At 39.3% G+C, this 121896-nt stretch overlaps 1 protein-coding gene across 3 annotated transcripts; it reads right to left on the bottom strand.

The window, feature by feature from the left end:
- Positions 1-35443: 35443 nt before the first annotated feature.
- Positions 35444-119061, bottom strand: SLAIN1 (SLAIN motif family member 1). 3 transcript variants are annotated; one of them, XM_066380716.1, is made up of 8 exons: positions 118310-119061; positions 102255-102391; positions 70332-70481; positions 69086-69235; positions 66178-66519; positions 57825-57980; positions 38549-38831; positions 35444-36520 (listed from the first exon to the last, which is right to left on the bottom strand). In XM_066380716.1, the coding sequence occupies exons 1-8, from the start codon at positions 118921-118923 to the stop codon at positions 36445-36447; spliced, it is 1908 nt and encodes a 635-aa protein (XP_066236813.1). In that variant the 5' UTR covers positions 118924-119061; the 3' UTR covers positions 35444-36444. The 3 variants fall into 3 exon arrangements, with proteins under 3 accessions (XP_066236813.1, XP_066236814.1, XP_066236815.1); XM_066380717.1 differs by lacking the exon at positions 70332-70481; XM_066380718.1 differs by lacking the exons at positions 35444-36520; positions 38549-38831 and adding an exon at positions 56973-57363.
- Positions 119062-121896: the final 2835 nt, after the last annotated feature.

Consider the following 121896-nt stretch of genomic DNA (forward strand, 5'->3'; position numbering starts at 1 on the left):
CAGGAACCAAGAGGGCAAACTCCCGTTTTGCCCCCACTTTATACTGTAGCTTCACAACCTCTAATCCAATATACAAAGTAGGGAAGTCTCTAATACAAAGTCACCTCTCTGAGGCATGATTGGATTGTACAACCCCACATCAAAAAGGGTGGGAAAGGCTTAATCCCAAAACCAAGCCCCAGGCTACAAGGATTCTCAACACACATTAATATCACCTGGGCAACGGCCTCACGTGGGCAGCGCCGTTTTTAACAAAGTGAGCATAATACATTTTATCAGCCCAACAGTTCCTTTCACCTCAAGCAGGTGGAAAATAACATATAAATATAGAAGCACTGACCTGTGGTGGCGCAGTGGATCAAGCGTCGACCTGGAATGCTGAGGTCGCCGGTTCAAAACCCTGGGCTTGCCTGGTCAACGCACATATAGGAGTTGATGCTTCCTGCTCCTCCCCCCTTCTCTCTCTCTCTCTCATTTCTCTCTCTCTCTGTCTCTCTTCTCTAAAATGAATAAAATAAAAATAATTTTAAAAAGAAAAAAGAAAAAAATATATAGAAGCAAAGTATAGTGTGGAAAGTCCAGGAGAGGAAATTGTAAAGCAAAGAAAGTTACCTTCACAAGCTGGGCTCATTTAAGCATATTTTTTTCCTCATCAGAACAATGTAACTTCCCCCCAGAATAAGAACAAAGGCATGCAATTGATTAATAAATTCAAAGCAAGCATTGAAGTATACGAAGGAAATACAGAACATTACGTGTTCTTGTTCTGCAGTGTGGCAACGGAGTACCATAGTTTGTGATATTCCACAATCTTGAAAGTGGTTCGTGCCTGTTTAGGCAGCCCCTTTCTCATCTCCAGCATCTGTGAAGTCAACAGAGCCATTACTCTAAAGGGAATACTCACGATTGGGAAACTGAGGCAATACCGCGTCTGAGTAGCATGGGAAACTCAGACAATTAATAATAAAAAGAGGCCTCAGGTTTCAAGTTCTCATCGTCCCTTGCACAATTCACATTTCCTTTTCAAATGTTTACATGTAGAAGATGGATTCAATTAAGATAATTGAAGAAACAACCCTAACCCCATGAGTCTTGCACATAGAAATGTGAAACAGATGAGAAGTTTATTTACAGTCACTTGTGTGTCAAGAAAGAGGAAGAGTAACACCCCACACACAGAAAGGATGAGTGAGTTTGAGGCAGACTTTCTAATTAAGGACTAACAAACTCAAACTAAAGGTGACACATCCCTCTGTGGGGAAAAAGGAGTTGCACAAATTTGGGTGGCATGTGAGTTATAACAAATGAATTTGGAAGGCTTGTATATGGCAATGATAATGTTTTTGCGTGGTGGCAACATGGAACAGAGAATGGAGAATAAAGTTTTAAATAGGGAGGAAAATGGAAAGGGAAAACCAAGGGTTATTAGAAAATATTTTCTCCCCTTCTCAACTGACTAACAATCTCAAAGTTAAATGTTATTATACTGACTATAAGCTCCTTAAAGACAGGAACTATGTCTTACCATGTTTTTATCTTGAATATCAGGAACTCAATGAATGTTAAGTAATAATAATTGAAGAGGAGAAGCAGAGAAGGAGGAAGAAGTGAAGAAAAAGAATCAATGCTATTATCAGAACCGTTATTTCTATCTTGCAATAAGAAGTTGTTGGGCAGATAAAATATATTATGCTCACTTTGTTAAAGATGGCGCTGCCCACATGAAAGCCCATCGCCCAGGTGATATTAATGTGTGTTGGGGGTGGGCTGTGGGCAGGCAGGATCCTTGTAGCCTGGGGCTTAGTTTTAGGACTAAGCCTTTCCCACCCTTTTTTTTAATAAATAAATTTTTATTAATTTTAATGGGGTGACATCAATAAATCAGGGTACATATATTCAAAGAAAACATGTCCAGGTTATCTTGTCATTCAATTATGTTGCATACCCATCACCCAAAGTCAGATTGTCCTCTGTCACCTTCTATCTAGTTTTATTTGTGCCCCTCCCCCTCCCCCCCCTCTCTCCTCCCCCCTCCCCCCTCCCTCATACCCACCCTTTTTGATGTGGGGTGGTACAATTCCATCATGCCTCAGAAAGTGACTTTGTATTAGAAACTTCCCTATTTTGCATATTGGATTAAAGGTTTGGATTTCTACACTATAAAATGGGGGCAGAATGGGAGCTTGCTCTCTTGGTTCCTGAGATTATCATTAGAGGAGAGAGCAGAGAGGAGAGCAGAGAAAGGCCACGTGGAGGAGGCCAGGAGAAGCAACCAAGATGGCAGAGTGTTGAGTGAGAAGCCAGTTTGTGCAGAGTTTGTGCAGGGAGAAGGAAGGAGATGGAGAACAGAGGTGAATAAGTCTGGTGAGCTAGAAACCTTTGATTCTAGGAAACTCGGATAAGTCAGTAGCTTTGTGAGCACTGAATGAGTGGGTTTTGGAGCCCAGTGTGTGTTTTTACTTGCCCGCTGGGTGCAAGCTAGGATTAAAGATGCTGGCCCACCAGGTTTTGGCTCCGTTGTTTCTTTACCGACTGTCCAAATCCAATGAGAACCTGCATGGGCCAGGCTGCTGTGATGGTGGCCCTGGCTACTCGCTTTACAGAAGTGAACAGGCAAGAATGGATCCACAGAATGTGCTGGCTTTCTTCATTTAAATATTTGACCTAAATTCCTTAGTTAAAACCACTTTCTTTACAGAGAATACAACTGTCTAAATCAAAACAAATATTTTAAAGTACACATTCCAAGTGCAGCTTTGAAAATCGGTACCAGATTACAATTCCTCTCAGATATCATCAGGATTAGGACTGTGGTCTAAGCTTGCAGACCCAGGTGAGGTGAGAGGTGGGCAAGGGAGCCCTATCCCACTGTGACCTGCAACACTTCCCAGCACCCTGGTTCCGCCTTTTCCTGCCCTTCCTTCTCCACCAAAGCTCTCCCGTCACCTCTGGAAACATTTTACTCATTCCAAAGATGCTTTATATACTGCTAAGAAAATGACCAAGGGGAATTGTTATCTCTGTAAGAAAAAGACAGTCCCGTTTCTCTGGACCTGCAAAGGTACCCAACTGAATTCCTTGTCACTGCCATTATTGCTTAAACAGGATTTGGAACTGTAACCTGCCAGATGGTAGAATTAGTCTGGTTTCTGCCTTTAAACACAGTTAGCCTGACCTGTGGTGGAGCAGTAGATAAAGCGTTGACCTGGAATGCTGAGATCACCGGTTCAAAACCCGGGGCTTGCCTGGTCAAGCATATATGGCAGTTGATACTTCCTGTTCCTCCCCCACCTCCTTTCTCTCTCTTTCTCCTCTCTAAAATGAATAAAAAATAAATAAAAACCAGGTAAGTGTACTCTTCCATAGTATGTCCGGATGGTTTTGATGGTGATAATCATTCTGAGTTGTCTTGGTTAAGCTAGAATGATAATTCTATACAATATAGCATTACTCATAGACTGATCAAAGATTCTAAAAGTAAAAATCTGGTTCAGCAGGTGAGCCTAACAGGTACTGCATGTCCAAGCAGGCATTGTTTAAGATACATGGTCAGATTTATTAGAAAAAAGGACAAACTGTAGGTCTACATAAGAATTGACATGAGTTCTATGTAAATTAGGGGATAGAGTCTTCTGATATGACATTCTCAAGCAGGGATTTCCAGCTAAAGGGACCAGATTAAATAAATGCAAAAATTTATTTAATTTATGAATAAAGGATTAAAATGATACTAATTAATAAGAACAAAAAGAATTATAGATGAGACATATGCCAATAACATTTTAGAAGATAGAAATTCCAAGGACTAGTTACAACTAACTCAATGAAGTCCAAACAAACAGGTCCCATCTGCCTAAGTCAATTCCCACCTCCGGTCACAGCCGGTCAGCCTGGGATGTGGAAGGAGGCTGATAAACCAGGACCCATTTGAGTCATTATAAGAAACTGGTAGAACTGCAAATCTACTCCCCATTTCTTTTTGCTGGGTGACTGTTTACTCCAACACAGACATGAGGCAGGAGGTCTATTCTCTGGTGAAGGGGAACCAAAAAGGCTCTCCTGGGCACAGGGGTAGCGCCGCACTGAAAACAGAGATTGTATAACGTTTTATATGTTGAATGTTTCAATGTTCTGCTGTGTGAGTGATCAGACGTTCCCAGGTGTGGGACTGCAGTCTGAGGAGGTGGGAGAAGAATAATTTATAGAGACCAGTAAATACAAATTATCATATGGGCAAAAGGCTCTGTCTTCTTGGGAATCTTACAATGGAAGAATCGTACCTCACTTTTCTTAGTCAATCATTAAATAAAATGAGGGGAACATGGAACAACCCAAAATTTTTAGCATGCAATTTTTTAAATTATTTAATTTTTCCATTGATTTGAGAGAGAGAGAGAGAAGTATTAGCTTGCTGTTTCACTTAGCTGTTCCATTTAGTTGTGCACCCACTGATTGCTTCTCCTACATGCCTTGACCAGGGCTCAAACCGGCCACCTCTAGCACACCAAGGTGATGCTTTATCCACTGAGCAACCTATCCAGGGCCAGCTCACAATTTTTTTAATACACACTTTATAACAGAGAATTCAAACATCTTCACAAGTAAAAAGAATAGTGTAATGAACCCATTACCCACATTTAACTATTATGAACTTCAGCAATTATTAACTTATGGTCTATTGAGTGTCATGTTTATTTTCTTCCTTCCCCGGCACTTTCTTTATCTCTTATTATTTTGACTCAAAGGATCATTAACATTCACAAAGAGGTCAGTGTATTTCTCCGATAAAATACAGGTACTATATTCTTCACAGACTTAAAACTAGCATATAGGTATACACATTTATCAAAGATTTTGTTTATTGGTTGAGTTTCTATACTTATTTCTTTTAAATTAAAAAAAATAAGAAGAAGATAAATCCTAGAGTAGGGGTATCATGGTGTTAGAAAGCCATTTGGAGATATCATCTAAATGCTCTTAATTGCATTGGCAATATCTTAAGGTCAAGGTGTTTAAGTGACCTCCTGAAGGTGAGATGCTAGTTGGGAGTAAACTCTAGATTAGTACCCAGACCTGTCTGGCATCAATGGGCTTCAATTTAAGGTTGTATGGATTATAGAGTTTAGTAAAATCTGCAACCTACTATGATGATTTGGTATTGTATAAAATCCACCAAAGTGGGGACTCTGTTTCCTTGCATGGTTTGAATTAGGTTTGGCCAAAAGAGAAGGTTGTTTATGATACACAAAGTGGAAGGAAGGCAAGCAGCAGCCAGGTCTACACAGGGAAGATCACTTGAGAGTCAGGCGCTGTTGCAACTCACATCAGGCATATTGTCACAGATTTGCTGGAGCACCTTGGTGGCATGGGGCGATATCTAACCCTCAGTTCTTCCAGAAACTCCCAGATCTCCTCCTTCAGCTTCTCCACAGCAAACTGCAACAGCTCTTTTGCAGTCACCCATAGCATCAAAGTAGGAAGCTTAGAAGCAAAGACCACCATGAGTACCAGTGAGAGATAGACACAAGTTCCAGTTTCTCCTCCTAGTTTTCACTTTGTCGTTGGCCTCCCACACTTCATGCCCTTTTTCCCTTTCCAACCTCTCCCAGCTGAATGAGCTACTGGGCAACATACTTATGTAACACTTAACCATAACTGCATTAAGACAAAACCTAATAAATTCTTTTTATTACACAATGTGATTCTGATCAAACCCTTGCTTATACACCTGCATGACCAACTGCACTAAAATCAATTAATAATGTATAGTTTAGACACATTTGAAAATTGTGCAAAGAGTAAAAAGTGCTATGAAAGCAATAAAACAGGGTAATGGCAGAAGAGAATGGAGGACTTTGGGGGGTATCTGTTTTGCCTGTGATCAGGGAAGAGTTCCATGAAGAGGTGATGTATGTACTAAGACATGGGTGATTAGGTTGAGCCAGCCACACAAATATCTCAGGGAAAAGCATTCTAGGCAGAGGAACCAGCAACTGCAAAGGCCCTGAGGTGTAAATGAGCATGGAAGTTCAGTGTGGCTAAAGCGTGGAAAGGCAGAGTGTGAAGAAGCAGGCACAGCCAGACTGTGTAGAGCAGGGGTCGGGAACCTATGGCTTGTGAGCCAGATGTGGCTCTTTTGATGGCTGCATCTGGCTCGCAGACAAATCTTTCATAAAAAAATAATAACGTTAAAAATATAAAACATTCTTATGTATTACAATCCATTCATTTCCTACCGCTCATGTTCATGGTTGCGGGTGGCTGGAGCCAATCACAACTATCTTCTGGGACAACACCAAATTTTTATTGGATAATATGTAATGTACATAGGTCGTTGTATGGCTCTCATGGAATTACATTTTAAAATATGTGGCGTTCATGGTTCTCTCAGCCAAAAAGGTTCTCAACCCCTGGTATAGAGCCTCATGAGCCCTAATTATTGCTTTGGGAAACTATGAGAGATTTTAATCAGAACAAGGAATCTAATGTGATTTATGTGTTAAAGAATCGCTCTGGCTGGAGGAAGAAGAGCTGAAGGAGTGAGACCAGGTATAAGATCAGTGATCTTCTTAAAACATTCTCCACGACAGTGAATCTTTACAATTAGAAAGGACTAGATCCAAACGATAGTTTTCCCTCAAGGTTATCCAAACAAAAAGCAAAGTAATAATCTGTGGGCATCCTTTAACAATGAGGTCGCAGCTGCTGGGCCAGCCCCACGGCCATGGGACATTGTGCAGCAATCAGGCACCAATGCTGTGTACCACTCAACTGAGTGGCCGGTATAAGTGGGCATTCCCCTATTCAGAAACTGAGAACATTGGCAAGAGTGGCACTGCAAATGTCACACAACCCCACTGAGTGTAGGAGTCACTGATGGAGGGAGTTGTTAATCTCTGATCAGATAGGAGGGTTCCGACCTCTAATGAACCCCTCTGTTCTAAAAGGGGTTCAGAAAGCTGTTAGGAATTCACATGAGGAGCTGGGCATCTAGGTAAGATGCTTAATCATTTGAGAAATATCTTAGTTATGACTGATTTATCTCATAAGTAGCTTGTTTTATAATGCTGCTTGTTTCAAACATTGGAAGCTCAAGTTTTACTTCCCAGGAAGATCTTAGACAAAACCCTTATGGTTTTCCCTGTAAGGCATGCTAGGGCCTCAAAATGAGCTGTCAGAGAAAGGAGAGTGAGTGTGGATCCGCAGAGAATGTGAGGCTACCCTAGCTATGGGATTAGTTCTTTCTGGCATGGCCAGTAGCCCAAATCAGTATCTGAGGACAAGCAGAAATGCAGTTGTAATCCAGTCAGGCAGCTTTAACTGCTAAGATTTCTGAGCTGGTAGGTTAAGCAGAGCACTGTCTTGGATCACCAAGTGATGGAATCATGGTCCTAGAGAGCTCTGAGTAAGAAAGGGAAGAAAACCACACAATCAAAACAGAATATTTTCAGGGATAAAGGCAGGTGAGGTTAACAAGTTATCACAACCCTAACTGACTATTCTATGGTTAGAACTTTATCCCAAATGGACAACAGAGGGCAAATCCGGACCTCAGGTTGACCAAGTCTTAGACACTCCAGAAATCCCCTGCTGGTGGGTTGACTAAGGCACCAAGCAAGACTGAGTTTATAGCTTAAATTCTGCAGTTCCTGCAGCTGAGTGTAATTAGAGGAGGCATGCCTGAGAACCACAGGCAGGTAGTTTAATGCTGCCTTTATAGAAAGTATCCTTCTTTTGCTCATGATTGTATATTTCCCTTTAGCTTTTCTGTGCTCTTTTGCCTGCTCATCATAACCTGTTTTACACAGAACAAGCTGATAGGAAGCAGCATTTTAAGATGTCATGAGATATCAAGCACTACTAAATAGTTGATTTATGATTGTTGAGATGAGAGTGGGCTGTATCTACTTCTAGGAAGAACTATGATTAAATATCAACTTATGTTTAAAGAAAAGCTTTTGCTTCAAAACTTATATTGTGTATTTCTACTTCATGGTATAAGTCAGGGGTTGGCAGACTTTTTCTGTAAAAGACTACATGAGAAACATTTTAGGCTATGTGGGCCATATGGTCTCTGTCGCAGCTCGACTCAGCTACCGACAAACTGTAAACAAATGAGAATGGATATCCTATTAAAACTTTATTTACAAAATCAGGTGATGGGTCAGATTTGATCCCTATGCTGTTTATCTTGACCCCTGGTTTATATCAGCACCCTCCAAACTTTTTTGATCACATATATATGCATACAAACATGTACATACACACACTTATGCATGCATACATTATATCTGTTGTAAATAATGTATGTAATATATTACAACATGTGCACAAAGTAGTAATTTTTTTTTTTTTACAGGGACAGAGAGAGAGTCAGAGAGAGGGATAGATAGGGACAGACAGACAGGAACGGAGAGAGATGAGAAGCATCAATCATCAGTTTTTCATTGCGAGACCTTAGTTGTTCATTGATTGCTTTCTCATATGTGCCATGACCGTGGGCCTTCAGCAGACTGAGTAACCCCCTGCTCGAGCCAATGACCTTGGGTACATGCTAGTGAGCTTTCTGCTCAAGCCAGATGAGCCCGCACTCAAGCTGGCAACCCTGGGGTCTCGAACCTGGGTCTTCCGCATCCCAGTCCGATGCTCTGTCCACTGCACCACCACCTGGTCAGGCAAAAGTAGTAATTTTTAAAAGGTGAATGTATAAATCAGGGGTCAGGAACCTATGGCTCGTGAGGCAGATGTGGCTCTTTTGATGGATGCATCTGGCTCGCAGACAAATCTTTAATAAAAAATAAATAATGTTAAAAATATAAAACATTCTCATGTATTACAATTCATTCATTTCCTACCGCTCATGTTCATGGTTGCAAGTGGCTAGAGCCAATCACAGCTGTCCTCCAGGACAACACCAAATTTTTATTGGATAATGCGTAACGTACATGGGTTGTTGTATGGCTCTCATGGAATTACATTTTAAAATATGTGGTGTTCATGGCTCTCTCAACCAAAAAGGTTCCCGACCCCTGGTATAAATGAGCATTCTCACTTCATCAGCCTGGTACACAGTGCGGTTACATATACCCCACTGTAAAAATTCCTTGACACAATGAAAGCATGTGAGTGAGCATGTATATTGTGTTTGTGCACATGGATGTTCTCATTTGCATGATAATCCATTTCATGGTCCAAATGTTAAATAGTAAAATAAAAAATAAGTTTGAAGTCAAGTACAAACCTAGATTTAATTCTACCTCCTCCATTTACTAGACATGTGACCCTGGGAAAATAAATTTCTCCAAGCTTGGTTTTCTTCTCTAAAAAATTAACATAATATACAACTTCATGTTTGACTGGGGGATTTAAAACTTATTTTTAAATGCTCAATAAAGTGCCTACAAAATACTGAAAGCTCAAAAATAAGTATTTTCACCAAAATCAAAAGACAAATCTGAATGATGTCAGAGGGATCTCCTTGATTTCTCCTCCCTCAGAATTTCAACAATTTGAACAGCTATAACACAGTGAAGGAACCCCAGCTCAGCACATAGAAAGGCCTGACATCCACACACTGAGGCCGTGAAAAGTGGGCTGAAAATAGCTGAATGAGGGAGGAGGGAAGGATGAAAAGTAAGGATGCCGCTCTGCAGCTGAGAGCTTTCAGTGGGGCTCCAGAGAAGGAAGGAAATGATTTTGTCTGGATTTCCTTCTGCTGGGAAGAATGGAGAGATTCACTGGGCACTTTCACAACAACTAGAACACATCTGTGTACCAGAACCTGGGCAGGAGATGCAGCTTTAGGACATACTCGGTCCTCCTGTGGTCTGCCTATGGTCCACACTCTAAGCAGAGAAACAGAGACACAAAACCTCACAATTTCTCAGCCTTCCAGCACTCATTTCCCTTCGCCCTTGGTATCAGGGTGCAAGTACATCAGCAGCATACCAGAGAACTAACACTAAAGAACTACTGTTTTCCCTGAGCAGAGGGGGTACTCTGTGTCTGGTCCCTGATCAAGGTACAGGGGAAAACATATGGAGGCCTGAAGTTGCCTTTGCTAGGAGGAAGAACAAAAAAGGCAACTATATTCCCTGGGCCTACGCATCATGGATACACTGAAACAAGCCAACATTGGAGTGGGTCATCAGCACATGGATTTCACAAAGCTAACACTTGTGATTGAGCACCACCTACTGGAAAATAATAGAGAGAGCTTTTAGATGGAATCATTTTTTTTATAAAGCCACTCACACTAATGCCTAGATAGAGAAGTAGTCCATCAAATACCATGAATAGCAAAGAAAGAAACACAGTTTAGAAAGAAATGAAAAATCTTCAGAAAGCTAACTTAAGTACATGGAAACTTGGTATATAAATGACACAGAATTCAAAATTGAAAATACTCATTTGTGAGAAAATACAGATAGGCAATTTAATGCACTCATAAAATGAATTAATGAACAAAACAAGTACTCTACCAAAGATACTGAAACTTTAAAAAAGAACCAAACAGAAATTCTGGGGATGAAGAATTCAATAAATGAGATTAAAAATGAATTAGTATAGCAAAAAGAGCTGACTATATGAAGGAAATAATTATTTGTATTGAAAATAAAAATCTACACATGATGCAAAGGGAAGAAGAAAGAGACACAGAATTTAATAAAATGGACCTCTATGAGAATCATCTGACTCCATTAGAAAAAGAAATATGAGAATAATAGGCATACCAGAAGAAGATGAGAAGGAGAAAGAAACAGAACCTATTCAAATAAATAATGGATGGAAACTTCCCAAACCTATGGATAAAACAGATTTTTTTATTCCAAGAAACAAATAGAACACCTAATTATTTCAATCCAAATAGGCCTTCTCTGATGCACATTGTATTAAAACTATAAAAAATTAATGACAAACAAAGGCAGCCAGGGAAAAGAAGAAAACAACTTATAACAAAAAGCCCAGTAGGTTATCATTGGACTTCTCAGCAGAAACTCTACAAGCCAGAAGAGAGTGAAACCAAATATTCAAATTACTGAAAAAGGGGACTAACCAAATAAGAATAATATATCCTTCAATTCCTTTAAATATGAAGGAGAAATAAAGACTTTTTCAGATATACAGAAGCTAAAGGGATTTATCACCAGACGACCCTGATTGCAGGAAATACTCAGGGGGGTTATTCTACCTGAAACAAAGAACCAAACATTACAAAACTATGAATAAGATCTCCAACAAACTTACAGTAAAAACAGGAATAATTAATGACAACAAAACATAAAAGTGGTAGGGGTAAAGGTCTGAATTAGCAAAGGAGAATGGAGGGCAGAATCATTCATAAGACAAAGGACTACTCTATAATATAAAACGCTCTCATTCAATGACCTAATAATAACAACCTGCAAAAAAAAGTTGATATACATAGCTTAAAAAAAGAGGAAACAGAGGAAAGAAGTATGGAATGCCACCAAACAAAAGCAACAAACAGAAACACAAAGATAAAGAACCAATGAATTCACAGAGCTACCAGAAACCAAAAGATAAAATGACTATAGAAAATATTCATGCATCAATCATCACCCTAAATGTAAATGGGTTGAAGTTACTAATAAAAAGGTACAGAGTAGCAGATTTGGTTAAAAAACAAAACCTAATCATATGCTGCCTTCAGGAGACACATCTAAGCTGCAAAGACAAAGTTAGACTCAAAGTGAAGGGGTGGTAAATATTTTTTCATGAAAATATCCAAATAAAAGCAGGTGTCATACTTATTTCTGACAAAACTGATTTCAATACAAAGATGGACATTTCATAATGATAAAAGGGACACTATATCAAGAAGATATTACATGTCTTAATATATATGTACCAAATCACAGAGCACTGAAATATATAAGACTACTACTAACAGAACTAAAAGGAGAAAAAGACAAAACACAATCATAGTTGGAGATCTTAATATTCTACTGACAGTATGAATAGAATATCCAAACAAAATATTAGTAAAGAATATCAGCCTGAAATGGCACATTAGACCAAATGAACATAATAGACATTTACAAACACTTCATCCCAGAACATTAGATTATACATTCTTCTTTAGTGCACATTAAATATTCTCAAAGATAGGCCAAATATTTGGTCACAAAAATAGCCTCAAAAAATTCAAGAAGATTAAAATCATACCAAATATATTCTATGACCATAAGATTCTGAAATTATTAACCTATGGCAAAAAAGGAAGTAAAGAAACCAAAGATAAATGTGGAAATTAAACAACATACTACTAAAAAATGACTGAATCAGAGAATAAATATTATAAAAGGAATGATCAAATGATATATAGACACAAATAAGAATGACAACACAACATATCAAAAATTCTGAGATGCAGCAAAAACAATAATATGGAAGTTTATATAATCATAGGCCTATCTTTAGAAACAGAGAAATCTCTAGTAAACAACCTAATATTACACCTTAAAGAACTAGAAAAGGAGCAAAGGCAATTCAAAGTCATTAGACAAAAAGGAAAATAAAAATTAGAACAGAATTGAATAAAATAAGAGAAAAAACTCTATACAAAAAAATCAATACAACAAAGAGCTGATTCTTTGAAAAGATTAATAAAATTAACAAACTCTTGGCTAGGCTCACTAAGGAAAAAAAGAAATGACTCATATAAACAAAATAAAAAAATGAAAGAGGAGAAATTATCATAGACATAGATATACAAAGGATCATACTATAATACTATGAAAAACAATATGCCACCAAATTCAATAACCTAGAAGAAATGACTAAGTTTCTAGAACTATCTAATCTTCTTAGACAGAAGCAGGAAGAAGTGGAAAAACTAAATAGACCAATAAACAGTGAGGAAATTAAAACAATCATCTAAAACTTCCCAAAAAATAAAAGTCCAAGACCAAATAACTTCACTAGTGAATTCTACCAAATATTCTAAGTGTATTTTTGTACCTACCCTTCTCAAACCCTTCCAAAATATCAAAGAAGAGGCAATATTTTCTAATACATTTTATGAGACCAACATAACCCTGATACCAAAACCTGGCAAAAACAACACACAAAAAAGAAAACTGCAGACTAATATCTCGGATAAATAAAGTTGCAAACTTCCTAAGCAAAATACTAACAAATAAAATACAACAATACATTAAAAAAATAATAATAATACATCATAATCAAGTTGGGTTTATTCCAGGGCCACAAGGATGGTTGAACATGTGCAAATTGATCAATGTAATATACCTATAGTAAGTCAACAGATCAAAATTATATGACCCTATCAATAGATGCAGAATTGGCATTCAATAAAATAACAATATTCATTTATGATTAAAACACTCAATAAAACAGATATAAAAGAAGCAGTGGTGGAATTCATCTGGTTTGCATAGTAGCCAGTTCGGCAGAACCAATACCTAATTTTTTGTTGAATTTGGCGAACCAGTTGTTAAAATGGCACTTGTAATCAAAGATCTCTCTAAGGTTGGCACTGGTACAGCTGCCCAATGTGGAAATCACAAATTTACTTTCCTTATTCTTTTTTAATGTTCATCTGCACAACAGCGTATTCTAAGTGCACGTAGTAATGTTCATTCTGTCCATAGGTGAAAAGAATTGCAAGTGAGGATGCCAGTCAAGAAGCAATATGGAAATATCTTAAATAACAGTTTTGTTGTTTTTGTCAGCATTATTTAATATTTTTTATTAATATTTTAAAACTCTTCCTTATAACATAATCTAGTTTTATGTACTTTTTTATTGTTCTTATTTATGTATTAGATGCATAAAATAATAAACTACCTTTAGGTATATCATTTTTTATACTTAAAATGGTCATTAGGGCAGAGAACCAGTTGTTAAATTATTTGAATCTCACCACTGCAAGTAGCCAAAGCAATCCTGAGAAAAAAAAGAACAAAGCCAGAGGTATCACACTACCTGTTTTCAAATTATATTTCTGTTAAATATTGGCAGGAGAAGAGACAAACAGATAAATGGAATAGAATAGAGCTCAGAAATAAAACCACATTATATGAGTAAATAATTTTTGTCATAAGAGTCAAAAACACACAATTGAGAAAATAAAGCCTCTTCAATAAGTGGTGTTAGGGAAATTGGAAAGCCACATGCAAAAGAATGAAACTAGACTACAGTTTGTCCCCATGTACAAAAATTAATTCAAAATGGATCAAAGACCTTAACATAAGATGCAAAACAATAAATTACATAAAAGAAAACATAGGTACTAAACTTGTGGACCTTGGCTGCAGAGAACATTTTATGAATTCGACCCCAAAGTCAAGGGAAGTAAAGGCAAAAATGAATAAATGAGACTATATTAAAGTAAAAAGCTTCTGCACAGCAAAAGAAACTGACAACAACAAAAAAGGAAAGCTAGCAAAATGGAAGATGATTTGTGCAAACAACAGTTCCAAAAAGGGGTTAATAATCAAAATATATAAAGAACACATAAAACTCAACACCAAGCAAACAATTAATTAAAAAACGGTCAGAGGACCTGAACAGACACCTTTCCCATAAAAACATACAAATAGCCAACAGATATATCAAAAGATGCTCATCTTCACCAGCTATCAGGGAAATGCAAATGAAAACTAAAATGAGATACCAATTCACACCTGTCTGATTGGCTATCATCAACAAGAAAAGTAATAGCAAGTGTTGGAGAGGCCGTGGAGAAAAGAACTCTCATTCACTGCTGGTAGGAATGTAAACTGGTACAGCCGCTATAGAAAACAGTATGGCAGTTTCTTAAAAAAATAAGAATAGAGTTAGCATATAACCTAGCAATCTCTTTACTATGAATCTACCCAAAAAACTCAAAAATATTTGTTCACGAAAACATATGCACCCCCGTGTTTATTGCAATGTTTTTTGCGGTGTTCGAGACATGGAAACAACCAAAGTGTCCTTTGATAAAGGATAGGCTAAAGAAGATGTGGTACATGTATACAATTGAATATTATGCAACCATAAGAAAAGGTGAAACTACCATTTGTGACAACATGGATGGACCTTAAAAATATGATGCTAAGCGAAATAGGTCAGAAAGAAGCTAAGAACTATATGATTTCACTCTTACATGATATATGAAAATGAGACTCAAAGACACAGACACTAGTATGGTCATTACCAGAGGGGAGTGGTGGGGGATAAAGGAGGCCAAAATACAGTGAAGGAAGATAGTTTGACTTTGGGCACACAACACAATACACAGATCATCTACCATAGAAATGTACACCTGAGACTTATATGATCCTATCTGTCAATGTCACCTCATTAAATTTAATAAAATAGAAAGACAATTCTAACTGAAATGTTCATCTGTAGTCATGAGCAACAGTAGAACTTTCCCATCATCTTCCTCTGAATTTTCTTTTTCCTTCCCAGTCACTGCCCAACAGGCTACCTGACCTCATCTCATAGATAGAAAACATAGAGCAGTGCTTTCACTAAAGGGTTCTGGGGTTCCATTTTTTATTTCTGCCTCCTTAGCTACCATGGGGGTCCCCACAGAGATAGTTTCCTACATCAGTGACTTTCAACTTTTTTCATCTCATGGCACATATAAACTACTAAAATTCTATGGCACACCACATATATATATACATATATATATATATATATATATATATATATATATATATATATATATATATATATATATATATCTTGCCAATCTAACAAAAAATAAATAGGAACAATTTTGATTAATTCACACTGGATGGCAATTGTTGTGTTGGCTATCGTCTTTTTTTTTTTTTTTTTTTTTTTTTACTTGACAATCCAAAGGAAAGAGATCAACTCTCCTGACTAAATTAGTCAGGTATTGCATGTTTTGAAAATTCATGCAGCACAACTGTTGACAATTACTATCCTGCATTATAATTTGCTACCTACTAAATGAAGAGATTGACTGATGTCTGCAATTTGTCTACATTCTTCAGAATTGTTTTTCTGTGTGAGGTAGCTAGGCCTAGAGTAGAACCTACATCCACCTGACCACCATTCACCTGTTTAAGGAAGCTATAAAATTTGCATTATAATTGCATTTTCTTTATCCTTTGGAAACAATCAATCTATTGGCTGTGAGTCAAATATACTATAGTTATCAGGAGTTAGGTTGGTAAGGCAGAAAGATCTCAGTGTACTGTGTTCTCTGGTTCTCTAATCACTAACCTGTGATATTAAATAATCAACTATAGTAGTTGAGTTGGTTAGTGTCATCCAGATACGCCAAGACTGCGGGTTTGATCTCAGTCAGAGAACATACAAGAATCGGCCAATGATGCTTGACCAGGTGGTGGTGCAGTGGGTAAAGCGTCGAACTGGGATGCGGAAGACCCAGGTTCAAGACCCCCAGTTCACCAGCTTGAGCGCGGGCTCATCCGGTTTGAGCAAAAAGCTCACCAGCTTGAGCCCAAGGTCGCTGGCTCAAGCAGGGGGTTACTCGGTCTGCTGAAGGTCTGCGGTCAACGCACATATGAGAAAGCAATCAATGAACAACTAAGGTGTTGTAACGCACAATGAAAAACTAATGATTGATGCTTCTCATCTCTCCGTTCCTGCCTGTCTATCCCTCTCTCTGACTCTCTCCCTGTCTCTGTAAAAGAAAAAAAAAAAAAAAAGAATCGGCCAATGAATGCAGAGATAAATGGAATAAGTACATGTTTCTGTGTGCGTATGTGTGTGTCCCTCTTCTCTAAAATCAGTCAATAAATAATAAGTTTTTAAAAGTAATCAACTCTCTTGGACAGTGCTAAACTTGTATTTTTTCTTCCTTCTTTTGCCTAAAGAGAATGACTGACTTGGGACCAATAAGCACAGATTCCTAGTTTTCCTGAATCACCTAATGCAACTCTTACTATGCCTTAAACACAGAGAACCCTCAAAAACGATGACTTGCAGACAGAAACCAGGAAGACCCTTGGGATTTTATGGCAGGCACTGAGGTAAAACGTGCTAAGGCTCTGTCACAGTCAGAAGTATTGAATACAACTTCCTTTCAATAAAATCCAACAGAGAAACACATTGCCATTGTTCCCAACATTGATCAAGCCAGTAATGAGATGAGCCAAATGCAATCCAGACTAACCTACCTCAGCAGGGCTTCCTCCCAGGTCATCTTTCTTAAAACAAAGCCCTTCTGGTTCCATATTGAACAGGACAAGAGCATCGTGATTAGGCAGAGTGGCGCTGGTAATGTGATCTGAATCAGATTCCCAGGACCCCAGTGAGGCGACATGAAGGAATCCTGTGAACCTGCTTTGAGCTGTTGAGTAGAACAACTAAAAGTTTTGTTATTGATATTTTCATCTGCCTTTGTGTTCCTCTTACTTAGCTGGACATGCTGAATTGGTAGAGGAAGATCAAAGGCTATTCTTCTCTTCAAAGAGTCCCAATTTGGGAGGAAATAAAACCCTCCTGGTAGCCAAAGACGTGTGTTTGTTTGCATTCCCTCTCCCCCTTGCAGCCCCCACCCCCACGCTCTCACAGTGGCCACAGCCCTGCCTAGTCACACTTGAATGAAATGGGCTTTCTGCTTGGAAAGGCTGATCAACTGAATCTTTTGTCAGTAGTGCTTCTCTGAGGTTAATTTTTAGAGGCTTACATTCATATGTCTCCATATTTTACTTTTATATTTCAAAACTACCGAAAAGAACAAAATATAATACAACAAATATCTATATATCCATCACAAAAATAAAATACATTTTAACATTTTTTTCACATTGGCTTCAGAATTGTATTTTTAAGAATATGATATTATAGTTTCAGCTCCAGTCTCCATCCCCCATCTCTTTTTCTTCCCACCCCCTAGAAAATCAATATTCTGATTTGCAAGTGTATTCCTCTTTGCAAGTATGATCCAGTTCTGTTATAAATATATAGTTTATCATTTTGTTTCAATATTACCATTTATGTAAATGCTATCCTTTTGTCGTTTGCTTTCTTCATTCAAAATTATATTTTTATTACATGTCAGTTATCTCTCAATAAACTTGAAAAAATTCTGTTTTCAAAAATTTTCCATGTTATTCCATGTAATTTAGCTTGCTTGGTATAACCACCAGCTCATCTTCCACTGTGTCCCATGGTTTTTTTACACATATTCCTACTGATGCTGATCTATAGTATTTTTCACTACTATGAAATATACTTCAGTGAATGTTCTTATGCTCAGATCTTTCCATTCATCATACACATATGCCTTGCTCTTCAGATATTTATTTTATCAGTCTTCTTTTAGGTATAGTTATGATAAACATAATAAAAAAGAAATTTAAAGAAGAAACATTCAGCTCACCTCTCATCCTATGGTTCACATATTCACCTATAACACAAATTTTCTGTGCTTCTCAACACTTGTTCTGAATTAGGAAATACTTTGTCAAGTTTCTACAGCTCATCAACTATCATATCACCTGTGACGACAGCAAAGGAACTCAGCGTCCTCCTATTACCTTTCGGAGGGTTGTTATTTTCTAAGGGTTTGCTATTTCATGACCAAAGAGAAAATGTGCGTTCACAAGAGAGAAACTACCCAATTTTCAGAATATGGCTTATTTCTGGGTTTCCCTAATAAGGGAGTGTCTTCCAAGGGATCTGCAAACTGGTTTAAAATGGTTGATTCTGGGATCCCAAACTGTGGAAGTATAAGCCATTCTATGTTCCCCTTATGGCGGGTCCTGAGCTGTTCTCCTTCAAATGTAGACCTCAGCTCTAGCAAACTTGTAGTTTGGTATTGTTTCCACCAGTGTGTTACTCCTCATCTCTGGAACATGAGGCTCCTCTGCTCTGAATTTTACCCAGGGTCTGAGTCAGGTGTTCCTGGTTCAGAGCACAAGTTCTTCTAAGTCAGCACCTCCTCCCTGCCCCAGGCAGCTAGGCCTCCTGTGCTTCCTTGAGGTCACAGCACCAGAATAGAGGATGCTAAGCTAAATGAAAGGCTGTTGCCTCTCCCTCCCAGAACCAAAGCATTCAGCTGTATTTGCAACCCATACTCCCAAACCTCGTCAGACTCGACACGTCCGTCTTCAGTTTATGTCTTATTCCACACAACTTCCTGACCGCATCTCTCCCAAACACATCTAATGTGCTGCTGCTTTCTACCCACAAGACCTTGTCTACCAATTACGTTGTCTGTCAACTCGAGGTCAGTGTAATGCCGGTGGTCGAGGCCAGGCAGGTTCACACTGAATTCGGGCAGACGGTAGAGGAACTGCGGAGACAGAAAGCGTTGGGCCATTGCCGGTTTATCAGAGGCTCACAGAGACAGGCAAGCAAATAAACAAAGGAAAATGTGCTTTTCGCAGTGGAGGGAAAGGGATCAGGAAAATCGCCCCTACAGTGGTGGCTGAGGTAATCGGGGAACTGCACCTCACAGTGGTGGGAGGGCAGTCGGGAGAATCGCCCCTGAGGGAAAGCACCCATCGCTTTTCATAGAGACACACACGGCTTTCTGCCTCGTGCTCACGCACTAACCATGCAGAGTGCTTGCAGCCGGGGAAACCAGTGAACAAGCAAGTCTAGCACAGCTGTTTCCCCTCAGTCAACAACAGCATCAGCAATTATTTTCATTTCATTTATACAAAAAGATTTGTGTGTACTTACCAGGCACCATGAGAGGCCTAGGAAGAAAGCACAATCTATTGAGAAAGACTGACAGTCAGCAGGCACTGTGCCAGATGATGAGGGGCTATAAGACACACTACCAGACCAGACTTCCCAGAATTGATTTCAGGTGACTCCTGAAGCAGGTAGTGACAACAAGAAAAAGGTGTTAGGAACATAATTTTGAGCAAAGCAAGCAACAAATGCAGAGACCCAAAGGCAAGAGAGAGCAGGTCAGCTGCAAAACCTAAGTGGCACATTGATAAGTAGAAAAAATATTAAATTCACAGAGGTAGCTGTACTCAACACACTTTAGGCCAGGGGTCGGGAATCTATGGCTCGTAAGCCAGATGTGGCTCTTTTGATGGCTGCATCTGGCTTGCAGACAAATCTTTAATAATAACGTTAAAAATATAAAACATTCTCATGTATTACAATCCATTCATTTCCTACCGCTCATGTTCATGGTTGCGGGTGGCTGGAGCCAATCCCAGCTGTCCTCCGGGGCGTTGTATGGCTCTCACGGAATTACATTTTAAAATATGTGGCATTTATGGCTCTCTCAGCCAAAAAGTTTCCCGACCCCTGCTTCAGGCTCTTTAAAATGTAGAAATACATCTGCTTAACCCAACCCCTCCCAAAACAAAATTACCTGCAACGAATACACACTAAGGGTCAGTGTTATCCCCTGCGGTAATGAAGGCCTCAGGAAAACAAAGGGTGGCTAACGACCTTTGGGCCCTCTTGGCCATGTCTTACTGACTGAGTCACAGGGAGAGGTTAAATGAGACCATGATTTTAAGGTGAGATTGTACTGGGTCCAGAGCGAAGGTGAGAAGAGATTCAAAATAGTCATTTATTTATAATTAGATTTAAGCTTCCAAAGTCCTAAAAGTCTAAAAGCATTGGATTAGTCATCCTGACACATCTCCGGGCCGGTCTGCCCACTCACATCAGTTAGGAGAGGGGTATCGGTTCACAGGAGTGACGCCACAGAGCCGCTGGTTAGCACAGGGGGCAAGAGAGGGGGTGGTGGTGAAGTTCCACCTTGGAAACTAAGGACAACTTTACACTGAAGCAAATGTTTATGACTGTCATGTCCCCAGGGCCCGTAAATATGTGGCCTTACATGGACCACCTGTGTGACAATTAGGCCTGAGATGGACGGAGGACGAAAAAGAAAAACTGGAGAAAAATAAAATGGAGTGGAAGACAGGCAAGAGGATAGAAAGAAGGAATAAAAGAAGATTTCAACTAATTCCCCTGGATCAGACACAAAAAATAAATTGTAGCTCTTTTGGCTTTGACAGAACTGGTTCACAATTATCAATCACAAACACTTTTTGCTTTATACTATTGCACGATAAGTAATTCACTTATCAGAATTCCCATTCACTAGAAAGCACAGCAAATTGAAGGCAAGCCTAAAATATACCTAGAACAGATGCTGCCCTCCTGTGGACAATGATGATATTGCTAATTGTCCTGTAATAATTTTTGGTAAACTTTCGAAGTTTCTGCTTCTGTGGACCCATCTGCACCTTTAATTTTACCCTTATTAATGTATTCTTAAATAACTACTTTTCAATAAATATATCTAATTGATATTTTCTATAAAGAAAAATGTTTTCAGATTACTAATTAAAATTTCTCACTTAAGATCTTGTTTTTTAAAATCATGAATCAAAATTTATTTTGTGACTCATGATCAACTTACTTTTTAAAAAGTTATAAATAAAAATAGAACAGAAAAGAATAAGGAATATTAGAAAGGATTATATATATCCTTAAGCAAAACCCGTGAACACTAAGACATGGTTATTGTGAAGTATAAGGGGTATAAGACCCAACTGACAGAAATAATGTGATAAATGCATGTCTTAGCTAGGAAAAGTCATTTGATCTTTTTCTCACTAGTATCTCACTTTACTTTCTGGCCTTTGATAATTAATTTGACCATCTACATAATGAGCCAATGTGGTATGCAGAATTTCTAAGGTGCCCCCAAAATTACTTGTAGTGCACTTTTTTTTTTTTTTTTAGAGAGAGAGAGAGAGGAAAGGGGGCAGAGGGGAGAGAGAGAGAGAGAGAGAGAGAGAGAGAGAGAGAGAGAGAGGAACATAGATCTGTTACCGTATGTGCCCTGAACGAGGATCAAACTGGCAACCTCCGCACTTCAGGAGGTTGCTTGAACCAACAGAGCTATCCAGCCAGGGCTAGTATACACTCTTTATATAATTCCCTATAGAGTGCATTCTGAACACCTATAAAACATGGAGCATACTCTCCTATAATTAGATTACTAACCTGTTGCCTTTTTTTTCTTCTTGTGTTGAGTTTATTGAGGTGACACTCGTTAACAAAACTGTACAAGTTTCAGGAGTACAATTCTATAACACATCTTCTGTACACTGTATTGTGTGTTCACCACCCCAAGTCTCTGTCCATCACCATTATCCCCCTATACATTCCTCCATTACCCCACGCATCTTTCCCCTGGCAATCACCACACTGTTGTCCGTGTCCATGAGTTCTTCTTTTGCTTACTGCCCACCCAACAGCTGTCAGCCTGCTCTCTATGAATCTGTCTCTATTTTGCTTGTTAGTTCATTTCGATCTTTAGATTCCACATATGAGTGAAATTATATGGTACTTGTCTTTCTCTGACTGGCTTATTTCACTTAGCATAATGCTCTCCAGGTCCATCCATGCTGCCACAAAAGTTAAGATTTCCTCCTTTTTTATGGCCAAGTAGGATTCCATTGTGTAAATGTACCACAGTTCTTTATCCACTCATCTACTGATGGGCACTTGGGCTGCTTCCAAATTGTGGCTATTGTAAATAATGAGGCAATAAGCATAGGGGTGTATACATATTTTTTACATTTGTATTTCTTCAAGTTTCTTCAGGTAAATTCTTGGGCCAGAAGTAGAATTTCTGGGCTGTAAAGCAGTCCCATTTTTAAGTTTTTGAGGTATCTCCATATTGCTTTCCACAGTGACTGCACTAATCTTCATTCCCACCAACAGCACACGAGGGTTCCCTTTTCTTCACACCCTCACAAACGCTTGTTTGTGTATTTATTGATGAGCGCCATTCTGACAGGTGTGAGATGATATCTCTTTGTGGTTTTAATTTGTATTTCTCTGGAGATTAGTGACATTGAGCATCTTTTCATAGTCTACTGGCCATCCTCTTTAGAGAAGTACCTAATTAGGTCCTTTGCCCAGTTTTTAATTGGATTGTTGTTTTTTTTTGTGGGGTTTTTTTTGTTTTGTTTTTTGGTGTTGAGTTTCACAAGGACTCTATGAATTTTGGATATTAATTTCTCATCAGATGTGTAGGTGAATATGTTCTTTCATTCAATGGGTGGTCTTTCCATTTTGTAGATGGTTTCCTTTGCTGTGCAAAAGTTTTAGTTTGACTTAGTCCTATTTGTTTATTTTTTCTTTTATTTCCTTTGCCCGAGATATATCAGAAAAAAATATTGCTATGAGAAATGTCCAAGATTTTACTGCCTATGTTTTCTTCTAGGATTTTTGTGGTTTTGCGACCTTACACTTATGTCTTTTATTTATTTTGACTTCATTCTTGTGTACGGTATAAGTTGGTGGTCTAGTTTTTTTTTTTTTTTTTCATGTACCTGTCTAATTTTCCCAACACTATTTATTGAAGACACTGTCTTTACATCATTGTATGTGCCTTTTTTTGTCAAATAATAACTGACCATAAAAGCATGGGCTTAATTCTGGGTTCTCTGTTCTGTTCCACTGATCTATACGCCTGTTCTTATGCCAGCACCAAGCAGTTTTGATTACAATGATATTGGTGGGAATGCAGACTCATGAAGCCACTGTGAAAAACAGTGTGGAGTTTTCTCAAAAAAGTTAAAATGGATCTGCCATTTGAACCAGCTATCACACTTCTGGGAACATATCCTAAGAATCCTAAAACACTAATTCAGAAGAATATATGCACCTCTATATTCATTGTAGTGTTATTTACAATAGTCAACATTTGGAAACAGCCCATGTGCCCATCAGTGGGTAAGTACATAAAAATTAAAAAAAAGCTGTTGTGGTACAGATACACAATAGAATAATACTACAAAGTCATAAACAAGAAGGAAATCTTACCTTTTGTGACAGCATGGATGGACCTGAAATTATTATTCTAAGTGAAATAAGCCAGACAGAGAAAGACAGATAACATATGATCTCACTTATGCGTGGAATCTAATGAACACAATAAACTGATTAATAAAATAGAAACCAGGTCTTTGATACATGGAACATATGGACAGCTGTCAGAGGGGAAGGGATGAGTGCACTGGATGAAAGAAGGTGAAAGGATTAGCCAAAAAAAAAGTATGTACAAAAACATAGATACACACAAGAGGGTGGCAATAGAGGGAAATGCAGCGTAGAGGTAGGAGGAAGCGGGCAAAGGGAGGGGAAGTAGAAATGGAAAGAGACTGCTTAGGGCAGAGGATGCACAATGTAGTGTGTGTGTCGATTGTGCTATATTGAGTCATACACTTGAAACATGTATGGTTTGGCAAACTATATCATCCCAATAAATTAAAAATAAATTAATTAGAAGTAATAATAAATAAAAATGCAACTGACTTCTGGCTATTTATTTTGTATCCTACTACTTTACTGAATTCATTTATCACATCTAGCAGCTTTTAGTGGAATCTTTTGTATTCTCTATATAGTGTCATATCATCTGCAAATAATGACAGTTTTACTTCTTCCTTTTCAATTTGGATGCTTTTTATTTCTTGTCTGATTGCTGTGGCCAGATTCTGGTACTTTATTGAATAAAAGTGGGGAAAGTGGACATTCCTATCTTGTTCTTGATCTTAAGGGAAATGTATGTAGTTTCTGCCCATTGAATATGTTGGCTGTGGGTTTGTCATATATGGCCTTTATTACATTGAGGTATGTTCCCTCTATTCCCGTTTTGCTAAGAGTATTTATCATAAATAAGGGTTGGATTTTATCAAATGCTTTTTTGCCTCTGTTGGTATGATCATGTGGTTTTTACTCTCTGTGTTTATATGGTTTATCAAATTTATTGATTTACAGGTATTGTACCAACCTTGCATCCTAGAATAAAGTGATCATAGTGTAATATCTTTATAATGTATGACTGGATCTGGTTTGCCAATATTTTGTGAAGGATTTTAGCATCTCAGTTCTAAGGCATATTGGCTTATAATTTTCTTTGCAGTGTTTTTGTTTTTTGGAATTAGGATATTTGGTCTTGTGAAATGAACTTGTGAGTCTCCCTTCTCCTGAATTTTTTGGAATAGTTTGAGAAGGATAGGTGTTACTTCTTTGAATGTTTGCGAAAATTCCCGTGAAGGCATCCGGTCCAGGACTTTAGTTTGTTAGGAATTTTTTTATTACTGCTTCAATTTCACTAGTTGTAATCTACCTATCATATTCTCTGATTCTTCCTGATTCACTTTGGAAGATTGTATGTTTCTAAAATATGTATCTATTTCATCCAGATTGTCCAATTTGTTGGCATATAGTTGTTCATAGTATTTTCTTACAATCCTCTTTATTTCTTTGGTATCAGTTATTTCTCCTCTTTCCTTTCTGATTGCATTTATTTGGGTCCTCTTTTTTAGATGAGTCTGGTTAAAGGTTTATCATTCTTGTTTATCTTTTTAAAGAACCAGCGCTTGATTTCATCGCCCTTTTGTATTCATATTTTACACTCTATTTCATTTATTTCTACTCCAAACTTTTATTTCCTTCCTTATACTCACTTTGGGCTTTGTTTCTTGTTCTTTTTCAAGTTCCTTTAATTGTAAAGTTATATTGTTTAAGATATTTCTTGTTTCTTGAGGTCTGTATCACTCCAAATTTCTCCCTTAGAACTGTTTAGTTGTGTACCATAGATTTGGGGTCATTGTGTTTGGTTTTTGTTTGTTTGTTTTTGTCTCGGGGTATCTTATGATTTCTTTCTTGATCTTATTCTTGACCCATTCATTGTTTAGTAGCATTTTATTAGCCTCCATGTGTTTGTGTGTTTTTCAGTTTTTAACTTGTAATAGATTTCTAGTTTCATACCATTATGATCAGAGAAGATGCTTGATATGATTTCAATTTTATATTTATTGAGCCTTGTTTAGTAGCCTATCATGTAGGCTATCTTGAAAAATGTTCTATGTGCACTTGAAAGGAAAATATATTCTGTAGCTTTTGGGAGAAATGTCTCAAAAATATGAATTAAGTTCATCTGGTCTAATGTGTCAATTAAGACCATTGTTTCCTTGTTGATTTTGTCCAAATGATTTATCCATTGATGTCAATGGGGTGATAAAGTTGCCTGTTGTGACCATATTACTGTTTATCTCTTCCTTTAGGTCTGTCAGTATTTGCTTTATATATTAAGGTGCTTCTGTGTTGGGTTCACATGTTAGTGAGAATTATAGCCTCTTGTTGGATTCATCCTTTATAATTATGAAATACACATCTGTTTTTTTTATTACAGCCCTTGCTTTAAAATCTATTTTGTCTGATAAGTATTGCTATCCCAGCTATTTCTTTTTCTATTTTCATTAAATCTTTTTCTACCCCTTTACTTTTAGTCTGTGTGCATCTTTCAATCTGAAGTGTGTTCTCATAGGCAGCATATGTACAGGTCTTGTTTTTATTACCTATTCAGCTACTCTGTGTCTTTTGATTTGAGCATTTAGTCCATTTATTTTTAATGTAATTATTGATGAGTATGTAGTAATTGCCATTTAATTAATTGATTTGTGATCATTTTTGTAGTTCTGTTCTTTTATTCCCTTGCTCTCTTGTTTGTTGATGACTTTCTATATGGTTATATTTCAATTTCCTTCTCTTTATTTCTTGTATCTCTTTTAAATTATAGGTTAAGCCCTGGCCAGTTGGCTCAGTGGTAGAGCATAGGCCTGGTATGTGGATGTCCCAGGTATGATTCCTAGTCAGGGCACACAGGAGAAGCAACCATCTGCTTCTCCATGCCTCCTCCTTCTCTATCTCGCTTTCTCTTTTCCCCTCCCACAGCCATGGCTCAGTTCAAGTACATTGGCTCTAGCACTGAGGACAGCTCCATCGAGCCCCTGCCTCAGGTGCTAAAAATAGCTTGGTTGTGAGCATGACATAAGATGGGCAGAGCATCAACCCCAGATGCCATTTGCTGGGTGGATCCTGGTCAGGGCACATGCAGGAGTGGGTCTACTTCCCCTCCTCTCACTTGGAAAAAAAGAAACATTAAATTATAGGTTTGTGGTTACCATGTTTCCTATATATCAAGCTATGTTTATAGCAGTCTATTTTAAAATGATAGTCATTTAAGTTTAAACATTCTAGAATCACTACAATTTTTACTCATCTCCTCCACAATTATGTTGACACTATTTTTTATATTTTTTGTGTTTGGGTGTATCCCTTAATTTGTTGTTGTGATTACTCATGATCTTTCTACTTTTACCTAGCAACCTTCGTGCTAGCTTTATATTTAGTTGATTTGTTTCTTTTACCAAGTGTTTGCCTTTGTCAGTGAGATTTTTTTCCCTATTTTCTTACTCATATTTTCAATCTTTTCTACTTAAAGAAATCCCTTTAACATTTGTAATACTGGTTTAGTGATGATGAACTTCTTTAGTTTTTTATGGTCTGTAAAACACTTTCTCCTCTTTCAATTCTAAATGAGAGCTTTGCAGGGTAATCTTGGTTGTAGGTCCTTGCTGTTTATCACTTTCAATATTTTATGCCAATCCCTTCTGGCCTGAAAAGTTTGTTAAAAAGAGATGACAGTCTTATGGGAGCCCTTTTGTAGGCAACTGTTTTTCTCTTATTGCTTTTAAGAATCTTTGTCTTTGACTTTTAAAAAAAGGCGAAAGATTTATACGATATGAAGAGAAACAAGAGTATATGTCTTTGACCTTTAGCACTTTAATTATAATGTGTCTTGGTGTGGGCCCCGTTGGGTTCATCTTGTTTGGAACTCTGCACTTCCTGGGCTTGTATACCTATTTCATTCACCAGGTTAGGGAAATTTTCAGTCATTATTTCTTCAAATAGGTTTTCAACCCCTTCCTTTCCTTTATCTCCTTCTGGTAACCCTATGATGAGAATGTTGTTACACTTGACATTGTCCTAGAGGTCCATTTTTTTCTTTTGGTTGTTCCAATTGGGTGTTTTCTGTTTCCTCATCTTCCAGATTGCCGATTTGATTCTCTTCTTCATCTCATCTGCTGTTGATTCCATCAAATGTATTTCATTTCAGATATTGTAGTCTTCACTTCTGACTGGTCCTTTTTTATGGTTTCTATTTCCTTGTGTAAGTTCTTGCTGAGTTCATCTACTCTTCTCTTAAGTTCATTGAGTATCCTTGTAACCAGTGTTTTGAACTCTGTATCCAGTAGATTGATTGGTTGTCTCCATTTTATTTAGTTAATTTTCTTGAGTTTTGCCCTGTTCATTCATTTGGGGAATGTTTGTCTCCCCATTTTGATTGCCTCAACTTGTTTCAGTGTATTAGCTAGATTTGCTACATCCCGTCTTGGTAGAGTGCCTTCTATAGCACATGTCCTGTGAGGCCCAGTGGTGCAATCTTTTTGTCCACCTGAGCTGGGTGCTCCAGGAGAGTCCCTTTTGTGGGTTGTGTGTCCTCCTTTATTGTTGTTGGCATGTCACTGGGTGGAACTGACCCTCAGGCTGACTGGTTGTGAGGGATGGCTGTGACTATAGTGAACAAGCTGTAGTTGTGCAAGCATGCCCATTTGCAGACATGGCCTCCAATGTGGGTTGATCCTCAGGCTGACTGGCTCTGAGGCCTGGTCTCTACTGTTGTAGACATGTTGATGTGTGGGAGCTGACCCCTGGATCAGGGTGTAGCACTGGGTTACCCCAGGTTTTCTTTCCAGGTGCTGGTGTGGGGCGGGTGCTGCCTTGGATGGGCTCTGGAGCCCCTACTGGGTGTTGGGGCATGGTGTGCCAACTGGAGGGGCCTATAGATGTGCTGGCCAGGAGGGGAAGGTTGGGTTGGGTTGATCCTCAGAGAAAAGCTGGAGTCAAACTGTTAGTAAGTTAATGTTGAGTGCCAGAACCGGCATGGGACATACTAGGTAGAAGGAAAGCAAAATAAACCATGTAATGGCACCTTTCCCTAGTATCTCCATTCCCAGAAAAATAAGCTCCAACAGATTCCTGCTTCACTGCACATATCCCCAAATCAGTCAGTATATCTGCTTCATGTATCACCCAGACACTTTTCAAACAACGGCCTCTGCATTAGGAGTCAGAGGTAGTGAGTCTGTGCATGGGCTGGTTAAAAGCAGAGACTCCATTTCCTATAGCCACAAGGCTCCCAAAGATATAAGCCTTACTAGTCCTCAAAACAGATATGTGAGCTACTTTTCTTTTTTTTTTTTTCTTTTTTCTTTTTTAAATTTTATTTATTTATTTTGTACAGAGACAGTGAGTCAGAGAGAGGGATAGACAGGGACAGACAGACAGGAATGGAGAGAGATGAGAAGCATCAATCTTCAGTTTTTCGTTGCGCGTTGCAACACCTTAGTTGTTCATTGATTGCTTTCTCATGTGCCTTGACTGCAGGCCTTCAGCAGACTAAGTAACCCCTTGCTGGGGCCAGTGACCTTGGGTTCAAGCTGGTGGGCTTTTGCTCAAACCAGATGAACCCGCACTCAAGCTGGGGACCTCGGGGTCTCGAACCTGGGTCTTCCGCATCCCAGTCTGATGCTCTACCCAATGCACCACCACCTGGTCAGGCTGAGCTACTCTTCTTGGTGGTGGTCTCCAGGGCTGGGGAGCATGATGTGGGTCTCAAATCCTTCACTTCTCAAGGAGAACCTCTTCAGCCATATTCCTCCCACCTGTGGGATCCTGCACTGAGAGTGGGGTCCTGATCAAATCATGTCTCTACCACCCAAAACCACCTCAATGTGGCTTTCTCTTTATATTGTCAGTTGTACAGAATCTGTTCCACTAGTCTTCAGGTTGTTCTCAGACATAGTTGCTCTATACGTAACAGTTTTGGTGTGTCCCAGGAGGTGAGCACTTCCCCAACTCATTTCATGTGTCTAACATTATCTTATTTCCAACATTTAATAGGAACATTTTAAGATAGAAAAAATATAGACCAATTTCTTTCCCAAAAATTGGACCAAAAAACTAAATAAAATATTAACACATCAAATCTATCTTTAAAAAGTAACACATCACGACAAAGTTGGATGTATCTCAATGCAATGTTGATTCAACATTAGAAAAAAATCTATCGAGTCAACATATTAACAGGTTAAAACGAGATACAGGTGGTTCTCAGGTTACAACAGTCCCAACATACTTTCGAGTTTATGATGCTCACTCCCATAAAAACTTTTTAAAAAATCAAGACGTGTTTCAGTTTATACCATTAGCATTGTACATATGGGCAAACTAGTTTGGTTGTGTGTGGTAGAAGAATACATTGTACAGTGTACAGTACATTTATGTCCTTGTCCTTTTTCTGTGGCTTAGTTGTGTTTTTATGTTCTAGATTATGATTTTACAACTGCGGTAGGATAGGTAAGTGACTTACGATAGAGTATGTTTCGACATACACCAAAATTCAGGTTGCGTCACTGTTGTTGGAACAGAACTATGTTGTAACCCGAGGATCCCCTGTAATCTTATATTAATAAATGCAGAAAAAGTTTAAAAGGCACATTTTTTTACAACATAAAATACTTTTACAAACTTGAAATATAATGACAAAAGATAGAAAGCTTTCCTTTTGAAATTAGCAAAGGGAGAAAGTTACCTATTATTTTATAATAGTTAACATTGCATTGAAGATCATAGACAACAAAAAAATAAGGTATAAGAAGAAAGATAGAAATCTAACATTCATACATTTGACTGTGTATAAAGACTGTAAAGATAAATGAATATAACTAATATAAGTTTAAGGCTGTTGAAGAAAACATTCAAACCATTGGAAATGAAATTTTTTAAAATATCATTTACAATAGTATAAAAATATCAAATATTTAGAAATTAATCTAGCAAAAAGGTGTGCAAGTCCTCTGTGAAAACCTGTATAATTTATTGAGATTAAAGAATATCTCAGTAGGATAAATACATAATGGTCATAGATTATAAGACTTGATGGGATATGTTTCTGGAACTTGTTCAGCATGTTCCAAAATGTACGTGGAGGCCCTGGCCGGTTGGCTCAGCGGTAGAGCGTCGGCCTGGCGTGCAGGGGAACCGGGTTCGATTCCCGGCCAGGGCACATAGGAGAAGCGCCCATTTGCTTCTCCACCCCCACCCCTCCTTCCTCTCTGTCTCTCTCTTCCCCTCCCATAGCCAAGGCTCCATTGGAGCAAAGATGGCCCGGGCGCTGGGGATGGCTCCTTGGCCTCTGCCCCAGGCACTAGAGTGGCTCTGGTCGCGGCAGAGTGATGCCCCGGAGGGGCAGAGCATCGCCCCCTGGTGGGCAGAGCTTCGCCCCTGGTGGGCGTGCTGGGTGGATCCCGGTCAGGCGCATGCGGGAGTCTGTCTGACTGTCTCTCCCTGTTTCCAGCTTCAGAAAAATACAAAAAAAAATAAAATAATAAAATAAAAAAACAAAATGTACGTGGAAATGCAAAGGGACAAGAATAGCCAAGACACTCTTGAGGAAAAATGAGATAGCAGGACTACTCTGCTGTTTAGCAAAACTGAATTATAAGGCTATAGTGATTAAAACAGTATGATTCTGGTGCAAAAATAGTTCTGAAATAGACACACACAGACATTTGCTTTACGAGAAAGAGAAGTAGGGTAAAGATGAAGTTCTAAATAAGTATTACTAAGACAACTAGAGATTGACATGGACAACAGAAATGCAACTGTAAGCCTATCTGATATTATACACAAAAATCAAATCCAGATGGATTATAACCTTATTGAAAAGCAAATAAACCTCAGATTCCAGGTTAGGAAAAATATTCTTTAGATATAAATAACCTTAAAAAATTAAAATAGCTACTAGTTTTAATAAAGTACAATTTATCAAAATATCCCATATACACAATGTTGAATTGTAATCTTGTACCCCTGAAAGTCGTTATTAAACAATGCTGCCCCACTAAATTTAATTTTTTAAAAGCATAAAAAGAATGAAAAGGGAATCTACACAATGTGAAGATATATTTATAACACATATAACTGACAAAAGCCTCTGAGCCGACTAGATAAAGAACTAATATGTATTAGTAAGAAAACCTCAATAATAAGACAAAAGACCTGAACAGAAATCCATTAAAAATATGCAAATGTTCAATAAACACATAAAAAGATACTCAATCTCACCAGCAACAAGGAAATGCAAATTAAAACCACAACACTCAACTACACACCCAAGAGTATGTAGCTACAGGAATGCTCACAGACATGTCCAGGTATACACCATTTCAGAAATTAGGTTAGCCTTATCCAATGAAATTGATGGCAATGTTTAGCAGGCAGCTGAAGATGGACCCAATGATCCTGTCTCCTGGTATTAACATTCTTGTGTAACACCCCCCTTGAATGAGAGCAGAACCTAAGGAATTGCTTCCAATGAATAATATGGCAAAAGTGACGGGATATCACTTCCAAGATTAGATTCTAAGATTGTGATTTCCATCTTCCTGGCAGTCACTGTCACTCTTCTTTGCTCATTCTGATGAAACCAGTCATTACATATATTTTTGACAGAGATAGTAAGAGAGAGGGACAGACAGGAAGGGAGAAAGATGAGAAGCATCAATTCTTTGCTGCAGCACCCTAGTTGTTCAATGATTGCTTTCTCATTATGTGCCTTGAGAGGGGGGCTACAGCAGAGAGAGTGACCTCTTACTCACGCCAGTGACCTTGGGCTCAAGCCAGCGACCATGGGGTCATATTTATGATCCCACACTCAAGCCAGTGACCTCGCACTCAAGCTGGTGAGCCCACATTCAAGCCGGATGAGCCTGTGCTGAAGCCAGCAACCTTGGGGTTTTGAACCTGGGTCCTCCACATTCCAGTCCAACACTCTATCCACTACGCCACTGCCTGGTCAGGCGAAACCAGTCATTATGTTTTAAGTGCCCGTGGAAAGGTCCACGTGGCAAGAAACTGAAGGGAGGTTCTGGTCCATGTTTTTACAAGAAAATAAATCGTGCCAACAGCCATGGGAGTGAGCTGGTACAGGGTCTTCCCTGAGTGCTTCTGTGTTGTTCTGGCCAACACATTGACTGCAGCTTGTGAGACTCTGTACCCAAGGACCCAGCTAGGCTGTGACCAGATTCGAGACCCATAGAAACTGTGAGATAATATTGTTTTAAGCCACTAAAATTTATGTTGTTGTTACACAGTAATGGCTAATAAAAATGTAAACCATACTAGGTTGTCTATGTTCATCCAGCACCATGGCTCCCTTCCATGTTTAAGAACTAAGCTCTCAGGATCTCTTTTCTGTGTGCGGCCCAGTTTGTTACCGAGTATGAGGAACTTACACAGGAGAGAAGGCATTAAGTGTCCCAGGTCTCAGTCCTCTCTTCTCTATCTAAACCCACTTCAGTGATCTCAGCCAGGGTCATGGCTTTCCAACCTACTCCACCACAGCCTCGCCCATCTCTGCTGGAGGGACTCCATCCTTCTTGTTGCCAACCCAAAATGCTTGGAATCTTCCTTTTGGTTTTGAACACAGTATATCTAAACTATAAAGAAATCCTGATGCTCTACTTTTAGAACATATCCTCAAGCCGACCAATTTTTACTGTCTCCATTGCTATCCTTCTGTTCCAATTTGTTACCTTTTGCCTGGATTAAAAAGTTTAATCACATTTACTATCTTATCATCTCTTCTCACCAAATTCCAGGGTGATACTTTAAAAAACAAGTCAAATCATGAACTCTCCCATTCAAAACCATGAACAGCTCCCATTCTAAAGTAAAATCAGTTTTTACTGTGACCCAAGATGCCTTACATGACCCTGCCCTTTTCTGACCTCATCTATTTCCTTGTATCCTGTGTGCAGACACACTGACCACTTTGCTCTTCCTCAGACACACCAGGCACGCCTTGCTCAAAGCCTTTGCATAGCCTGTTCCCTCCTTTCCAGGAGCCTTTCTCAAAGGGGGTTCTGCAAATCACCTAGAGGGCTGATTTCGTAGGTTGGGGAAATGCTTGAGAATCTGCATTTCTAAAGGTCTCCATAGATGCTGATTCTGCTGTGGGGACTACACTTTAGGAAGCACTACCGTAGGGCATCCGGTGTATGCAACATTTTAAATTCTCCCCTGTGCATCTAGAATAATTGTTATACACTGTCCCAGGGAGAATGTGAAAAGACTCACATCATTTTGTGCTCTGTGGAACTCCAGGTGAAAAAGGCCATGGAAGAGCTTCAGGGCCAACGCCCCTGCTTCCAAGTCTCTGCTCCAGTGTCAGCTCCTGACTGAGATCAACTGGATGGTTCTATTCATCAGTGTGTCCATTTTCTCAACTCCTCTTACCTTGATGTCTTTTTCTCTTTTCCTCCCATAGCACTTAGGATCTAACATACTGTGATGTACCTGTTTATGGTTTACTCCCCCACCCCACCCCCAATTAAGACTATAAAATGTAAAATGTGGGGATTTTTGCTTTTTATTCCAAGGGCTGAAGACTCTTCTAAATACTAATGAAACATTTGAATTGAATCCTTTCATTTCCTCAGCAGAATGTAAACGCATTAAAAAAAAAAGTGCTACCTTAACTATTTGTGTTCATAGAAAGAGAGCACAGTAGTGGGAAAACAGAGGTTGAGATCAGGTAAACCTGGACTCAGAAGTCGGCTTCACTATTTACTAGCTAAATATGTGCATTAGGGTAATGGCACCGCTTTTAGGCTCAGTGTCTTTATTTTTAAACTGGTGATGACCATAGATGATTGTTAGAATTAGACAAATACATACAAATATATCTAGCGCACACTAAAGAGGTGCTGCGTAAACACCACTTCCCCCTTGATATCTCTCCTCCTCGAGTTCACATTTCATTTAAAGTACAAGCTACTTTAAAGCCAATCTTTCAGTTTTAGACAGAAATATATACTGCTCACATAAATTAGGAGATATTTTATCACTTCATATTCATTTTGAAATACCCCTAATTTTTGTGAGCAGTATATATATTATATAAAGATATATACTATATAAAGATATATATTTAGATAGAAATATATTATACAGAAATATATATAACATATAGAAATATATATTATATAGAAATATATATAGGCACATTTTTAAAAATAAAAATCTCCAATGACCTGAGGTAGAACTCTATTTTTAAACTTACCATCAAAACTTTTTACATAAATTTTCCATAGTTGTATCTTCAGGTGAAAGTTTCCAACAAATACCAAATATAATGTGGAATAATAATATTTTGCTGTTTAACTGATACTGAAAAAGTACTACAAGTTCAACTCCCACAGAATGTTAAAACTTCCCGGAACAGTGCTCCTCCATTAATGTGTTCTGGGCACCAGGCTACTTGAGTTCTAGCAGCCCTTCTCAATGCGACTAAAACTAAACCTCCCGGTGTTTTAAGAAAAGGCAGGGGTTTCACACGTGTTGATACTTGGTCTACCTACTTGAGCTCTAAGTGCCCTGCAGGAGAACAGAGCGACAATAACCACGTTCCCGGCTGCAGTGGAACATACACACAGCATTCACACGTTTATGCTGCTCATTCACGCAGGACCTGATATTGCTGAAATAGTCTTTATTTCTGAACATTCCAAAACAGCAGTGTACACAGTAACAAATATTAAGTCATATACCATAAGAAAAGCATTCATTAGTGCAAATGGGTTTTGTAAAAGGTCTATCAAAAAGATTTATTTGCTTTAAAATGCATTCATTTCCAGAAGCATTGTTAATAAAACATTACAATTTCATCCTCTGTAATAAAGTATTGAAAATCAGTTGTGGTACAGTAGCAAACATTGCAGGTATTAAGTGCAATGAGCTTGTGATGCCTTTATAAATATGAAACCCATATATGACAATAAATTAACCATGAAAAAGACAAGACCATTTAACTTGCTGTCTGGCTATCTCCTTGCAAAAGTGTGAGATTACACTGTGCTCATTCAACACAAAGTTATGTCTTTCAAATTGTATGATGGATTTTTGCTGATATACCCCTAGAGCTAAAAAAATAGTACCTTACCACAAAAATATTTTTATGGCACAAAATTTAAGTTGTTCCATAGTGGTTCACATAGGTGTAAAAAGAAATAGGCACAAAAAATAAAATTCCTGTAAACTATAAAAAAGTAAATTTCAAAGTATACATTGATAGAACATATTTGTAAATATGTAATGTATTCAAATCCAGAACATGTAATGGGAGGATGTTTAGAACACATAAGTAAATCAAACAAGTTACTTTAAAAAATTCATATGGCAAAGAAAGCATTATTGATACATCTCAATTCTCTCAAAAAGTGTTCAGGTACGTAGCAGTTCTACAAAAACTTCCTAAATCTAAGTGTCACAATACTGCAACCATGGAGTTGAGAATGCTGCAGTATCTCAGGCAAATATTTAAGTGCAATAATTAGTCTGTGGTGATTGGTCCATTGAAAAACAATGCAGTTAGTAGCCTAAAATGCAAAGGGAAAGAATATCCTGACATCCACTGTTACCCAGCCAGCTGGGTAATGCAACCCTCATTTCCACTTCTTCCCGTCTTCAAGAGTGAATAAAACTGCATCAGTAGCAACCATCTCTCCAGTTTCCATCCCTCAGAGTGCTGAGTGAAGACAGAGGCTTTGGAGGCTGAAGGAAACTATACAGGTAAGAAAAAAGGAAACAGGTTGTTAACCCTACGAGTCTCATCACTTACTTTCGCCTGCTCCCCATAATATGCTCCTCCACGTCAGTAATGACAATCTGCAGGCACTGCCCAAGTATACCCTGTGTTACACACTTTGGAGCTTTGCAACATGCTCATCAGCTAGAAATCCAGTTCTCAGCCCACCGCCATGCAAACTGCATGGGCAATATGTGAAAAATGATCAAGCAAGACCTTTAATGTATGAAAAAAATAATTTTTAATCAGAAAGAAAAAGATAAACTCAGAAATAAAGCCCCAAAACAAATGCTTATGTCAATGAAAACAGACAGCAAATTAAAATGAAGATAATTTTTTTAAATTTTTCCACTGATTTGAAAGAGAGAGAGAGGAGAAAGGAACGAAAGAAGAGAAGGAAGAGAGAGAGAGAGAAGGAAGAGAGAGAGAAGCACCAACTCGCTATTGCACTTTAGGTGTTCCATTTAGCTGTCCACGGACTGTTTCTCATACATGCCCTGATTGGGGATCAACCGCGAGATCAGTGCACCGGTACACTGCTTTATCCACTGACCCCAAGGCCAGGGCAATGTGAAGAAATTTTAAACTTTATGAAGAATCAAAGACTTGTTTGTGTTTGGCAAAGAATTTTCAAATAATAATTCCTAGTGTTTGCCCTACATTTGGGAGGACAGATCCTCGTTTGGCAGTGACAACCTTTCCAGGTTAGGCTAAAGATCTATTTCCAAGGGTAAGCAGATGACCCTATTTACCTGCGTATGTCAGATAACCTACGGACATTCTATTCAGTAGTAAACTAACACAGCCCTGCATCTACTAGGAAAGAATAAGCCAGAATTTGTTAAATATGTACCAAAGTCATTTCTATCTGGGTAGTAAAATTATACCAAGCCTTTATTTTGTTTTTCAATAGTTTCTGAATTTGTTTCTGATCTGAGCACCTATTACTTCTAATCAGAAAATAAAAATAACTATTAATACATACCAATGCATAAAGAAAGAAAAATTACTTGTTCCCACATCCCTTTCAAACTTGTATAAGAATCCTCCTGCCCCCCCCTTCACAGCTTTATTTCTTGTAAGAGTTGTCTATATTTACTGCCTCCATCTTCCGAGCTCTTCTCAACCCACTTTTTCTTTTTTTAGCCATAAAACACTCCAGGATACCTAGGTTCAAAAAGGGTATCTCATGAGCATGAGCTCATCTAAAATGTACCCTGAAAATAATCTTGAATTTTGGAAAAACAAATTATTAACTGTACCATCATGAACTTACCAACATAAGCTAACAAAACGCAGCTAAACATCACTAAGATGCGTTCTAACCATTAATGTGATGTGAAGGGAAGGGTGTGTGGTGCTCAGGCACATATATCTAACACAGTTTTGCTCATTTTGATAGAAAAATTGATTCAAAAAACATTTGCAGTCCTACTCTGTGCTGAACATAGCTCTTGGTAATAGAGACATATAGCAATGAAGCAATGATCAACTAACCCCATTTGGGAAGCCTGCATTCTAGTGAGGAGAGTCAGATCATATAAACTAATAAATAAGCAGAAAGCATAGACAGATGATGACCACATCTACAGGGAAAAATGGAGAAGGGTAGGAGGAGTTACAACTCTCACAGGAGCGGCAATTTCGGACAGGAGTAGGAAGGGTGCAGGCCATGCAAATAACACGGGGGGAAGAAAATGCAAGAGTTCTGGAAGTTTAATTTACCAACTTCCTTGGTAAATTAAAACAAAGCAAAAGGGGCATCAGGAGTGAAGTGATGAGGGAGGAAGGAAGACAATGAGAGATCAGAGAGACCTGATGACACAGGACATCCACACCCCATCACCTTCCAAGAGGAAGAGGGATACAAATCAGGCCCGAGAGCACCATGACCTACCATTAGGGTTAGGCTGAGACCAAACAAAAGGCAAGATGGTGCCAGGAGAACTTTCTAATTTCAAACTGCAAATGAAGTCATATACACCAAGAAGTGAAGATTCTTACCTTCTAACAGGTTGTGCAATTTTGCTTCGAGGCAGGTTACTCCCATTTATGGCCAATGAAGGTCTTGGAAGTGCACTGCGACCCACTGTCCCAGAAGTGGTAGCTTTGTTTGGTGTAGGGATTCCAGTGTTGGAGTATAACGGTAAGCCATTGGATAAAGGCATGTTACTGCTGCCTTGAACGGTTGGGCTCACGTAGGCTGTAGCTTTAAGAGGCTGTCGGACAGAAACAGGGAAATGTCCCACGCTGTGAATTCTGTGTTGAAGCTGCCCTGGGGATGGAACTAGAAGAGAAAACTTCTATCACTACCCAACTTGAGAAATGTTCTAGTCAAAAAAGCCTATACTGTCTAAAAGATATCTATATATAAAAAATAAAATATTTAATATATATTATTTATAATTGTATTTCATTATACAGTGTTGCCAATTGACAGAATAGAAGTCTCTCCTGTTAAGAATTAGAATTTTCCAATACTAAATGCTGTCTGAACACTTCTCTCAATCAGCAACATTTTTGAGTGCCTAAATATATTATATTATTATATTTAAGAACAACTTCCTTTCCTTTAACAAATTTGAGTTCTCACAGGACAATTTCTTCCTTGCTTGCTTAGAAGACATTAAGATTTCTTAATGGTTACTTTGAGGATGATTTCATGAAAATAAAACAAGGGACAATTTAGCTGTAATTACAGAAAGAAGACAAAGGTATGTCAGTAAGTACAATGTACAGCTTATTACAGATATATTTCCTAAAAAGTTGTCATCATGACATTTGCCTCTCTCATAAGGTTGGTTGATGGGAAGGTCAAATGAGTTAATCTACACGAAGCCTTACAACGGCACCTGGTATGCATAACCACTCAATAAGTGGTTTTTACCTTCATAATGACAGCCAAATCTATAAAATAAAGGGATCTCTCTTACTAAAACTTCCACCAATGTACTGGCCCAACATTGTGTATCATTTCACATTAAGAAACAATGAACTGTTTAGCGGAAAATTTTAAATTTTATAATCCTTTTCTCCAAGGGAAAAACTGAATCACAAATTTAATGGAAACTTATGCACACAACTCCGCCTGTTTACTAAATTATATTCTTAAATTAGTTTTGCTCAAGTATATAGTAGGTGTAATCTACATCCAGGAATGCTAATGTGTGTGTACAGTAGTCAAATTCAATAATAAAATAAGGCCTATGTAAGACTCTGCTATAGTTCTGTTCCCATCGAGCAATCATTTATGGTTGACAAATCATCTCTAAGATCCTTTCCATCTAATTCTACAATTCCTTAATTTAGTAGCATCTAACCATGAATATTTCAATTCCTCAGCTTATCAATGGTAATAAGTACATCACATTAATGCAAAATATTAGTAATAGGGGAAACTGGCAGGGTCGGTATGAGGGACATGTAAAGATATATGGAAACTGTATTTCTCACTCAATTTTTCTGTAAACCTAAAACTGCTCAAAAAAGACTTAATTATAAAAATATTCAATATATGAGTTTGTTCCTACTTTTTATAAAACATAATATACAAAAAGTACATACATGTTAAATACAATGAAATTTCAAAGTGAACTCACGTAACCACTATCTATATCCGTGATGGTGAATCTTTTTATAAAAACTGCCCACTTTTGCAGTGCTGGTCAACCTGGTCCCTCCTGCCCACTAGTGGGCGTTCCAGCTTTCATGGTGGGCGGTAGCAGAGCAACCAAATGGCACTGCGATTGGCCCACCATGAAAGTTGGAATGCCCACTAGTGGGCAGGAGGGGCCAGGTTGACTAGCACTGCAAAAGTGGGTGGTTTTTATAAAAAGTTCACCATCACGGATCTGTATCAAGATATAAAACATTATCAGCACCTCAGAAGACTCTCTCAGGTCCCCTCCCAATCAACACTACCCCAAAGATAACTATTCTCATCGCTTTCATCACCACAGATTGGATATTCCTATTCTGAACTCCATATAAATAAAATTATATAGTATGTTCTCCTTTGTGTCTGCATTCTTTCACTCAATACATTTTTGAGATTCACCCATGCTGTTGCATTGCTATGTACTATCCTATTTTATGAAGGTCACAATCTATTCTTCTGATGATGAAAAGCTAGGTTATTTCTAATTTTGAGTTTTCTGAACATTCTTGAATACTGTTATTTCCCCAAGTATAAGACGTACCCTTTTCTGAAAAATTTGGGATCTAAAAACTGGGTGTATCTTATACAGTGGTTGTGGATTTTTTACTTGTGTTTCCCGTTTTTTTCATGCTTGTTTTTGCACTCATTGTTGAGTAGAGTGATTCGTCATTAGACACAGATAAGGACAAGCTAACGGATGGGAGTTTTCACAGTGATGAGCAGCTGTATGAATTTTATGATGAATAAAACTTGAGTTCAAAAACTTTATGTAATACATTTTTTTCCAAATTTCAGGCCCCATAATTAAGGTGCACCTTATACATGGGAGCATCTTACACATGGGGAAATGCAGTATGTGTTGGTATTCATATGCACTCATTATGTTGGGTATACAGTGTGTCTGTAAAGTCATGGTGCACTTTTGACCCGTCACAGGAAAGCAACAAAAGATGACAGAAATATGAAATCTGCACCAAAAAAAAAAAGGAAAACCCTCCTAGTTTCTGTAGGATGATGTGGCAGCATGTGCGCATGCACAGATGGTTACGTAACACTGTGTATACAGCAAAGCAGCCCACGGCCATGCCAGTTGAGATGTGGACGGTACAGAGGAAAGTTCAGTGTGTTCTGTGGCTCGCTAAATTTGAATCCGTGACCAAAATGCAACGTGAATATTGGCGCGTTTATAACGAAGCGCCACCACATAGGAATAACATTACTCGGTGGGATAAGCAGTTGAAGGAAACCAGCAGTAGGTGGAGAAACCCGTACAGGTAGGCCATCAGTCAGTGATGAGTCTGTAGAGGCTATACGGGATAGCTACCTAAGGAGCCCTAAAAAATCTGTGCGTGAGTGAGCCCACATTGAACTGCACTGAATATGTATGAAACTAGGAGAGTTTTCCTTTTATTCGGTGCAGATTTCACATTTCTATCATCTTTTGTTGCTTTCCTGTGACCGGTCAAATGTGCACCATGACTTTACGGACACACTGTATTTCAAATTCTGTAACAATCAGGATAAATGAAGTTAAGTTAGCAAAGTCACTGAATACAACATAAAAATACAAAAAGTAACTATATTTCTAAACACCAGTAAACTAGTAGAAACTAAAACTTGAAGAAATGTTTTAAAAATCAAATACAGCTAGTGCTTGACTTACGACCACGATTGGTTCCAACAGACCAGTTGCAACACGATTTGATCATAAGTTGAGTAGGCTATATATACAGTACTGTGAAATGATGTTATAAAAATCTTTAAGTCATATTTTATCATAATTTTCTTTCATTATTATATATCATAATTTTCTTTGTTCATTTGCATCATCTCTACACCACTTTGTTTATTTTTACATTTGTCAGGTTTAAGTAAAACACTGCATTACCAGTATAATTGGTTTAATATTTGCAAAACATACAAAATTACAAAATACAGGTGTAAAAAATACCATAAGAAACATTTTCCCAATTGCAAAACATATCAAAATATATGTACAAAACATTTTATTGGCCAGCACTGTCGTATGCCCAGCTAGGCAATGCTTGCGCTGCCAGATGTGGAGCAGTCGTGGCTAGCGATTGTGGTCGTAAAGTCAAATGGTCGTAAGTTGCATAGGTCATAAGTCGATCAATACCTGTACTTAGGAATAAATTTACGCATAGATTTATAAAATTCCTATACAGAAAGCCACAGACTTTGCTGAGAGAAATGAAAGAAAATCAAAATAAATGAAAGTATGTTCCATTTTAATGAATTATAAGACTTAACACTGGTAGGACACCTATTCTCCTCAAAATTATCTAATAAAACCCCAATCAGTATCAATTGAAATGACATTATATCAGTTATTTAGGGAAATAGTTCTATTAACCCTATTAATTCTCCAATGCACAACAGATAACCACCTTGACTTAAAAAAAAAACAATAGAGGGAAAGGAGGGATGGAGGCTGGGGAAGAGGGGCAAAGGGTGGGAATGGGGGTGGAAAGAGACTGTGCATGGGGCATGGAGGGACACAATGCAGTGTGCAAATGGTGTTATACTGAACGGGGCACTCAAAACCATGTCAACAGGTAAAATAGTAAAAGAATTAAAATAGTAGAAAATTTATAAATAGTAAGAATGTATACGCTAAAACTATTAAGATATTGAATAAAAAAACTGAACAAGATACAAATAAATGGAAGGCTATCCCATATTCATGGACAGAAAAAATTAACATCATTAAAACGTCCATACTACCCAAAGCAATCTACCGTATTTTTTGCTCCATAAGATGTACCTGACCAAAAGACACACCTAGGGTTTTAAGGAGAAAAATAAGAAAAAAAATATTCTGAACCAAATGGTGTGTTAAAATATTTAATAAAATACTGTATCTTTTGCTCCATAAAACACCTGGGCATTTTTCCCCTCCACTTTTTGGGGAAAAAAAGTACATCTTATGGAGCACAAAATACGGTATATATTCAATGCAATCCTATCAAAATAACAATGGCACTTTTCACAGAACTAGTTCAAATAATCCTAAAATTTATGTGGATCCTCAAAAGTCCCCATAGCCAAAATAGCTAAAGCAATCTTGAGAAAGAACAAATTTGGGAGATATCACACCACCTGATATTAAATTATAGTACAAGACTATCATAATAAAAACAGCATGGTACTGGCATAAAAACAAACACATAGATCAAGTAAACAGAATAAAAAACCCAGAAATAAAACCACACCTATATAGTCAATTAATTTGTGACAAAGGAGGCAAAAATACAGAATGAAGTAAAACCAGTCTCTTTAATAAATGGTGTTGGAAAAACTGGACAGACATAAGTGAAAGAATAAAACTGATCACTTCCTTATACCATGTACAAGAATAAATTAAAAATAGATTAAAGACTTAAATGTAATACTTAAAACTATAAAACCTCTATAAGAAAACATAGGCTTTAAATTGCTTAGCAGTGTTTTTTTTTAGATGTCTCCTCAGGCAAGGGAAATAAAAGAAAAAATAAACAATTGGGGCTACATCAAACTAAAGAGTTTTTGTACAGCAAAAGAAACCATCAACAAAATGAAAAGACAACCTAACCTACTGAAAAGATATTTGCCAATGATACATCTGATAAGGAGTTAATATCCAAAATTTATACAGAACTCATAAAACTTAACACCAAAAAGGAAAACAATCTGATTTTAAAAATGGGCATAGGACCTGAATTGACATTTCTCCAAAGAGGACATACAGATGGCAAATAGATATATGAAAAGATGTTCAACATCAGTAATCATTAGAAAAATGCAAACTAAAACAAGTAGAGACCACCTGACACCCAGAAGAATGGCTATCATAAAAAAATCAACAAACAAGTGATGGTAGGATGGGGGACCCTCGTGCACTGCTGGTGGGAATGCAGACTGATGCAGCCTCTGAGGAAAACAGTATGGCAGTTCCTCAAAAAATTAAAAATAGAACTACTTTATGATCCAGCAATTCCACTTCTGGGTACTTACTTAAAAAACCCCAAAACACTAATTTGAAAAGATATATGCACTCCTATGTTCTCTGCAGCATTATTTACTATAGCAAAAATGTGGAAGCAACCTGTATGTCCATCAGTAGACAAATGGATAAAGAAGTGATGGTATATATATACAGTAGATTACTCAGCCATAAAAAAGAAAGAAATCTTGCATTTGTGACAACATGGATGGACCTAGGGGTATTATGTTAAGTGAAATAAGTCAGACAGAGAAAGACAAATACCATGATTTCCACTTACTTGTGGAATCTAAATGCAAAATAAATGATCAAAACAAAAACAAACCATAGATACAGAGAACAAATTGGGAGTTGCCAGATGGGAGGGTGTTGAGGGGATGTGTGGAAGAGGTGAAGGGATTAAGAAGTACAATTGCCAATTGTAAAAACAGTCATGGGGATGTAAACAACAGCAAAGGGAATATAGTCAAATTATTGTAATAACTATGTATGGTTTCAGATAAGTACCAGGAGAATCACTTTGAAACTTATATAATCACTACATCATACACCTGAAACTACTGAATGTCAACTGTAATGAAAACTAAAATAATTAAAATATGGAGGAACTAGTTAAATAGATATAATCCTAACTTTACAAGTGAGAGAACAAAGAACACATCATTTACTCAAGAGCTTACAAGTAAGACCCAAACTCAAACGCTGAGCACCACAATCGAGTGTTATTCCTTCTGTATCATGCTGCCTTTCCAACTTTTCTCTGAACTACTTTGTTCTTTCCAGAAAGTAAAATGGTCCAGAACTAGGAAGCTTCACCATGTAAATTCAGAATGTGTAAATAGTATTTGTTTTGAATGCTTAGGAATAAAAGTAAATGAAAGCAGAATCCTAAGATCTGAATCAAGTCTGTGACCGACCTTCTATTCCACAGCAACACTCTCTGGGGTTTCTTTTCCCTCACTACGATGCTACGCTTCAATCATTTTTCTGTTTTCTTCATTGCTTTATTAATTGGAATTCTAACATAAAGAACAACTTTCCCTATTCTCCATTTATTTATTTATTCAATTAAATACAGACCAATGGTTATTTATTTTAATCTATGAATTATAATCCCTTAATATAATTATTTATTCTGTGGCTCAAATTGTCCCAGATTTCATTACTGGGGGTTTCTTCAAGTTGTTTCCTATATCCTTCTGATGAGTTCTCATTATTTTTTGAGCACTTCCATCAACACTGGCCATTCATTCTTTGTAGTGTACACCCTATTCTAATTTGGGTTACATACATTTTTCCAGCACTCTCATCACACCATTAACCCACAGTAAGTGAAAGTTAACAACAATTCCTAATCATTACCATATTTGGTACTACCAAACCATGCCTTCCCACTCTATGTTTATCCAGCTTACTTTGGTACTGGATACAGAACTGTGTATTTACCTCAGATATCACCATGGTCTACATGGCCCATTGTCCTAACCTCCTCATGTAAAATTAGTTAGTAGTCCTTACTGTTTCCCAACATTAGCAAATTTCACACTGTCTTCAGTGTCTTCATACAAGTCCTTAAATCAAATATTAACAAATAGAGCCCAAAGATACAACCATACAGCATTCATTAATATAAACAATTATTGAGAGCTCATTATGTACCAGGGATCATACCAGGTACCAGGGATCATACCAGGCACCAGGGAGAGAAGCCAGTACAAACCAGGGTCCAAGCTCAGAGGGAGACAACAATCAGCATGAAAGGTAAAAATAATGACAGTAAAGTTTTAAACGCTGAATAACAGGGGTAAGCATCAAACACCTAATCCAATCTAGATATTGTGAGGGCACATGGGACAGTCTATTTGGGCCACCAATGGGCCCTTTTCAAAGGGAGTGGTATTTGGGCAGTATTATAAAGGCAAACAAGAGTAAACTGGTTGAAGAATGGGAGAGAGGAGCACGTGGGAGGCAGAAAACATCACAGTAGTTAAAACATAAACTCTGGGTAATCTAAACTGTTTTCATCTCCTTTCCTTTACCTTCATGGCCTTGGGCAAACTGTCCTGAACCTTTCTTAAACGGTATTCTTATCTAAAATGGGAACAACAACAGAAACTACCTCATATGGTTGTTGGCAGAACTAAGTAAAATAATGAATATAAACTAGTTAGCACAATTCCTTGTGCAGAGTAAATGTTGTTCTTTTGTCTTTAGAAATTGAGACAGAGAAACAAAAGACTATCCAAAGAAATGAAAGACATCATGTGTTGGGAAATATCAGCTGAGCCCAAAATTGATGGAGGCAGAAGGGCTACACAGCCTACCAGCGGAGCCCAAAACTGGATGGAGGCAGAGGGCTACACAGCCCACCAGCGGAGCCCAAAACTGGATGGAGGCAGAGGGCTACACAGCCCACCAGCTGAGCCCCAAATTGGATGGAGGCAGAAGGGCTACACAGCCCACCAGCTGAGCCCCAAATTGGATGGAGGCAGAAGGGCTACACAGCCCACAGCTGAGCCCCAAATTGGATGGAGGCAGAAGGGCTACACAGCCCACAGCTGAGCCCCAAATTGGATGGAGGCAGAAGGGCTACACAGCCCACCAGCTGAGCCCCAAATTGGATGGAGGCAGAAGGGCTACACAGCCCACAGCTGAGCCCCAAATTGGATGGAGGCAGAAGGGCTACACAGCTCACCAGCTGAGCCCCAAATTGGATGGAGGCAGAGGGCTACACAGCTCACCAGCTGAGCCCCAAATTGGATGGAGGCAGAAGGGCTACACAGGAGCAGACTTAGACATCTGATTGGTGACTCTTGACCAGCACACTCTGAGCACACTAAGGCCTCCCAGGTTGGGGCATATCGTTACTATGACTGAGTCTGCTTCTCCGGCATCAGCCTCAGACTTAACCCAACCACAGTGGTGGGATTCAGCTGGTTTGCCCGGGTTAGCAGAACCAATACCTAATTTTTTGTTAAGTTTGGTGAACCAGTTGTTAAAAAGGCACTTGTAATCAGGGTTCTAAGGGGGGAGCTTGGGCAGCCGCCCAATGTGGAAATCACAAATGTACATTCCTTACTCCTTTTTAACATTCATCTGAGCAACAGCATATTCTAAACACCCATAGTAATGTTCAGTCTGTCCATAGGTGAAAAAAATTTGACGGAACTATGCTTGTAATATGTATTTATTTCATAAAACTCCTATCTTTGAAGAAATACTATTTACTGCATTTTAATTCCCTCGTGTTTGTTACATCAGTAAACAAAGTTATAGTGGAATACTGAGGAAGTTACTAGTTCCATAGAAGGCAGCTGCAGAACAATTGCTCGTATTAATGACATTTTTAATTACCAAATTGATATTAATGATTAAGATTTCATGGAAAATGTTTTAAAAAAATTCCCAGAACTATGTAATTTCTAAAAATGTTCAAAGAGCTAAAAATATTGTCAGCACAATTGCTGTAAGTTCAGCAGAAGCAGAAGGGGATTTTTCAAAGAAGAACATAGTATGTTCAGAGAAGAGAAGTCGCCTGTTTCTAATATATCAAACACAATGACTATAAGTTATTGTAGTGGAATAATCCATTGCATGACCTTGGATGGGAACACAGCCAACAAGAAAAGAATGTTTTGCCAAGAGAATTGTTTTGTGATTCTAAGGCGAATCACTGAAACAAGTCTATGTGACCGAAAGTGGTTGCTAGACTCTCTTCTCAGTAAAACATTCTCATAAGATTTTACTGTTCCCTTCAAGGCTATTCCTTGAGATAAAAGAAAGGAATGTTGTGGGAACCATAGAAGCAATAGCAGTTAATGCCTTTTGATATTATATTGTTATTAAGCTACCGTGCAGATGTATTTCATGTATCTTCAAGTAAAGGAAATGCTTGATGCTATGCCAATTTCTAAGTAAACAAGCTTTTTGAAATCTTGTGAATAAAAATAGGACACAGCACAAACTTGGTCACATTTGCCTGAGCCAGTGGTGGTTCTTTGCTAGTTCATGAAGATTTGGTCTGCTGATCTCTCTCTCTGCGCCCCCAACTCACAACATTTGGCACCCACCATGGGGACTTAAGAAGAGATTAGGAATGAGCGAAACCGAAAGGGTAAGTTGGACGTGCTGTGTATGCAAAACTTTCGGGAATAACTAGCAAAGTCATGGGGAATTCCCATTTATTATTAGATGACTATGCACAAGTTTTAAAATCCCTTTTAAAGGGATCTGGAGTTCAGATAAAAGACAAAGTTTTGTTACATCTTCTAAATGTTATTCAGAAACTTTGTTATTAGTATACTCCTGAACATTGTAATCAATTGAATTTGAATGTTTGGCAACAAGTAGGGAAATCTTTACGACGCGCTCATCAGCACAGAGATCCGCTTGATGCGGAAATGTAGGCTGCTTATAGTTTTATTCATGCAGCCCTTGGCCCTTTGCAATCAGATGGAGATTCTGTTAAGGACTTGAGTGAGGTTATTTATAATGAGCCTGAAGGACTTGATTCAGCACAGAATGAGCAGAATAATGACTTGGACAATACTGTCTCTGCTTCTGAAGTTACTGATAATGTTAATGAAATTCAGCCGTCCACAGCTTTCATCCCTCTTTCCCAAGAAATGAGGGAGGCCCTATGGATGATGTTGCCTGTCTAGAACATTTATTGAATAAATTACAACTTACACTAAAACAACAGGAGATTGGAAATCAGTATACTGCTTATGCTGTTCAAAAGCAAAATACATGTCAGACTATGGCTCCTCCAATTCAAGATCAAGAATTAATTGGTACTAGCAGGGGAAGGATTTTTCAATTCCCTGAAATTTCTGAAATGCAACAGGCACTTGTGCATCATGATGATTTAGAATCTAATTCTAGTAATTTTTCTGCATCTATTTTTCCAATTATTCGACAGCCTTTTCCTCCTAATGATCCTGGGAGAGAGTATAATGTCCAATTCAGCCAAATTTAATTTACTTTTTTAAAGCTAGTCAAACAATCTGTTGCTACGTATGGACCTCAGTTCCCATATGTTCAAGGCCTTATCTCTTCCTATTGTAATGATCATTTAATGATTCTTTTGGATTGGGATTTGCTAGTATGGTTTTGGAACCGGGACAATATTTACAATTCAAATCTTGATGGAGAGAGGAGGCTCTTTGAATATCTCGCATAAATGCCAGAAATAATCCCCTGGGAGCTACTTTTGAAATGCTCATTGGCATTGGCACTTATGCAGCTGTGAGACAACAAACTGGCTATACTGATGCTGTTATAGCTCAGATTACATCGCTTGTCTTAAAGCCTGGATGCAGATCACTGGAGTTGGAGACAGGAGAAAAGCTTGCAGCTTTACATCAGTTAGTACAAACTCAATTAGAATTAGGACATATAGAAGAATCATGAAGTCCTTAGAATTCTCTAGTCTTTGTAATAATAAAAAAATAAATACTGATTTTCTTTGGTGGTTTAGTTATGATCCTCTGAGCTATCACTTTGTTTCTTTCTTATTCTTTGCCTGGAAACTGAGGCAGGGGACCTGTGTTGGATCTGAATATAGAAAATATCCCAGCAGCTGCCAAGAGAATTTTGTTGGGGAAATTTTGTTTAGTCTCGTCCATCCGTTAGTCCCTCTGTCAGAAAATGCCCTGATTAAAATCAAGCAGGCATTTTTCTAGTCTGACTGTGCTCTGAAATCCCGGGTTTCTCTTTGGTTTGTCCGGTCTGGTTTGTCTGATTCAATTTGTTTAGTTTTTGTTTGACGTTGTTTAAAATGTGATTTTTGCCCTGGCCGGTTGGCTCAGCGGTACAGCGTCGGCCTAGCGTGCGGAGAACCCGAGTTCGATTCCCGGCCAGGGCACACAGGAGAAGTACCCATTTGCTTCTCCACCCCTCCATCGCGCTTTCCTCTCTGTCTCTCTCTTCCCCTCCCGCAGCCAAGGCTCCATTGGAGCAAAGATGGCCCGGGCGCTGGGGATGGCTCCTTGGCCTCTGCCCCAGGTGCTAGAGTGGCTCTGGTCACAACATAGCGACACCCAGGATGGGCAGAGCATTGCCCCATGGTGGGCGTGCCGGGTGGATCCTGGTCGGGCGCATGCGGGAGTCCGTCTGACTATCTCTCCCTGTTTCCAGCTTCAGAAAAATGCAAAAAAAAAAAAAAAAAAAGTGATTTTTAAGGCCTGAATTGTTTACATGCAAAAATTTTAAATGCCAGCTTTTATATCAAAAAGTTTCATCCATATATTTTTTTGCTTTAGAATTAGAAATTATAAGGAGCGCTCATTTAAATTTAAATTGAATGGAATATGGATCCTTATGACTTGCTAATTTGGTTAATACATTGTAAGGTGTATTCAAAGCTTGAAATCAAATAAGAATTCAAGTATTAGGGTTAATTAAAGTTATATATTATACTTGTGTTTCTGTGTTGAAAACTGTCTTGTTTGTGTATAAAAATGTGCTCAAATCTGTAAAACTAAGAAATTAAGTAAAATTAAGTCATTTTAAGAATTTATCTCAAGCTGCTTCAGGCAGTGGCTGCTTGTAAGGCCACATCCTGAAAAAAGAGGCACCGAGGAAAGTGGGAATTTAGTTCCTCTGATGCCCTATAATAGACTTAACAATACAAAAGACTTTTAGATATAGAAGCTAATGCATCTCTTATTACTAAGCAACATTAGTTTTCTTTTTAGCCCACTTAGGCAGTAGTCACTAAGCTGCAAGGCTTAGGGAAAGTCCCTAACAAAGCTCTAAGATTTCTTTTTACAATAGGAAAATAACAAGGGTCATTTGGCCTCTGATAAAGAAAAACATTTATCTTATTTATCTTATAAATAATTAAACAAGCAACTTTTTAAATTATAGTCTAAACTTTCTGACAAGGAGTTTTTTATACTCATTATGACCAAATTTCTGTCAAAGCTCTTAAAGAGTTAAAAACGGCTTGCTCCCAGTATAGAACTAACTGTCTTTATATGCAGGAACTGCTATCCTCCTTCATGGACTCTGAATGTTTTACCTCAAAAAATTTAGAAATGTTAGTTCGAACTGTTCTTTCAAAAGCTAAAGAGTTACAATTTATGACTTAGTAGGAGAATCAGGCTTGTATTCAAGCTAATCGGAATGCTAATGCTAACCCTCTTTAGATGGACAGTTTGCTAATTTACAACAGCAATGTAGGCAAAATATAGGGGTGGACTTGCTCTTATCTCCACAGATATGGGAGACCAGTAGATACCTTCCAGAAGATTGAAGCCTCGGCATAAGTCGGAAATAGAAGATAGATTTGACAATTAAATAAATGTACCCAGGAGGCAAAAAATGTTTTAATTCCCTGGCTGGTTGGCTCAGTGGTAAAGCGTCGGCCTGGCGTGCGGAAGTCCCGGGTTCGATTCCCGGCCAGGGCACACAGGAGAGGCACCCATCTGCTTCTCCACCCCTCCCCCTCTCCTTCCTCTCTGTCTCTCTCTTCCCCTCCCACAGCCAAGGCTCCATTGGAGCAAAAGATGGCCCGGGCGCTGGGGATGGCTCCTTGGCCTCTGCCCCAGGCGCTAGAGTGGCTCTGGTTGCGACAGAGCGACGGCCCGGAGGGGCAGAGCATCGCCCCCTGGTGGGCGTGCCGGGTGGATCCCAGTCAGGCGCATGCGGGAGTCTGTCTGACTGCCTCCCCATTTCCAGCTTCAGAAAAATACAAAAAAAAAATGTTTTAATTAAAACTAAAACTTCAAAAACATCTTTGTTTCTAATAATGCTAGCTGTGATGTCTATAACAATAAGCAGAACTATTGTTACTAAGTTTATATTACTTCCCCAAGCAATGTTGAATAGCCCGACACTGTATCAACATTATGTAAATCAACCTTAAGAAAAATTCGTCAGAAATATCCTCAATTTTTAATAATCCATTATATATCAATTATGAAATATTAATAGCTTGTGAAAATATTGCTGAACTTTCAGTCATTCTTAAAAATGCTTCTGAAACCTTAAATCAGTAGTTTAATTATAGCTGAAGACAAAATTCAAACATCCTGTCCTATTAACACTGTTACTGATTCACAATATGTAGAACACAGAGTTAAACTTATAGAAACTGTTTATAATTCAAATGATAGTTCTAGATTGTACAAATTGTTTCAAGAGTTACAACTTTTATTGTAGGAACGAAATTCTCCTGTCCATATAACTCACATTTGTTCTCATACAGCTTTACCAGGACCTATATCTACTACAAGTAATAAAGTTAATCAATTACTCATTAGATCAATAGAAATAGCTACTAAATTTCATACAGAGACTCATACAAATAGAAAAGGTTTAATGCAAAAATTTTAAATGACCAGGCAAGAAGCTCGGAATATTGTTAGAAACTGTCCTCAGTATAGTATTATAAAAGCTCCTCCATTACCAAGAGGAATGAATCCTAGAGGACAACACAGTAATAACCTGTAGCAAATAAATATTACTCATATTTCTTCTTTTAGAAAACTATCTTAAGGCTTGACCAGGCGGTGGCGCAGTGGATACAGCATCGGACTGGGATGTAGAGGGCCCAGATTCGAGACCCTGAGGTCACCAGCTTGAGCACGGGCTCATCTGGTTTGAGCAAAGCTCACCAGCTTGGACCCAAGGTCACTGGCTTGAGCAGGGAGTTACTCGGTCTGCTGAAGGCCCACGGTCAAGGCACATATGAGAGAGCAATCAATAAACAACTAAGGTGTCACAACGAAAAACTGATGATTGATGCTTCTCATCTCTCTCCATTCCTGTCTGTCCTATCTATCACTCTCTCTGACTCTCCCTATCTCTGTAAAAAAAATTAAAAAAAAAAAACAACTATCTTATATACAGTTTTATTGATATTTATTCTTCCTTTCGATAGGCCACAACTTTGCCTAGTAAAAAGGCTGATTGTATCATTCAACATCTTATTGAAGCTTTTAATGTTATAGGCATTCCTAAAGCAATTAAAACTGACAGTGGTCCTGCCTATACATCTGCTAAATTTCAATAATTCTTAGCATTTTGGAATATTAAACATACTACTAGAATTCCATATAATTCACAAGGACAAGCGATTATTGAATGCAGTAATTGCACTCTAAAAAATATGTTAAACAAAAAGGAGCGAGAAGGAAGATTATCCCCTAGAATTATGTTACACACAGTTTTATTTACTTTAAATTTCTTAAATACAGGAGAAGTTAATTTGACTGCTGCAGAAAGACATTGGACAAAAAATAACAGTTCTAAGATTAATCAACCTGTGCATTATAAAAATGAGTTGAATCAATAGGTACCTAGTGTAGTGCAACATTGGGGAAGAGGGTTTGCTTGTGTCATTGCAGAATCCGGTGAAGTCCTTTGGATTCCTGGATTCCTGCTCGCAGAATTAAACTAACATGAATAAGAATAATAGCTTCTTTCCATATCCTCCCATTGCTGAGATGGAAGAAATGAATTTCAAAAGAACCTTAAAGGTGCTGCTGCTTGGTATTGAAAAGGCTAAAATACTAAGTTGGGGTCAACTTAAAAAGCTGACCTTTAATGGTAAAAAGATGCTACAAGCTACTAGAAAAGAAGAAAATGCTACTAATCTGTTCTTAGCAATAATTGCTTTATTAACAATTCCGGTAAGTAGAGCTGAAAAATTTAGTTATTTAGGCATATGTCCTTAATCCTCCATTAAGTAGAGCTATTCTTTAGGAAAATAATGCCTTTCCTATTTTTGTTAATGACTCTAATTGGCTTCCAGGACCTTTTAGTGATAGAGGTCCCTTAGCACCTTCGGAAGAAGGCATGAAATTAGAAAAATATACAACAGGAGTTGAGGGATTACCTATATGTATAGGACATGAGCCACATTGTTTAAAAATAGAAACTCAAGCTTGACTCTCTATTGTCAAAATAACATTAAAGGAGAAGGAAAAATAAAACGTTTGTACAAGGATACAGATTTAAAAGTAATACATCTGTACATGAAATGTCACAGATTAAAGCCCTCATGGTTCCGCCCGAGTTAAAGGGCAGGGTGCTGATTTAAGGTGGCATAAGAACAATGGTTTAATTACAGCTGGTGATCAAAGTAATCATACTATCATATGGCATAGAGGAGGGATGTCACCTCGAGCTCTTCATATAAAATCTGGCCCTATACAGTATCATTTGTGGAGACTAGCCACAGCACTTCAACATATGTCAGCGTAGAAAGGAAAAATCTGGAGAAATTATCCTTCTAATCATACTATGTTAATCCTTAAGAAAAATGAAACACATTTCATATCTGCTGTGTTAGATTGCCTTATATGTTTATTATAGGTGAAACCGAATAGCTGAAAATTATTCAATAACTTGCAATAAGTGTGCTTTATATACATGTATTAATTCTTCTATTCTTTTTAATGAAAATAGTCAAAGTCTTTACATTTTAAGAACCCAAACAGGAGTCTGGATTCCAGTACAGATGCATCGGATGTGGCAGGGTTCCCCTTCCATGATGCTGTCACAACATCTTATTAAGTCCTTGAAGCGAATCAAGAGACTAGTTGGACCGATTATCGCCATCATTATAGGACGAATAGCTGTAACCACCGCGGCTGCTGTATCTGGAGTTACATTACATCAAAGTATACAGACTGTGGACTTTGTGCAAAAAAGGCATGAAGATTCTGAACAACTGTGGACTTCTCAATAACGTATAGATATTAACATTAATACTAAAGTGAATGATTTAGAACAGACTATGATTATGTTAAGAGATCAAATTGTTAGCCTGCAAAGACAAAGTAAGCTAGTGTGATTAGAATGTAACTACTTTTTGTGTTACCCCTATTCCTTAAAATCGTACTTATTTCCATTAGGAAAATGTTAGAAAGCATTTGCTAAATCATGAAAATATAACTAAAGAAATAATTAAATTACAAAAACATATTCTTGAAGCTTTTCAAAGAAAATTAGACATTCTAACAGGTCAACCTATATTGAAGGAATTAATGGATAATTTATCACAATTAAATCCTATTGAACATATTAAAGGATTTTGGGGATCCACTGTGGGACTTTTTCTAATAGTATTAATTCTATGTTTTCTTTTATATATAGTCTGTCGACGAATCAAAGCAAGAGAAATTAAGGATGAATAACAGAAGGCTGTGTTTTCTGTAGTGCTTCATAACATTCAGCATAAACAAAAAGGGGGAAATGTAGTGGAATAAGCCATTGCATGGCCTTGGATGGGAGCACAGCCAACAAGAAAAGAATGTTTTGCCAAGAGAATTGTTTTGTGATTCAAAGGCAAGTCACTGAAACAAGTCTATGTGACTGAAAGCGGTTGCTAGACTCTCTTCTCAGTAAAACATTCTCATAGGATTTTACTGTTCCCTTCAAGGCTATTCCTTGAGATAAAAGAAAGGAATGTTGTGGGAACCATAGAAGCAATAGCAGTTAATGCCTTTTGATATTGTATTGTTATTAAGCTACCGTGCAGATGTATTCCGTGTATCTTTAAGTGAACGTTATGCTTGATGCTATGCCAATTTCTAAGTAAACAAGCTTTTTGAAATCTTGTGAATAAAAATAGGACACAGTGCAAACTTGGCACCATTTGCCTGAGTGAGTGGTGGTCCTTTGCTAGTTCATGAAGATTTGGTCTGCTGATCTCTCTCTCTGCGCCCCCAACTCACAACAACACGTCATACCTCTAAAGAAAGGAGATCTTACTCCTATAGTGAAAAGATAGTTAAGGATAAATCACACAGCCTACAATGCTCAAATAAAAGCAAAGAAAATTACAAGTGAGGACACCAATCAAGAAGCAGTATGGAGCCTGACCAGGCGGTGGTGCGGTGGATAGAGCATCAATCAGACTGGGACACAGAAGACTGAGGTTCAAAACCCTGAGGCCACCAGATTGAGCTTGTGAGTGGGCTTGCTGGCTTGAGTGTGGGATCATAGACATGACCCCATGGTCGCCGGCTTGAGCACATAGGTCGCTCACTGGCTTGAAGCCCAAGGTCGCTGGCTTGAGGTTAGGGTCACTCGCTCTGCTGTAGCTCCTCAGTCAAGGCAAATATGAGAAAGCAATCAATGAAAAACTAAGGTGCCAAAATGAAGAACTGATACTTCTTTTTTTTTTTTTTGTATTTTTCTGAAGCTGGAAACGGGGAGAGACAGTCAGACAAGACTCCCGCATGCACCTGACCAGGATCCACCTGGCACGCCCACCAGGGGCGATGCTCTGCCCACCAGGGGGCAATGCTCTGCCCCTCCAGGGCGTCACTCTGCCACGACCAGAGCCACTCCAGCGCCTGGGGCAGAGGCCAAGGAGCCATCCCCAGCGCCCGGGCCATCTTTGCTCCAATGGAGCCTTGGCTGCGGGAGGGGAAGAGAGAGACAGAGAGGAAGGAGGGGGTGGGGGTGGAGAAGCAAATGGGCGCTTCTCCTATGTGCCCTGGCCGGGAATCGAACCCGGGTCCCCCGCACGCCAGGCCGACGCTCTACCGCTGAGCCAACCGGCCAGGGCCAGAACTGATACTTCTTATCTCTCTTCCTTCCTGTCTGTCTGTCCCTACCTGTCCCTCTCTCTGTCTCTATCACACACACACAAAGAAGCAGTATGAAAATATCTTAAATAACAGTTTTATTGCTTTTTGTCAGGTATTATTTAATATTTTTTCATTAATATTTTAAAACTCAATCTACTTTTGTGTACCTTTTTTATTCTTATTTAAGTATTAAATGCATGAAATAACAAACTACCTTTTGGTACATCATTTTTTATACTTAAAATAGCCATTAGGGCAGAGAACCAGTTGTTAAATTATTTGAATCTCACCACTGCAGAGCCACCCATACAGACAGCAGGAGCAGGAATGGGGTGGAGGGGACCTGGAACCACTACATCCCACAAAAAAATACAAACATAAACACCAGACTGAACACTCTGCATTGTCTGTTGCTGGGTAAAACATAGAAAATGAATGACACTCTGTGTAGTAAGCTGAAATGGAATACGTAAAGACTACTTTAGACATGCTAAAATATAACTTCATTTTTTTTGGAGGGGGGAGCTGTGGACTGGTGAAAAACAACATTGAAATATAGAAGTATACTTTCTTCAGAGTAAAGGTATCAAGTAGACAGGAAGAGGCAGATCTATAAAAAAACAGATTTGTAGGATAAGTAGACAAATTAATTACCATTTAGTGCAGGGGTCTCAAACTCGCGGCCCGCCGAACAATTTTGTGCGGCCCGCAGACTAATCCACGAAGTTCAAAATATTTTGGATAAAATTAAGTAAGCTCGTGGATTAGTCTGCGGGCCGCACAAAATTGTTCGGCGGGCCGCGAGTTTGAGACCCCTGATTTAGTGCTTCCATTGCTATCTTTGGTATAAATGATTACATATAATTTACTAACTATTAATTGGTAACACAGGCACTGTTAAACACATCACTCAATTTTAATGGTGGGGAAATAAAGTCACAAAATAAGGAGAGAAGTTTCCTGTAGTATTCCCAAGAGAGAAGAAAAGAAGAAATGGAACAGTAAGATATTTGCCTAATGGTGTTACAACTAAGTAAAAATTACAAAAAAGTTAAGAATTTTTATACTTACTACAAGACTGTATTCTTGACATCCCATTTCCAGCTCCGTGCAAGCTTGAGTCAAAGCTCTGACTATTTCGCACGGTGACTGGAGAACTAACATTGCTACTAACAGTGGTTGTACTTGGCATCCGAGCTAGATTAGGCATACTTCTTCGAAGCTTGTCTAGAAGAGAAAAAATTTTAACTGAGTAAAAATATCACAAATTTTATGCCTATAAAAACACTAGTTTTCAAAAGTAAATACAAATATTTTGCTCAACAAGTAAAAATTATCATGTGCATTATGAATTATAACAAGCTAATGGAATTAACCTCATGTAAGGAAAACACACTCAGTATCCCCAAAACGATTTCCCCAAATAGACCATTAAGAGAAATACAAGTTTGGCCCTGGCAGGTTGGCTCAGTGGTAGCGCGTCAGCCAGGCGTGTGGAAGTTCCAGATTTGATTCCAAGCTAGAGCACACAGAAGAAATGCCCATCTGCTTCTCCACCCCTCCCCCTCTCCTTCCTCTCTATCTCTCTCTTCCCTTCCTGCAGCCAAGGCTCCACTGGAGCAAAGCTGGCCCCGGTGCTGAGGATGGCTCCATTGCCGCCGCCTCAGGAGCTAGAATGGCTCCAATTGCAGTGGAGCAACGCCCCAGATGGGCAGAGCATTGCCCCTGGGTGGGCATGCTGGGTGGATCCCAGTCGGGCACATGTGGAAGTCTGTCTGACTGCCTCCCCGCTTCTAACTTTGGAAAAATACAAAAAGAGAGAGAGAGAGATAGATATATGAGTTTTATAAGACAAGGTGTAGGAATTAATCAATTATGTTTGTTCATATACAATAAATAAAATTATATAAATACTAAAGTGAGGTTAAAACAACACTGGATCTTTTGCTAGCATATCAATATTGAAGAAATTATTAAAATTCAAACTTAAGATGTTTTGAGAAATCTGCTGATCATATCAAGATGACTATATAACTTATGACAAGTTTTAATTATCATGAGATGAGTATGCCACCAAACCTTTGGAGGCTTGAACAAGAGAATGCTTCCATTCCTTTCTCCTTGCTAAGTACATCTTCTGCCACTTAGGGGCAGCAGAGAGTCGGGCAGAGATTTCAGTGCCTGAGAACAGGAGCTGCAAGACTGCAACTCCAGTTAGTTTTCCCTTTATTAATACATGTTCCCCAAAAAAACCCACTAAAATACATGTATCAAGTTACGTAAGCTCAGAAAATGAAGGATATATTTAAATACTAAGCCAAAATCCTTTCAAGTACAAAACTGGATTCATTTCTTTGTGTTTCACATATAGCCTTACTTAGATCTGTGGTGTCGCCCTGAGCAGAAAGTCACCTAATCCAGAAATCTGGAGAACCAGTTCCATTCTCACCAGAACACATCTAGGCACCTTCTTAAAACCCTCCAATTATTCTCCGGCACCTTCATCTGAAGTTCACGCTCCTAGGCACAACCCAGAAGAGACGCCTCACGGTATCAGCTCTACAGACCTACTTCTCCAGCCTTATCTCCTGCTGCGTCTCTCAGCCCACTCTCCAACCACGGCGGGTGAGTGAAGTTCCCCAATATCCACATGCCAGTACCTGCGAGCATGCTGGTCCCTCCACCTGGACACACTTCCCCACTTTGAATGAGTGAATGACCAAGGGGACAAGTACTTATTGTGTATATACTACATGCCAGGTGCTCCTGAAGATGTTGGGGAGACCACAGTGCATTAGACAGATATAGTCCCCAACTTGCACTAAGTATATAGTCTAGACCAGTGTTTCTCAATCTATTTTTTCCATTGTTGATCCTAAAGAGAAAAACTAAAATAAATTTAACATTAAGTTTAGTTTCTTCCCCAATAAGAAATTAAATATTAAAAAATAACATTTTGAAAGATGGGGCTGAATGTTGGAGAACCACAATTATCTCATGTTTTTTATATGTCCCAACTCCATTATTTTTATCTTTATTAATATACCCTAAAAAAACTAATCAGGATATCCAAATTTTTAGTCGTTTTTTTCAAGCTAAATCAGAAGACAAATAATATATGTGAATAGTGATCCAAAACATGTTCAAGGACAAAACTAAACATCTTGTCTTTCTGCCTCTCATGCCCGCCGTTCTGCACTGCTTGCACCCATTCCCTGTAGCCCTGGCCAGCCACTTCCGCCTCCTTGGGGTGGTCAGACAGACAATTAAACAAGTACAATACATGTACTTTAGGTATAAGGACGTATAATAAGAAATTGAAAAGAACACTATGATAGAAGACTAGAAAGAGTATCATATCACCTAACTTTTATCAATTTTTTAAGAATTAGCACAACTATCCCTTCCTTAGAAAAGATGTTCCATATACCACCTACCTGAGGTACCTACCTGTTAGTCAAATAAGTTTGTAAATATGATATATATGTTTGCTCACTTATAGTTTGTATTGGGTGTGCGGGACAGGCTGTAAGCAGGCCGGGTCGTTATAGCCTAAGGCTTAGTTTTAAGACTAAGCTTTTCCCCACACCCTTAACTGTTGAATGATGTGGGTGGTGCACTCTTTTTTTTTTTTTTTTTTTTTTTTTCATTTTTCTGAAGCTGGAAACAGGGAGAGACAGTCAGACAGACTCCCTCATGCGCCCGACCGGGATCCACCCGGCATGCCCACCATGGGGCGAAGCTCTGCCCACCAGGGGGCGATGCTCTGCCCATCCTGGGCGTCGCCATGTTGCGACCAGAGCCACTCTAGCGCCTGAGGCAGAGGCCACAGAGCCATCCCCAGCGCCCGGGCCATCTTTGCTCCAATGGAGCCTTGGCTGCGGGAGGGGAAGAGAGAGACAGAGAGGAAAGCGCGGCGGAGGGGTGGAGAAGCAACTGGGCGCTTCTCCTGTGTGCCCTGGCCGGGAATCGAACCCGGGTCCTCCGCACGCTAGGCCGACACTCTACCGCTGAGCCAACCGGCCAGGGCGGGTGGTGCACTCTTATGAGGAATCCCATTATGCCTCAGATAAGTGACTTTCTATCAGAGACTTTCTTGTTTGTATATTGGATTAAAGGTTTTGATTTCTGCACTATAAAGTGGGGCAGACCGGGAGCTTGCTCTCTTGGTTCCTGAGATTAGCATTAGAGGAGAGAGCAGAGAGGAGAGCAGAGAGAGGCCATGAGAAGCAACCAAGATGGCGGAGTGTTGAAGGAGAAGCCAGTTTGTGCAGAGTTTGTGCAGAGAGAAGGAGATGGGGAACAGAGGTGAATAAGTCTGGTGAGCTAGAAAACTTTTTTTTTTTTTTTTTTTTTTTTTTTTTCATTTTTCTGAAGCTGGAAACAGGGAGAGAGACAGTCTGACAGACTCCCGCATGCGCCCGACCGGGATCCACCCGGCACGCCCACCAGGGGCGACGCTCTGCCCACCAGGGGGCGATGCTCTGCCCATCCTGGGGGTCGCCATGTTGCGACCAGAGCCACTCTAGCGCCTGAGGCAGAGGCCACAGAGCCATCCCCAGCGCCCGGGCCATTTTTGCTCCAATGGAGCCTTGGCTGCGGGAGGGAAAGAGAGAGACAGAAAGGAAAACTTTGATTCTAGGAAACTCGTATAAGTCAGTAGCTTTATGAGCATTGAATGAGTGGCTTTTGGAGCCCAGTGTGTGTTTTTACTTGCCCGCCAGGTGCAAGCTAGGATTAAAGGTAATGGCCCACCAGTTCTTGGCTCCATTGTTTCTTTACCATCTGTCCGAATCTAATGCGAATTGCATGGGCCAGGCGGCTGTGAGTGGCCATGGCTACTAGCTTTACACTACCCCTCACATATTTCCTTACTCTCTGTGCATAATTTGAGTAAAAATGCTCAAATACTGCCAATGACTATTATATACTGCTCACAAAAATTAGTGGATATTTTATAGTTTCATATTCATTTTGAGATACCCTCTAATTTTTGTAAGCAGTATATTTCTTGACCATTTTTCTTATTATCTCCTTAATGCTTTTTTAACAACCATACATCTTATATTCCTAAATTCCTATTGATGTTCCTAGCCTCAAGCAGCAAGCATTTAATACATTCAGCAAATATTACACACGTGCTACAGAAGGTATATGGTAGGAGTGAGGAAGTTAAAGATAGAGATCAAGTCTTAGAGCCTACATCTGATCTTTTGAACATCTAACGATTGGCATAAAAAAGTAAAAAAGTGAGCCTTTATCAACAGTACAAGACTAAATTACTTGGACTATATCTATTTAAGCAGCAGGGAGGAGCAGGGAAATAATTACTCTGTTTTTAGAAAATGAATTGAGTTTCTACTTTTCTTTTAATTTCACAACTCTATAAAAGTTTTTGTATATACAGAAGTATAGTAAAGTAGTACCAAAAGCATCTGTATGTTTTCCACCTAGATATATTAGTTTCCATTTTGCCAAATGTAACTTATCTCCATATACTATGTAAATATGTTTACTGTTGTTAAGCAACATATAAACCACAAAACTCAAAACTTTAACCCTAAGTGTCCTCTCCCTCTGTTTTAATATGATGCTGTGACTTTCACTAAGCACATGGAAAACACTATCTTCCTAATAGTATGAGCTTTGATAAATGAGTCACAACATTCTTTAGCTGCCACTGTTTTCTTTTAAATTTGAAATCTGAAGGTACCCAGGTACTTTGAAACCTTAGATACTTCCTAAGAATAAGAAAATTCTATAGAATCACAATATTGTCATGACATGTAAACAAAGTGACACTAGTTTTTAATAATCCATACACAAAATTTTCTAGACATCTCAATAATCTTTTTCCTAATCATTTCCTCCTAAACCACAATCCAATCACGGTTCACACATTCGATTTGGTCCTTATGTCTCTAAATCTATGCTAATCCTGATGTACTCACTTTAAAACCCATCTTTACTCATATTTAATCAGTAAGTCAGTTCCACAACACTTTAAATCTGAAATATCTTAAAAATAAAGGCTTCCAAGTGTAATTATTTAAAACACTACTCCTCTGAGAGCTAAGCTGTGATCTCCAAGCGTGTAAGGGACCATCTGGAAATGAGGTTCCCTTTCCAGTCAAACAATCAGAATATATAGCCACATTTACTTTTGTTACAGGACTGGAGGAGTCTATTTGCCTGCGCATATCAAAGCCCTGTAAGACACAAACAGGAGTTCGCAGCCAAGAAAAGAAGGTTTTATTAAGAAGATGGCACCATGACCAAGTCACAAGTAGCTCACGCTCAAAGACCTGGCACCCAATGGCTTCCACAGGGTGAGTTAGATAGGGAAATCTGTAGTCATGGTTACTAAAGGAGTTAGGGTAGTGGTCTCAACTGATTGATCAGTTGGTGCTGGGCTAGACAGTAGCTGATCACTGCATCTGGTCCTGAGGTCAGCCATGACATTGCTTCATCTGGTTTCACAAGAATGGAGTCAGTGGGGTAGTTCTAGAGCTGAAATACAACTGAGGCCTAGATGTTATTATCTCTATTTGATTGAAACTCTGCCTCTGTGGTCAACAGACCTGAGGCTTTGTTTCTCAGTCTACTGGATGCTGACCAGAACCTCGTTTTGTGGGCTGAATGATTAAGCAAGGGAGGCGGAGATGGATGTGGGTGAGTCAGGGTGCTGGGTTCAAGGAATCAAAAATAACGTTCTCTCTTAACAGTATATCAGCAATTTCTCCTCAAGGACTAAGAAGCAAAAGGAAACTGGAGGAAAAGACCAAGGAAAGGTTTCAAATGTGTTTTCTTCTATAAAAGAAGCAGCAAGACTCACCACTCTGAAATAAAGACTAAAGAATCTTAGGAAATAAAGAAAACACTTAGTTACCACCAAACAGATCTAGCCTTCCAGTCAATAGGGTCCAGGGAGACCCTCAGCCTAACAGTAATTATTATTACCTCATGCCACCAATAACCCCTGCCACACCCTAAAAATTAGTAAAGATTCTGCAAGATTTATTTATTTTTCATATCTGACAAATTACTCCAAATATGCTTCTTTTAATTCTAGGACCCCTGAAAATATTCCAACAGTGTAGGCACTACAGAAGCAATAAATATTAATAATGCATTTCTGATTTATTTTTAATTATTTTATCACTTTTTTTTTTTTTTTTTTTTTTTTTTAGAGAGGAGAGGGAAAGACAGAGAGAGAGAGGAGAGACAGAGAGAGAAGGTGGGGAGGAGCTGGAAAGCATCAACTCCCATATGTGCCTTGACCAAGCAAGCCCAGGGTTTCGAACCGGCGACCTCAGCATTTCTAGGTCGACGCTTTATCCACTGCACCACCACAGGTCAGGCTTTTAATTATTTTAAAATGCATCAATGACTTAACAATTATTTTTTTCTACCTATATTAATTTGGTACCTTAGAAAAAATGTGAGATTCATTTCAAAGTTACCATTCTTATGTAACCATTTTGTTCAAATATTCCATGGTAACAAATGAAAGCTCTGATAGTTGAGTCATATGTTCATAAAAGTTTGAGAAAAAGGCAGTGGCTGGGGGAAAGAGACAGTATTTATTTACTTTCTTCAGCACTTTTATTCCTGGCAATGTAACAGTCATCATTTCATTTTTCCTTTGGTTGGGAGAATATTTACCAGATATTCTCATGAAATTATACCTAAATTTTCTAAGAAAGAGATACTTTGCTCATAATTTATAGCCAAATAAAAATAAATATTAAAAAAATCTACGGTTAGAGCCACGAGAAACTTGTAAAGCTGTGAGTGGTGGGCAGGCCTGGAGCTCAGGCTTACTGGACTTCAGAGCCTGTGCTCTCAACCCCCAGGTGAGTTAGTCAGAAGGTAAAGCAGAAAACGGCTATTGCATTCCACTTTCCCTTGTAGGAAACCAGACCTACATACAGCCAGGAAACTACCAGCGTCGGATACTAAGCTGTGATATGTCTCTGCTTTCCTAAAAGGAATCATCACAGCACAGGTTCAGGGAAATTGTCACCATTTTCATAATGGTGTTTAAAGTAAGTTAAAACCACTTTTCTAAGGTAAGACAATGATCCCATTTGACAACACTAATCAAGATGCAGAGCTAGCTAGCATCTGCTTGACAACTAGGATATGATGTTCTCAGACACTTGACAAAAAAACCTTTAGAGATACAATACTAGCTGCCCTCTCCCCTCAATTGTGAAATAAGGCTATGACTTTCATTCAGCATATGGAATAAACTATCTTTCTGATATTATGAGCTTTTAGAAATTAGTCACTATGACATTCTTTAGCTGCCACTGTTTATTTGTGGGGTTTTTTTTGAGAGCCAGAGAGAGAAAGAGGAACATCAAGCTGCTCCTGTATGTGCCCTGACCAAGGAATCAAACCGGCAACCTCCACACTCCAGAACAATGCTCCCATGAACTGAGCTTTCCAGCCAGGGAATGTTTCTTATAAAATTTAAAGTAAAAAAAAAGAGAAATTATGGCTGAAATTTTCAGTATTTTCAAATTATCTCTCAATTAGCATTAATAATATAAGTACATAGAAAGAAAAGGTAAAAACTAAAAAGATGATCACAAATATAATTTATATTTGGCTTTGCAGTATTATAAAATTACTTGCTTGAGCACTTCTGTCCCCAGCTTTAACAAGTGGTACTATATAGTTAAAAGTGATACCTGTATACATATGGTTTGTTTCTCCATATTACATAGATTCGTGTGTGACTGATCATTAGTACAAAAACATACCAGGCTTAGAATAGTACATGACTGTTCTCCCTACAGTTTGTTGGAAGTCAAAGAGTAGCTCCTGATAATGGAGAAGGAAGACAACGATGAAAAGGGAGACAAAAAAATACACAAGAAGATGACACATATTCCAACCCTCCATGCTGACACCGGGGCAAATAATTTTCTATTAACATGCCAAATATCAGCCTCCATTCTCCTACTGCTACACAGATCTTAATCCTCGATGTCAGGATCAGAGGAAAAGACACTTCCCAACTGCCCCTAAACCTAGATGTGACGTGCTCCATCCTCTTCAAGCACCTTCAATCACTGTGCACTAGAAACAGGCAGTAAGAGGCTGAAGGTTGTGGGGAAGATGAGGAAAGGTAAGTCATGCCTGACCCCCAGGGAGATCTGCCACCTGCACAACCCTGCCCGCCCTACACCTGAACTAGCAGCAACGCAGCGATGCTCCCACACATGACCCATCTGTGCCAGCTATACTGCAGTGGTGTTCTTGAAGCCCGAAGGCTATAAATCTGGGACATGTTATCAGAATTCAGTCAATTACAGATTTAAATTTAGGCCAAAATGATAGTCTTGAGATTAATTACATTGACCTTAAATCCATTTCTTGAGCACATCAAATACCGAACGGCATCCTAACCTACCTCCATTGGTCCTGCTTGGTTGTTGGTCTGGAGTTTGGGCTTGAGGTGAATAACACTGTTGCTGCTGATAATTATTTGAAGGGAAATACTGGGAACTGGGGCTCCTCCTGCACTCCCGAATGCTGGAGAAAGTCTGTGAATGGGGAATTCCTCTTTGGAAAGGTGAACATCTCGGAAGACGAGGTTGAGGTGGTGGCAAATGATCAAATTCTTCCTCATCCTCTAGACTGAATCGATCATATTCTTGATCACTACATGTCCCTTTTTTTCCTGAATTCAACGACACACTGGAACTATGTCTTGACACGGATGCTGAAGTGGAAGCATAATCTTGCCTGAGACCTATAAGACAGTGAGGAATAGTACTGTTACAAGAGGCATTTCAATCTAGCAAAAATTAAACTCAGATATTAGAGGAAACTTTGTGCCAAATGATTCAAATGGAGACTGATGATTTTGTTTTTATCCTAAGAAAACAGATACAATATCTACCAAACAGATGTCTGATATTAGGCTATTCTGTTTTTCAAGGAGATCACCCAGTTGCAGCAGAGACTAATAATAGCACTACTATAATTCATCAGTCAATGTCTATCAGTGTCCCCAAATAATCCCTTCTGAACTCTGGAGAGATACTTAGGAAGGTTACCTAGAAAATACTATTCATCATCATTATAAACCGTTTGCTATGAGTTAGGCAATTAAAGTAGTTATATCTCTGCCCACACAGGAAATCCTTCTGTTCCCTACCACAACTCTCAAAGTCAAATGAAAGTTCAAAACCTGTGACACAAGTATTTTCTAACAAGGTTACCTCTCTTTTGTTCTTTTTGTCACTAATACTCTCTTTTTCAAAGCATACTGATAGTCACATTCTAAGTTTCTAGTTATTCATCTCAATACCACAATTATTAAGTAGTCTATACCTGACTACTTATTTTATGAAAACTTACATTAAAAAAAAGTTACTGTTCGTTTACTGTTAATAAATGACAAAAAAATAATAACTACTTTTGCTCTCAAAAATGTATCTTATTACATTCTACATAAGTATTACCATGTATCTCATTGCAGCCTTGACTAATTCTGAAAACAGGAAATTGTTATTCTTAAATGATACTGGCTATCTCTACTTATGTTGGCCTGAAACTCTAACTCTAAAACCAGCCTCGCCCAGTTCTGTGATCTACATCTTACTGTGCCTTCTTATGCCATTAATATCCTTGACATGTTTACTCCCAGATTATTTACTGTAACTTTGTTGCAGAAGCAGGGATAAACTGTCCTATTTTCAATGATCCTCTCTTCCATAAGTATAAGGTCTACTGGAAAGTTCTGTCCATTTCTCTCACAAGTTTCAACACGTAAGCACATGTTTATTTGGCACATGTGTGCCTCTCTATTTTTATCACTTAATGTATACATACTGACATAGCAAATTAACTAAAACAAAGTTGATTCATGTTAGTCTTATGTAAGCGATAGTGTACCCATGGCTACTGATAAAGTTCATTTACGCCATTGTAATTTTTATGAATTTCAACAAGGAAGAAATGCTACATAAGGATGTAGAAATTTATTGAAAGAGTCTGGTGAAGGAATAATACCAACTATCACTTGTTTTTATCCTTACAAAATTCTTTGAAGGACAAAAAATTCAAAAATGAAGAAGTTATCAAACAAGCAGTGGTTTAATTTTTCGCATCAAAAGATAAAACATTTTTCAAAAATGGGATATACAAATTGCCCTCACGCTGGCAAGAAATCATTAATAATAATGGCAATTATATTATTTAATAGTTTAATGACGGTAAAAAAAATTTGTATTTTGTTTTATTCCAAAAACGGACAGAACTTTCCAGTAGACCTTATATTTATCCTGAGAATTATACCAATGTATTTTGATAGAGTTTTTACTAAGATAACTATAGACTCATGCAGTTCTAAAAAATAACAGAGAGAGAGATCCCTTGCGCACTTTGCCCAGTTTTCCCCAATGGTAACACTTTACAAAATTATAGGACACTAGGACAACCAGAATACCAGCAGTGGTACAAACCCATCTTGGATGGTCCCAGTCTTACTCATGTATTTGTGTTAGTATTAAGTTTTATATAACTCTACCACCTGTTGGATCAAATGCCTCTCACCAGTGTCTAAATATTGAACAAACAGTTCCAAAAACCCTCAGGAACCCCTGCCTTGCCCTTTTATAATCATATGCACACCCTCCTGAAATCCCACAGTCTATCCCTAACCCATAGCAACCAGTAATCTGTCCATTTCTAAAATTTTGTCATTCCAGAATGATATAAAGGGAAATTACATAATATACCATCTCTTGGGATGATCTTTTTTTCACTGAGCATAATTCCCTGTAGATTTTTCCAAGATATTACATGAATCAATAGTTCATTCCTTTTCACTGGTGACTAGTATTCCATGATATACAGGAACCACCATTTGATTAACCATTCACCTACTGAAAAACATCTGACTTCACCCCAGGTTTTGGCTACTGCAAATAAAGCTGCTATGAACATTCATCTACAGGTTTTTGCAGAAACACAAGTTTCCACTGCTCTGTGACAAATGCCCAAGAGTGAAACTTGCTGGGCCTTGTGGAAACTGCATGTTTGGATTTTAAGAAACTGACAGTTTCCACAGTGGCTCTGTCGGCAATGGTCTTTACATTGGTGTATATTTATCAGAGTATGTCCTAACTCCTATGATGCTCATGAGAATGTGAGAAGCATTAATTACTCTACTTACAAAGTAGGATAGTATGAGAGGAAGACTCTAATTGTTTGCCCATTACCTGGAAAGAAATATGTGCAAATCTTCCATGCCCTATATTTCAAATAGAAGCCTGTACTTTTAAAAGTTTTCTAATATAAAAAGAACATACTTTCTTCTTGCAGACGGGCCATGATCTGCACATCAGTGAGGTCCTGTAACTTATATCCCATGGAGATAGAATCATCCTCCAATTCTGAAGTGCTCAGCTCACTGTCTATAGATGACTGGGGACTGAGCGGGGAGCCTCTGGAGGTATAACCTAAAAACCAAAGGAAATATGTTCATTAATTAGTCTAAAGAATTAATATCTATTTATGCTTTATAATTCATGTAACAGCAATTGGTGATTTTTATCCTGTTTTCAAGTCACAATACGATTAACTTCACATGTTCATAATTTATATACAAAACCTTTTGTTTGTTTTTCCAAATTCAATTTTTACAATTTAAAAAATCATTCTCTGTAAACTAAAAATAACTGAAAGAAACATACATCTCACATTATTTTTTATCACAATAAGAAAAAAATCATTACTGCTAAAATCTGCATCCCATTAGCTAAGCATAGATCTAAAGGCATTGTGTAAGAATACATATTCACGTGCACTTTCAATTAATATTCAGATATGCTTGTCTCGGTGGTAATTATTACATATTTAAAGTTAAACTGTAATCTGGTCCATTTTTAACAAGGACAAATAATAGTGCTACAAATGGGTAAGAATATCACCTACAAAGGCATGTATACATATATACACAGAGGCATACACAAAACCTTTGAAATTAAGAGTAGTCAGAGCAGACTTGTAGTCACTCATGAAAGTGAAAAGGCAAAGGCTTGAGATACAAGAACCAAGGAAGAAAAGACCCAAACACAGAAAATGGTAGGAATGGAATCACACCAAGGCTGAGACAAATAAGTAAATAGTGAAACCATCATCTCATGAAATGCTGCTAGGACTATTTTCTTTGTAGCTCTAGCTGCATAAAAAGCTACCAGACAAGTAAAATTTAAAAGAAGAAGTCATATCTATATGACTAATATTCTTGAATCTTAATAAAAAATCCTTGAATTGTGTTTGACATTTAATTTAAAAGGCACATTAGGCATTTGGAAACACGTTAGCTATATACATATACTTTAACTAGAGAAGACCGCCTACTACACACAATTGAGAGCAGATTAATGTTAAAGTACAAATTAATGTTAGTCTTTTCTGTACCCAAAGTATGCAGCACAAACTTCCCATTGCGATAAGATTACCCTCAAACTTGTCAATAAAAGATGGATATTTCAGCTGTGTTTAGTAACTAAATGACAAAGCAAGCAGCTGGTCAAGAAGTTGAAACATTACCTGTTCTTTCAGGTGTTAGTATTGCTTTATTTGAGGATTTAGAGAGGCTGGGAGTACTAATGCCATTGCTATAAGGGCTGAGTCTTGCAACAGGACTATAAGGAAAAGCCAGTGAGACATTTGAAGAGAAGAGACTCCGCCATCGGCTAGCTGTCACAGAAGCAGAAATAAAGAGCCGCAGTTAGCTACATGGAAGCAGGTGCTGACATGTCAGAGGGAGGAAGGGAAGAGGTTAAAAAAATGAAGACAAAACAACTTTTCATAAGAATATCTTAACTGACTTCCACTTACCTAAGAAAAAATATGTGTTAAAAAAAAGGCAATTTGTGAATTAGGGTCGTATTTATACCTCCTTTAAGAAAAAGTGTCTCACCTTGATTAAAGCCAACATGCCTCACAGTGAAAATCTGCTTTGAAAAACTCAAAAAAAAACCCCTTATAATTCTCAGAAGTTGTGGAAAATGTTCTTAATATTAACTACACACAGTTCTGTATTTTTCCTAAGGTTAGTTTTCAACCCATGTAAAATGACAAACTGTTAATCAAAAATTTTTATATTCTTAAATATGGAAGAAACTTAAAGTGATTATTGTGTTTCTGAATGGCCCTGAGTCCAAAACAAGATTTATGAAAAAATGATACAAAATCACAGAAGGGTATATACACCAAAATTTAATGATAGCTATTTTTGATGGCAAGTATAGAGACTAATTTGTGATCTATTAATTTTTTTTAATTTTTATAAAAATATTTTCCAAATTTTTGTACTGAACATATTCAATATATTATTCCTATAACATTTAAAGGTATACTATATAATTACTTTAATACTATAAAACAAAAAACAAAGAAGAATTTTACCTGCAATGGGCAGATAATCTAATCCTTACATTATCTCACCTGGCTAGTTAATGATTTCTCTCCTCCAAAATTACCAAACCCTTGCTATTTCTAAGTTCTTAGGATCATGAAAAAGACTCAACACTGTAAATCTTGAGTAAGTCACACCAAACATCACTCCCTCTCCCTTTAAGGGATACAAATTACTGCACCAGTCAGAATCCACTTTCCTAAAAAGCAACTACTTACACATGTACTAAGCAGGATGATAAGAAATAAATAAAAATATATAAATTAGGTTAAACATCACCTTTAGACAACAAATAAGTTTATGTTCACTGGAAATTTGACAAAACTTGAAGAAAAACATGTAAAAAGAACTGCTTTGAAATGCACTCCCCAAATCACTTTTAATGAGCAACGCTAATGAGCAAACAGTTCAAAAGTGTTTAAAAATGGGTGATGGGGTGGAAAGAAAAACTATGGGATGTAGTTTGTCAAGAAAATAATCAGCTCCAAACTGGGATTTTAAGTATCCTTGCAAAATAACGCCAAGGTTATTTGAAAAAGCAAAATGTTTCCTTTTACTTCAACAAACATTCTTGAGATCCAAGTACCATGCCATCACAACCACATAAAAAGATATCTTTTCCTCAGGTAGGTCAAACAACCAGGCAACAAAGTTGCTATATTCATAATGATTATGCTTTCAGAATTTATAAGCTTCATGAAGGGGACAGTGCCACGAAGCCCAGCTCCTAACTGACACCCGTCATGTCGCTTATCCAATATGAAATTAACGGTGGTGAAGCAGCTCTTCTCAACCTGAGCCAGAGCAGGGATGTGCAGAGTGGGCACTCCCAGCTCCTTAACTTCTAGATATGTGAACCCAAACCCCAAACACACTGAAAAACATGGGTTAATATGCAACAGACACTTGGTAGCTGTTTTCACATCTTCAATCTCTATTTCTAGAAGTTCCTCATTAAAAATTCTATATTAAAAAAATCAATAGTTCTTTGTGACTGCTAACTTGCTTAACAGATAATGTTATTTTATACCAGTTTGATCATTTGCCAGGGAAATTAACAGTGAGCGCATGTTCTCACCCACAGATGCAGGCAACAACGCATCACAAGTAAACAGCATTCATTACTCTGCACAATAACGACTGCAACCCAGCCTCCCAGCACAATGCCACAGTGATTGCAGCTATGACAGCAAGATCCCAACTAAGCACACAATTAGCATCTATTGCAAAAAAGAATACTCTACATTGTCCTTTGGCACAGAGGGTTTTGAAAAGAGGGAGGAGGATTATTGTGGAGGCAAGCTGACAAAACAACGATGCTATATTAGTGCCCAAGGTTGCGGTGGTGGAGGAGGAGGAGAAGTAAGCGGAAGCCACCACATCCTACTTATTCTTCACTATGTAGGCTGAGAGTTGTAACAGGAAGCAATTTTTACAGAGAATAAAAAAAGAACTTTTCATAGGGCAATTTTATGTTTTTAAAAAATCAATTAATTTAACAGGTTTTTTTTAAAATATAAGAATGTTAAATTATTTGAGAGGATCAATGATGATCAAAATGACCCTAAGAAAATTAAGACAACTTTGCTAAAAGAGAAAATGGGTGATAAACTTCCCCCTAGAATAGCAGAGTTGGGCCAGAAGATAACAATACATTGCTTAAACTTTATATCATACTTGACAAGATTTTCTTTCCCAAACGCCTTAAGTTACAACTGCCACCCAGAACAGCTTGCTGCACACTCTGTAGTTCTACCACAGCTTCCCTCAGATACTCGCCACCTCTCACCAGATCACCTCCATCTGTTCCTCGATGAACTCCAACTACCCTCACCAAGATGGTTCTGAATCCCACTACCAAAGTTGTAATAGTCATGGGAATTTTAACTGTTACATCCTTCCATTAAAGTGCTACAGTGGCTGGTCACCAATTATACAAGATCTGAAAGGTGCTGCAGATCATCTCACTGCACCCTTACGCTCTGCATCTCACATCCACCTCTACAGTGCTTCCAAAACGTCCCTGTTAAGAATTATATTCGCATTGGTTAAACTTTCTACTTTGCCACCCTTGACTAATGAGCATTTTCTATGAAGATAAATGTTATAAATTACTAAGTTGTGGACTGATCCTTCATCTTTCTGCAAAAAAATTACTGTAAAGTGTCTAAAGGTCTATTAATTTATTTTTTGTACATCTTCAAAGTTACCTGACCTGAAAAATAAATAATACACCTGTGTGATTATTTTTTACATCATTAAGCAAAGTACTACCTCCAAAACTGATCCTGGGATGATAATACCAAGTGATGAAAAATCACAAAGGACAGGTGACATGAGAGGTTTAAGAAAGAATCTAACTTTCTTTAATTCTCCACACTGAAAGTTATTCTTTTGGCCACAAAAAAAGTTCCAAGAAACAATGACATTCCTACCATGCCTTATCATCTTTGCCTAGACTTGTAGTAAATATAATAAATATTCAAATTTTTGTTGAATATATAGGTTCCTGCATATAATCAAAATCATATATAAGAAAGCATTATATGATAATTCACATAAAAGAAAAAAATAGCCCTGGCCAGATGGCTCAGTGGTAGAGCGTCGGCCTGGTGTGCAGGAGTCCCGGGTTCAATTCCCAGCCGGGGCACACAGGAGAAGCGCTCATCTGCTTCTCCACTCACTTCTCCCTCTCTCCTTCCTCTCTGTATCTCTCTTCCCCTCCGCAGCCAAGGCTCCATTGGAGCAAAGTTGGCCCGGGCGCTGGGAATGGCTCTATGGCCTCTGACTCAGGAGCTAGAATGGCTCTGGTTGCAACAGTGCAACGCCCCAGATGGGCAGAGCATCGCCCCCTGGTGGATCCCAGTCAGGCGCATGCGAGAGTCTGTCTGATTGCCTCCTCGTTTCCAACTTCAGAAAAATACAAAAAAAAACACACAAAAAAACCCCCCGATCTAATGAAATCTTATCAAGAGGTCAACACTGCGTCAAGCTAAAGGAACTCAAAAATAAAGCAACCTTACAACCCATTCTGGAAACAGCTGTTTCCACTTTCTTCTCACTATAGAAATAGCCAATTCTGTACCTAACACAATGTCTGGCACACAGTATATGATCAATAAGTGTTTAATGTGGTCAAATTCTTGACAATTTCACTAATATTTCCTTGTTTAACATTCTACCATTCCTATCTTGACATCTAAGTTATTTTACTCAAGTTCTTAAACCTATTATAATTTAGTATAGTATCTCTGAAGCCAAAGGTTAGTCTAGACCAGGGGTTCCCAAACTATGGCCCACGGGCCACATGCAGCCCCCTGAGGCCATTTATCCACCCCCGCCACACTTCCGGAAGGGGCACCTCTTTCATTGGTGGTCCGTGAGAAGTCAGTGCACAAAGTGCGGCGTCGCTCACATACAATACTACTTCCAGTGACGCGGGACGCATGCATCACAGCTCCGGAAGCATGTCATATCACTTGTTACAGCTAGCAGTGCCAAATATGGAACCGGACATTGACCATCTCATTAGCCAAAAGCAGGCCCATAGTTCCCATTGAAATACTGGTCAGTTTGTTGATTTAAATTTACTTGTTCTTTATTTTAAATATTGTATTTGTTCCCATTTTTTTTTTTAAATAAGATATGTGCAGTGTGCATAGGGATTTGTTCATAGATTTTTTTATAGTCCGGCCCTCCAACAGTCTGAGGGACAGTGATCTGGCCCCCTGTGTAAAAAGTTTAGGGACCCCTGGTCTAGACATTTCAGCCCACCTAGAGGCTCAGTGAAGAAATATACCTGTAGGAAGCATTTTGTTTGTACTCCCAGTAACTACTAAGTTGTTGACTTTTATGTGTGTGAATCTTATAGCCTTCTAGCTAAATGATTTTATATTACTAACACCTAGGACCTGTGATTGGGTAACAGAGGCATCAAAATTAGTTAACACTAGAGCTAGTTCCTCAAAGTCTTGAAATGTTACCATTCTTACAATCAAAGGAACTACTCACAGAACAGATGAAAGTATGTTTTAGTCTATGAACTTTACTGTCAATAATGTAGTGGTGAGTAAGAAGTCCTGGAGAGCAGTAAACTTATTCTTTCTAGTGGCTCCTAACACTATAGCCATGTTTCCAATTAGGGTGCTATGGTCTAAATGTTTGTCCCCCCCAAATCTGTGTATTAAAAGATGATGGTATTACTAGGTGAAGCCTTTAGGAGGTACTTAAGTCATGAGGGTGGAACCCTCACAAATGGGATTAGTGCTCTTATAAAAGAGGCTCCACAAAGATCTATAAGCCATTCGACCACATGAAGATACAGTAAGTCTAAAACCTAGAAGAGACTCTCACCAGGCCATGGGGGCACCCTGACTTTGAATGTCCAGCCTCCAGAACTATGAATAAATGTTGGGCAAACAAGTATGTTGTAAGTGTGTTAGGCTTGCCTTGTACTTTGCCTGATTGGTGCATGAGCATGGGACAGCAGATTGTAGATTGCTGATTGCCAGCTGCCACTGGGAGGCGCCACTGCTTGCTATTGTTTGCCAGAGAAGAGGTTTTTTTCTCTGCAACCTGTTTTGCTTGTGAGTCCTGAAAAAGAGAGGGAAGCGGTTTGCCTTGCCTGCTTGCTCATCAGCTGAGTCTCTATAAACCAGAATGGTCCACCATCCTCCGGCTCCATAGTTTCTCTACTGTCTGCCCAAATCCAACAGGAACCTGCATGGCTATAGCCATCGGCCTTACATCTGCTGTAGTCAGCAGGATTTGGATCAGATTGGTATGGAGCTGCCAATAATACCCTTAAGGCGTGGAGTAGATGAGTGGCCATTGTTCTCCAGTGTATGGTTCCCTATGGCTCTCCTTTTGGGGGACGTGGGCTGGGTGTTTTTTGTTTTGTTTTGTTTTGTTTTTGCAACTCTGCAAGAGGAAACCAGGAGTTCTGTGTGAGAAGCTTCCCAAAGTCAAAAACTCCGGGGTAAGCTGCAGACCAACTGGCAACAATGGCATGAACTGAAACAGTCACTGGAGAAAGAGCAGCAGGCCCAAGAACTGCAGGTCAGGCAACAGGCTGAGAACCAGCGGCTTGAACTGGAGCAAGCACTTGAGAAGGAGGATGACCAGGTTTGACAGCTACAGCATGAGATGCAGGCTGAGCACCAACAGTGCCTGGAACTGGAACAGTCCCTGGAGAAGGAATTATAGTTTTGCAAGTTGCAGTTTGCCCTGGAAGAAGAATGCTGGCACCAACAGCTATTAGAGAAAAAACTGTAGGTTCAAGAGCTCGAGTCTCAGCTTCAGGCTGAGAGCCAGCAGCCACAGGAGCCAAAATGGCACTGAAGTAGCACTCGTACTGGTGGAGTGGCTCTGAGCCAGTGGGATTGCAGGATTATATGATGGAGACAATTGAGAAAGAGGAGGACCCCCAAGACCCGTTGTTCCAGTTTGAGTAGGGAGAAGGCCGAGGGACCCCTCTAACAGGGATAGATGGGGACCAGAGGCCCCATGTGAAACTGTCAATCCAATGGTCCCCTTCTAATGTGCAGCAGGTGTTGGCATTAGAATGTAATAGGTGCTTTTTGCAGCAGCAGCGGCAGCAGCAGCAGCTCAGAGAACTATCAAGGTGGCAAAGGCCTTGAATGTGTTTACCCTGCCAGGCCCTGTAAGCTTGCTAAGGGTTCTGGATGGGGCTTATGACAACAGACAGAGCACTATGGAAAAGCACTGAGATCCATTAATAAAGAGCTGTATGGTTAGTTGCCTGTAATGGACCTTTACTTTGGTGATTTGCACAGACAGCTGGGCTGTCTATCACGGACTGATCATTAAGCAGTGTAATTAACTCTTGGACTACAACCAGAGGGGGGCACCGATTCCTCTGTTGGATGGACAAGCCACTTTTGGACAGTATGAGAGACCCTGATGGGAGGGGGCAGCTCTGGGAAGCTTCTCTCATCCAGTTCAAGAGACACACCAAGGACACTTTAAGGTTTCCATGGACACACCCCTGGATTATACAGGCCCTCCCACATACGGGGGGCGGGGGGTAGGGGCTAGAGATGGGCCTCCAGTTAACACCTTGGGTAGAGTGCACAGGGAGACATTGTGAAGGGCACCTTTGTAAGTATGTACTTGTATAACTTGTGTTGTTGCTGTAGTCTGTTTGTTTATGTAATGTTCCTCATTCCTCACACAGGGACCATCGTGGAAGATATCTGTTGTATATATTGTGAAGGGAGCAGCCCAATACTTGTTGGGAAAACAAGTGTGTTTGTTACAAGTGTGTTAAGCTTACTCACCTTGTACTTTGCCTGATTGGCGCATGAGCATGGGGCAGCACCATGTATATATGGTCTATATAAGGCTATAGGTACTTGCCCTCACAGTGGCAGATTATAGACTACGATTGCCTGCTGCCATTGGGAGGGGCCATTGCTTGCTATTGTCTGCCAGAGAAGGGGTTTTTCCCTACCCTCGCCTGTTTTGCTTGTGAGTTCTGAGAGAAAGGGAAGTGGTTTGCCCTGCCTGCTTATTCGTCCTCTGTTGCGAGACTCTAATAAATGAAATGGCCCACCATCTTCCTGCTCCACGGTTTCTCTGCCATCTGCCCAAATCCAATGGGAACCTGCATGGCCACGGCCATGGGCCTTATAATAGATATCTGCTGTTTATCAGCCAGTCTGTGGTATTTTGTTATAGCAGCTAAAACACACCAAGACACAGGGAAGTTATTCTAGAAAACAAGCCCTACTTTTCTTCTATCCTTTGTCTCCTCTCTCACTTAAGAATAAGATTCCCAAAAGGCAGACTGCAGCTTGCAGAGACCACAGCTCTCTCATCTGCCACCCGTTCTTCTGCACAGCATCACTCCAGAGCCGGGAATGACCCCTGCAGTGAGAAGAAACCAGGCTGAACCAACCCTACAAATGTTTTCTTTCTTTAGTTTTGACTAAGGCTGATGAAATCTAAAAGCAAATTTTAGATTTTTTACTAAAATTCACAGAACTTCCTAAATAAGTCAGTGTTGAATCACCTTGCTCACATCTTTCTTCCTGCCTACACAAATTCACCTTCTCTTTTACCACTCCCTACCCCAGGTTCGGCCTCGAGGAACTGGCCAATTACCACTTATATCTTCAAAGGCAAAACCTTATGTATTCTGGGCCAAAAGAAAAAAATAGGGGAACATTCCAGAATGATTCAGAACCCAACACTCAGACTACATGCAAAGTCATTCATTCATTCATTCACCATTTACCAAAAGACACCAAAAAATAATAAAATTAAGAATCAACCTCCAATAGTTATGCAAATAGCTTTCATAGATACACATAGGAGTCATGTCCCTGCTGTACAATCATTCTAGGAAATCCAGCTGGCCCTGTGCTCCCACCTGCTGTTTAAAATTCAATTCAATTCTCTATTCATTTGAATAAGAACCTACCGTAGTGGCTACAAAGTGCCAGATGCTGCAGATAACTGAGTTGTGTAAAAATGGTATTCTTCTCCTCCTCTTCCCATTCCATTTCTAAAGACCAGGTCATGCATAAGACAAGCAGGTAAGATATGAGTATGATGTCACATGGTAAGTGCCACAAAAGCACTCTGAAGTACACTCAGAGTGAAGGGAAAACAATGATGCATTTTGAGGGATTCCAAAGACTTCACCAGAAGACTTACGATGAACACGGTCCTGAAGGCTGAGGAGCCTATCTCGCAAGGTACAATGCCATTATGGACAGAAAAACACACGGGAGCCACGGAGGCCTGACAGAGCAGTGCATATTCAGGGAAAGGCAAATGCAGTTAGGACTTAAGCACAGGGTCTATGTGAGAAGGGTCAGGGCTGGAGAGGTTGGTAGGGCCAACCTCTGCACTGTCACTTACAGTATAAGCTGTAATATCCAACCAGTGTTTTGACTTTGAGAAGAAAAAAGGCACGGCCAGACAGGTCCTTTACAAAGATGACATAAATAGCCATGTAGATGAGGAACTCATTGGGCAACCTTGGAAAAGGAAGGGTTATTTCTTCTCTGAAACAAGCAAAGACTGTAAGGATACAGAGAGTGCAGGAGATGAAGGTGGGTTTTATGGCTTCTTATCTGTAAGTTAACAGGCAACGAACATGCTGTGAAGGCAGGGGCGAGAATAAAAGACCTGGGAGGCAATAATGGCCCAGCCACCACTGGAGAAGTAAAAGCAATCAGCTAGGTAAGTCTGGATGACCTATCTCTGTATACTAAGCCTAAACAAAAAAATCTGAAGATGCTAGCAAGTGTCTGTTATATAATTCTGTAAAGGACATTAATGTCGGTTTAGGTATATTTAGATAGTTCATGTATGGTAGTCATATCGTTTACAGAGATGTGAAAGTGACCAGCTTTGTCATATAATTAAAAATAAAAAAAATTTTATAAAAACAAACCTAGTGACTGAAAGTTACTAGCCATTAGGGAATTTTAGAAATCTGCGTAAGATCATGATGAAAACGTTTAGATAGGGGTCCGAAAGGTTACATGGCTGTATTTAATGCCAGTAAAAATCAAAGATCACAGCAACAGCCTAAAACAAGAGTCAGCAAACATCTTCTGTGAGGAGGCAGTTATGAAATATTTCAGGCTGTGCTGGCCATCTGGTCTCTGTTGCAACTACTCAACTCTGCCATCAGAGCATTAGAGCAACCAGACAATACATAAAGGAATGAACATGACCATCCTCCAATAAAACTTTTTAAATTTCATAAAAATTATGGTGGGTCACAATATATTATTCTTTTGATTTTTTTTTCAACCATTGAAAAATGTGAAAGGGACCAAAGAAGAACAGGCCAAGGGCCAGATATGGCCATAGTCTGCCCCCCTGGGGGCAGGCCACTTCTTTAACATTCACTCTGAAACATGCACAGGACTAGAATTTATTGCAAGGGTATGTTAGGTGTTGGGACATAACAATGATGCCGGGTAGCATACTTCTTTACTACAGTTTTTAATAACATATGGTAATGAAGACCAAGAAGAGACTAAAAGGACACTGTACTAAGAATCCAAATACCAGAGCTTTAGTCCCCATCCTGTCACATGCTGGTTCTGAGAGCTGTAGCTTGACATCATGACATCTCACTGTCACAGTGTTCTCATTGAAAGCGGTATTTGTCAGAGGGTAATAAGCGCAACTGTGACAAATATAAGACAAAAGCTTGCAGCTTGTATTCCCAAACTAGAAAGCAGTTTTTAAAAACTACCAGAAAGTTACAGCAAGTTGAAGCAAAACATTCTATAAATTCTAAGGAAAATGTTCTAGAAGGTAGGTGGGCAAAAACAGAATGCAGAAAATAAATTCCACTCTCTCACTTTTTCTAATTCTTACATAGTTTAACCTGTCCTCTCAAAAAAGTGGGCATGCTTTATTCATTGTATCTTTTTTCCAATTACAGCTGACCTAAAATATTGGTTTCAGTGTACAGTGTAGTGGTCAGACACTTATATAATTTATGAAGTGAATCTCCAATAAGTCTACTACCCACCTGGTACCATACTTAGTTACTAAATATTGACTACATTCCCAAAACTACTCTATATCCCTATGACTATTTTGTAACCACCAATTTGTACTTCTTAATCCCTTCACCTTTTTTATCCAGCCTCTCAATCCCCCTACCATCTGCAACCATCAGTTTGTTCTCCATACCTATGAATCTGTTTTTATTTACTTATTTATTTATTTTGTACTTTAGATTCCACATACAAGTGAAAACATCTGGTATTTGTCCTTCTCTGGCTGATTTATCTCACTTAGCATAACATCCTCTAAGTCCATCCACATGGTTATAATTGGTAAGATTTCATTCTCATTCTTTTTATGGCTGAGTAACAGCCCATTGTACATACACGGGATCCTCGGGTTCCGACACAATTCCATTCCTACAACATGACATAACCCAAATTTTGGTGTAAGTCCAAACATACTTTAGCCTAACACAAATGGAACTTTGAACTTTTAACAGTCCAAAATGGTGTAGGTCATTGTACTGGGGGACATCAACTCCCTCACTCATACGTTGTGTATTGCTGCATATTCCTCTGACGTACTTTACCAAACTATAGTAGTTTGCCCACATAGTCCATAAGTACAACGATAATGGCATAAGCTGAAACATTCATGTCTCAGTTTTTTTAAGTTTTTGTGGGAGTGAGCACTGTAAACTTGAAACATCAAATGTTGAGACTGTAGTAACTCAAGGACCCCTGTATGTACCACATGCTTTTTATCCAATTATGCGTTGATGACTGCTTAGGTTGCTTCCATATCTTGGTTACTGTAAATAATGCTGCAATGAACACAGTGGTGCACATACCTTATCTAGACAATTTCACTTAGATTTAGTTTTTCCTCAGATGTTACCAACTCAAAGGCAAGGTACTAAACCTTGAATTTTCAAAAATCTGATCAGACTAGATCAACTGTTCTCATTTATCCAAAGACTATCTCTGAGGAAACAAATGTCCCAAATGCCACATTCTTAAGAAATATGGTTTCTTCAAAACCACAGGGCAAGATCATATCTTTTGACTCTTTACCAGAGTCCTGGAAAGCAGGGAAAAGGATGCAAGGATAGCAATAAACTTTCAATCCTTCTGCTTCTATTCTTTTTTTAATTTTTAAAATTGATTTTAGGGAGAGAGGAAGAGGAGGAGATGGGGGGAGAGGAAGGAGAAGAGGAGGTGGTCAGGGAGGTAGGAAGGAAGAAAAGGAGAGAGGAAAGAGGGAGTAGGGAGAGGGAAAAAGGGAAAGGGAAAGAGTGTTGGGGACTGAAAAATAAACAGAGTATTTTGTGGTCTAGATATCTAAAGCAGTGGTCCCCAACCTTTTTTGGGCCACGGACCAGTTTAATGTCAGAAAATATTTTCACGGACCAGCCTTTAGGGTGGGACGGATAAATGTATCAAGAGTGAGTCTGGCCCTGGCCGGTTGGCTCAGCGGTAGAGCATCGGCCTAGCGTGCGGAGGACCCGGGTTCGATTCCCGGCCAGGGCACACAGGAGAAGCACCCATTTGCTTCTCCACCCCTCCGCCGCGCTTTCCTCTCTGTCTCTCTCTTCCCCTCCCGCAGCCAAGGCTCCATTGGAGCAAAGATGGCCCGGGCGCTGGGGATGGCTCCTTGGCCTCTGCCCCAGGCGCTGGAGTGGCTCTGGTTGCAATATGGCGACGCCCAGGATGGGCAGAGCATCGCCCCCTGGTGGGCAGAGCTTCGCCCCTGGTGGGCGTGCCGGGTGGATCCCGGTCGGGCGCATGCGGGAGTCTGTCTGACTGTCTCTCCCTGTTTCCAGCTTCAGAAAAATTAAAAAAAAAAAAAAAAAAAAGAGTGAGTCTTAGACGGATGTAACAGAGGGAATCTGGTCACTTTTTAAAAATAAAACATCGTTCAGACTTAAATATAAATAAAACGGAAATAATGTAAGTTATTTATTCTTTCTCTACGGACCAGTACCAAATGGCCCACGGACCAATACCAGTCCGCGGCCCAGGGGTTGGGGACCACTGCTCTAAAGGACAGAGGTGTTGGGCCCAACCCTCCACCTCAGCTGCCTGATTGAGTTGCAGGAGGCTGTGCTTGATTCTTGCTTGTCTTGCCCATATTCCCGCCCCGCCCCAAGGGCTGGAAGCTAGTTTCTTATTGATGTAAAGTTAGATTGAATAGTATGGTGGGGGTTGTTGTTGAGTTGCCTTGGAAACTTTACTGAATTGCTAATGGACCACGTTTTTCCATGAATATAGGAGATGTCTTTTTGGGGGAGCCATGTTGTGGCTCAGGAACAGTAGTGACTGTTGGCAAGCCATGGCATCCTCACGAACCCATCTGTATGTTATATATCTTTAAGTCTCTATTTTTAATTCAATTCCATACCTTTTCCAGCTCGGGACCCCAGAATCGACTTGTAGCAGCTGGTTCGCAACAAAAGTGGGAGAGGAAAAGAGGGAGAGGGAGACAGAGAGGGAGAGGGACAGAGAGGGAGAAAGAAACATCAATTTGATGTTCCACCCATTTATGCACTCATTGGTTGACTCTTGTATGTTCCCTGACTGGGGATCGAACCTTCAACCTTGGTGAACTGGGTTGACACTCTAACCAATGGAGCTACCTGGCCAGAATTCTATTCTTTACACAATGGGTAGGCAGCCCTCAGTTCCACGTCAAACAATTAGAGGAATTCAATTACATGGTCCTTTACAAACACTAGTACAGAGGGGTCTGAGATCAGTGAAGGGATGGGAGACATCAGATCTTTTAATGCTTTTTATTCTCCTTATATAAGCAGAATCATCCAGACCACAGCATTCTGACCTAAACGCACAAGGCAAGAAGACCTTAATTTACACAACCAGCCTTTCTGGTATAAACTTCCTAGGTGATCATATTACATCTTTATATACCTAAAGCCTACAGAAATGCTTGGCACACAGATGCACTCAGATGTTTGGGCTAAGCTTAAACAAAGGAATCGAGGACCTTAGGCAAAGACAGTATTTTACTGGTTCACTCTTAAAAACTCTGCACAGACTGAGGTATCAGTTTTCTGGAGAGGCTACATGTTTACATTAAGTAAGCATTACTGACTTGGCCCCAACCTGAGCAAGCCCCCTGTAGTAACATATGGCTGGCAGCTTATCTGATCCACTATTTTTATTGGATAAACATGAGTAGCATTAATTTCTCCACAGCTCTCCATGATCTGATAAATAAGCATATGGGATCTAGGAAGTCCTACTATTACTTTGCAACAGGTGTTCACAGTGTTCTTTCTCAGGCGTGCACAAAGTAAACAGGATTTAACTATTATGCATTTGCCAATGTATTCACATAAGGGGATGGGCAGGGAACTAGAAAATGGTGTTCCTAATTGGTATGCTTAGGAAATATTTAATCAGAGTAAGTAAGAACCTCTAAGTCTCTCAATATTCACATTAGCTAGAAAGAGTTACTGAGTTAATTAGAATCTTTTTCCAAAGTTCTAGCTAATTCAACTGATGACAAATGTAATGATTTAAAATTAGTAACCATAGGCCCTGGCCGGTTGGCTCAGCGGTAGAACGTCGGCCTGGCATGCGGGGGACCGGGGTTCGATTCCTGGCCAGGGCACATAGGAGAAGTGCCCATTTGCTTCTCCGCCCCGCCCCCTTCCTTCTTCTCTGTCTCTGTCTTCCCCTCTCGCAGCCAAGGCTCCATTGGAGCAAAGATGGCCCAGGCGCTAGGGATGGCTCCTTGGCCTCTGCCCCAGGCGCTAGAGTGGCTCTGGTCGCGGCAGAGCGACGCCCCAGAGGGGCAGAGCATCGCCCCCTGGTGGGCAGAGCATCGCCCCTGGTGGGCATGCCGGGTGGATCCCAGTCGGGCGCATGCGGCAGTCTGTCTGTCTCTCCCCGTTTCCAGCTTCAGAAAAATACAAAAAAAAAAAAAAAAATTAGTAACCAGACCAGATGGTGGTGCAGTGGATAGAGTATTGGCCTGTGACACTGAGAACCCAGGTTTGAAACCCCAAGGTCATTGACTTGAGCAGGGTGACTGGCCTGAGCATGGAATCACAGACCTCACCCCATGGTCACTGGCTTGAAGCCCAAGGTTGCTGGCTTGAATTAGGGTTCACTGGCTTAGCTGGATCCCCCAGTTGGGGCACATATGAGAAAGCAATCAAAGAACAACTAAGGTGCTGCAACTATGAGTTGATGATTCTCATCTCTCTCCCTTCCTGTCTGTCCCTCTCTCTCTCTTGCTAAAATAATAATAATAATAATAATAATAATAATAATAATAATAATAAAATTAGTAACCATGACATATATGTATCTGTAATGCCAGAACATTGTAGATACTCAATATTTCAACTTACAGTTACATTCAGGAGGTTAATACCAGTACTTTACAAAAATATGACTTCATACCACCTTTAAGAAGTATCTAGTAAAAGAGTTCATATATCCATTTAAATAATACCTAGAACTAATCAAGAAAGTCACATTCGACATTAGAATTAAGTTCTAAAATATGTTAAGTTTGAAAGTAATTTAGGGATTATATACATCCATGATTGGCAGATGTTTAATAAATATTTGTTCAATGAGAGTTACAAAATTTCACCATAAAAAGTAGTGCTTAATAACATTCCATAAGACAGACATGTATAAATAACTGTTCTGAATCTGAATTTGATAGATCAAATGCTTCCCAGTTCTTAACAGTTAAAGTAACCTTACTGGTTCAATTTAGTCATAAAAAAGCATTAAACCTCTTCTATATCTCAGACCTTAACCAGTTCCATGACCATGTGTCAAATGCTCTTCTCTCACTAGCACTACAGGGTCCTTCTCTGGGTCTTGTCTAACCAGGACAATGGTCTAAAAGTAAACCTGAAAAGTGAGGGTTGTAAAGGGGAAACTTTCTGGACTGCAACTTGTTTTCATCTAACCGCTGGTCAAAATGAAAAAGAGCTTTAAGCACACACAGACCAAATCAATGGTATCCAGGAGCAGAGTGACAGCTACAGCTTCATCTACAGGTCATCATCAGACTCACTATCTGCAGTTAATAAGGGTGATTAAAAAAATTTAACTTTAATAGTAATTACACTTCAAAGGCATGTTTAAAAATTCCCTTTTATATAAGCCATTTTTCCCTTAGGCCTGACTTCTAAGAGTTAAATCAAATTTAAGGACAATAAAAATAGCCACAGAACATGACAAAAGGGCTTGTGTGAAATAATCTAAAAAGAACAAGGAAAAAAAGTGACCTAATAATCTGTCAACGATATGATGCTGTCATGCAGATTCTACACAGCTGCTTTCAATTAGAATACAGCACCATGTATCTGTGACAAGCAGCTAGCATAACTTCCAAATTCTACGGTGCAATAATGACGTAAATTAAGAAAGGTGCTACAAAACTAAATTCTATGAAGAAACAGGCTAGATTAACTTGTGTCGAAAAGTAGTGAGTCCTCACAACACCAAACATAAGGACAGACTAGATAACCAGTAAGAGTCTCCTGTCCTTGACCATGTACAGTTTGATAGGAAATCCAAACCCCATCGGCTATTAGGATGCACTAGAAGCTCCTGAATAGAAAAATAATGGAACAGCAAAGGCAAAAATAATAATAATAATAATTAAACAAGTGGGACTACATCAAACAAAAAGCTTTTGCACCTCAAAGGAAACGATCAACAAAATGAAAAGGCAACTTACTGAATGAGAAAAAATATTTGAAAATCATATCTGACAAGAAGGGACTGATATCCAAAAAACATAAAGAACTTACACAACTCAATAGCAAAACCAAATAAATACAATTCTATTAAAAAATGGGCAGAGGACCTGAATAGACATTTCCTAAAGACATGCAAAGGTTTAATAGGTACATGAAAAGTTGCTCAACATCGCAAATCATCAGGAAATACAAACAATGAGATACTACCTCACACCTGTTAGAATGGCAGTCATCAAAAAGACAAGAGATAGTTCAATGTTAGCCATGAACATAGAGAAAGGAAAACCTGGTGCACTGTTGATAAAATGTATATTGGCGCAGCCACTATAAGAAACAGTATAGCGGTTTCTCAAAAAATGAAAACTAGAACCACCACATGATCTAGCAATTGCAATTCTGGATATTTATCTGAAGAAAACAAAAACACCAACTAAAAAGAAAAGCTCTCACATATTCATGGAAGCATTATCCCAATAGCTAAGATATGGAAATAGCCTAAATGTCCATCAACAAATGAATGAATAAAGAACATGTGGTGTGTATGTACACATGAATAGTATTCAGCTATAAGACAGAAATCATGCCATTTGCAACATGTAGATCAAACCTGAGGACATTATGCTGAGCAGTGGAATAAGCCAGACAAAGACAAATACTGCATGGTATCATTTATATGTGGACCCTAGGGGGGTAAAAATCAAACTCACAGAAACAGAGTTGAAAACTGATTGCCAGGAGAAATAAGAAAAGGTTGGTGGAAGAGGAAAAATGTTCAGCTATAAGATGAGTAAGGTCTGAGGAGCTACTATAAACACAGTGACTAGAATTAACACTGTATAATAGAAATTTGCTAGGAGAGCAAAAAACTGTTCTCACATAAAAAAAGATAAATATAGGAGGTGATGGATGTGTTAATTAACTAGGTGGTAGGAATCTTTTCACAATGCATACATACTTGCATACTTTGAGTACTTTAAATATCTTCCAATTTTGTCAATTATACCTCAATAAAGCTGAAATATTCATGGAAAAAAAGGGAGAGAAATAAAATTTGGACAATTCTCTCTATTCAACACCTCTGGGCTACATACTCTTCTTCCAAAGGACACAACACATGTAGGCTGACGTCTACAGAAAAGGTCTCTGGCCCACCTGTCTTGGGAGGTGGTAGAAAGTAAACATAAATGTATCAGTTTTGACAAAAAAGACACCTTTGGCATGGAGGAAATGGCTAAAACTAACCACTTTTGTGATTTTATTATAATACCTGCACAAAGAAGAACATTAAAATGTACATAAAAGTCTAAAACAGCCAGACCCACTTTCCAGGAGTTTTGTCTTAGAATTGGGAGGCAATTATATAATCAGTGTACGTAAGTGTAACTTTAGGTAGATAAACCAACACCACCTTGTTGGTAGCCAACATTCAGTATACACACTCTCTTACCTGCCACATCCATCTCCGGATATAACAGGTCTGTTTGTACATTGTCAGGGTTTACTGCATTTTCATCCCGTTCTATACTTGTGATTAGGGCAGCTTTAAAGTGATCACTAGATGGTAAACCACATAAACAAAACATAAAAAAAAACTTTTCAGTGTTTTGATGTAATCATTAACTGAGGAACTGAATACTGTAAAAGCACCAAGGAAAAGAAAGTCAGTGTTTGGCACTAGACCCGACCACTGGCAGAGAACATCACCAGCCCGCAGCCTCCGCTCATTTCCTTTATCCGTCCTGACCTCTCCTGGGTCAGTCACCTCGGTGCCACTGCTCTCTAGATCTCATGGATTTTTCCTTGTACTTTTCTGCCATCAAAATTGGGTGCACAAAGGAAAATTTTCTAGATCTTCAGCAGAACCAAAACACCTTCCTTTGCACCACGATTTATGATCTGACTGGGTACAAAATTACGGTTTGAAAATAACTTCCCTTCAAACCTTTAAAAAAATATTCATTTTTCGTCTAGCATTCAACATTGCTTATGAAATGTCTGTCTGTTACCACTGAAACATTTGTTACTATTGTGGATAACCTATTTCTTCGTTCAAACATTTTTAGGATTGTCTCTTTAACTTTAGAAAATCTGAAATTCAACCAGGATGCCTATGTCTAGGGGTCGGGTTTTTTTTCATTTATCCTAATTCATGCTGAGGACTTCCCTTTCTTCAGCTCAGAGAAATTCTTTTTTATTAGTACTTTCTTCTTCTCAACAGTCTGTCCCTGCTTCTAAAACTATTTAAAATTAGAAGCTCTGAATCTGTGCTCCGTGCCTCCTGACATCTCTATTTTTTCTCTTTTTGAGATCCCTTTGACTAATTCAGGTGAGCAGCTTTGTTTTTAGCCCTATTCATTCTTATTTAAGTTTTACCAAGAAATTTAAAAATGACTTAAAAATGATTAGAATGCTTATACTCCCAGCAACCTGTTCTTGTTCTAAAAGTGTATTACTGTCTTAAATCTGAGCACACTAATTTCTCTATGCTCCTAGGTACTCGTTTCCTACAAAGTGAGTAGCTCTGTTTATTTTTTCTTGCTGTTAGTTTGCCAAAAGGCAAGTAAGACTTTATTACTGGTTTATATTTATATAAAGACTCAGTTCATCCCAGAGATACCAGCATGAGTTTCTTCTACATCAATATAGGTATTACCCCAATGGGCCTCTAAGTTAAAAGAGAAAACTGCCAACAGACACCATGTATAGGGTGAGTTATTCCATAGCAAACTTTCCATATGGTGTTTGCACATGCAACAGCAGAGTGGCTGAGGATCCCCACAATAAAATGTAAAAACCACATTATCCTAGGGGTGGGCTGCTTTTGAAGTCCATCTACTACTCCTCCCACCTCCTGCTCAGTCTAATGTGATCATCTGACATTAGCTTGAGCTCTGCTTCTCAACCAAGGGTAGAAATCCTCCCACATTTAGATCTCTCTACCTTCTTTAAAAATAGGTATCGCCCCTGGCCAATTGGCTTAGTGGATAGAGCCTTGGTCCAGCATATGGAAGTTCTGGGTTCAATCCTCAGTTAGGGCGCTCATGAGAAGCTACTAGCTGCTTCTCTCCCCCTTCCTCTCTCCCTTCATTCTCTCTCCCCCTCTCACAGCCAGGAGCTCGGTTGATTCGACCATCAGCCCCAGACAGGGGTTCTGAGGTGGAACCTGGTTGGGGCGCACACAGGAGTCTGTCTCACTATCTCCCCATCTTTCACTTAAAAAAAAAGAGGTATCTCACTTTATCCTGAATACTAGACATCCCCAATACTTGCAGTCATCTTAGTACATGCTAGCAACTCTTACTGCTATAATATCCTTTTACTGAACCAACATTCCATATCTAAAAATGCTATAAAAATGGAAGATCGCACACAATCATACAGCATGTAACATATACACATATGCATAAGAATACACACACATGACTATAAATCTGAATTTCAAAAGAGATACTTTTATACACAAACACACACACTTGAAATACGATGCAGCTATAAGGGGGGGGGGGGGGGATTAAACTCACAGAGACTGACGAGAGCTCCAAAACTCAAATACACGAAACTTGTTACTATATAAAAGTTTCAAGTTCCATGTGTTGAAAGAAAACAAAAATATCAAATCCTTATGTGTTTAAAATCATTTAAGTATAATGAAGAGTTTGGCCACATTTCAAACTACCATTTCTCACATGAAGTCACAGAAGAAATTCCAATTATTAATGAGGAAAGCAGAAGAAAGCCTTTCCAAGTTTATCTAAATTAAAGAATCCCCCTAAAAAATGCAAAAGCCTAACTTTACTCACATTCCAAAGAATCTCTAAAATCACTATTTCATTCTCCACATCTTTCCAGATTTAAAAAAAGGCTCAGCTACATAAGACAATTCAGACAATACCCTGTAGCTTTCCTGTCCAGAATCATGTCATTTCTTTGCCTAAAACTATCTAAAGGCCTCCCAACCATCTTAAAATAAAGTTCAGAATGCCCTAACTGCCCTAAAAATCCTGCATACTTCTCTAGTTGCATTTAGAGCCACTCAGTTCATATTTTCTCCCTCTCATTTCCCTCCATTAAACTCCATTTCCCTCCATTAAACAGGTCTGTTGGTCTGCCAGTTCCTCTCTCCCCAGGAGTCTCAGCCCAACTCAGGGTCTTTGCACACACTATTCCTATGCTATGGGCTGTTCTTCTGACCCCCCCCCCCCACAGGTACCTGCTTATCTCTTACTGACTCCTCAACATGTCATATTCTTAGGAAAGCATTTCCTAGCCATACCCTTCAGACTCAGGTCCGTTAGCATCATTAAGCTTGTTTTTTAAAGGAAAGGAAGAAAGAAAAAGAGCAGGAGCTGCTATGTTTATAGTATTTCTTGTACTACATGATATGCTCCAAAAACCAGGTACTGAGTTTGTCTTGCCTCTGAACCCTCAGGATCTAGCACTGTGCCTGGACCAGCAAGTACTCAATATATTTATTTCAAGAGCTAGCATTTGAATTGTCTCTCTGATCAAGGCCCAGTGTTTCCAGAAAGGAGAGTCTACAAATTCTTGCATAAACTGATTCTATTTTTGTAGAGGTCCCTGATAACAGGCATAATGAACATCTTCCGAAAACAAATTTTCACTGCCATGGAGGAAAATTTAATCAATTATGAGAATAGTATAAAACAGTAAACAACTACTTTGGGAGAATCTCTATGGTTTTATTTTTCCTTATTGAGGTAACAAAATAGCATGTCAATGACATATTCATTATAACAAATTATGTACTGTCATAACTTATTGCTTAGTTTAATAAACATCTCCCTAATCATAGTAGAAAGGCAAAACAAAAACTATGTACACAGAAACACTCAAGACAGAAACTGTAAATTTCATAGCACACTCTGTTGTTACTTTCTGTACTAAAGAACACTTGGAATAGTGAAACAAATGCACTGGGGCTATTCTCAACATAAGAGCAAAGAAAATATGGGATAGAAGCTCACAGCCATGTAAATGTGTCTTCCATTTCCAGCACATGGGATAATAGCAAATGTCAAGAGACCATGTCTCTACACAAAAATTCCAGTATGGTTCCAGTTTGTTTTTCCAATGAGAAAGGGAATCCTTTACAAAGCTTACCTAAAATGAACTGCACAGACTAAGTTTTAATTTTGTGTTCCGAATTTGACAGAGTACCTCAAGACTGGAAACATGAACCGATGCAGATAGCATCTTAGGCCACGCAAGGAGAGACTGGGCAGCTTCCAGGAGAGACACTTAACAAGCTTCTTAATGTCTCAGTTCAATCTGAAAAGGCCACCTTCAGAGCACTAGATTAGTGGACTTTTTCTTCATCAGCTAAATTTAGAGAAAAACACCCCATCATAACAACCAAGACAAGAATGGGAACTGGTATCATATGAAGACAAAAGAAAAATCCAATAAAGAAGCAATATCTATTCACATTTGCTAAGCATAATCCCAGAGGAAATGAGAGAGTCATAGGGAAACATGAGCCAAGATAGTAATTGTGCAGAGTGACACTATTTGTGAAAAGTATACCCACACTCCTCAAATGTGACCTGTCCTGATTCAATAGTTATGGACATTCAAGTATCTTAGGGCAAGATAAGCTTTTATTAACTGGCCCCAAATTAACTGAGCCACATATTGGGTGTTTCAAATTACTCAGATAAGCTTTTTGATCATTATTTGGTTATTTAACATCCCAGCCTCATGACCTGGACTTAGCAAAGACTCTAGATTAGTCTTATTCCAATTTAGGATATCATGTGAATTAATGCTATTTATGAAAGTTCTATGGGTGTTTGTTGTTTATAATCTAAAGGGGTAGGGGAAGTGAGCAAGAATATAGAAAAGCATGGCAGAAATTGAATACATACAGACTTAAGAATAAATAAAAGAAATAGATTAATGAGGTAGTCTTGAGTTTTCTATTATTCTTGAATAAACTATACTCAAAACTTTTCAATTTGAGATTCCTAACTCTAACAAATATTTTTATTTCTAAGTAGAGAAAACAGACATCCTCCCCAAAAAAGGAGAAAAAAATGCTATTAGTTTTCTATAAAGTATAAACAGTTAAATGAAGAAGATTCACTATATTTTGGGGTCAGCTTCTGAATAAAGAACTGCATACTAGGAATGTGTCTCCATATTTATGCAGCACTTCACATTTTTCAAAGTAATTTCACTTTCAACATTTCCTAAAATCTTTATGTTAAATGTCCCCACTTACTAAGCAAAACACTAAAAACAAGTAGCACGCTCCTAATCATACAGTTAAGTAGGGATGAGAAATTATGGCACTAAGACTAACTACTAGATCAAAACTCTTCTACTATATTCGTTCAATCAATAATTAACATTTAAAACCTACCATGTAAGACGCTCCCATGTATAAGACGCACCTTAATTTGGGGACCCAAAATTTGAAATAAATGTATTACATAAAGTTATTGAATTTGGGGTTTTTTGTGTTTTTTTTTTATATTTTTTCGAAGTTAGAAGCGGGGAAGCAGTCAATCAGACTACCACATGCACCAGACTGGGATCCACCCGGCATGTCCACCAGGGGTCAATGCTCGGCCCATCTGGGGCGTTGCTCTGCTGCAACTGGAGCCATTCTCAGTGGCCAGGCCAACTTTGCTGCAATGGAGCCTTGGCTGCAGGAGGGGAAAAGAGAGAGAGGAAGGAGAGGGGGAAGGGTGGAGAAGCAGATTGGCGCTTCTCCTACAGGCCCTGCCCAGGAATCGAACCAGGGACTTCCACACGCCGGGCCGATGCTCTACCACTGAGCCAACAGCCGGGGCCTTGAACTCAAGTTTTATTCACTATAAAATTCATACAACTCCTTATTACTGTCAAAACTCCCATCCATTAGCTTGTCCTCATCTGTGTCTGATTATGAATCACTGTCTTCAACAATGAGCACATACAAGTGCAAAAAAGCTGGAAATGAAAGTAAAAAAATCTACGACCACTGTGTAAGACACACCCAGTTTTTAGGCCCCAAATTTTTCGAAAATTTTGGGTCTTAGCCATGGGGAAATATGGTACAATGTGACAGGAACTGTTCTAGGCACTGGAAGGGGTAGACCAATGAACAAACAGACTCAAACCTCCACACTCGGAACTAACATTTTAATCAGCACCACCATGTGATGTTTTTTCTCCTGGCTTGGCTACTCAGATAACATTTACAACACCAAATATTTAGTTACTTTCTTTGCTCATTGAAAGAACTTAATGTAGTCGAACTAATAAATCACAAAAACCAAACACTCAGAACTTAAAACATGTTTGGAAAGTTACTAAGCATGGCAATTCAAAATGAAATTGGGGTATAGTTCCTTATCTTCAGACGCTTCCAAATAAAAAATAACAAATGTTAGGACCATTTTTAAAAGAGAAAATGCAACCAAGATATTGAGTTTTATCTAAATTGCATATTAAATCAGGGTTCAGTGTTGTGGGGATAAAAAGAGAAAATGTCAGTCTAGGCTTTCTTAATTTTACACCAATAGGATGCAGATTTAGTATCAAAAGATTTAACTTTCAACAATTAGTTATTTTACTTTTACCATTGTTTTCTGTATACTATCTAAAAGAGCCATTTACATTATTCAAATCTATTAGGAAAGAGATCTAAAATTTAAGTCTTTACTATGTCTGCTGTACAAACATCTTTAATCCCTTACAACTCTATAAAATAAATATAAATGTAGAGGAGGCTGAGAAAGCTTAAGTAATTTGCCTGTTTTGACTAGATGATATATAAGACTTTATTAATTATGAAATAGTGGCATTAAAAAAAGTTTGAAAAGGAGAAAATAAGTTTGAGATCCACAATAAAAGTTTCAATTAATTTAACTAATTTTCAATTAATTTTCCCTATAAAAATTTAAAGGTATTGAATACATATCAGTCATCTGTAAGAATATTTACATATCTTATACCAAAAATAATTATGCTATTGCAACTCACACACACACAACCATTTGCAAAACTGTAGCTGTGAAGAGAAAGCACTTCTCTTAGCAACATCTTAAAAACAGTCATAACACCCGTGCTAACTCTCTATAAAATTAAATTTTACAAAGCATCACTTTCTTTCCCTCATTTTCTTCAGAAAAATAAACTTTCAGAAGAGCAGTATTTTAGTAAGCCTGTTCTCACAACCTCAAGACAAAACCTGAACCCTTTCCATACATTTGCGCACAATTTGTCCAGTTTTATTATCTAGACACACAGTCACAAAGTTGTCCCGTAGAGCATGAAGGCTATCTGAAGATCTCCCAAACCAAAACTGTAGGGAGCAAAAGACAGCTTCAAGAAGTTACAATCCAAACGAGCTCATGAGCAATTGCACAATTAGAGACAATCTTGGGAGAAATACTGCCTAAGGTACCTACAGAAACTGAACAGATATGTTCCTAGATATGCAACCTTCTTAAGCAGGAAAGACAGCTAATTTGTGACCAAAAAAATAGCAGAGGCTCAGTGCCTAGGGTACAAGAGGGATAAGAAAAGAACAGGATGTATGACCAGGGAACCAGAGGGTGGGTAAGGTCTGCCCCGCTAGATACACTCAGGGCTCCTCATAGCGATGGCCCTTCCCCACATCTTCTACATGGAATCTCATTGACGAGTGATTTCTCCCCCAAAACATCAGAGTCAAGAAATAGACACCAAATATCTAAAATATTTGCTAAGGAGCAGCATATTATCTGAACTGCAGGCTAACACAAAAGAACATTACCTATCCCTTAGTAAAAAAGTGAAGTGTGTGTGTAAGAGACAAAGAGGATGACTTAACCTTCCTTCAGATCCAATCCTTAATTGCTCCCTGTAGCAGCAGGGGATGGTCTTTAAATTCACGGGAATGTATACAACCACTAATACTTTGCAAGAAAATGCAGTGAAATAAGTAAAAACTGATTATTTTCAATTAAACATGCTTATGAGTGGGAAAACAATGCCACAAGCTGAGACTTCATGTGATGTCAGTCTTTCTTTGGAAGAAAGAGATGACAAAGAACCCATTTAAAAATAATCAGCCTGACCAGGCAGTGGCGCAGTGGATGGAGCATCGGACTGGGATGCCGAGGACCCAGGTTCGAGACCCCAAGGTCGACAGCTTGAGCGTGGGCTCATCTGGTTTGAACAAAAAGCTCACCAGCTTGGACTCAAGGTCGTTGGCTCAAGCGAGGGTTTATTCAGTCTGCTAAAGACCCACGGTCAAGGCATATATGAAAAAGCAATCAAAGAACGAACAACTAACGTGTCGCAACGGGCAACGATAAACTAATGATTGATGCTTCTCATCTCTCCATTCCTGTCTGTCTGCCCCTGTCTATCTCTCTCTCTGATACTCTGTCTCTGTAAAAAAATAATAATAATAATAAAAACTGAAACTACAACAGCAGTCATTGTGACACTGGGTTCAAAAAGAATTAAAAATTAATTTATTTTAGCAACAGCTAAAACCAGGCAGGTTGGATTTGAGCACTCAGGCCAGTTTGCTGATCTCTGCTTTAGCCACCTGCATAAAGGATACATGGATACAGAAGATTGATTTTTTAAAAATAAAGAGGCTTTTGTTAAATTTGTTTTGTTTTGTTTTAACAAGGACAGAGAGAGAGTCAGAGAAAGGGATAGACAGGGACAGACAGACAGGAACGAAGAGGGATGAGAAGCATCAATCATCAGTTTTTTGTTGTGAGACTTTAGTTGTTCATTGATTGCTTTCTCATATGTGCCTTGACCGTGGGCCTTCAGCAGACCAAGTAACCCCTTGCTCGAGCCATCGACCTTGGGTCCAAGCTGGTGAGCTTTTGTTCAAACCAGATGAGCCCGCGCTCAAGCTGGTGACCTCGGGGTCTCGAACCTGAGTCCTCTGCGTCCCAGTCCGATGCTCTATCCACTGCGCCACCACCTGGTCAGGTGCTTTTGTTAAATTTGATGTAAATAATCCTAATTGCTGGTGGCTTTTGAGACTTTAGACTAAGTGCCAGATTATCAAATTTTCCTCTCATTGACAAGGAGCTAAAGCAGAATTGTGAGGTCATGAGGAAATGAATTGATAAGCTGCAGTTTTATTTATGAGGTAATTTATTTAAATATCATATTAGAGAGGTTAAGCACAGAACTAGCATTTCTTTTTTTTTCCCATGCCCATTTTATTACCCAGATGTAATTACTCAAGCAAAGCTATTTGACTTTGTTTTTTGCCTCTATTTATAAATTCCATGCCTATATGGCTATTGCTTGAGTTGTAAATTTTAAACATTATTCACTGGCTTTCTGCTTTGGATGACAAAGGTTTAATTTTTTTTTAACATCCCCCTCCTTATACTTTTGCTTTACATAATCTCCCACAGTTTTCTACTACTTTTAGGATACACCGATTATGATAGAAATAGGAATATCTAAGCCACAGAATATTTCATCATTATGTTTCTTTTCTCAGCTTAATTTTTCTTAGAGTTAATTGTAAGAAGAGATTTGATTTTTTTTGTCTTTGTCATTAATTTATTCCCAAACTCTCCAAACGAACCATCCTTTGTACGGTGAGACACAGAGCGTGTTTTGTGTTTTGTTTTTCTCTGTCCCTCCTGGTAGCATCCTGTTCTCTGACTCCGGTGTGAACTGGCTCTGGGCAGCCCCTGCACAGCTGCCCTGCTGGGCTTCCTTTTGCTCTCATCCTGGGAATTCCCTTCGCTCTCCAGTGCTGTATCACCTGTTTCCTAGATGCAGACTTCCTTTCCTCATGTTCCCTCTTCTCATAGACTACATGCTCCTGTAGTTTTTTGGGAGGAGCAGGAGAGGACAGAGAATACGTGGGAGATATATATATACTTTGAGAACCTCATATGTTGGAAAGTGCCTTTACTATACCCTCACTCTTATACTTGATTGTTTAGAAGGGCTAGAATTCTAGATTAGAAACCATTTCCAATGGAGTTTAGAAGACATTCCATTAAATTTTAGCTTCAGGGTTGCTTTTGACAGTGAGTGGACAATTCAACCTGAAAACTTAAGCTTTGCAAAATTTCAAGCATTATTTCTTTGTAGTTCTTATCTTCCCTCTAGTTTTCTCCATTCTTTCTTTCCAGTATCTGGAAAGTGAGCTCTTGGAATGAATATATATTTTATATATATAAATTTTATATATTTTATATATTTAAATTTTATTTATTGATTTTAGAGAAGGAAAGGAGGGACGAGAGAGCGGGAGAGAGGGCAAGATGGAGAGACGGAGGAAGTGAAGGAGGCATTGATTTGTTGTTCCCCTTATTTATGCATTCATTAGCTGACTGTTCTATGTGCCCCGACCTGGAATCGAACCTGCAGCCTGGGCGTACTGAGACCACGCTCTAACCAACTGAGCTACCCAGCCAGGGCTCCAGATACTCCTTTCAGTCAGCTGTTGAATCTCCTGGACTCATGTTCCCATTTTGTATTTTTCTCTCCTGTGTTTTTTTCCTTGATTTTATTTTTTGATGTTCTGCTTTCTTGGAGATTTAAAAACCCTTCTTCCACACTCCTTTGCTGCATATTCACTAAGTACCTTCTATGTGCCAGGCACCATGTAGGTTATAGCGATACAGCAGTCATCAAAACAGATGTTAAGTCCCTGCCCTCAGGGAGTTTACTGTATCTGATTTTTCATCTATCCCTCCTGTTTTTCTGTAAGGCACCCTTATTTGCTTAAAGTATCTTAAACCTAGCAGCTTTCTGTTTCAGTTTAAGTAATAAAACCTGTCTTTGAGAAGAGCTGGAGAGGAGAAGCTGCTTGGGGCAGGGGGAGAGCCCAAGGGAATCCGTATTTCCCAGTAGACTTAGAAACACTCATCCTGTTTTGGCTTCACCATAGAATCTCTACCCTCTGTGGTACCCGGCATCTTCAATTCTAGAACCTTCCTAGGTCCTTTTGGCTTATCCTCCACTGTGGACCCTGAGAGCAGTGAATGCTAAGACCAAAGTCTTAACATTAAGTCTTAGTTAATGCTCATCTGTATTTTCATTTCTAAATAAAATGCCTTTACTTAGTCTGACAGGGTCTCCTCTCCTAGTCAGCCTTCCATCCGGTTTATGAGACTAAGTTTAGCTGCCATTCTTAGTATGGGCTTGTAAGAGAATAGATAAAAATTCATAGTTGAAGAATTCTTACTGGCCCCCAATTAAGGGGGCCCTTTGTCAATGATAGCTAATTAACATATCAGAAATTATGGTTTTAACTTAAATTTTATTCATAATATAACAAATATTTAATTGGAACATTGTGAACATTCATTACTTTAAAAGTTCCATGAAACTCTCTAATAAAGCATTTTCTTTATTTAGACTTCATTTTTCTCTTGAACAATCAGCATTTTCAAAGAACAAATATTATTGAGCATTTTCTTAGAGACCAAGACTGTTTCCCTTTATTCAAGTATAAATTGCTCAAGGACAAGAACTTTGTTTTGTTGATCACACCAGCTTGAAGGGAACCTGATCTATCATATACATGTATAACCAGCTAGGAATGGTTTTCACTTTTTTTTTTTTTTTGACAGAGACAGAAAGACAGAGAAAGGAACAGATAGGGACAGACAGGTAGGAAAGGAGATGAGAAGCATCAATTCTTCATTGTGGCTCCTCTGTTGTTCATTGATTGCTTTCTCATATGTGCCTTGACTAGGGAGCTATAGTAGAGCAAGTGACCCCTTGCTCACGCCAGCGACCTTGGGCTCAAGCCAGCGACCTTGGGCTTCAAGCCAGAGACCATGGGGTCATGACTATGATTTCACACTCAAGCCGGCTACCTTGGGGTTTCAAACCTGGGTACTCCGTGTCCCAGTCTGACAGTACTTACTGCACCACTGCCTGGTCAGGCTTTCCATTTTTTTAATGCTTTAAAAAAATAAAGAGACTATTATTTTGTGACACATGAGCGAAAAAAGAGAATCACATGAAATTCAAATCTCAATGTTCACAGATAAAGATTTATTGGAACAGAGCCTGTTCATTAATGTCTGCATCTACGGCTGCTTTGTAGTGATGGCAGACATTGTGTGGACGAATATATTACTATCTAGTCCCTTTCAAAAAAAGTCTGTTGACCTCTGAGTTAAAGAACTCTTGTTCTGAATTTCGTTTGAATTTTAAGTAAAATTAAGACAAATTCATACATTTAAAAATGTGTACATAAAAGTCCTTGAATCAAGGGATATTTGAATAAAGACACTTAGGGGCCCTGACCAGGCAGTGGCAAGAACATTGGACTGGGATGCAGAGGACCCAGGTTTGAAACTCTGAGGTCGCCGGCTTGAGCTCAGACTCATCCAACTTGAGCACAGGGTCGCTGACTTGAGCAAGGGGTCACTCGTGCTGCTGTAGCCCCCCTTCACCCCCATCAAGGCACATATGAAAAAGCAATCAATGAACAACTATGGTACTGCAATGAAGAACTAATGCTTTTCATCTCTCTCCCTTCTTGTCTGTCTGTCCATCTCTCTGTCTCTGTGAAAAAAAAAAAAAAATAAGACACTTAGGAATGGTCTAAACAACCTTGAAAGAAAAAGTCCAGAGGGATTAAATGGTTTACTCAGAGTCATCAGGGTCATCCAGGGAAAAGGGAACAGAATCAAGAGCAGAGTCTCCTGGCTCTGAGATAGTTTTTCCCTTAGATAAGCACCTGTCACCAAAGTTTTAACCTCTTTGTACCTATTCCCCTCTATAACTTTCTATTACTAAATTTCATTTTCATTAAAATGTTAATAAAACATGCTTTTTTAATTAGACCTTCCCCAAATATTTAAAACAGATTTCCCTTGAAATTTACTTATGACTGTGCCAAAGAAAAAGCAGTATAGAATACTGGCCATGGCTCTGGCCAGATAACTCGGTTGGTTTTAGCATCGTCCCAAAGTGCAGAAGTTGCTGGTTCGATCCCGGTCAGGGTACATACAGGAACAGCTTGAGATTCCTGCCTGTCTGTCTATCTCCTCTCCCCCATCCTCTCTCACTAAAATCAATATATAAAAATTTAAAAAAAAAAAGCGGTAGAGCGTCGGCCTAGCGTGCGGAGGACCCGGGTTCGATTCCCGGCCAGGGCACACAGGAGAAGCGCCCATTTGCTTCTCCACCCCTCCGCCACGCCTTCCTCTCTGTCTCTCTCTTCCCCTCCTGCAGCCAAGGCTCCATTGGAGCAAAGATGGCCCGGGCGCTGGGGATGGCTCTGTGGCCTCTGCCTCAGGCGCTAGAGTGGCTCTGGTCGCAACATGGCGATGCCCAGGATGGGCAGAGCATCGCCCCCTGGTGGGCAGAGCATAGCCCCATGGTGGGCGTGCCGGGTGGATCCCGGTCGGGCGCATGCGGGAGTCTGTCTGACTGTCTCTCCCTGTTTCCAGCTTCAGAAAAATGCAAAAAAAAAAAAAAAAAGAATACTGGCTGAGGACAGTCTTTGCATTGGGGAGACCCAGACTCTTGGCTCTGTCACTAAGGTATCACTCTAGCCTCATAATCCTCTGAATTTCTCTAAATTTCATTTTTCTCACCTCTAAAAATGAGTGTAGTACCCACTTCAGATGAGAGTGAAGAAACTGAATAAAATGAAGGATATCAAACACTTAATATACTGACTGTCACAGAATTAAGAGTTCAAGAAATATTACCTAGTATACTTTGTCTCATCATGTCCAAATATTTTTTTAAAGATTTTATTTATTCATTTGAGAGGGGGGGAGGGAGAGAGAGAGAGAGAGAGAGAGAGAGAGAGAGAGAGAGAGAGAGAGGAGACACAAGGTGGGAGGAGCAGGAAGCATCAACTCCCATATGTGCCTTGACCAGGCAAGCCCAGGGTTTTGAACTGGCGACTCAGCTTTCCAGGTCAACGCTTTATCCACTGCACCACCACAGGTCAGGCTCCAAATATTTAATAATCATTCATCATCCCTGAAGAGCTTCATAGGCAGGGTTCTCAAACTTCAGTGCTCACAGGGCCACCCTGGTGAACTTGTCAATGCAGAGTTCCCTGAGCCTCCTCTCGGCTACATTGATTATTTAATCTGGAATGGGAGGGAATCTGCTTTTGCAAACTCAAGTGACATTTGAATACAGGTAGTCCACGGAATAAAAATAGTGTTCTTAGATAATGAAACATATTGAGAGGTTAAGAGACAAGCAAAAACCTAAAAAAAAAAAATCAGTTTTAATTAAGTAGTGTACTTAAAATAGGAAGGAGCTGAATACTACTCATTGCTTTTGCTGCTTTTCCTTTTACAACTATCCTAATTGTTTCAAATTTAAACTTGTGTTGGGCTCCATAAGTTAACTAATGTTACATACAAGATGATTTTCCAGTTTTAAAGGTTAGGACTTCCAGTTATACACCAACTAGACATTTAAGGAACTCAAAATGATCAGTATTCAGGTCCTAGTGGAAACTCAGTTTTCCATCTTGGAATTCAGCCACACAAACTTGTTACCATCCCCAGAGAATTTGAGATTGAGCCATTTTACTTATGGTATATTTGTAAACAGAAATTAAAAATCAAAACAGAAAAACATGTGTATTCCTACTTCAAAATACAAACTAAAACAAGCTAAAAATCTGTCTACACACAAGCACAAAACTAAATATAGTCTATATTAAGAACCCTGATGTACAATGCATGTGAGGTGAATTGCATGCAACAGCCACACCTCAGGGTAAGGTTTTTCCATTTAAATGCTTATTCCAAACCCAGCAAAAACGGAGTTGACAGTGGCAAGTCTGAGAACGCACACACAGGCTGGCAATTACCTTGCTCCAGTCGATGGCACAGGGAGCGCCGGGCTGCTTCCATCTCTGGAGTCGGATTATCTAGGACATGCCTACACCACTGCAGAGGGCTCAGGGATTTCTCTGGTGAGAATGTCTTTGAAGAGCCAACATATAACCTTAAAAAGAGAAATCTACATTATAGGCATTATATTGGTATATACAAATTACCTTACAAAGAAAATAACATGTATTTAACTCACATTTGATTAGTTCAAATACCCAAATTACTTTTTTTTTTTTCTTTTTTGTATTTTTCTGAAGCTAGAAACGGGGAGAGACAGTCAGACAGACTCCCGCATGCGCCCGACCGGGATCCACCCGGCACGCCCACCAGGGGGCGACGCTCTGCCCACCAGGGGGCGATGCTCTGCCCCTCTGGGGTGTCGCTCTTTTGCGACCAGAGCCACTCTAGCACCTGGGGCAGAGGCCAAGGAGCCATCCCCAGCGCCCGGGCCATCTTTGCTCTAATGGAGCCTCGGCTGCGGGAGGGGAAGAGACAGACAGAGAGGAAGGAGAGGGGGAGGGGTGGAGAAGCAGATGGGCGCTTCTCCTGTGTGCCCTGGCCGGGAATCGAACCCGGGACTTCTGCACACCAGGCCGACACTCTACCACTGAGCCAAATGGCCAGGGCCCAAATTACTTTTTAATAGGGAAACATCCCTAAATATAATATGACACTTTATGTATGTTGGTGAAAAGGACTCCCAAAAACTATGAAAATGTCTGAGAGTCAGAGAGATTAGATTTGTTATTGAAATAACCATGATGATCTCCCTCACATTTCTAGAAATGAATATTTTCTTGTGTTTCTTGGCAACAGAACCTTACATGAGCTAATGTATGTATGTAAACATGACGTAGCAAGCAAAGCAAATCTTATGTGCTGTTTAAAAGTGAAAGTCAATTGTCTGTTGATTTTCTCAACTTTCAAATAATCAGAAATTTCTCTAGTAAAGTCTATACTAAGTTTGGTAAGTGCTTCTTTCTCATTAAAGCCAAACAGCTATGAAAAATATTTAAGGAAGAGTTCACTTGCAGCACCTATACCATTATATAATAATGGGTAGAATTCAAAATAATCATGAGGCACTGTAAGTTAAAACAAAGATTTCCTCTCATTGATATACTACGCTAAGGTAAATTTTAGAATTTCAGTGATAGGGTTATATAAAAAGGTTTAACTTGAGGATTAACTAACAGTTAACTAAAAAAAAGGAGAAAGAAAATTATAATCACTGACTCTAGTAATTGACCTTACTTTAGAAGCTGTAATCTAATTACAAATCTCATTAAAGTAATACTCCTTTAAACAAAGTTACCATAATTCTAATAAGTGCACTTTCTTGAAATAACATACCCATTATTCACTCTTTTACACTCTATTACACTCACCTATCAGAGTAGTTTATCAGTTATCCAAGATTGTTGGGGAATGTACTGTTCTTCAGTAAACTATCCACTTTAGTCAAGGGTTGGCTATCTTTTTCTGTAAAGGGCCAGCTAGTAAGTGGTTAGGCTTTGTGGGCTACAGTCTCTGTCACAACCACTCAACTCTGCTATTGCAGCCCAGAAACATCATAGGTGATATGTAATGAATAAGGTCCTATGAATTTTACCTATAGACATCAAAAGTTTAATTTACCATAATTTTTACATCATGAAATAATATTCTTTTGATTTTTTCAATCATTTAATAATGTAAAAATCTAGCTGCCCAGCCATACAAACTATGCAGCAGGCCCAATGTACCCATAGGATACAATTTGCTAACTCCATTACATAGATGAAGATTCTAAAATATCTGTTTTAATTGATTTAATAGTAATCCTAATATATCATCATTCTCGGACAGTGTTGACACATGGTCCTATCTTAATCAAGAGTATAGTGATTAAAAATTCATATTCCTGGGCCCCACTTCAGTCTACCAATACAAGAGTTATCACCTAAACCCATCCCTCTCCTACTAAAGGACCCCCGAACTATCCAGTACTAGGTAGCTCTCTAGACCTCCCAAGTAAATAAAGGTTATTCTAGGCCAGCTGTTCTCAATCTTTGGCGCATCGAAATCTCATGGAGGGCTTGCTGAAACAAAAACTGCTAAATCCTGATTGCAGGCAGGTCTAATCTACCTGATTCAGTAGGTTTAGGGTGGAGTCAAAGCATCTGAATCTCTAGCAAGTTCCAGGTCAGGGGTCCCCAAACTACGGCCTGCGGGCCACATGCGGCCCCCTGAGGCCATCTATCTGGCCCCCGCCACACTTCTGGAAGGGGCACCTCTTTCATTGGTGGTCAGTGAGAGGAGCCTAGTTCCTATTGAAATATTGGTCAGTTTGTTGATTTAAATTTACTTGGTCTTGCCTGACCTGTGGTGGCGCAGTGGATAAAGCGTTGACCTGGAAATGCTGAGGTCGCCGGTTCGAAACCCTGGGCTTGCCTGGTCAAGGCACATATGGGAGTTGATGCTTCCAGCTCCTCCCCCCTTCTCTCTCTCTCTGTCTCTCTCTCTTCTCTAAAAATGAATAAATAAATTAAAAAAAAATGTTTAAATTTACTTGGTCTTTATTTTAAATATTGTATTTGTTCCCATTTTGTTTTGTTTTTTTACTTTAAAATAAGATATGTGCAGTGTGCATAGGGATTTATTCATAGTTTTTTTTTATAGTCCGGCCCTCCAATGGTCTGAGGAACAGTGAACTGGCCCCCTGTGTAAAAAGTTTGGGGACCCCTGTTCCAGGTGATGCTGACAATGCAGTCTGGAGACCACACCTAAGAATGGATGCATTGGTCCAAGAATCAGAGTAGCCCCATTATTCCTGTTGCCCAGTGACTGGTTTAGGCAAAGGCCCTGGAAACAATCCTAACCAATAAAAACTAAGGGGAAATATTCTGATGGGCATATGGACATGTTTCTCCTCTTTTTTTGTTCAGTTTTTTGTCTCCTCATTTTTAAAGACCCAATTATATGCTGCCTACAACATATACACTTTAAATACAAACACATGGATTAAAAGGATGGAAAATTTAAAAATTAAAAAACTACCCACAAAGAAAAGTCCAGACCCAGAAGGTTTCACCACTGAATTCTACCAAATATTTAAAGAAAATGCCAATTCTTCAGGAACTCTTCCAAAAAAAAAAAAAAAACCAGGAGAGGAAGAAATGCCTCCTAACACCTACCACGCCAGTGTAAACTGATACCAAAACCAGACATGCACGTTACAAGGGAAGAAATTAAAATGAATATCCCTCATGAACATAGAAGCAAAAGTTTAAATATTTTAGGAAATTGAGTCTAACCATAAGTAAAAGGCACATTTCATCATTAGTAAGTGGGATTTATCCCAGGAATAAAAGGTTAGTTTACCATACAAACGTAAATGTGCCTTACCACATATATACTAAAATAGAAAACTATATACTAATCTCAATGGACAAAGACTAAAGCATATTTTATCAATTCCTTATTTTTAAAAAAAGAAAACTCTCAGCAAATTAGGAATAGAAGGAGACATCCTTGATTTCATTAAATACAGCAACAAAAACAGCATCTGTAATGATGAAAGCCAATGAATGTTTTTTCCTAATACCAAAAACAAGAGAAAGACTGGAGGATCAAGCCAGTGCAATCAAGCAATAAATAAAAATAGTCACATTGGAAAGGAAGATGTAAATCTGTCTTTATTCACAGACGGCATGATTGTCTGTATAAAACCTGAGGACTTGTTATGCAGGTGGCCAAGGCCAGGCAGGTTCACATTGTATTCAGGCAGACGATATAGGTACTGCGGAGACAGAAAGCACAGGGTCATTCCCATTTATTAGATTCTTGCAATGGCAGGCGAGCAAACAGGCAAGAGAAAACCTCTTTTCCCTGCAGCAAAAAGCACTGCTCTTTTGGTGACTGGCAAGCAATCCCGTGCCAAGGGAAAGTACTGTAGCCTAATGTAGGCTATACACACACACGTGGCTCTGCCACGTACTCATGCACTAGTCATGCAAAGTGCAAGTGAGCAAACCTAACACAGCTATTTTCTCTACAGGACTCTACAAAAAAGATACTAGAATAAAGCAGTTTTCTGGTAAGTTTTTAGGGTACCAGATCAATGTACAAAAGTTCATTGTATTTGTCTATTAGCAACAATCACTACTTTTAAAACTTCACTTTTCACTTACAATAGCATAAAAATAAAACATAAAATGCCTATGGATAAACCTGACACATGATGTCAAGACCTGTGCACTGAAAACTACAAATTGTTTTGAGATAAAGAGATAAATAGACAACATTCACAGGTCAGGAGACTAAAGATCATTAAGATGTTAATTATTCCTAAATTGATCAATATATTTAACAAAATCCCAATCAAAATCTCAGCAGGCTTTTTGTAGAAGTGTAAAAGCTCCTTCTTAAATTCACGTGGAAATGCAAAGATCCTAGAAGAGCCAAAACAACAAGGTGGAAAGCTACTGCTGACCCACCATTACAAAGCTATGGTAACAAAGTCTCAGAAAGGCATAAAGATAAACAGATCAATGGGCAACAGAGATGGCCAAACACAGAGCTACACCTATATGGAATACTGATTTTCTGGCAAATCACAAACACTATTCAATGAAGAAAAGATAATCTTTTGAACAAATGGATATCGATATGCAAAAAGGAAACTTTGATCCATACTGCCCACAATATCCAAAGTTAACACAAAACAGATGACAGACAAAAATGTAAAACCTGAAACTACAAAATTTTTAGAAGAAACTACAGGCAAAAGAAAGCCTTTGTATTCTTAGGTTGATGAGTATTTCTTAGATACAACTTCTTATACTGAAAGTATAATCCATAAAAGAAAAAAAACATCAATTGAACTTCATCAAAGTTAAAACTTTGCTCTTTGAAAGACATTATTAAGAAAATGAATAATGAACCATGGACTGGAAGAAAATATTTGCAAATCATATACCTGATAAAAGAACTTCTATGCAAAATATATACAAAACTTCTGCAAACTCGAAAAAAAGCAACCCAATTTTAAAAAACAGACGGAAGACTGGAACAAACATTTCACCAAAGAAAATCTATGATGGCAAAGAGCAAAAGAAAATGTGCTTGTCATTGGTCATCAGGGAAACACAAACTAGAACAACAATGTGATACAACTAGACATCAGAGTGGCTAAAATAAAAAGATTGGCCATAGCAAGTATTGGTAATGTGGAGAAAATGAGACTCATACAATGCTGGTAGAAATATAAAATGGTATAACCACTTTGGAAAAGATTATAGTAGCTTCCTGAACAGTTATCATACACCTACTCTCTGTACCAGCCATTTTAAAGTCATTAAGTATTTAGCCTAGAGATAGGAATGCATGTGGCCATAACAAAGACTTACTTGTAACAGTCAAAAACTGAAAACCCAAATGTTCATTAAACGATAAATAAACAAACTATTGTAATGTCCATACAATCAAATAGCTCTCACAATGAAAAAGAGGAATGAATGCAACAAATGACTTTCAAAATAAATATCTTGATTATAAGAAGTCAAAAAAGAGTGCACAGTAAATGACTTCATTGCTCTAAAAGTATAGAAAATGCAAACTAATCCAGACTGAAAGAGAACAGATCACTGGTTACCTGGGTTGGAGATAGACAGGATCATGAGGGACACAAAAGGGCCACCAGGAAACTTGGAGCATGGGGATATAGCCACTATCTTGATTGTGGTGACGGTTTTATGGGTAGATATGTATGTCAAAACCTATCAAATAGGCTCTAGCTGGCTGGCTCAGTGGTAGAGTGTTGGCCCGGCGTGTGAAAGTCCTGGGTTCAATTCCCAGCCAGGGCTCACGGGAGAAGCGCCCATCTGCTTCTCCACCCTTCCCCCTCTCCTCTGTCTCTCTCTATTTCTCTCTTCCCTTCCCACAGCCAAGGCTCCATTGGAACAAAGTTGGCCCGGGCGCTGAGAATGACTCCATGGCCTCTGCCTCCAGCGCTAGAATGGCTCTGGTTGCAACACCCCAGATGGGCAGAGCATTGCCCCCCAGTGGGCATGCCAGGTGGATCCTGGTAGGGCACATGCAGGAGTCTGTCTCTCTGCCTTCCTGCTTCTCACTTCAGAAAAAAACAAACAATCAAATAGTACATTTTAAGTTTACATTTCACTTATATCTTAATAAAACTTTAAAATAAAAGTCTCAAGACAGAAACTGCCCGTCAAATGTTCTTAAGATTTGAGACTCAAGTTGCCATCTACCACACAGGTGAATCAAAGAGGAGCAGGTGCCACTGCTCAGACATAAATGAGCCATGAAATTAGTCAAGTGAGAATCTTCCTTACCTATAGTCTTTAAGTTAATAATTTCCTGTTTAATACAAATCATGTCGCTGTCTGAGCCTTTGCTTCTTTCCAAAGCCCTCTCAGCAGCATGTGAAGCAACCACCTGCAGCACTGTTCTGCCTGTTACCTCTGGCGTCAGAAGGGCCACTGCTACTAGAAAGCTTCTGCCAACCAGCTTACTGCAGGATTTCAGATCCACAGACCAATTTGGGGGGGGAGAGGGGGGAGTTTTTGCTCTTTGCTTGTAGGGGAACTCAATCTCTGACAGCCTATGTAATATAGTTCTTTCATTTGACCACACAAAAAGCAATGCTCACTGCCCACAGCACATATGATTACTAACTGACTCATTCTGCCATATTTATTTATGGGGATTTCTCTCTTTCATACTCCATGTCTATCCATGCTATTTGGTACTTACGTCTCACCTCCACCCTGAAGTTCATAGAACATGGAGATGATCAAGCAACTGAAAGCAGGGAGTTCAGTTGAAAGTCTGCATAAGGAACAACTGGGACCTAGATGTCCTCCCTCTACCCCATAACAGCCAGTCCCACCACCCCTTCTCTATCACAACCTAAGATGGAAGCCTTACTATGTGGACAGGCTGACCCAGAGAAGCTCTGACTGCAGTCTGATGAAACCAAGAGAAAATCCAAAGATACTGAAACTGAAGTGCTATTGATACTATAATGCCGGTGGCCGAGGCCAGGTAGGTCCACATTGGATTCAGCCAGATGGTAGAGGAATGTGAGCAGAAAGCATCAGGTCATTCCCCTTTAAATAGACTCTCGCAACAGTGGACGGGCTAACAGGTAGGGGAAATCACTTCTCAGACCGCAGGTGAACAAACAGCAACACAGCCCCTCACAGTGGTGGGCAAGCAATCTGTGAAAAACCACACTGAAAACAAGCACCTGCAGCCTAACATAGGCTACATACACATGGATCTGCCATGTGCTCATGCACTAATCATGCAAAGTGCAAGCAAGCAAGCCTAACACAGCTGTTTTCCCTATAGCTACCCACTCAATCACTTAGTAGAGTGCACCAGTCAAAACACTCCACACATGAAGAATTTTAAATCAACTTCAATACTTCTTTTGGGTATGAACAGACAACCAATAATACTAGATATTTGGAATATTCATTTTAAATAAAACCCAGAGACTCATAGTAAAGGCAGAGAAAAAGCTGAGGAGAAAAACAATGCAGAGAAGAAATGAAAAATCCAAGACAACTATACAATATCATCTGAGAGAAAATGTTGCATTCATAAAACAAAAACAGAATATTAAAAAAAAGTTTATTCATTTTTGAAAAATAAAACTATTATAGCAGAAACAAAATACTCAATAAGTGAGTTTTGAAAATCAAGCTGAAGAAGTCTCTCAGAAACAAAACCAAGACATAGATATACAATGTGATATAGGAAAATTAAATGGCTATACCAGGTGGGCCTATATCTGATGACAGGTTCTAAAACACACACACAGGCGCACACACACACACATACGTAGAAAAGATTTAAAAATAAATAAATAAAAAGCAGAATATTTCTGAGAGTTAAAGACAGGCCATTTAGTTCTAGAGTAAAAGCAGCCACATATGTCCACTACAATAAATGAATAGAGACACCCATACCAAGGTAGAGTGTGACACTTAAGACATTAGGAATGAAGAAAGAAAGCTAAAGAAATAGGGTTATATATCCAAATCATAGTACACTTCAATATCTAGAAAATAATAAAAATTAAAACAAAATGGAGCATTGCCTTCAAACATGAGGGAAAATGACTGACTTGGTCTTCTATGCCCAAACCAACTTTGAATCTTTTATGAGAAGAAAGTAAAGACACTTTCAAATATGCAGGATTTCAAAGTGTACTTCTCATACATGTGCCATTTCTCAGAAAGCTAATGGAGACTGCACCCCACCTGTAAGAATAAATAAAATAGGAAGACACAGAATTAAAGAAATAGGAAACTCTACATAGGTAAGAAACCCAAGGAACTCCCATGACAATAGCACCAGGTATCCAGCCCAAGGAGCAAACAGTAAAGACAGGAGCAATGGACTTACGAGTTCTAGAAGGCCTTAGCCAGCTGGCTCAGTGGTAGAGCGGCTGCCCCATGTATGGGTGTTCCAGGTTCAATTCCCAGTCAGGGCACACAGAAGAAATGACCATCTGCTTCTCCACCCTCCCTCCCCCTTCTCTTTCTCTCTCTTCCTCTCCCGCAGCCATGGCTAGATTGGTTTAAGCACACTGGCCCCAGGTACTGAGGATTGCTCTGTGGAGCCTCCTACTCAGGCACTAAAAAATAACTCAGTGGTGAGCATGGCCCCAGATGGGGCTGCTGCCGGGTAGATCCCGGTCAGGGCACATGCAGGAGTCTATCTTTCTATCTCCGCTCCTCTCACTTGAAAAAGAAAAAAAAACAACAACAGAGTTTCAGAAGGAATAGCACCACAAAATACATCTCTAAAGACAGGTTTAAGAAATCATCAAATGTGTTTGGCCTTATTGAGGAATTTTTCAGCTCTAGTAGTGTTTGGATAAATAACTAGTCATAAGAGATTAAAGAAAAGTGAAGGGAAAAAATACCATTATAACTCTTGGAGGAACAAAGGGAATTAGAAAGAGTAAATGTAACATACAATTAACAGAACTCAGCTAGTAACAGTTATGATCGTAATTCTGGCATTACAATGATTTCATATGAAAAGCATGAGAAAAGAAAGGAGATATGGTAGTTTGGGGTGAGGGGAAGGAAGCTTAAGTCTTCACCTTCCAAAGCAAGTCTATAGATGTCTAAGTTCATATATATAAAGACCATTCAGAAAAAAAGAACAAAAGAAACAGCTAGAGGAGTATAAAGTGATGCCCATGTGGATGACTCAAAGGTAAGAAAGAGCATTGCTGCTCCCTGTAGTAAGCCTTGCTATAGATGAGTTTTTGACCCATATACTCCTTATTTATTGTATTACTTTGATGAAACTTTTGAAGCATATATGGTATTAAGACAAATGATTATTTTCAGTCAGTCTTCAAATAAGGTACCCCAGACAGTCCCAAGCCTACTATTTCTATCGCTAAGGTCTACATACAGCTGAAGTTAAAGAAAAAAGAAAAAAGACAGATCATGTAACTACAAACTCCTTGAGTACAACATAGCTCTAAAATTGGGCAAAGAAAAAAAACCCTATATTTCTACTAAATGCTTCTAATCTTGTAAAAAAAAAAGTCATTAAAAAATCACCTTACTCATTGTCATTACAATGCCAGCAACATTTACAACATCCTATTTTGCCATCATTAATACAACATACGTTGTAATGACTTACCAACTATTCTTTCAACTTCTACAGTTCAATCGATGGTAAATTATCTGGCACGAATATTTGAAATGTCACACTCTAATTTTCTTCAATTACTTCCAAAAGCACATGACTAGAAACTTATCCTCCTCATAAACTCGCTTTTCCATATATCTCATATTCTGTACCCCTGACTTAATGCATTGCTAATAACACTTAAGACAGAAATAATACAAAGCCCACCACAACCACCCTAAATTCTTCAAATGAAGCATTACAATTATCTCAATTATTCTCAAGTAAATGTTTGGTTCTAAGGTCATCCCTCTGCAGATAATACAAAAACAAATGGTTCAGCAATATCTATCTATATTCATATTATACACATACATCACTAAAAGGTAGTATGTAGCAACTTTCAAGTAATTTTCAGACTTCAATCACTACAAGTTTTATTTTAAAGAAAGCTAAAACATCAGCACTAAGAAGCAAAATCAACCAATCTCTAGCCAAATTAAACAGTGTTCAATTAACTAGCACCTGGCTAGGGTCAAAATGGTCAGCCACTGCAAAAGAAACTGACCATCACTAAGCTATTAAAAGGATATATGGTCATGGAGAAAACAGCTGTGTTAGACTTGCTTGTTGGTTTCCCAGGCTGCAAGCACTCTGCATGGTTAGTGCATGAGCACGTGGCAGAAAGCCATGTGTGTGTCTCTATGAAAAGCTATGGGTGCTTTCCCTCAGGGGTGATTCTGCCAGAGTGCCCTCCCATCACTGTGAGGTGCTGATTCCCTCAGCACCACCATGAGGAGCGGTTTAACTGATCCCTTGCCCTCCAATGCGAAAAGCAGTTATCCTTTGCTTATTTGCTAGCCCGCCTCTGCAAGCCTCCAATAAACAGAAATGGCCCGATGCTCTCCAGCTCCACAGTTCTTCTACCATCTGCCCAAACTCAATGTGAACCTGCCTGGCCTCAACCACCAGCATTACATTGGTCAAAATGTTACTGAACTGTCTTATAGTAGAATCTCCCCACTCCCTCCACAGTTATATCTAAACTTCTATTTCAGGGTCTCCCTGCAGTGTTTCCAAGTTACTCATTTTAAAGACACATCAGCACATACTTCAGTCAACTCCTCGGGCTCCCAGAAAACACTGTTGTTTTCAATTAGCATTGTCAGAAAGTGAAGCACCCTCTGGTCTTTTCACTGAAAATCAATTACACACACACAAAAAAAAGTTTAGGTGGTCTAATTTAGCTGTGCCATCTGTATAGCACAAGGTGCTCAACAGCTTTCATGAAGAATTGGCAAGGATTTCAGCCAGCTGTCCAGGATCTTGGTGTTACACATGAAAGATGAATATTCATTCATTAACTTTAATTTGTACACATCACACTTTTTCCTTATGTAATTATGAACTTTCTTCCTGTCCTTTCCAGTTGGGCAAGTTTAAAATCCCTTCCACAAACCTTTACACAAGTCTCAGTATTCTGTTGATAGCCACTCCACTAAAATAAAAGTCTCCTTATATGACTATTTTATGTATTAGTTAGCATGTTCTTATCTTGGCATTTTCTGATACAGACTGGCCTTCCTGGTATGAGGTGTGCAAGGCCTGACTCCCCGCACTGCTACCCAATCTTGAGAGCTGTGCTTGCCCACCTGTTTTCTCCAAGTCCAGTTTGCTTTCCAATAGTATAAATTGTAGTTTTTCTAACTTTGACCTTAATGCACAAATACCTTTACTATTTCAACCCAGTTCACACACACGTAAAAATCAAACAAGTTTACCCAAGACAACTTTGTATTGTAAGATATAATACACTCTGATTTTATATTCTACTGCACTTCATTTTTTAAAAAAGAAAATGCTGATCAAGCAATCCACTAAACTGACTTTATAACCTACTAATGGGTCACATCAAAGCAGAGGAAAAATATCATTGGTGTAAACAATTCTGAATCTGTGTAAACAATCTGGATTTTGGTCTTAATTCTTTCAGTAAATAACTGGAGGAGCTCGCATAAGTCATTTCATTTGTGAACTTCAGTCCCTTATCAGTGAAATCAAGGAACTGAAATACTATGGGATTATAATAACTGGACTTAAAAATTAAGGTTCTGGGCCCTGGCCGGTTGGCTCAGCGGTAGAGCATCGGCCTGGCGTGCGGGGGACCCGGGTTCGATTCCCGGCCAGGTCCTTCCTCTCTGTCTCTGTCTTCCCCTCCTGCAGCCAAGGCTCCATTGGAGCAAAAGATGGCCCGGGCGCTGGGGATGGCTCAGGCGCTAGAGTGGCTCTGTTCGAGGCAGAGCGATGCCCCGGAGGGGCAGAGCATCACCCCCTGGTGGGCAGAGCATCGCCCCTGGTGGGCGTGCGGGGTGGATCCCGGTCGGGCGCATGCGGGAGTCTGTCTGGCTGTCTCTCCCCGTTTCCAGCTTCAGAAAAAAATACAAAAAAAAAAAATTAAGGTTCTAGAACTGCAATCAACTTTAACTTTCTGAGATATTAAATCTAGTAGCACTGTGCTAAAATAACTAGATTATATCATGGCAAAATTAAATACTTTAAATTCAACTGAGATAAGTATTTGAATAAATGAAAAGCAAAACACATCGTTCTTCTTACATCAAAATTTTGTTTTGTTTTGTTTGTTATAGATAAGATGCTTATAGGCCACATAATTGTTTTGAAAAAAGACCTAAGAGACCTGATAAATCATTCATCAACCAATGAAGTATCATCAAGCAAATACTGTCTCTACAAATTCACTGTTTTCCACCTTTTTTTTTTTTTGCCTGACCAGGCATGGCACAGTGGATAGAGTATCAGACTGGGATGTGGAGGACCCAGGTTCGAGACCCCAAGGTTGCCAGCTTGAGTGCAGGCTCATCTGGTTTGAGCAAGGCTCACCAGCTTGAGCCCAAGGTTGCTGGCTTGAGCAAGTAGTCACTTGGTTTGCTATAGCCCCTCAAAGCACATATGAGAAATCAATCAATGAACAACTAAGGAGCAGCAACAAAGAACTGATGTTTCTCATCTCTGTCCCTTCCTGTCTGTCTGTCCCTCTCTCTGACTCTCTGTCTCTGCCACAAAAAACAAACAAACAAAACAAACTCACTGTTTTCCTTCTAACATTATTCTTGAACCAAGTGTCATCCAGATTGTTAATAAAAAGTCAACAGTTATATTCTAAGATTTTATTAGAAAGACTTACATGATAGAACTTCTAAAATATTCAATTATTAATCTACATTTGTAAGTTTTATTTTCCCAAAGACAGGACACCTTAGCAGGGAGTACTATTCTAAACAAATTATTAAATATCAAGTTCATTTAACTCATTAGGATGAAATCATGATAAAAAGACATGGAAAATATACACAAAAAAATGTAGGTGATAGTTAACAGTAATTTGGTCCTTAATATTATGTAACTGTTACAGGGAGACAAAGATATCCAAGATAGTTCAATAAAAGATTATTTGCATATTGATTTGTATAATTATGTTTTTATCTCAAAGGATCTACAGAATGTTAACAGGGTTATCTCTGAGTCATGGTTGTAAACTAAGGATAAGACTTCATACTCACTCCTGTGCTTTGTCTAATCTTTTTTTACAATAAAAATAAAAAACTTATTTTTAAGTATTTTTTAAATAATCAGGTACATATTATCCACTACTGTTGTTTCTTAACAGAAAAAATAAAAATAATTTGCCTTCCTGCAAACAAAGTCCCCTTTCTGTGAGACAAAACAAAGACATACACATTTTGCAGTGAGGAAGGAGTTTCAGAGGACTTTGCAAGCAAGCATTAACAGGTGGGTTAAACCCTGCTGGCTATTGTTCATCAATAGGCCAAAATATTGCAATATAAAAATATCTCAATGCATATAATGCTGATAGAAAGTTTTCTGTAAGTCAGGTGACCTTAAAGGAATGTTTAAGTCTATCCCATTAAGATTAATGACCCTCCCTGTTTTTCCACCTGGGATTCTATTCCTAGGTTTGTTTTGAGGAAGATAAAGTACTCTATAAATACTGTACCATTTGTCTGCAGAAGCATTTGTAAAGTGTCAAAGAAGTAATTTACTAATTCACCTATATACTTGATGAATAAAATTAGTAGAACCTGCTACAATTTAGATTTGCTTCTAACCATCTGAAGTGCTAATAAGTTAATTCAACTAAGTCGGTGATTTTTTTAAGTTATTTCAATGCTATTTTGATTAAAAAAATAAACTACAAAAGGAAAGTCTAGATATTAAATACTAGCAATAGTTGGATGATAACTACATATGGTAGAAGTCCACTCATAAAAAAAATTAAGTTAGCTCTGTATGTACTAGCACCAATCTAATATACTTATAAAATAATATCATATTATTATTTTTTTTTTCTGAAGTTGGAAACAGGGAGGCAGTCACACAGACTCCCGCATGCGCCTGATGGGGATCCACCCGGCATGCCCACCAGGGGGCGATGCTCTGCCCCTCCTGGGGCGTTGCTCTGCTGCAACCAGAGCCATTCTAGTTTCTGAGGCAGAGGCCATGGAGCCATCCCCAGCGCCTGGGGCCAACTTTGCTCCAATGGAGCCTTGGCTGCAGGAGAGCAAGAGAGAGACAGAGGAGAGGGGGAGGGGTGGAGAAGCAGATGGGCGCTTCTCCTGTGTGCCCTGGCCAGGAATCGAACCCGGGACTCCTGCACGCCAGGCCAACACTCTACCACTGAGCCACCCGGCCAGGGTTTATATTAATTTTTAAATGCTAGTATTTTAAGGCACAGAACTGATCCGTATAAAAAATACAAATGAGTCTCCCTTTGTTACTTATCTTCAGAAAAGGTCAAATGAGGACTAAATCAATCTAAAATAATATGAGAGTGCTTTTAGTTAGTGATAACCTAAGAACCACCACGAGAGCATTTTCCAGTGACGTACTCAGGCTGAAACTGACCTACAGTACAGCCTGGATTCCACAAGAATAAAGGTGTAGCTTCTAAAAAGAATGGCTTAATGTTCCAGAAAGTGCTAAGCTGTTTTGATTTTTACAACTTCTACTAACGAGAATGACGAATGCTTTATATATGAATATGCTCCATATATTTTGATTCTCAGAATCAAACCAATTAGTTAATACACTTGACTGAGTTCTCAGGTAAGAGTAAAGGAAAAGAAACAGCACAGTTCCCAGTAGGAAACCAGTGAGGTTCTCCATTTCCCATTCCCTCCTGTGCAATTATGCAATAGGAACACAAAGAAAATAAGAAAAACCCAGCTTGCACAAATAGGAAGGGTCCTAAATAAAAGAACCCAAGTTAAAAGAGGGACTACAACTATTCTTCGTGTCATTGCTATGTAGAAGTGAGTGCTGTTGATTTTCCCCTCAGCATAAACCTAAGCTCTACCCTATCTAAAGCTTCCACTCACCTGACTATATCCCATTACCTCTATTGCCTGAAGAAAGCGTATTATTACTCCATAAGCAAACAGCATGAAAAATAAATAACAGAATCAGAACCCTCTCCGAAGTTATTCATTGATGGAAAGTAGGAAGAACTAACTAGATTTCAACTAAATAAATGTTGCCAGCCTCAAATTTTCTGATAACTTAAAAGTTTCTGAAAGATATAATGTTTCTCTAATCTCACTTTTCTTCAATTAGCAGTTTCAGTTTTAAAATTAAAGAAAGTTTCTTGGTCTTAGGCAGTAGAGTGCCTTCAAGCTGCCCACTTCATTCCCTGAAAAGCCCCCATTTTTGACACTACTGATAGGCAAGTCAGTGAGGTGAGCACATTAAAAAAATATTAAAAAGTCAGTCTCTGAAATAAGAAGTTATCAGTGAAAACGCAGGGAATGAGGACGTCCGATTGTACAACCTAAAAGTGCAAGGACGAGTCTCTAAGGAGAGTTCCATCACTAGGCAGCGCGGTGTGAATGCCACAGGAGGGGAGGCAACACGCAAATCCCATCCCGCGTCCGTGTGGGAGGAAAAAACAGAAGCAGTCGCAGACGGAGGCCAACCCTTAACCATCCCCGCCACTACCCAAACAGACAGGGGAAAGAGAAAGGCTGGGAACGAAAAGACAAGATAGCACGGGTTTTCCAGTCAATGCTAACAAGAGCGTGGGACCCAGTAACCAGCAGAGAGAAGAATACAAAGAGACGGAGGGGCCAGCTCACCCCCTCGGATCCGCTGAGCTGGTGGAAGCAGGCTTCCTCCCTCCTGTAAGCCTCCGCTCAGCACCCAGCTCGGCCACCACGTCCGGGGGCCCCGGCGAGGGCCCCCTCCCTGCCTGCCCACACCCTCCCCGCCGTCCCCGGGGCCTCGGGGCCGCCGTCCCGGCGCAGGGCGCGGAGCTCGGCAGTACCAGGTGTAGTCGTCCTCGTCCCGCCAGGCGGCCAGGCTCTCCAGGTCCAGCGGCTCCAGCTCGTCCAGCAGCGTGGGGGGCGGCGAGGGCGGCGCCGGGGCTCCTCCGGGAGGCGTGCCCGCGCCCCCCGGCTCCGGCCCGCCGCCGCCGCCCGCGCCGAAGAAGCCCGCGGCCGGCTTGAAGAAGACGAAGGGCGCCTCGGGGGGCTGCGCCAGGCTGCAGAGCAGGGAGGGCGCCGGGCTGGGCAGACAGAAGGTGCCCGGGAACGCGGAGCTGCTGCCGCCGCTGCAGCCGCCGCCCCCGGCGCCCAGCGCCAGCCCGAGCCCCAGGCTCCCCGAGGCGGCGGCGGCGGCGGCGGCCGGGGGGCTCCGCGGCCCCAGCGGGCTGCAGGCCCCGGCGGGGGGCGGTGCGGCGGGCTGCGGCGGCGGCAGCAGCAGCAGGTGCGGGGCGGCGGCCGCGCTGGCCGCTCGGCTCCGCAACTGCTCGTTCTGCTTCTCCAGCTTCCGCACCAGCTCCTGCAGCTTCTTCACCTCCAGCTCCGCGTTCACCACCGGCCCGGAGCCCGCTCCGGAGCCGCCTCCCGCCGAGGCGCATTTCACCTGCTCCGCCATCATCGTGGGCCCCGAGGGCGCCGCGGCCGCCAGGGCTTGTGCACCGTGGTACCGGTGCCTCTGGCCGCGGGGAAGCTACGGCTCCTTCCCTGCCTCCCCGGCCCGAAAGAGCGACCGCTCTGGGGCTGAGGCCGAGTCGGATGCTCGCATCAGCACCGAGCCCCAGCCTCCGGCTGAGGCAGCCTCTGCCGAACTGTGCTGCACATGCTCAGAGCGTCCCTCCAGTCCCCTGGGCTCACGGCGGCTCCGGGTTTTAGCCACGGCCCCAGGGCGGGGCGGGGCGCGGGAGCCGAGTGGGCGGGGCCTGGGTGGAGTACTGGCCTAGGGGGGGTGCGGCGCTTTTAAGGGGCGGGGCTTCCGCACCGCCCATGCTACCTAATCCCAGGTGTCTGATTGGACCTTGCTGGAACTTTCCCGCCATAGGCGCATCCTCTCACCCTTGCCAGGAGTGAACTGGGTGCACCTCAGAGCCAGGTTCCGGGTTCCAAAGAAGCTGTTGCTGCAGGTGCCAGTCTTAGAGTGCGTCTTGCACCAGCTGATTTGTTACCTTGCAAGAACACTGTTACACTTAACGACATTACCTGCTAGCCACTAACTAATGAAACTCATAGAAAACCAAAAGGAAAGGGAACATCATTCTAAGAACTGGAAAGTAAATACAGGGAACCGAAAGGCTTTGTAACGATGTTGTGAATCCATTAATTGGTGATACAGAAACAAAATGGTGGGAGGGAGGAGGTTGAGGAGAGAGAAGAAAACCCCCTTACTAGGAGGGATAGTGGCCAGTTGCTAAAGAGTCAAATGTTCACTTCAATTTACTCAACAATAGTCTAATTTGAACTAGTCTATTATCACCAATGTTTGCCCCCAATAAAATGATCGTTTTTCATACTATATATATTTATTAAACAAAAGACTTGAGCACCGAATTCTCTCCGTGACACTATTCTAAAACTTGGCCATGTAAGCAGCGAACAAAACAGGCAAAAGTCATTATGGGAGATATAAATGAGTAAAATTGTGTAGCACTCCACCTGTTACAAGCTATTAAGGTCAGACTTGCTGGAAGGACAAAAGAAAAACAGAAAACCTCAGAACTTTACCTCAACCCCACTCAACTCACCTGTTTCTTACATCTGTGGAAACCAGCAAATCTGCTTTAAGATGAGGGAGGAGGGGCTTTTAAGCAGAAAGATTGAATCTAGTTTTCTTCAGTTACTATTGACTTAGTATTTTGAATGTTTAAGACAGACGGACTTTTATTATGAGAAAAGTCCACACAACTGATTCTCATCCTCAGATGATACACTGTCTAGTGAAGGGCCCTGCTCAGGGACTTTACATACCAATTTTTGTGACAATGTATTGAATACCTATGGATCTAGAACTGCTAGCACATTGTATCAACTGGTTTTTGATATGGCTCAGTGCCTACTGGCTCAGAAACAATTGTCTTCTAAATTGTAAGTCTATATATCCGTAGCTTCTGTGTGTATTTAACTTGCTTGGTGAGAGCTTGAATAAATTAGATAACTGTGTGTGATAAGTACCCTGAACCATCCCGGCAGCTTGCTAGACCACCTCCTAACCACCTGTATCACCCATCACCTTTCCAAGTTTCCGTCTATCTTCTGAATATTCTGGTTATTACTAAAACCTGGAGAAGTGGAACAATACTACCGAAAAGTCCTAAGTAAAGGACTATTGAAGGATTTTTTCCGCATGCTCAGTGGCGGATGCGGGTAGCTGTATCCCTACAACACAAAGAAAGGAGACGACAGACAAGGAGAACAAAGAGCTGCTGGATTCCACATTAGCAAAAGAAATTGGGAATAGGCAAAGCCTAGTGAAGACAACAAGAATTAAGATGTAGAGAAAAGCAGTCAGTTTACTTCAAAATTTATACACTCTAGAGAAGGAGAGAAATAAACAGCCTGTTTCTCCCCCCATTTGCCCAAATGGTCCATAGAATACATCCAAGCAACTAGTAGTCAAGCTTTGGAATTCTGTTTTCTAAGTAATAATGTTAATAAAAATCGTTGTTTCTTAACTAGCAAGCATTCGTTGAAATTTAGACATAAAAGAGAGATAAAATGTTCTGGCCTCAATTTCTTTGTATTCTACATTCTTTTTCTGAAAAGACAAATCTGCCTGCCCTCTTTCTGTTTTAAAAGTATGAAATGATTCATGTCTAGAAAACCTTTAAATCATTTCTTTGCTTCCTATTAAAGCACCTCTTTTTTACCCCTTCTGGGAATTACACAGGTACACACATCAGAGACACTTAAAATGCACACTGATTTTAGGTTGGTATCCACAGGATGCCAGTCTCTGCCACGCAATTAAAGAGGTTGATGGTGTCAAGGCTTTATTTAAAGCAGTCTTCATTTTTTAAATTTTGATGCAAATTTATAGGCTTTGTGTTTTGAAAGAAATTCTATGCATAGCTGCTCGGTTTAATTTTTATTTTATTTTAAGAGAAATACACAAGACAATTTCAGAGGTTTACAAAGAAGATATAAAAAAACAAAAGTACATGTCTCATTAAAAACTTTATGCTCTATGGATACATTTAAAATACCATAAGCTGATGGGAAACACCTATATACCGCACACATTGTTTTAAGAGAAAAAGTAAACTTCTTTTGATTTGGGTTTTTTTTTTTTCCGTATACCTCTAATAGATCTATGGACATCAAATTGATCCAGTCACAGAATTGCACAGCAGCATAGTTTTTTCTTGAATCTATTTCTCCAAGGAAATCTAGGAACAGCTTATTATCTCCATTTTAGAGGTTACCTAACATGGTTAGGTTACTTGCCCAAGTTCAGTCATGAAAATGACAGTTTTAGTACAGTTTTCAGTCATCCAACCACCCTTTCCTTATACTTCTTTCGTAGAGTAAAATTCTAGGAGTAAGCCCCATATGTTTGAAACGTAAATTTTCAGTCAGTAGAGTGGACATACCTTAATAT

The sequence above is a fragment of the Saccopteryx leptura genome, chromosome 4 (genome assembly GCF_036850995.1).
Source record: "Saccopteryx leptura isolate mSacLep1 chromosome 4, mSacLep1_pri_phased_curated, whole genome shotgun sequence".
In the NCBI taxonomy this organism is placed as follows: domain Eukaryota; kingdom Metazoa; phylum Chordata; class Mammalia; order Chiroptera; family Emballonuridae; genus Saccopteryx; species Saccopteryx leptura.

Bases quoted from the DNA above. Each gene is read 5' to 3' on its own strand.
- SLAIN1 (XM_066380716.1), bottom strand. From the start codon at position 118,923: ATGATGGCGGAGCAGGTGAAATGCGCCTCGGCGGGAGGCGGCTCCGGA. The intron at 70,482-102,254 runs GTAATTGCCAGC...CTTCTGTGACAG, and splicing joins GTGCCATCGACTGGAGCAAG to CTAGCCGATGGCGGAGTCTC. The intron at 66,520-69,085 runs GTATGTTCTTTT...ACTGTCTTATAG, and splicing joins GGCCCGTCTGCAAGAAGAAA to GTCTCAGGCAAGATTATGCT.